The sequence below is a fragment of the Drosophila biarmipes genome, unplaced genomic scaffold (genome assembly GCF_025231255.1).
Source record: "Drosophila biarmipes strain raj3 unplaced genomic scaffold, RU_DBia_V1.1 ptg000016l, whole genome shotgun sequence".
NCBI lineage: Eukaryota > Metazoa > Arthropoda > Insecta > Diptera > Drosophilidae > Drosophila > Drosophila biarmipes.
Window position 1 is genome coordinate 417,104 of NW_026114534.1, and position 135,397 is coordinate 552,500.

The following is a 135,397-nucleotide window of genomic DNA, read 5'->3' on the forward strand; positions in this document are numbered from 1 at the left end:
CTGTCGTCGGTACAAGACCATACGATCTGCATGTTATCTAGAGTTCAACCAATATAACGATCTTGCGATCGCTTGGTTTTAGCCTAATAAAAGCACATGTTCCATAAGGTTCATGTTTTAATTGCATGTATTAGCTCTAGAATTACCACAGTTATCCAAGTAACTGTTAACGATCTAAGGAACCATAACTGATATAATGAGCCTTTTGCGGTTTCACTTTTAATTCGTGTGTACTTAGACATGCATGGCTTAATCTTTGAGACAAGCATATAACTACTGGCAGGATCAACCAGAATAATGTTTTTATTCATATTTCATTCATATTTTTTGAATAGAAATTAGCAATATATATGTTGTTATAGATTTTATTTCTATCGAATACGGCCATTTTTATATAGCATTCGTATACGTTTGTTTTCCAATTTATACTTGTTTCGCCACTAATAATAACAAGTTTTTATTGATGTCAAAAAGAATCATATTCTTTATAAACACAATATTTATTTTTCATATATTTTCTTTATATATGCACATTTCATTCTAAAATATCATTTTTGTTCGACATACATAATATATTGTATCCACACATGTACAATTTTTGTTTAACCAATATAAGATATTGAGTTAATCATTTGTATTTTGACGATAAATTTAAAATTTATCTATATATATCCATATAAGTCTCTGGTAATATATAAAATAGAACCGAGTGTATATATACAATTATTACTACTATATTTATTTCTTAAATAATATATACTTATATATTATTTATATATATACTCTTTATTATATATTATATAATTTCTTAAATAACTCTCTTAATAGCTATTTTTTATTATCAACAATATAAGTTGATATTAATATTGAAAATGTATTCATAATTACATTTTTATATTTCTTTGGTAGACTTTTATGTACTATTATTATTTAATAATACACATATAATATAAATCATGTTAGCCTACCTCCTAAAATTAACGATAAAATTCGGAAACAATTTGTTATTCTATGTACAATAGAAACTTGGCCTTTGTTTCAACGTTATTATCTTTGGGCTTAAAATATTAACCGCGGAGCCAAGTCTCGTATTCAAATAAATGAATAAAGAAACAAATTTGACGGATAATATCTTCTCTACTGACATATGTCAATAGCAGACGGCCGGCCCATTGACCATCCTATAGTAGTTTTTGGACACGCTGTCTCCCATTCGGGTATATTCAATTTACTTTGCCACTCACCCATATAGTGTTCTCTTATATAATAAGACAACGCACTTTTATATTCATTATATGGATATATTGCCTTCCTCATATTTGCCACACCACCTATAGTAGTTTTTGGACACGCTGTCTCCCATTCGGGTATATTCAATTTACTTTGCCACTCACCCATATAGTGTTCTCTTATATAATAAGAAAACGCACTTTTATTTTCATTATATGGATATATTGCCTTCCTCATATTTGCCACACCACCTATAGTAGTTTTTGGACACGCTGTCTCCCATTCGGGTATATTCAATTTACTTTGCCACTCACCCATATAGTGTTCTCTTATATAATAAGAAAACGCACTTTTATTTTCATTATATGGATATATTGCCTTCCTCATATTTGCCACACCACCTATAGTAGTTTTTGGACACGCTGTCTCCCATTCGGGTATATTCAATTCTCTTTGCCACTCACCCTTATAGTATTCTCTTATTTAATAAGAATACTAAAATACTTCTCATATTATAGATGTAATCTATTAACTTCTCAATATCCATACGGTTTATGTATGGTATTGACAAAATCCTATGCATTTGCATAAGATTTATTTTGCCACAATTTATAGTACTAGTGCCGCCCTCACTAGGTATAAATATCTCATTTCGCTAGTAGTGTATGGGCAAATTCTACTAGCTATTCTCATAAATATGTCACTTATATGCCATATCTATACAATTCATGCACTTTTATATGTATATTTGCTATATTATACATTATTATGCCTTATAGGTATTATACCTATAAGCCACATCCATACGATTGCTTAATATAAATATATGTATAATTTTTTATACATATTTTTTTTTTATTTATGTATGGTTTTTTATTCATATCCATATACTGTATTCACTTTTATATGGATATGATTGGCGTTTTATATAGTATTGACAAAATCATAAGTTTGACCAATACGAGGAGAGGTCCGCCAACGACCACCTCCCTATAGGTGTTTTTGGACACGCTGTCTCCCATTCGACTGCTTACTATACTAGGGGCTACCCGCTCCGTATGATATTCTCTCATATAACAAGAGAATGCAAGAAATATTCGTATTTTATGAATATAATCCATTTATTTTTCAATATCCATACGTTTTACTTAGTTTTTTGTACGGTATTGACAAAATCCTATGCATTTGCATAAGATTTATTTTGCCACAATTTATAGTACTAGTGCCGCCCTCACTAGGTATAAATATCTCATTTCGCTAGTAGTGTATGGGGAAATTCTACTAGCTATTCTCATAAATATGTCACTTATATGCCATATCTATACAATTCATGCACTTTTATATGTATATTTGCTATATTATACATTATTATGCCTTATAGGTATTATACCTATAAGCCACATCCATACGATTGCTTAATATAAATATATGTATAATTTTTTATACATATTTTTTTTTTATTTATGTATGGTTTTTTATTCATATCCATATACTGTATTCAATTTTATATGGATATGATTGGCGTTTTATATAGTATTGACAAAATCATAAGTTTGACCAATACGAGGAGAGGTCCGCCAACGACCACCTCCCTATAGGTGTTTTTGGACACGCTGTCTCCCATTCGACTGCTTACTATACTAGGGGCTACCCGCTCCGTATGATATTCTCTCATATAACAAGAGAATGCAAGAAATATTCGTATTTTATGAATATAATCCATTTATTTTTCAATATCCATACGTTTTACTTAGTTTTTTGTACGGTATTGACAAAATCCTATGCATTTGCATAAGATTTATTTTGCCACAATTTATAGTACTAGTGCCGCCCTCACTAGGTATAAATATCTCATTTCGCTAGTAGTGTATGGGCAAATTCTACTAGCTATTCTCATAAATATGTCACTTATATGCCATATCTATACAATTCATGCACTTTTATATGTATATTTGCTATATTATACATTATTATGCCTTATAGGTATTATACCTATAAGCCACATCCATACGATTGCTTAATATAAATATATGTATAATTTTTTATACATATTTTTTTTTATTTATGTATGGTTTTTTATTCATATCCATATACTGTATTCACTTTTATATGGATATGATTGGCGTTTTATATAGTATTGACAAAATCATAAGTTTGACCAATACGAGGAGAGGTCCGCCAACGACCACCTCCCTATAGGTGTTTTTGGACACGCTGTCTCCCATTCGACTGCTTACTATACTAGGGGCTACCCGCTCCGTATGATATTCTCTCATATAACAAGAGAATGCAAGAAATATTCGTATTTTATGAATATAATCCATTTATTTTTCAATATCCATACGTTTTACTTAGTTTTTTGTACGGTATTGACAAAATCCTATGCATTTGCATAAGATTTATTTTGCCACAATTTATAGTACTAGTGCCGCCCTCACTAGGTATAAATATCTCATTTCGCTAGTAGTGTATGGGCAAATTCTACTAGCTATTCTCATAAATATGTCACTTATATGCCATATCTATACAATTCATGCACTTTTATATGTATATTTGCTATATTATACATTATTATGCCTTATAGGTATTATACCTATAAGCCACATCCATACGATTGCTTAATATAAATATATGTATAATTTTTTATACATATTTTTTTTTATTTATGTATGGTTTTTTATTCATATCCATATACTGTATTCACTTTTATATGGATATGCTTGGCGTTTTATATAGTATTGACAAAATCATAAGTTTGACCAATACGAGGAGAGGTCCGCCAACGACCACCTCCCTATAGGTGTTTTTGGACACGCTGTCTCCCATTCGACTGCTTACTATACTAGGGGCTGCCCGCTCCGTATGATATTCTCTCGTATAACAAGAGAATGCAAGAAATATTCGTATTTTATGAATATAATCCATTTATTTTTCAATATCCATACGTTTTACTTAGTTTTTTGTACGGTATTGACAAAATCCTATGCATTTGCATAAGATTTATTTTGCCACAATTTATAGTACTAGTGCCGCCCTCACTAGGTATAAATATCTCATTTCGCTAGTAGTGTATGGGCAAATTCTACTAGCTATTCTCATAAATGCCTTCTTTATGCCATATCTATACAATTTATGCACTTTTATATGTATATTTGCTAATATTATACATTATTATGCCTTATAGGTATTATACCTATAAGCCATATACATACGATTTCATTTTTTTATTTATATATGGTTTTGTATTTATAACCATATACCGTATTTACTTTTTTAAGGATATGATTGGCGTTTTATATAGTATTGACAAAATTATAAGTTTGACAAACACTTTTTTAAGTCTTTTAGTTAAAATTGTCATTTTTAATTGACTATCTAAACACTAGATATATTTGCACATGGAGCAAAGAGTATAAAAATTGGTCGCGTCACTAATAATATCGCGATACATTTTTACTACCATCAAAATACCACATACGTTTATATGTCCTCTTTATTTAATTTGGTTTCTAAACCTCAGGAATAGTTTTAATTATATGTGCGCTCTAAGTTGAATGAATTTCTTGAATCTCTTTACTTGAATTTCTAAGACTTAAAAATATTTATAAATAGATGTCCTATTGCATAATATTTTTTTATCGCTTCACTTATAAAATAACGATCCTGCCTTTCTACCTTTGAATAAACATTCATATAAACATGGAGAAAAAAACGTTCGCGTCACTAACAGTATGTGACGATAAAATTTTGCTAACATTAAAAGGAACATATTTTTATATGTCAACTCTTAGTTGAATTGGTCTATTGCTTAAGATTCTAGACCTTAGGAATATTTTTATATTATATGTTTGCCAATCTTCGCGTCACTAAAAAGATGACGATTCATATTGTTATTATTAGATGGTCGAGTTGTACTTATATTGATATGTTAATCAAATTGGTCTCTTACTTGAAAATCTAGACCTTAGGAATATTTTTATATTATATGTTTGCCAATCTTCGCGTCACTAATAAGATGACGATTCATATTGTTATTATTAGATGGTCGAGTTGTACTTATATTGATATGTTAATCAAATTGGTCTCTTACTTGAAAATCTAGACCTTAGGAATATTTGTATATTATATGTTTGCCAATCTTCGCGTCAGTAATAAGATGACGATTCATATTGTTATTATTAGATGGTCGAGTTGTACTTATATTGATATGTTAATCAAATTGGTCTCTTACTTGAAAATCTAGACCTTAGGAATATTTTTATATTATATGTTTGCCAATCTTCGCGTCACTAATAAGATGACGATTCATATTGTTATTATTAGATGGTCGAGTTGTACTTATATTGATATGTTAATCAAATTGGTCTCTTACTTGAAAATCTAGACCTTAGGAATATTTTTATATTATATGTTTGCCAATCTTCGCGTCACTAATAAGATGACGATTCATATTGTTATTATTAGATGGTCGAGTTGTACTTATATTGATATGTTAATCAAATTGGTCTCTTACTTGAAAATCTAGACCTTAGGAATATTTTTATATTATATGTTTGCCAATCTTCGCGTCACTAATAAGATGACGATTCATATTGTTATTATTAGATGGTCGAGTTGTACTTATATTGATATGTTAATCAAATTGGTCTCTTACTTGAAAATCTAGACCTTAGGAATATTTTTATATTATATGTTTGCCAATCTTCGCGTCACTAATAAGATGACGATTCATATTGTTATTATTAGATGGTCGAGTTGTACTTATATTGATATGTTAATCAAATTGGTCTCTTACTTGAAAATCTAGACCTTAGGAATATTTTTATATTATATGTTTGCCAATCTTCGCGTCACTAATAAGATGACGATTCATATTATTATTAGATGGTCGAGTTGTACTTATATTGATATGTTAATCAAATTGGTCTCTTACTTGAAAATCTAGACCTTAGGAATATTTTTATATTATATGTTTGCCAATCTTCGCGTCACTAATAAGATGACGATTCATATTGTTATTATTAGATGGTCGAGTTGTACTTATATTGATATGTTAATCAAATTGGTCTCTTACTTGAAAATCTAGACCTTAGGAATATTTTTATATTATATGTTTGCCAATCTTCGCGTCACTAATAAGATGACGATTCATATTGTTATTATTAGATGGTCGAGTTGTACTTATATTGATATGTTAATCAAATTGGTCTCTTACTTGAAAATCTAGACCTTAGGAATATTTTTATATTATATGTTTGCCAATCTTCGCGTCACTAATAAGATGACGATTCATATTGTTATTATTAGATGGTCGAGTTGTACTTATATTGATATGTTAATCAAATTGGTCTCTTACTTGAAAATCTAGACCTTAGGAATGTAATATATAAAGGATTAAAAATTCGCCACAAAGCCAAGCAAACAATCAATGCATACAAATAGATTGTTGGTTGAACTTTATATAAGAAGTTCAACACAACAAATAAATTATGCAATTTTATTATCGAATCATCAAGCAAAGGATAAGCTTCAGTGGATCGCAGTATGGCAGCTGCTCAACCACTTACAACACCTTGCCTGTTACAAAAGTCGTTTACAATTGATTCTAGGCTTTGTCATTGTATTAAATAATGCTTTTATATGTAACTAGCGCGGCATCAGGTGATCAAAGATCCTCCCAATTTACTATGTTACAAATTACATTGGCATCACATCCATTGTCGTTTAAAAAGTAAATTATAAACTTTAAATGGTTTAGAAGCCATACAATGCAAATTGCCCCTTATTTATCATTGCAGTCCAGCACGGATACGACCTTAGAGGCGTTCAGGCATAATCCAACGGACGTAGCGTCATACCACTGTTCGCTCGAACAAGTATTGTGCCATTGGTCCGTACCTGCGGTTCCTCTCGTACTACGCAGGAATGCTGTCGCAACAACGTTTTGTCATTAGTAGGGTAAAACTAACCTGTCTCACGACGGTCTAAACCCAGCTCACGTTCCCTTGCATGGGTGAACAATCCAACGCTTGGTGAATTTTGCTTCACAATGATAGGAAGAGCCGACATCGAAGGATCAAAAAGCGACGTCGCTATGAACGCTTGGCCGCCACAAGCCAGTTATCCCTATGGTAACTTTTCTGACACCTCTTGTTAAAAACTCTTTAAACCAAAAGGATCGATAGGCCGAGCTTTTGCTGTCCCTGTGTGTACTGAACACCGAGATCAAGTCAGCATTTGCCCTTTTGCTCTATGTGTGGTTTCTGTCCGCACTGAGCTGGCCTTGGGACACCTCCGTTATTATTTGAGAGATGTACCGCCCCAGTCAAACTCCCTACCTGGCAATGTCCTTGAATTGGATCATACCTGAGTAATTGGAGTTATACCAAATTTTCAAATCAAAAATACATAAATGCACCGTTTTATTAAAGAATTTGTTTGCGATTATATAACAAACTCGTGATACTTTGATCAAGAAGCTTGCATCAAAACCCAATACCATAAGATATAATAAATATATCCGTATAATGGCTAGGAAATGATACACGTTCCATTTAATCAAGTAAGTAAGGAAACAATAAGAGTAGTGGTATTTCATTGGCGATACCAAACCGAGGTCTAATATCTCCCACTTATTCTACACCTCTTATGTCTCCTTACACTGCCAGATTAGAGTCAAGCTCAAAAGGGTCTTCTTTCCCCGCTAATTATTCCAAGCCCGTTCCCTTGGCTGTGGTTTCGCTAGATAGTAGATAGGGACAGTAGGAATCTCGTTAATCCATTCATGCGCGTCACTAATTAGATGACGAGGCATTTGGCTACCTTAAGAGAGTCATAGTTACTCCCGCCGTTGACCCGCGCTTACTTGAATTTCTTCACTTTGACATTCAGAGCACTGGGCAGAAATCACATTGTGTCAACACCCGCTAGGGCCATCACAATGCTTTGTTTTAATTAGACAGTCGGATTCCCCAAGTCCGTGCCAGTTCTGAATTGATTGTTAATTGATAATCGTTATAATTAATAAGAACTAATTGGTTTAACCCAATTAGTATTCTTAAAAATTTTAGCAAGAAAGTTCCACAATTGGCTACGTAACTAAACTATCCGGGGAACAAGTAACTAACATAAATGCTAGAAACTCTATTTACCCAGAACGAGCACATAAACCATGTTATTGTTTCCCAATCAAGCCCGACTATCTCAATCTTCAGAGCCAATCCTTATCCCGAAGTTACGGATCTAATTTGCCGACTTCCCTTACCTACATTATTCTATCGACTAGAGACTCTTCACCTTGGAGACCAGCTGCGGATATTGGTACGGCCTGTTGAGAAGTTTGCGTGTCCCCACCATAAATTTTCAAGGTCCGAGGAGAAAATATCGACACAACAGTATATGTCATGCTCTTCTAGCCCATCTACCATATCTCTCTGCGAAAGACTTCCATGGTAGTACGGCTATAAAACAGAAAAGAAAACTCTTCCGATATCTCTCGACGGCTTCTTTATGGTCGTTCCTGTTGCCAGGATGAGCACGAGGCCCATATTTAATAACAAACGGATACTCAACAGGTTACGGAATTGGAACCGTATTCCCTTTCGTTCAAAATTATTCAAGTATATTAATTTAGCTAGATTTTATATAATATATATATTTGTTTGGCATTTGTATTTTACTTGAAAATTTTCGGCTTTCGCCTTGAACTTAGGACCGACTAACTCGTGATCAACCACTGTTCACACGAAACCCTTCTCCACTTCAGTCCTCCAAGGTCTCATTCGATTATTTGCTACTACCACCAAGATCTGTACCAATGGCAGCTCCATGCAGGCTTACGCCAAACACTTCTACGCATACCATTGTACCTTCCTACTCACTAAAGTTTCAAAATTTATATTACAAGTAATATAAATCATCTACTTTAGCGGTAATGTATAGGTATACAACTTAAGCGCCATCCATTTTAAGGGCTAGTTGCTTCGGCAGGTGAGTTGTTACACACTCCTTAGCGGATTTCGACTTCCATGATCACCGTCCTGCTGTTTTAAGCAACCAACGCCTTTCATGGTATCTGCATGAGTTGTTAATTTGGGCACCGTAACATTACGTTTGGTTCATCCCACAGCGCCAGTTCTGCTTACCAAAAGTGGCCCACTGGGCACATTATATCATAACCTTGAACTTCATATCAAGAAAGTTAAGGTTCTTACCCATTTAAAGTTTGAGAATAGGTTAAGATCGTTTCGACCCTAAGGCCTCTAATCATTCGCTTTACCAGATAAGATTATTTTATATAATATTAAAATGCACCAGCTATCCTGAGGGAAACTTCGGAAGGAACCAGCTACTAGATGGTTCGATTGGTCTTTCGCCCCTATACTCAATTCTGACAATCGATTTGCACGTCAGAACTGTTTCGGTCTTCCATCAGGGTTTCCCCTGACTTCAACCTGATCAAGTATAGTTCACCATCTTTCGGGTCACAGCATATATGCTCAAGGTACGTTCCAGTTAGAGGCATAAATAATATAAATATCATTATACATAACTATATAGAACGCCCCGGGATTGTGTTAATTAGCTATAAATAGTTAAAAAACTAATCCCATTATTAGTCAAGTTAATTACGCTATTAGGTTTATATCCCAATAACTTGCACATATGTTAGACTCCTTGGTCCGTGTTTCAAGACGGGTCCCGAAGGTATCCTGAATCTTTCGCATTGTTAATCCTACAAGTGCATATAATAAACACAAAAATCAATGATAATTATGCCATTATATAATTCCGAAAAATTAACGCACTGTATTCATATAAATCTATCAGCACTTTATCAAATTAATAACATTTATTCTGTGTTAAAATGCAAGCAAATTAATTTGAATAAACTATAAGTTATATTTTATGATAAATTTGGTATGCTAATAGATTACAATGTCCTTATATGGAAAAAATGCACACTATTATCATAATATTGTTTAAATATTACAATTCTAATGATGAATTTTCCATAACGGATATTCAGGTTCATCGGGCTTAACCTCTAAGCAGTTTCACGTACTGTTTAACTCTCTATTCAGAGTTCTTTTCAACTTTCCCTCACGGTACTTGTTTACTATCGGTCTCATGGTTATATTTAGTTTTAGATGGAGTTTACCACCCACTTAGTGCTGCACTATCAAGCAACACGACTCTTTGGAAACATCATCTAGTAATCATTAACGTTATACGGGCCTGGCACCCTCTATGGGTAAATGGCCTCATTTAAGAAGGACTTAAATCGTTAATTTCTCATACTAGAATATTGACGCTCCATACACTGCATCTCACATTTGCCATATAGACAAAGTGACTTAGTGCTGAACTGATTTCTTTTCGCTCGCCGCTACTAAGAAAATCCTTGTTAGTTTCTTTTCCTCCCCTAATTAATATGCTTAAATTCAGGGGGTAGTCCCATATGAGTTGAGGTTGTGTATAACTTTTATATGCAATTAATTCTTTATATATAATGATAAAACATTTTATTAAATTCGTTATATTAATAATATCTGTATATAAATGGCATTTGTTTGATTTAACGAATCAACGAAGAACAATAATATTGTCAACGGTTTTCTATTTTCTAATCATTAATAAGAGACAATTCTAGATAAATTTTTATGCTAGACATTTCTCAGTATCATTTGATTGAAAAAGAAAATATTTCTCTTCGTTTTTCACATTCAAATTATTTACTAATGTGAGATAATGTTTTTCATATATTTTTTAATATTATGAATAAAATAATTAAATTATTATTATCCAATAATATACCATATGCTTATAAAATTTCATTATAAAATTTGTATAAGCAACTTAATTAGCATAGTCTTACAACCCTCAACCATATGTAGTCCAAGCAGCACTATAAAATTAATTAAAGTACATAACAGCATGGACTGCGATATGCGTTCAAAATGTCGATGTTCATGTGTCCTGCAGTTCACACGATGACGCACAGTTTGCTGCGTTCTTCATCGACCCATGAGCCGAGTGATCCACCGCTTAGAGTTTTATAAATTGGTTTCTTAATTTTGTCAAATATGTTTTTATTGAAAGAAATTAAAAATACACCATTTTACTGGCATATATCAATTCCTTCAATAAATTTATTTTTATACCTAAAACGAATGCTGCGAAATGTCTTAGTTTTATATAACCAATATATATCAAAGTATTTCTTTTTAAATTGCATTTATTGTAAATAAATATATATATATATATATTAATACTTTTTTAGCGATATAAATTGAAATTTATATAAAACATTAACCTGTATAAAACCAGGTACAACATTGTACATTTTAGGTTGTTGCATTATCCAATGTATGCGCATAACTGAGATGAACAATACATATCGCAACGCGTGTATATTATGGTCCATATACACACAGTATTTTAATTGTGTTTATATACAATAATAATTTAATATTATTATTTTAATAATTCGATTTGCTTGTTCGAATTTTTATTTGTTTGTTTTGGCTGCTTATTATTTCTCTCATATGTATTAAATACAATATATAATTTTAATATTTGCATTATTTCGATTTGCTTGTTCGAAATTTCATTTGATCTATATTAGATCATATACATTTTGGCAATTCATATTTTATTTGTATTACTATAATGTATTTATTATAATATAAACAAATATTTTATTAACGGTAAGGATATACAATAATAATTTAATATTATTATTTTAATAATTCGATTTGCTTGTTCGAATTTTTATTTGTTTGCTTTGGCTGCTTATTATTTCTCTCATATGCATTAAATACAATATATAATTTTAATATTTGCATTATTTCGATTTGCTTGTTCGAAATTTTATTTGATCTATATTAGATCTCATTATACATTTTGGCAATTCATATTTTATTTGTATTATTATAATGTATTTATTATAATATAAACAAATATTTTATTAACGGTAAGGATATACAATAATAATTTAATATTATTATTTTAATAATTCGATTTGCTTGTTCGAATTTTTATTTGTTTGCTTTGGCTGCTTATTAATTTCTCTCATATGTATTAAATACAATATATAATTTTAATATTTGCATTATTTCGATTTGCTTGTTCGAAATTTCATTTGATCTATAATAGATCTCATATACATTTTGGCAATTCATATTTTATTTGTAATACTATAATGTATTTATTATAATATAAACAAATATTTTATTAACGGTAAGGATATTAAAACATTAATGATCCTTCCGCAGGTTCACCTACGGAAACCTTGTTACGACTTTTACTTCCTCTAAATAATCAAGTTCGGTCAACTTTTGCGAAACAACCGTAACACGCAAGGCGTCACAGTGATCACGTCCGGAGACCTCACTAAATAATTCAATCGGTAGTAGCGACGGGCGGTGTGTACAAAGGGCAGGGACGTAATCAATGCGAGTTAATGACTCACACTTACTGGGAATTCCAAGTTCATGTGAACAGTTTCAGTTCACAATCCCAAGCATGAAAGTGGTTCAGCGGTTTACCCGGACCTCTCGGTCTAGGAAATACACGTTGATACTTTCATTGTAGCGCGCGTGCAGCCCAGGACATCTAAGGGCATCACAGACCTGTTATTGCTCAATCTCATTATTGCTAGACGCAATTTGTCCATTTAAGAAGCTAGTGTCCTTATAATGGGACAAACCAACAGGTACGGCTCCACTTATATAAACACATTCAAACACAATAAACATTTTACTGCCACCATGAATGAAGGCTATATAAGCTTCAACACCATAATCCTGAAGATATCTATTTAATATATTTGAGTCTCGTTCGTTATCGGAATTAACCAGACAAATCACTCCACGAACTAAGAACGGCCATGCACCACCACCCATAGATTCGAGAAAGAGCTATCAATCTGTCTTACACACTTATGTTCGGACCTGGTAAGTTTTCCCGTGTTGAGTCAAATTAAGCCGCAGGCTCCACTCCTGGTGGTGCCCTTCCGTCAATTCCTTTAAGTTTCAGCTTTGCAACCATACTTCCCCCGGAGCCCAAAAGCTTTGGTTTCCCGGGAAGCGACTGAGAGAGCCATAAAAGTAGCTACACCCAATTGCTAGCTGGCATCGTTTATGGTTAGAACTAGGGCGGTATCTGATCGCCTTCGAACCTCTAACTTTCGTTCTTGATTAATGAAAACATCTTTGGCAAATGCTTTCGCTTAAGTTAGTCTTACGACGGTCCAAGAATTTCACCTCTCGCGTCGTAATACTAATGCCCCCAAACTGCTTCTATTAATCATTACCTCTTGATCTGAAAACCAATGAAAGCAGAACAGAGGTCTTATTTCATTATCCCATGCACAGAATATTCAGGCATTTGAAGCCTGCTTTAAGCACTCTAATTTGTTCAAAGTAATTGTACCGGCCCACAATAACACTCGTTTAAGAGCACTAATGCAGGTTTTTAAATAGGAGGAACATATGAAAAAATACAAGTATCTAAGCACATGTAAGAACTCCACCGGTAATACGCTTACATACATAAAGGTATAGTACTAACCACAATTGTAAGTTGTACTACCCGTATGAAGCACAAGTTCAACTACGAACGTTTTAACCGCAACAACTTTAATATACGCTATTGGAGCTGGAATTACCGCGGCTGCTGGCACCAGACTTGCCCTCCAATTGGTCCTTGTTAAAGGATTTAAAGTGTACTCATTCCAATTACAGGGCCTCGGATATGAGTCCTGTATTGTTATTTTTCGTCACTACCTCCCCGAGCTGGGAGTGGGTAATTTACGCGCCTGCTGCCTTCCTTAGATGTGGTAGCCGTTTCTCAGGCTCCCTCTCCGGAATCGAACCCTGATTCCCCGTTACCCGTTGCAACCATGGTAGTCCTAGATACTACCATCAAAAGTTGATAGGGCAGACATTTGAAAGATCTGTCGTCGGTACAAGACCATACGATCTGCATGTTATCTAGAGTTCAACCAATATAACGATCTTGCGATCGCTTGGTTTTAGCCTAATAAAAGCACATGTTCCATAAGGTTCATGTTTTAATTGCATGTATTAGCTCTAGAATTACCACAGTTATCCAAGTAACTGTTAACGATCTAAGGAACCATAACTGATATAATGAGCCTTTTGCGGTTTCACTTTTAATTCGTGTGTACTTAGAAATGCATGGCTTAATCTTTGAGACAAGCATATAACTACTGGCAGGATCAACCAGAATAATGTTTTTATTCATATTTCATTCATATTTTTTGAATAGAAATTAGCAATATATATGTTGTTATAGATTTTATTTCTATCGAATACGGCCATTTTTATATAGCATTCGTATACGTTTGTTTTCCAATTTATACTTGTTTCGCCACTAATAATAACAAGTTTTTATTGATGTCAAAAAGAATCATATTCTTTATAAACACAATATTTATTTTTCATATATTTTCTTTATATATGCACATTTCATTCTAAAATATCATTTTTGTTCGACATACATAATATATTGTATCCACACATGTACAATTTTTGTTTAACCAATATAAGATATTGAGTTAATCATTTGTATTTTGACGATAAATTTAAAATTTATCTATATATATCCATATAAGTCTCTGGTAATATATAAAATAGAACCGAGTGTATATATATAATTATTACTACTATATTTATTTCTTAAATAATATATACTTATATATTATTTATATATATACTCTTTATTATATATTATATAATTTCTTAAATAACTCTCTTAATAGCTATTTTTTATTATCAACAATATAAGTTGATATTAATATTGAAAATGTATTCATAATTACATTTTTATATTTCTTTGGTAGACTTTTATGTACTATTATTATTTAATAATACACATATAATATAAATCATGTTAGCCTACCTCCTAAAATTAACGATAAAATTCGGAAACAATTTGTTATTCTATGTACAATAGAAACTTGGCCTTTGTTTCAACGTTATTATCTTTGGGCTTAAAATATTAACCGCGGAGCCAAGTCTCGTATTCAAATAAATGAATAAAGAAACAAATTTGACGGATAATATCTTCTCTACTGACATATGTCAATAGCAGACGGCCGGCCCATTGACCATCCTATAGTAGTTTTTGGACACGCTGTCTCCCATTCGGGTATATTCAATTTACTTTGCCACTCACCCATATAGTGTTCTCTTATATAATAAGACAACGCACTTTTATATTCATTATATGGATATATTGCCTTCCTCATATTTGCCACACCACCTATAGTAGTTTTTGGACACGCTGTCTCCCATTCGGGTATATTCAATTTACTTTGCCACTCACCCATATAGTGTTCTCTTATATAATAAGAAAACGCACTTTTATTTTCATTATATGGATATATTGCCTTCCTCATATTTGCCACACCACCTATAGTAGTTTTTGGACACGCTGTCTCCCATTCGGGTATATTCAATTTACTTTGCCACTCACCCATATAGTGTTCTCTTATATAATAAGAAAACGCACTTTTATTTTCATTATATGGATATATTGCCTTCCTCATATTTGCCACACCACCTATAGTAGTTTTTGGACACGCTGTCTCCCATTCGGGTATATTCAATTCTCTTTGCCACTCACCCTTATAGTATTCTCTTATTTAATAAGAATACTAAAATACTTCTCATATTATAGATGTAATCTATTAACTTCTCAATATCCATACGGTTTATGTATGGTATTGACAAAATCCTATGCATTTGCATAAGATTTATTTTGCCACAATTTATAGTACTAGTGCCGCCCTCACTAGGTATAAATATCTCATTTCGCTAGTAGTGTATGGGCAAATTCTACTAGCTATTCTCATAAATATGTCACTTATATGCCATATCTATACAATTCATGCACTTTTATATGTATATTTGCTATATTATACATTATTATGCCTTATAGGTATTATACCTATAAGCCACATCCATACGATTGCTTAATATAAATATATGTATAATTTTTTATACATATTTTTTTTTTATTTATGTATGGTTTTTTATTCATATCCATATACTGTATTCACTTTTATATGGATATGATTGGCGTTTTATATAGTATTGACAAAATCATAAGTTTGACCAATACGAGGAGAGGTCCGCCAACGACCACCTCCCTATAGGTGTTTTTGGACACGCTGTCTCCCATTCGACTGCTTACTATACTAGGGGCTACCCGCTCCGTATGATATTCTCTCATATAACAAGAGAATGCAAGAAATATTCGTATTTTATGAATATAATCCATTTATTTTTCAATATCCATACGTTTTACTTAGTTTTTTGTACGGTATTGACAAAATCCTATGCATTTGCATAAGATTTATTTTGCCACAATTTATAGTACTAGTGCCGCCCTCACTAGGTATAAATATCTCATTTCGCTAGTAGTGTATGGGGAAATTCTACTAGCTATTCTCATAAATATGTCACTTATATGCCATATCTATACAATTCATGCACTTTTATATGTATATTTGCTATATTATACATTATTATGCCTTATAGGTATTATACCTATAAGCCACATCCATACGATTGCTTAATATAAATATATGTATAATTTTTTATACATATTTTTTTTTTATTTATGTATGGTTTTTTATTCATATCCATATACTGTATTCAATTTTATATGGATATGATTGGCGTTTTATATAGTATTGACAAAATCATAAGTTTGACCAATACGAGGAGAGGTCCGCCAACGACCACCTCCCTATAGGTGTTTTTGGACACGCTGTCTCCCATTCGACTGCTTACTATACTAGGGGCTACCCGCTCCGTATGATATTCTCTCATATAACAAGAGAATGCAAGAAATATTCGTATTTTATGAATATAATCCATTTATTTTTCAATATCCATACGTTTTACTTAGTTTTTTGTACGGTATTGACAAAATCCTATGCATTTGCATAAGATTTATTTTGCCACAATTTATAGTACTAGTGCCGCCCTCACTAGGTATAAATATCTCATTTCGCTAGTAGTGTATGGGCAAATTCTACTAGCTATTCTCATAAATATGTCACTTATATGCCATATCTATACAATTCATGCACTTTTATATGTATATTTGCTATATTATACATTATTATGCCTTATAGGTATTATACCTATAAGCCACATCCATACGATTGCTTAATATAAATATATGTATAATTTTTTATACATATTTTTTTTATTTATGTATGGTTTTTTATTCATATCCATATACTGTATTCACTTTTATATGGATATGATTGGCGTTTTATATAGTATTGACAAAATCATAAGTTTGACCAATACGAGGAGAGGTCCGCCAACGACCACCTCCCTATAGGTGTTTTTGGACACGCTGTCTCCCATTCGACTGCTTACTATACTAGGGGCTACCCGCTCCGTATGATATTCTCTCATATAACAAGAGAATGCAAGAAATATTCGTATTTTATGAATATAATCCATTTATTTTTCAATATCCATACGTTTTACTTAGTTTTTTGTACGGTATTGACAAAATCCTATGCATTTGCATAAGATTTATTTTGCCACAATTTATAGTACTAGTGCCGCCCTCACTAGGTATAAATATCTCATTTCGCTAGTAGTGTATGGGCAAATTCTACTAGCTATTCTCATAAATATGTCACTTATATGCCATATCTATACAATTCATGCACTTTTATATGTATATTTGCTATATTATACATTATTATGCCTTATAGGTATTATACCTATAAGCCACATCCATACGATTGCTTAATATAAATATATGTATAATTTTTTATACATATTTTTTTTTATTTATGTATGGTTTTTTATTCATATCCATATACTGTATTCACTTTTATATGGATATGATTGGCGTTTTATATAGTATTGACAAAATCATAAGTTTGACCAATACGAGGAGAGGTCCGCCAACGACCACCTCCCTATAGGTGTTTTTGGACACGCTGTCTCCCATTCGACTGCTTACTATACTAGGGGCTACCCGCTCCGTATGATATTCTCTCGTATAACAAGAGAATGCAAGAAATATTCGTATTTTATGAATATAATCCATTTATTTTTCAATATCCATACGTTTTACTTAGTTTTTTGTACGGTATTGACAAAATCCTATGCATTTGCATAAGATTTATTTTGCCACAATTTATAGTACTAGTGCCGCCCTCACTAGGTATAAATATCTCATTTCGCTAGTAGTGTATGGGCAAATTCTACTAGCTATTCTCATAAATGCCTTCTTTATGCCATATCTATACAATTTATGCACTTTTATATGTATATTTGCTAATATTATACATTATTATGCCTTATAGGTATTATACCTATAAGCCATATACATACGATTTCATTTTTTTATTTATATATGGTTTTGTATTTATAACCATATACCGTATTTACTTTTATAAGGATATGATTGGCGTTTTATATAGTATTGACAAAATTATAAGTTTGACAAACACTTTTTTAAGTCTTTTAGTTAAAATTGTCATTTTTAATTGACTATCTAAACACTAGATATATTTGCACATGGAGCAAAGAGTATAAAAATTGGTCGCGTCACTAATAATATCGCGATACATTTTTACTACCATCAAAATACCACATACGTTTATATGTCCTCTTTATTTAATTTGGTTTCTAAACCTCAGGAATAGTTTTAATTATATGTGCGCTCTAAGTTGAATGAATTTCTTGAATCTCTTTACTTGAATTTCTAAGACTTAAAAATATTTATAAATAGATGTCCTATTGCATAATATTTTTTTATCGCTTCACTTATAAAATAACGATCCTGCCTTTCTACCTTTGAATAAACATTCATATAAACATGGAGAAAAAAACGTTCGCGTCACTAACAGTATGTGACGATAAAATTTTGCTAACATTAAAAGGAACATATTTTTATATGTCAACTCTTAGTTGAATTGGTCTATTGCTTAAGATTCTAGACCTTAGGAATATTTTTATATTATATGTTTGCCAATCTTCGCGTCACTAAAAAGATGACGATTCATATTGTTATTATTAGATGGTCGAGTTGTACTTATATTGATATGTTAATCAAATTGGTCTCTTACTTGAAAATCTAGACCTTAGGAATATTTTTATATTATATGTTTGCCAATCTTCGCGTCACTAATAAGATGACGATTCATATTGTTATTATTAGATGGTCGAGTTGTACTTATATTGATATGTTAATCAAATTGGTCTCTTACTTGAAAATCTAGACCTTAGGAATATTTGTATATTATATGTTTGCCAATCTTCGCGTCAGTAATAAGATGACGATTCATATTGTTATTATTAGATGGTCGAGTTGTACTTATATTGATATGTTAATCAAATTGGTCTCTTACTTGAAAATCTAGACCTTAGGAATATTTTTATATTATATGTTTGCCAATCTTCGCGTCACTAATAAGATGACGATTCATATTGTTATTATTAGATGGTCGAGTTGTACTTATATTGATATGTTAATCAAATTGGTCTCTTACTTGAAAATCTAGACCTTAGGAATATTTTTATATTATATGTTTGCCAATCTTCGCGTCACTAATAAGATGACGATTCATATTGTTATTATTAGATGGTCGAGTTGTACTTATATTGATATGTTAATCAAATTGGTCTCTTACTTGAAAATCTAGACCTTAGGAATATTTTTATATTATATGTTTGCCAATCTTCGCGTCACTAATAAGATGACGATTCATATTGTTATTATTAGATGGTCGAGTTGTACTTATATTGATATGTTAATCAAATTGGTCTCTTACTTGAAAATCTAGACCTTAGGAATATTTTTATATTATATGTTTGCCAATCTTCGCGTCACTAATAAGATGACGATTCATATTATTATTAGATGGTCGAGTTGTACTTATATTGATATGTTAATCAAATTGGTCTCTTACTTGAAAATCTAGACCTTAGGAATATTTTTATATTATATGTTTGCCAATCTTCGCGTCACTAATAAGATGACGATTCATATTGTTATTATTAGATGGTCGAGTTGTACTTATATTGATATGTTAATCAAATTGGTCTCTTACTTGAAAATCTAGACCTTAGGAATATTTTTATATTATATGTTTGCCAATCTTCGCGTCACTAATAAGATGACGATTCATATTGTTATTATTAGATGGTCGAGTTGTACTTATATTGATATGTTAATCAAATTGGTCTCTTACTTGAAAATCTAGACCTTAGGAATATTTTTATATTATATGTTTGCCAATCTTCGCGTCACTAATAAGATGACGATTCATATTGTTATTATTAGATGGTCGAGTTGTACTTATATTGATATGTTAATCAAATTGGTCTCTTACTTGAAAATCTAGACCTTAGGAATGTAATATATAAAGGATTAAAAATTCGCCACAAAGCCAAGCAAACAATCAATGCATACAAATAGATTGTTGGTTGAACTTTATATAAGAAGTTCAACACAACAAATAAATTATGCAATTTTATTATCGAATCATCAAGCAAAGGATAAGCTTCAGTGGATCGCAGTATGGCAGCTGCTCAACCACTTACAACACCTTGCCTGTTACAAAAGTCGTTTACAATTGATTCTAGGCTTTGTCATTGTATTAAATAATGCTTTTATATGTAACTAGCGCGGCATCAGGTGATCAAAGATCCTCCCAATTTACTATGTTACAAATTACATTGGCATCACATCCATTGTCGTTTAAAAAGTAAATTATAAACTTTAAATGGTTTAGAAGCCATACAATGCAAATTGCCCCTTATTTATCATTGCAGTCCAGCACGGATACGACCTTAGAGGCGTTCAGGCATAATCCAACGGACGTAGCGTCATACCACTGTTCGCTCGAACAAGTATTGTGCCATTGGTCCGTACCTGCGGTTCCTCTCGTACTACGCAGGAATGCTGTCGCAACAACGTTTTGTCATTAGTAGGGTAAAACTAACCTGTCTCACGACGGTCTAAACCCAGCTCACGTTCCCTTGCATGGGTGAACAATCCAACGCTTGGTGAATTTTGCTTCACAATGATAGGAAGAGCCGACATCGAAGGATCAAAAAGCGACGTCGCTATGAACGCTTGGCCGCCACAAGCCAGTTATCCCTATGGTAACTTTTCTGACACCTCTTGTTAAAAACTCTTTAAACCAAAAGGATCGATAGGCCGAGCTTTTGCTGTCCCTGTGTGTACTGAACACCGAGATCAAGTCAGCATTTGCCCTTTTGCTCTATGTGTGGTTTCTGTCCGCACTGAGCTGGCCTTGGGACACCTCCGTTATTATTTGAGAGATGTACCGCCCCAGTCAAACTCCCTACCTGGCAATGTCCTTGAATTGGATCATACCTGAGTAATTGGAGTTATACCAAATTTTCAAATCAAAAATACATAAATGCACCGTTTTATTAAAGAATTTGTTTGCGATTATATAACAAACTCGTGATACTTTGATCAAGAAGCTTGCATCAAAACCCAATACCATAAGATATAATAAATATATCCGTATAATGGCTAGGAAATGATACACGTTCCATTTAATCAAGTAAGTAAGGAAACAATAAGAGTAGTGGTATTTCATTGGCGATACCAAACCGAGGTCTAATATCTCCCACTTATTCTACACCTCTTATGTCTCCTTACACTGCCAGATTAGAGTCAAGCTCAAAAGGGTCTTCTTTCCCCGCTAATTATTCCAAGCCCGTTCCCTTGGCTGTGGTTTCGCTAGATAGTAGATAGGGACAGGTGTGTCTCGGATCCCTCCGAACTTATTTAACGTGACGTGTTCCGCACTGAAGGGATTACAGCCACGGCATTCTAATATACCCACAAGGGAGTATATAATGCAAGGGTCTGGGTTAAGCGCCAAACCAACGCCCTGGACTAGAAGCTATAGCTATGTACATAGCAACCACCCCAGTAGCAATTTAAGTACTTGCTTGTCGGGCAAGCACTCCCCCTTGCATAGGGGCGAGATCTATCTAAAATCTCTACTGTTCTTTGGGTCGCAGCACCCGAGTTGTATTAACGCAACATCCACGTCGAGCCCGGGGACTCTACCCGCGATATAGGTGTCAACCACAGCCACCACGAAACTCCCACTAGGGGGCCGACCTCAATGAGTAGCCTTGGAGAACCACTCAACCCGTGGCACCGAAATTTCAGGCTCGGTGGGCCTCACCCCTTCAGCTCCGACAAGCTCGGATGGGGCAACCATGTCATATTAGTCGCCTCCTACGACAAGCAATGACAAGCTGTGGCAGTATTCTTCGCCGTTGCCACACGGCAAGGGGGTTTTGGGACTATTGTCCCGGCGCCTGCGGTTCATCCCTCGTCGCTTCCATCCTACGCCTCGAGAAGGCAGCATCAGCAAAAGCTCCTAGGAGACGCATCCGTTCTGGGGTCTCGACTACTCCTGCGACGTTCCATCGTTCTTGGACTCGAACAATGCCAAGGGCATCCAAGTCACGCAAATCGCTATAGAGGCGGCACTCACATAGTACGTGAAGCCAGTCCTCACTCTCCTCTCCACATGAGCATGCGGTTGTGGTGCTGAGGGTTCTACCATGGAGGAAAGCGTTGAACGACCCGTGTCCTGTCAGCAAGAATCCGGCTCTTAAGGTGAAGACAAAGTCCTTCCTCTTGTAGACGAACGCTGCCTCTGGGAAAAACTGGCGAGTCACAAAACCGTGAGCCGCTTGGTCCCATCTGAGTTGCCACTCATTTAGCAGACATTCGTCTAGCAGAGCCATCTTGGATTTCCAGTCCAACACAGACAAGTCCTGTCCATAGAGCCAGTCGCTCTCGTCCAGGGGAACGTGCTTTCTGAGCTTAAACTTCACTGCCATCCTGTGAGCATCTAAATCCATTGGAGGAGCACCAGCAAGCACCTGCAGTGCCACCGTGGACACTGTGCGGCATACCGGTAGGCATCCTAATAGGATGGTCCTCTGGCACGAGGTGAGGAGTCTTAAGGACTTGCCCTTGCTCGCCGCCTTGTACCAGACCGAGGCACCGAAGAGTGCACAGGGGACCATGAGTCCGCTGTATATCGTCCTCTTAGCACGGGAGCTGAGCCCCCAATCGACTCGGAGCACCCGTGCTAGCCCTCCGGCAACTCCAGCCAGCCGATCTCTGAGAGCAGAGATATGCGGGAGAAAGCTCATCCGCTCGCCGACTAAGATGCCAAGGTACCGGCATTTGGTGACGTATGGCAGGCTTGCTCCAGCAAACCGTACCGTCGGTCTCCTAGTGTCTGAAAGATTCCCTTTCAGCAACATGATTGCCGTCTTGCTGGTTGACACACTCACTCCAACCTCAGCTCCCCAGGCTCCCACGATGTCCATCAACTGCTCACCCTTTCGCTCCAGATCGGCACGGGAATTCCCATCGACGAAAAGTAGCAAGTCATCTGCAAACGCGCTCAGAGCACAATGTGGCTCCAGGCGCTGAAGCAGCACATCCATCAGTAGGTTCCAAATAAATGGACCACTGACGGACCCTTGCGGGCAGCCCCGTGTAACCGACACTGTGGCCGCTTCGTAACTGCTGATGATACTGGCACTTCGACCGGAGAAATAACTTTTCCACAAGTCTATCTCTCGACAGCCGACGTCGATAAGCCGATCCAGCACCGCGTTCCACTCAACATTGTCGAAGGCACCCTTGAAATCAACAAAGATTCCCAGCACCCTCCTCTCGCGGCTGGTGGAAACGGTGTTTTTAGCGTGCATCCACGCATCCTCAACGCAGCGTCCAGGCCGAAATCCAAATTGCCATCTGCAGCCATCCGGTAGCACATCCTTCAGTCGATTCACCATGATCCCTTCCAGCACCTTTCCGAACACTGGCAAAAGGCATATGCCACGATAAGAGGCAGGATCGCTCCTGTCCTTATCTGGCCCCTTTACCAGCGGTATCACTCTCGGGTGTTTCCACTCGGCAGGAAAATATCCTTCCGAGAGGCATCGAGAGTACAACTTCGTCAGGTGCTGAGGGATAGCACGCCATACCTCCTTGACGATCCCACCCGTGATGCCGTCCATTCCCGGCGATCGCCGGCTTCTCAGCTTCGCGACGCTGGTTGCCACCTCGAAGGCTTCGAGGGTCGGTGGAGCAGCAGGAGTTATACCCTCACGCACTGTGGATTCCGCAACAGGGAAGAAGTTGCGGAGGAGTATATCTGCGCAGTCGTGCCATGTCGTAAGTAGCGCGCCGTTCGACCTAAGACATCCAAGATCGGTTGTCTTTTTCCGGCCTCGGCATATTCGGTAGGCGTGCCCCCATGGATCATCCTTGTGCCGTCCCACGAAGTCCCGCCAGTTTTGTTCCTTTGTCATCAGGATAAGCTTCTTATACTGGCCTGAGGCAAGCCTTAATCCAGCGGCAAGTCGCTCAACATCGCCGGTGCCACTCCGACGAGCTGCCTGCAGCCTGCGCCTCAGTCTCCTGACCTCTTGGCGCTTGGTACTCAGTTCAGGATTCCACCATATTACGTTTCCCCTTGCTGCAGGTATCCTGCGCCCTATTACCCTGTCGCACACTTCGTGTACGATGGAGCGAAGGGCTGACACATGATCATCCAACGGCGATTCCTCCAGTTCCTCGAGACATTCAGCTACATCCCTTAGTTCTACTCTGAATCTTCGCCAACTTGCATTGGAGAGCCTCCATTGCGGTACCGGAGCTAGGCTCTCAACAGTACTGCTTGGATCTGGAGTAACCTCAACAGTGATGATGTTGTGGTCACTCAGCTCCCAGAAGTCAACTCTCCATTCGTATGTTGCCCACACACGCGCTGCTTCGTTGGTGAAGGTCACGTCGATATCACTTCTGGAGCGGTGATTATCGAACGTGAACACCTGGCTGGCCGTATTAAGCACACAGACACCGCTTGCGATGATCCACTCGTCCATGTGCTGTCCCCGTTCGCGATTCAGACGGTCTCCAGAGTTAGCTGGAGTTTTGCTGAACCACATCGGGGAAACCGCATTCGCATCAAGTCCGAGGATTGTCGGTGTCCTGCTGGCTAGCAGCAGAACCGTATCCAGGTAGTCAGTGTAGGGCTGCAGGGCAGCTGAGTACTGGCAGTATACGGAGGACAGAAAAATGGTGCCGTATTTTCCTGTGACACTCACGCACACTCCATAATCCGTCGTCAATGTCTCGATGGGCATGCAGATGGCAGACGGGTCGTCCACGATGATGGCAGCTTTCTTCCTTTTGTCAGCGAAGATTCTCATGCCTCCAGGGAGTCCAGTGAGACGCTTGCCTGCGTCCACATAGGGCTCCTGAATGAGTGCGAACAGGTGGCCAGCATCTCTCATCCGCTTTGCAAGCTCGATGACAGCGCAACGGCCTCGACCACAATTCGCTTGGATGAAGCTGAACATGTTAATGTCTAGCTTGCACCCTGGCTAGCACAGCGCTATATATCGGGCATCCACCCGAGAGCATATAGTGCCCCGAGGGTAGCCCTTTATGGCGGCAGTTACGGCAGTCCACCGCATTTTTGCACTTCGCCGCGACGTGGTCGTTCTGTCCGCACTGGCGGCAGACCTGGTTTTCTCTAGCGTACCGACACTCGCTGACTTTGTGGTCAAAACCAAGGCATCGGTGGCACGCATAGGTGCGCACTTGAGAGCGGCAGCGGTAAGAGAACCACTTGATATACACCCTCCCGCTTTCGAGAACGGCCAACGCCTGATCATCTACTTCCAGCGTCACGTTTATAGTGGCGCTGTTAGCTGCTGACCAGGGCTTGGTCGCCAGGACTACCGCCTTCTGGAACTCCTTCAGCGACATCTCCTCGAAGTTTTTCTCTTTTAACTCCATCATGAACTCATCCGGCGTCACAGTGGTGTCCACATCCTGTACCGTCACCCTGGGTTTTGCGGCAGTGTTTTTGGACACCTTAAGGCCCACCTCAGCGAATTTTGCGGAGGCAACGATTTTCGACATCTCCGCCTGCGATGGCGTGCGAATAATCGCGCCGCCCCGCTTCAACTCTCGCACCTCATGCACTCTGACGCCCAAAGCAGGCGCTACCTCTTTGCGGACCTTGTCCGCAATTTGCCTCCCTGATAAGGCCGGATCATCACATGCAACGACTGCCGACCAGGTCTCCCGGATTTTCCGCGGTGCGGCTACAGGGGCATAGGGGGCGACAGGGGCAGCAGGTGAGGCGATAAGGTGCGCGCCTCTAGCAGCGGCGGCTGCGTATGAGACGGCCGAGGCAACCGGTGTCTGCTTCTTAAGGCGGTCCTCAAGCACTCCAATCCGTATAAGGAGGGCTGCAACAACCTCCTCGTAGCGGTTGGCTACGGACTGTACCTTCACATTTGTGGCCGGGTTGGCATAGGAGACCATGAACATCCTACCGATCTCCGATCGGATGTCCCCCATCTCGGCAGCGACGGCACCATTACCTCTCCACTCCCTATCCGAGAAGGATTTTAGAGGACTGGCTGGTGCAACGAAGGTCTTCTCGTGTTCAGCATAGGATGCAGCAGCGGCGGGGGCTGCGGGAGCGGCAGGGGCTGCGGCAAGGGCAGCGACAGGGGCAGCGGCAGCGGCAGCAGCAGGGGCAGCGGCAGCGGCAGGGGCTGTCGCAGTGTCAGCGGCAGTTGCATCCAGTGCCATCAACTTGCACCTAGAGGCGTCCCTCAGCGGCGCTTTATTGCGCTTACCTCTGGGTCGTCCTCTGCCCCCACTGCTTCCCCTACTACTAGCACTCTCACTGCCAGAATCTCCAACATCCATTTTGGGTGGCGCCATCCGCCGGTTATCGGCAGTTCCAACCCAAAAGCTTTTCCACCAAGGACTTACCCCTTTATTATCAGCTGGTCGGAAAGCTCTATCAGCTGATCAGCTGATAAAAGTTTAGCGATGACACAAACCGCACAGCTGTTTTAGGCAAAATGTGCCTAAATAAGCCTAACGCCTCTCTCAAGAGAGCGCCTCTCTCGTGACACACGTGGCGCAATGGAAAATTTCCAATGGGAAAAAACCCAATTTCACCCGATTTCACCACTTTTACACAGGGAAAACACGCGCACTGGGTTCGCAGGCACAAAACACGAATTTTCGTGCTGTTTCTAGCTTCGTATCTGGTCTCTATCAGTCAATATTGGCTACACTCGCGGAGCGTACGGAAAACACGTCTGTTCGCACGAGCAATCTAACACCGACTGAGTAGTAGATAGGGACAGTAGGAATCTCGTTAATCCATTCATGCGCGTCACTAATTAGATGACGAGGCATTTGGCTACCTTAAGAGAGTCATAGTTACTCCCGCCGTTGACCCGCGCTTACTTGAATTTCTTCACTTTGACATTCAGAGCACTGGGCAGAAATCACATTGTGTCAACACCCGCTAGGGCCATCACAATGCTTTGTTTTAATTAGACAGTCGGATTCCCCAAGTCCGTGCCAGTTCTGAATTGATTGTTAATTGATAATCGTTATAATTAATAAGAACTAATTGGTTTAACCCAATTAGTATTCTTAAAAATTTTAGCAAGAAAGTTCCACAATTGGCTACGTAACTAAACTATCCGGGGAACAAGTAACTAACATAAATGCTAGAAACTCTATTTACCCAGAACGAGCACATAAACCATGTTATTGTTTCCCAATCAAGCCAGACTATCTCAATCTTCAGAGCCAATCCTTATCCCGAAGTTACGGATCTAATTTGCCGACTTCCCTTACCTACATTATTCTATCGACTAGAGACTCTTCACCTTGGAGACCAGCTGCGGATATTGGTACGGCCTGTTGAGAAGTTTGCGTGTCCCCACCATAAATTTTCAAGGTCCGAGGAGAAAATATCGACACAACAGTATATGTCATGCTCTTCTAGCCCATCTACCATATCTCTCTGCGAAAGACTTCCATGGTAGTACGGCTATAAAACAGAAAAGAAAACTCTTCCGATATCTCTCGACGGCTTCTTTATGGTCGTTCCTGTTGCCAGGATGAGCACGAGGCCCATATTTAATAACAAACGGATACTCAACAGGTTACGGAATTGGAACCGTATTCCCTTTCGTTCAAAATTATTCAAGTATATTAATTTAGCTAGATTTTATATAATATATATATTTGTTTGGCATTTGTATTTTACTTGAAAATTTTCGGCTTTCGCCTTGAACTTAGGACCGACTAACTCGTGATCAACCACTGTTCACACGAAACCCTTCTCCACTTCAGTCCTCCAAGGTCTCATTCGATTATTTGCTACTACCACCAAGATCTGTACCAATGGCAGCTCCATGCAGGCTTACGCCAAACACTTCTACGCATACCATTGTACCTTCCTACTCACTAAAGTTTCAAAATTTATATTACAAGTAATATAAATCATCTACTTTAGCGGTAATGTATAGGTATACAACTTAAGCGCCATCCATTTTAAGGGCTAGTTGCTTCGGCAGGTGAGTTGTTACACACTCCTTAGCGGATTTCGACTTCCATGATCACCGTCCTGCTGTTTTAAGCAACCAACGCCTTTCATGGTATCTGCATGAGTTGTTAATTTGGGCACCGTAACATTACGTTTGGTTCATCCCACAGCGCCAGTTCTGCTTACCAAAAGTGGCCCACTGGGCACATTATATCATAACCTTGAACTTCATATCAAGAAAGTTAAGGTTCTTACCCATTTAAAGTTTGAGAATAGGTTAAGATCGTTTCGACCCTAAGGCCTCTAATCATTCGCTTTACCAGATAAGATTATTTTATATAATATTAAAATGCACCAGCTATCCTGAGGGAAACTTCGGAAGGAACCAGCTACTAGATGGTTCGATTGGTCTTTCGCCCCTATACTCAATTCTGACAATCGATTTGCACGTCAGAACTGTTTCGGTCTTCCATCAGGGTTTCCCCTGACTTCAACCTGATCAAGTATAGTTCACCATCTTTCGGGTCACAGCATATATGCTCAAGGTACGTTCCAGTTAGAGGCATAAATAATATAAATATCATTATACATAACTATATAGAACGCCCCGGGATTGTGTTAATTAGCTATAAATAGTTAAAAAACTAATCCCATTATTAGTCAAGTTAATTACGCTATTAGGTTTATATCCCAATAACTTGCACATATGTTAGACTCCTTGGTCCGTGTTTCAAGACGGGTCCCGAAGGTATCCTGAATCTTTCGCATTGTTAATCCTACAAGTGCATATAATAAACACAAAAATCAATGATAATTATGCCATTATATAATTCCGAAAAATTAACGCACTGTATTCATATAAATCTATCAGCACTTTATCAAATTAATAACATTTATTCTGTGTTAAAATGCAAGCAAATTAATTTGAATAAACTATAAGTTATATTTTATGATAAATTTGGTATGCTAATAGATTACAATGTCCTTATATGGAAAAAATGCACACTATTATCATAATATTGTTTAAATATTACAATTCTAATGATGAATTTTCCATAACGGATATTCAGGTTCATCGGGCTTAACCTCTAAGCAGTTTCACGTACTGTTTAACTCTCTATTCAGAGTTCTTTTCAACTTTCCCTCACGGTACTTGTTTACTATCGGTCTCATGGTTATATTTAGTTTTAGATGGAGTTTACCACCCACTTAGTGCTGCACTATCAAGCAACACGACTCTTTGGAAACATCATCTAGTAATCATTAACGTTATACGGGCCTGGCACCCTCTATGGGTAAATGGCCTCATTTAAGAAGGACTTAAATCGTTAATTTCTCATACTAGAATATTGACGCTCCATACACTGCATCTCACATTTGCCATATAGACAAAGTGACTTAGTGCTGAACTGATTTCTTTTCGCTCGCCGCTACTAAGAAAATCCTTGTTAGTTTCTTTTCCTCCCCTAATTAATATGCTTAAATTCAGGGGGTAGTCCCATATGAGTTGAGGTTGTGTATAACTTTTATATGCAATTAATTCTTTATATATAATGATAAAACATTTTATTAAATTCGTTATATTAATAATATCTGTATATAAATGGCATTTGTTTGATTTAACGAATCAACGAAGAACAATAATATTGTCAACGGTTTTCTATTTTCTAATCATTAATAAGAGACAATTCTAGATAAATTTTTATGCTAGACATTTCTCAGTATCATTTGATTGAAAAAGAAAATATTTCTCTTCGTTTTTCACATTCAAATTATTTACTAATGTGAGATAATGTTTTTCATATATTTTTTAATATTATGAATAAAATAATTAAATTATTATTATCCAATAATATACCATATGCTTATAAAATTTCATTATAAAATTTGTATAAGCAACTTAATTAGCATAGTCTTACAACCCTCAACCATATGTAGTCCAAGCAGCACTATAAAATTAATTAAAGTACATAACAGCATGGACTGCGATATGCGTTCAAAATGTCGATGTTCATGTGTCCTGCAGTTCACACGATGACGCACAGTTTGCTGCGTTCTTCATCGACCCATGAGCCGAGTGATCCACCGCTTAGAGTTTTATAAATTGGTTTCTTAATTTTGTCAAATATGTTTTTATTGAAAGAAATTAAAAATACACCATTTTACTGGCATATATCAATTCCTTCAATAAATTTATTTTTATACCTAAAACGAATGCTGCGAAATGTCTTAGTTTTATATAACCAATATATATCAAAGTATTTCTTTTTAAATTGCATTTATTGTAAATAAATATATATATATATATATTAATACTTTTTTAGCGATATAAATTGAAATTTATATAAAACATTAACCTGTATAAAACCAGGTACAACATTGTACATTTTAGGTTGTTGCATTATCCAATGTATGCGCATAACTGAGATGAACAATACATATCGCAACGCGTGTATATTATGGTCCATATACACACAGTATTTTAATTGTGTTTATATACAATAATAATTTAATATTATTATTTTAATAATTCGATTTGCTTGTTCGAATTTTTATTTGTTTGTTTTGGCTGCTTATTATTTCTCTCATATGTATTAAATACAATATATAATTTTAATATTTGCATTATTTCGATTTGCTTGTTCGAAATTTCATTTGATCTATATTAGATCATATACATTTTGGCAATTCATATTTTATTTGTATTACTATAATGTATTTATTATAATATAAACAAATATTTTATTAACGGTAAGGATATACAATAATAATTTAATATTATTATTTTAATAATTCGATTTGCTTGTTCGAATTTTTATTTGTTTGCTTTGGCTGCTTATTATTTCTCTCATATGCATTAAATACAATATATAATTTTAATATTTGCATTATTTCGATTTGCTTGTTCGAAATTTTATTTGATCTATATTAGATCTCATTATACATTTTGGCAATTCATATTTTATTTGTATTATTATAATGTATTTATTATAATATAAACAAATATTTTATTAACGGTAAGGATATACAATAATAATTTAATATTATTATTTTAATAATTCGATTTGCTTGTTCGAATTTTTATTTGTTTGCTTTGGCTGCTTATTAATTTCTCTCATATGTATTAAATACAATATATAATTTTAATATTTGCATTATTTCGATTTGCTTGTTCGAAATTTCATTTGATCTATAATAGATCTCATATACATTTTGGCAATTCATATTTTATTTGTAATACTATAATGTATTTATTATAATATAAACAAATATTTTATTAACGGTAAGGATATTAAAACATTAATGATCCTTCCGCAGGTTCACCTACGGAAACCTTGTTACGACTTTTACTTCCTCTAAATAATCAAGTTCGGTCAACTTTTGCGAAACAACCGTAACACGCAAGGCGTCACAGTGATCACGTCCGGAGACCTCACTAAATAATTCAATCGGTAGTAGCGACGGGCGGTGTGTACAAAGGGCAGGGACGTAATCAATGCGAGTTAATGACTCACACTTACTGGGAATTCCAAGTTCATGTGAACAGTTTCAGTTCACAATCCCAAGCATGAAAGTGGTTCAGCGGTTTACCCGGACCTCTCGGTCTAGGAAATACACGTTGATACTTTCATTGTAGCGCGCGTGCAGCCCAGGACATCTAAGGGCATCACAGACCTGTTATTGCTCAATCTCATTATTGCTAGACGCAATTTGTCCATTTAAGAAGCTAGTGTCCTTATAATGGGACAAACCAACAGGTACGGCTCCACTTATATAAACACATTCAAACACAATAAACATTTTACTGCCACCATGAATGAAGGCTATATAAGCTTCAACACCATAATCCTGAAGATATCTATTTAATATATTTGAGTCTCGTTCGTTATCGGAATTAACCAGACAAATCACTCCACGAACTAAGAACGGCCATGCACCACCACCCATAGATTCGAGAAAGAGCTATCAATCTGTCTTACACACTTATGTTCGGACCTGGTAAGTTTTCCCGTGTTGAGTCAAATTAAGCCGCAGGCTCCACTCCTGGTGGTGCCCTTCCGTCAATTCCTTTAAGTTTCAGCTTTGCAACCATACTTCCCCCGGAGCCCAAAAGCTTTGGTTTCCCGGGAAGCGACTGAGAGAGCCATAAAAGTAGCTACACCCAATTGCTAGCTGGCATCGTTTATGGTTAGAACTAGGGCGGTATCTGATCGCCTTCGAACCTCTAACTTTCGTTCTTGATTAATGAAAACATCTTTGGCAAATGCTTTCGCTTAAGTTAGTCTTACGACGGTCCAAGAATTTCACCTCTCGCGTCGTAATACTAATGCCCCCAAACTGCTTCTATTAATCATTACCTCTTGATCTGAAAACCAATGAAAGCAGAACAGAGGTCTTATTTCATTATCCCATGCACAGAATATTCAGGCATTTGAAGCCTGCTTTAAGCACTCTAATTTGTTCAAAGTAATTGTACCGGCCCACAATAACACTCGTTTAAGAGCACTAATGCAGGTTTTTAAATAGGAGGAACATATGAAAAAATACAAGTATCTAAGCACATGTAAGAACTCCACCGGTAATACGCTTACATACATAAAGGTATAGTACTAACCACAATTGTAAGTTGTACTACCCGTATGAAGCACAAGTTCAACTACGAACGTTTTAACCGCAACAACTTTAATATACGCTATTGGAGCTGGAATTACCGCGGCTGCTGGCACCAGACTTGCCCTCCAATTGGTCCTTGTTAAAGGATTTAAAGTGTACTCATTCCAATTACAGGGCCTCGGATATGAGTCCTGTATTGTTATTTTTCGTCACTACCTCCCCGAGCTGGGAGTGGGTAATTTACGCGCCTGCTGCCTTCCTTAGATGTGGTAGCCGTTTCTCAGGCTCCCTCTCCGGAATCGAACCCTGATTCCCCGTTACCCGTTGCAACCATGGTAGTCCTAGATACTACCATCAAAAGTTGATAGGGCAGACATTTGAAAGATCTGTCGTCGGTACAAGACCATACGATCTGCATGTTATCTAGAGTTCAACCAATATAACGATCTTGCGATCGCTTGGTTTTAGCCTAATAAAAGCACATGTTCCATAAGGTTCATGTTTTAATTGCATGTATTAGCTCTAGAATTACCACAGTTATCCAAGTAACTGTTAACGATCTAAGGAACCATAACTGATATAATGAGCCTTTTGCGGTTTCACTTTTAATTCGTGTGTACTTAGACATGCATGGCTTAATCTTTGAGACAAGCATATAACTACTGGCAGGATCAACCAGAATAATGTTTTTATTCATATTTCATTCATATTTTTTGAATAGAAATTAGCAATATATATGTTGTTATAGATTTTATTTCTATCGAATACGGCCATTTTTATATAGCATTCGTATACGTTTGTTTTCCAATTTATACTTGTTTCGCCACTAATAATAACAAGTTTTTATTGATGTCAAAAAGAATCATATTCTTTATAAACACAATATTTATTTTTCATATATTTTCTTTATATATGCACATTTCATTCTAAAATATCATTTTTGTTCGACATACATAATATATTGTATCCACACATGTACAATTTTTGTTTAACCAATATAAGATATTGAGTTAATCATTTGTATTTTGACGATAAATTTAAAATTTATCTATATATATCCATATAAGTCTCTGGTAATATATAAAATAGAACCGAGTGTATATTACTACTATATTTATTTCTTAAATAATATATACTTATATATTATTTATATATATACTCTTTATTATATATTATATAATTTCTTAAATAACTCTCTTAATAGCTATTTTTTATTATCAACAATATAAGTTGATATTAATATTGAAAATGTATTCATAATTACATTTTTATATTTCTTTGGTAGACTTTTATGTACTATTATTATTTAATAATACACATATAATATAAATCATGTTAGCCTACCTCCTAAAATTAACGATAAAATTCGGAAACAATTTGTTATTCTATGTACAATAGAAACTTGGCCTTTGTTTCAACGTTATTATCTTTGGGCTTAAAATATTAACCGCGGAGCCAAGTCTCGTATTCAAATAAATGAATAAAGAAACAAATTTGACGGATAATATCTTCTCTACTGACATATGTCAATAGCAGACGGCCGGCCCATTGACCATCCTATAGTAGTTTTTGGACACGCTGTCTCCCATTCGGGTATATTCAATTTACTTTGCCACTCACCCATATAGTGTTCTCTTATATAATAAGACAACGCACTTTTATATTCATTATATGGATATATTGCCTTCCTCATATTTGCCACACCACCTATAGTAGTTTTTGGACACGCTGTCTCCCATTCGGGTATATTCAATTTACTTTGCCACTCACCCATATAGTGTTCTCTTATATAATAAGAAAACGCACTTTTATTTTCATTATATGGATATATTGCCTTCCTCATATTTGCCACACCACCTATAGTAGTTTTTGGACACGCTGTCTCCCATTCGGGTATATTCAATTTACTTTGCCACTCACCCATATAGTGTTCTCTTATATAATAAGAAAACGCACTTTTATTTTCATTATATGGATATATTGCCTTCCTCATATTTGCCACACCACCTATAGTAGTTTTTGGACACGCTGTCTCCCATTCGGGTATATTCAATTCTCTTTGCCACTCACCCTTATAGTATTCTCTTATTTAATAAGAATACTAAAATACTTCTCATATTATAGATGTAATCTATTAACTTCTCAATATCCATACGGTTTATGTATGGTATTGACAAAATCCTATGCATTTGCATAAGATTTATTTTGCCACAATTTATAGTACTAGTGCCGCCCTCACTAGGTATAAATATCTCATTTCGCTAGTAGTGTATGGGCAAATTCTACTAGCTATTCTCATAAATATGTCACTTATATGCCATATCTATACAATTCATGCACTTTTATATGTATATTTGCTATATTATACATTATTATGCCTTATAGGTATTATACCTATAAGCCACATCCATACGATTGCTTAATATAAATATATGTATAATTTTTTATACATATTTTTTTTTATTTATGTATGGTTTTTTATTCATATCCATATACTGTATTCACTTTTATATGGATATGATTGGCGTTTTATATAGTATTGACAAAATCATAAGTTTGACCAATACGAGGAGAGGTCCGCCAACGACCACCTCCCTATAGGTGTTTTTGGACACGCTGTCTCCCATTCGACTGCTTACTATACTAGGGGCTACCCGCTCCGTATGATATTCTCTCATATAACAAGAGAATGCAAGAAATATTCGTATTTTATGAATATAATCCATTTATTTTTCAATATCCATACGTTTTACTTAGTTTTTTGTACGGTATTGACAAAATCCTATGCATTTGCATAAGATTTATTTTGCCACAATTTATAGTACTAGTGCCGCCCTCACTAGGTATAAATATCTCATTTCGCTAGTAGTGTATGGGCAAATTCTACTAGCTATTCTCATAAATGCCTTCTTTATGCCATATCTATACAATTTATGCACTTTTATATGTATATTTGCTAATATTATACATTATTATGCCTTATAGGTATTATACCTATAAGCCATATACATACGATTTCATTTTTTTATTTATATATGGTTTTGTATTTATAACCATATACCGTATTTACTTTTATAAGGATATGATTGGCGTTTTATATAGTATTGACAAAATTATAAGTTTGACAAACACTTTTTTAAGTCTTTTAGTTAAAATTGTCATTTTTAATTGACTATCTAAACACTAGATATATTTGCACATGGAGCAAAGAGTATAAAAATTGGTCGCGTCACTAATAATATCGCGATACATTTTTACTACCATCAAAATACCACATACGTTTATATGTCCTCTTTATTTAATTTGGTTTCTAAACCTCAGGAATAGTTTTAATTATATGTGCGCTCTAAGTTGAATGAATTTCTTGAATCTCTTTACTTGAATTTCTAAGACTTAAAAATATTTATAAATAGATGTCCTATTGCATAATATTTTTTTATCGCTTCACTTATAAAATAACGATCCTGCCTTTCTACCTTTGAATAAACATTCATATAAACATGGAGAAAAAAACGTTCGCGTCACTAACAGTATGTGACGATAAAATTTTGCTAACATTAAAAGGAACATATTTTTATATGTCAACTCTTAGTTGAATTGGTCTATTGCTTAAGATTCTAGACCTTAGGAATATTTTTATATTATATGTTTGCCAATCTTCGCGTCACTAAAAAGATGACGATTCATATTGTTATTATTAGATGGTCGAGTTGTACTTATATTGATATGTTAATCAAATTGGTCTCTTACTTGAAAATCTAGACCTTAGGAATATTTTTATATTATATGTTTGCCAATCTTCGCGTCACTAATAAGATGACGATTCATATTGTTATTATTAGATGGTCGAGTTGTACTTATATTGATATGTTAATCAAATTGGTCTCTTACTTGAAAATCTAGACCTTAGGAATATTTGTATATTATATGTTTGCCAATCTTCGCGTCAGTAATAAGATGACGATTCATATTGTTATTATTAGATGGTCGAGTTGTACTTATATTGATATGTTAATCAAATTGGTCTCTTACTTGAAAATCTAGACCTTAGGAATATTTTTATATTATATGTTTGCCAATCTTCGCGTCACTAATAAGATGACGATTCATATTGTTATTATTAGATGGTCGAGTTGTACTTATATTGATATGTTAATCAAATTGGTCTCTTACTTGAAAATCTAGACCTTAGGAATATTTTTATATTATATGTTTGCCAATCTTCGCGTCACTAATAAGATGACGATTCATATTGTTATTATTAGATGGTCGAGTTGTACTTATATTGATATGTTAATCAAATTGGTCTCTTACTTGAAAATCTAGACCTTAGGAATATTTTTATATTATATGTTTGCCAATCTTCGCGTCACTAATAAGATGACGATTCATATTGTTATTATTAGATGGTCGAGTTGTACTTATATTGATATGTTAATCAAATTGGTCTCTTACTTGAAAATCTAGACCTTAGGAATATTTTTATATTATATGTTTGCCAATCTTCGCGTCACTAATAAGATGACGATTCATATTGTTATTATTAGATGGTCGAGTTGTACTTATATTGATATGTTAATCAAATTGGTCTCTTACTTGAAAATCTAGACCTTAGGAATATTTTTATATTATATGTTTGCCAATCTTCGCGTCACTAATAAGATGACGATTCATATTATTATTAGATGGTCGAGTTGTACTTATATTGATATGTTAATCAAATTGGTCTCTTACTTGAAAATCTAGACCTTAGGAATATTTTTATATTATATGTTTGCCAATCTTCGCGTCACTAATAAGATGACGATTCATATTGTTATTATTAGATGGTCGAGTTGTACTTATATTGATATGTTAATCAAATTGGTCTCTTACTTGAAAATCTAGACCTTAGGAATATTTTTATATTATATGTTTGCCAATCTTCGCGTCACTAATAAGATGACGATTCATATTGTTATTATTAGATGGTCGAGTTGTACTTATATTGATATGTTAATCAAATTGGTCTCTTACTTGAAAATCTAGACCTTAGGAATATTTTTATATTATATGTTTGCCAATCTTCGCGTCACTAATAAGATGACGATTCATATTGTTATTATTAGATGGTCGAGTTGTACTTATATTGATATGTTAATCAAATTGGTCTCTTACTTGAAAATCTAGACCTTAGGAATGTAATATATAAAGGATTAAAAATTCGCCACAAAGCCAAGCAAACAATCAATGCATACAAATAGATTGTTGGTTGAACTTTATATAAGAAGTTCAACACAACAAATAAATTATGCAATTTTATTATCGAATCATCAAGCAAAGGATAAGCTTCAGTGGATCGCAGTATGGCAGCTGCTCAACCACTTACAACACCTTGCCTGTTACAAAAGTCGTTTACAATTGATTCTAGGCTTTGTCATTGTATTAAATAATGCTTTTATATGTAACTAGCGCGGCATCAGGTGATCAAAGATCCTCCCAATTTACTATGTTACAAATTACATTGGCATCACATCCATTGTCGTTTAAAAAGTAAATTATAAACTTTAAATGGTTTAGAAGCCATACAATGCAAATTGCCCCTTATTTATCATTGCAGTCCAGCACGGATACGACCTTAGAGGCGTTCAGGCATAATCCAACGGACGTAGCGTCATACCACTGTTCGCTCGAACAAGTATTGTGCCATTGGTCCGTACCTGCGGTTCCTCTCGTACTACGCAGGAATGCTGTCGCAACAACGTTTTGTCATTAGTAGGGTAAAACTAACCTGTCTCACGACGGTCTAAACCCAGCTCACGTTCCCTTGCATGGGTGAACAATCCAACGCTTGGTGAATTTTGCTTCACAATGATAGGAAGAGCCGACATCGAAGGATCAAAAAGCGACGTCGCTATGAACGCTTGGCCGCCACAAGCCAGTTATCCCTATGGTAACTTTTCTGACACCTCTTGTTAAAAACTCTTTAAACCAAAAGGATCGATAGGCCGAGCTTTTGCTGTCCCTGTGTGTACTGAACACCGAGATCAAGTCAGCATTTGCCCTTTTGCTCTATGTGTGGTTTCTGTCCGCACTGAGCTGGCCTTGGGACACCTCCGTTATTATTTGAGAGATGTACCGCCCCAGTCAAACTCCCTACCTGGCAATGTCCTTGAATTGGATCATACCTGAGTAATTGGAGTTATACCAAATTTTCAAATCAAAAATACATAAATGCACCGTTTTATTAAAGAATTTGTTTGCGATTATATAACAAACTCGTGATACTTTGATCAAGAAGCTTGCATCAAAACCCAATACCATAAGATATAATAAATATATCCGTATAATGGCTAGGAAATGATACACGTTCCATTTAATCAAGTAAGTAAGGAAACAATAAGAGTAGTGGTATTTCATTGGCGATACCAAACCGAGGTCTAATATCTCCCACTTATTCTACACCTCTTATGTCTCCTTACACTGCCAGATTAGAGTCAAGCTCAAAAGGGTCTTCTTTCCCCGCTAATTATTCCAAGCCCGTTCCCTTGGCTGTGGTTTCGCTAGATAGTAGATAGGGACAGTAGGAATCTCGTTAATCCATTCATGCGCGTCACTAATTAGATGACGAGGCATTTGGCTACCTTAAGAGAGTCATAGTTACTCCCGCCGTTGACCCGCGCTTACTTGAATTTCTTCACTTTGACATTCAGAGCACTGGGCAGAAATCACATTGTGTCAACACCCGCTAGGGCCATCACAATGCTTTGTTTTAATTAGACAGTCGGATTCCCCAAGTCCGTGCCAGTTCTGAATTGATTGTTAATTGATAATCGTTATAATTAATAAGAACTAATTGGTTTAACCCAATTAGTATTCTTAAAAATTTTAGCAAGAAAGTTCCACAATTGGCTACGTAACTAAACTATCCGGGGAACAAGTAACTAACATAAATGCTAGAAACTCTATTTACCCAGAACGAGCACATAAACCATGTTATTGTTTCCCAATCAAGCCCGACTATCTCAATCTTCAGAGCCAATCCTTATCCCGAAGTTACGGATCTAATTTGCCGACTTCCCTTACCTACATTATTCTATCGACTAGAGACTCTTCACCTTGGAGACCAGCTGCGGATATTGGTACGGCCTGTTGAGAAGTTTGCGTGTCCCCACCATAAATTTTCAAGGTCCGAGGAGAAAATATCGACACAACAGTATATGTCATGCTCTTCTAGCCCATCTACCATATCTCTCTGCGAAAGACTTCCATGGTAGTACGGCTATAAAACAGAAAAGAAAACTCTTCCGATATCTCTCGACGGCTTCTTTATGGTCGTTCCTGTTGCCAGGATGAGCACGAGGCCCATATTTAATAACAAACGGATACTCAACAGGTTACGGAATTGGAACCGTATTCCCTTTCGTTCAAAATTATTCAAGTATATTAATTTAGCTAGATTTTATTTAATATATATATTTGTTTGGCATTTGTATTTTACTTGAAAATTTTCGGCTTTCGCCTTGAACTTAGGACCGACTAACTCGTGATCAACCACTGTTCACACGAAACCCTTCTCCACTTCAGTCCTCCAAGGTCTCATTCGATTATTTGCTACTACCACCAAGATCTGTACCAATGGCAGCTCCATGCAGGCTTACGCCAAACACTTCTACGCATACCATTGTACCTTCCTACTCACTAAAGTTTCAAAATTTATATTACAAGTAATATAAATCATCTACTTTAGCGGTAATGTATAGGTATACAACTTAAGCGCCATCCATTTTAAGGGCTAGTTGCTTCGGCAGGTGAGTTGTTACACACTCCTTAGCGGATTTCGACTTCCATGATCACCGTCCTGCTGTTTTAAGCAACCAACGCCTTTCATGGTATCTGCATGAGTTGTTAATTTGGGCACCGTAACATTACGTTTGGTTCATCCCACAGCGCCAGTTCTGCTTACCAAAAGTGGCCCACTGGGCACATTATATCATAACCTTGAACTTCATATCAAGAAAGTTAAGGTTCTTACCCATTTAAAGTTTGAGAATAGGTTAAGATCGTTTCGACCCTAAGGCCTCTAATCATTCGCTTTACCAGATAAGATTATTTTATATAATATTAAAATGCACCAGCTATCCTGAGGGAAACTTCGGAAGGAACCAGCTACTAGATGGTTCGATTGGTCTTTCGCCCCTATACTCAATTCTGACAATCGATTTGCACGTCAGAACTGTTTCGGTCTTCCATCAGGGTTTCCCCTGACTTCAACCTGATCAAGTATAGTTCACCATCTTTCGGGTCACAGCATATATGCTCAAGGTACGTTCCAGTTAGAGGCATAAATAATATAAATATCATTATACATAACTATATAGAACGCCCCGGGATTGTGTTAATTAGCTATAAATAGTTAAAAAACTAATCCCATTATTAGTCAAGTTAATTACGCTATTAGGTTTATATCCCAATAACTTGCACATATGTTAGACTCCTTGGTCCGTGTTTCAAGACGGGTCCCGAAGGTATCCTGAATCTTTCGCATTGTTAATCCTACAAGTGCATATAATAAACACAAAAATCAATGATAATTATGCCATTATATAATTCCGAAAAATTAACGCACTGTATTCATATAAATCTATCAGCACTTTATCAAATTAATAACATTTATTCTGTGTTAAAATGCAAGCAAATTAATTTGAATAAACTATAAGTTATATTTTATGATAAATTTGGTATGCTAATAGATTACAATGTCCTTATATGGAAAAAATGCACACTATTATCATAATATTGTTTAAATATTACAATTCTAATGATGAATTTTCCATAACGGATATTCAGGTTCATCGGGCTTAACCTCTAAGCAGTTTCACGTACTGTTTAACTCTCTATTCAGAGTTCTTTTCAACTTTCCCTCACGGTACTTGTTTACTATCGGTCTCATGGTTATATTTAGTTTTAGATGGAGTTTACCACCCACTTAGTGCTGCACTATCAAGCAACACGACTCTTTGGAAACATCATCTAGTAATCATTAACGTTATACGGGCCTGGCACCCTCTATGGGTAAATGGCCTCATTTAAGAAGGACTTAAATCGTTAATTTCTCATACTAGAATATTGACGCTCCATACACTGCATCTCACATTTGCCATATAGACAAAGTGACTTAGTGCTGAACTGATTTCTTTTCGCTCGCCGCTACTAAGAAAATCCTTGTTAGTTTCTTTTCCTCCCCTAATTAATATGCTTAAATTCAGGGGGTAGTCCCATATGAGTTGAGGTTGTGTATAACTTTTATATGCAATTAATTCTTTATATATAATGATAAAACATTTTATTAAATTCGTTATATTAATAATATCTGTATATAAATGGCATTTGTTTGATTTAACGAATCAACGAAGAATAATAATATTGTCAACGGTTTTCTATTTTCTAATCATTAATAAGAGACAATTCTAGATAAATTTTTATGCTAGACATTTCTCAGTATCATTTGATTGAAAAAGAAAATATTTCTCTTCGTTTTTCACATTCAAATTATTTACTAATGTGAGATAATGTTTTTCATATATTTTTTAATATTATGAATAAAATAATTAAATTATTATTATCCAATAATATACCATATGCTTATAAAATTTCATTATAAAATTTGTATAAGCAACTTAATTAGCATAGTCTTACAACCCTCAACCATATGTAGTCCAAGCAGCACTATAAAATTAATTAAAGTACATAACAGCATGGACTGCGATATGCGTTCAAAATGTCGATGTTCATGTGTCCTGCAGTTCACACGATGACGCACAGTTTGCTGCGTTCTTCATCGACCCATGAGCCGAGTGATCCACCGCTTAGAGTTTTATAAATTGGTTTCTTAATTTTGTCAAATATGTTTTTATTGAAAGAAATTAAAAATACACCATTTTACTGGCATATATCAATTCCTTCAATAAATTTATTTTTATACCAAAAACGAATGCTGCGAAATGTCTTAGTTTTATATAACCAATATATATCAAAGTATTTCTTTTTAAATTCCATTTATTGTAAATAAATATATATATATATATATTAATACTTTTTTAGCGATATAAATTGAAATTTATATAAAACATTAACCTGTATAAAACCAGGTACAACATTGTACATTTTAGGTTGTTGCATTATCCAATGTATGCGCATAACTGAGATGAACAATACATATCGCAACGCGTGTATATTATGGTCCATATACACACAGTATTTTAATTGTGTTTATATACAATAATAATTTAATATTATTATTTTAATAATTCGATTTGCTTGTTCGAATTTTTATTTGTTTGTTTTGGCTGCTTATTATTTCTCTCATATGTATTAAATACAATATATAATTTTAATATTTGCATTATTTCGATTTGCTTGTTCGAAATTTCATTTGATCTATATTAGATCATATACATTTTGGCAATTCATATTTTATTTTTATTACTATAATGTATTTATTATAATATAAACAAATATTTTATTAACGGTAAGGATATACAATAATAATTTAATATTATTATTTTAATAATTCGATTTGCTTGTTCGAATTTTTATTTGTTTGCTTTGGCTGCTTATTATTTCTCTCATATGTATTAAATACAATATATAATTTTAATATTTGCATTATTTCGATTTGCTTGTTCGAAATTTTATTTGATCTATATTAGATCTCATTATACATTTTGGCAATTCATATTTTATTTGTATTATTATAATGTATTTATTATAATATAAACAAATATTTTATTAACGGTAAGGATATACAATAATAATTTAATATTATTATTTTAATAATTCGATTTGCTTGTTCGAATTTTTATTTGTTTGCTTTGGCTGCTTATTAATTTCTCTCATATGTATTAAATACAATATATAATTTTAATATTTGCATTATTTCGATTTGCTTGTTCGAAATTTCATTTGATCTATAATAGATCTCATATACATTTTGGCAATTCATATTTTATTTGTAATACTATAATGTATAATATAATATAATGTAATATAAACAAATATTTTATTAACGGTAAGGATATTAAAACATTAATGATCCTTCCGCAGGTTCACCTACGGAAACCTTGTTACGACTTTTACTTCCTCTAAATAATCAAGTTCGGTCAACTTTTGCGAAACAACCGTAACACGCAAGGCGTCACAGTGATCACGTCCGGAGACCTCACTAAATAATTCAATCGGTAGTAGCGACGGGCGGTGTGTACAAAGGGCAGGGACGTAATCAATGCGAGTTAATGACTCACACTTACTGGGAATTCCAAGTTCATGTGAACAGTTTCAGTTCACAATCCCAAGCATGAAAGTGGTTCAGCGGTTTACCCGGACCTCTCGGTCTAGGAAATACACGTTGATACTTTCATTGTAGCGCGCGTGCAGCCCAGGACATCTAAGGGCATCACAGACCTGTTATTGCTCAATCTCATTATTGCTAGACGCAATTTGTCCATTTAAGAAGCTAGTGTCCTTATAATGGGACAAACCAACAGGTACGGCTCCACTTATATAAACACATTCAAACACAATAAACATTTTACTGCCACCATGAATGAAGGCTATATAAGCTTCAACACCATAATCCTGAAGATATCTATTTAATATATTTGAGTCTCGTTCGTTATCGGAATTAACCAGACAAATCACTCCACGAACTAAGAACGGCCATGCACCACCACCCATAGATTCGAGAAAGAGCTATCAATCTGTCTTACACACTTATGTTCGGACCTGGTAAGTTTTCCCGTGTTGAGTCAAATTAAGCCGCAGGCTCCACTCCTGGTGGTGCCCTTCCGTCAATTCCTTTAAGTTTCAGCTTTGCAACCATACTTCCCCCGGAGCCCAAAAGCTTTGGTTTCCCGGGAAGCGACTGAGAGAGCCATAAAAGTAGCTACACCCAATTGCTAGCTGGCATCGTTTATGGTTAGAACTAGGGCGGTATCTGATCGCCTTCGAACCTCTAACTTTCGTTCTTGATTAATGAAAACATCTTTGGCAAATGCTTTCGCTTAAGTTAGTCTTACGACGGTCCAAGAATTTCACCTCTCGCGTCGTAATACTAATGCCCCCAAACTGCTTCTATTAATCATTACCTCTTGATCTGAAAACCAATGAAAGCAGAACAGAGGTCTTATTTCATTATCCCATGCACAGAATATTCAGGCATTTGAAGCCTGCTTTAAGCACTCTAATTTGTTCAAAGTAATTGTACCGGCCCACAATAACACTCGTTTAAGAGCACTAATGCAGGTTTTTAAATAGGAGGAACATATGAAAAAATACAAGTATCTAAGCACATGTAAGAACTCCACCGGTAATACGCTTACATACATAAAGGTATAGTACTAACCACAATTGTAAGTTGTACTACCCGTATGAAGCACAAGTTCAACTACGAACGTTTTAACCGCAACAACTTTAATATACGCTATTGGAGCTGGAATTACCGCGGCTGCTGGCACCAGACTTGCCCTCCAATTGGTCCTTGTTAAAGGATTTAAAGTGTACTCATTCCAATTACAGGGCCTCGGATATGAGTCCTGTATTGTTATTTTTCGTCACTACCTCCCCGAGCTGGGAGTGGGTAATTTACGCGCCTGCTGCCTTCCTTAGATGTGGTAGCCGTTTCTCAGGCTCCCTCTCCGGAATCGAACCCTGATTCCCCGTTACCCGTTGCAACCATGGTAGTCCTAGATACTACCATCAAAAGTTGATAGGGCAGACATTTGAAAGATCTGTCGTCGGTACAAGACCATACGATCTGCATGTTATCTAGAGTTCAACCAATATAACGATCTTGCGATCGCTTGGTTTTAGCCTAATAAAAGCACATGTTCCATAAGGTTCATGTTTTAATTGCATGTATTAGCTCTAGAATTACCACAGTTATCCAAGTAACTGTTAACGATCTAAGGAACCATAACTGATATAATGAGCCTTTTGCGGTTTCACTTTTAATTCGTGTGTACTTAGACATGCATGGCTTAATCTTTGAGACAAGCATATAACTACTGGCAGGATCAACCAGAATAATGTTTTTATTCATATTTCATTCATATTTTTTGAATAGAAATTAGCAATATATATGTTGTTATAGATTTTATTTCTATCGAATACGGCCATTTTTATATAGCATTCGTATACGTTTGTTTTCCAATTTATACTTGTTTCGCCACTAATAATAACAAGTTTTTATTGATGTCAAAAAGAATCATATTCTTTATAAACACAATATTTATTTTTCATATATTTTCTTTATATATGCACATTTCATTCTAAAATATCATTTTTGTTCGACATACATAATATATTGTATCCACACATGTACAATTTTTGTTTAACCAATATAAGATATTGAGTTAATCATTTGTATTTTGACGATAAATTTAAAATTTATCTATATATATCCATATAAGTCTCTGGTAATATATAAAATAGAACCGAGTGTATATATATAATTATTACTACTATATTTATTTCTTAAATAATATATACTTATATATTATTTATATATATACTCTTTATTATATATTATATAATTTCTTAAATAACTCTCTTAATAGCTATTTTTTATTATCAACAATATAAGTTGATATTAATATTGAAAATGTATTCATAATTACATTTTTATATTTCTTTGGTAGACTTTTATGTACTATTATTATTTAATAATACACATATAATATAAATCATGTTAGCCTACCTCCTAAAATTAACGATAAAATTCGGAAACAATTTGTTATTCTATGTACAATAGAAACTTGGCCTTTGTTTCAACGTTATTATCTTTGGGCTTAAAATATTAACCGCGGAGCCAAGTCTCGTATTCAAATAAATGAATAAAGAAACAAATTTGACGGATAATATCTTCTCTACTGACATATGTCAATAGCAGACGGCCGGCCCATTGACCATCCTATAGTAGTTTTTGGACACGCTGTCTCCCATTCGGGTATATTCAATTTACTTTGCCACTCACCCATATAGTGTTCTCTTATATAATAAGACAACGCACTTTTATATTCATTATATGGATATATTGCCTTCCTCATATTTGCCACACCACCTATAGTAGTTTTTGGACACGCTGTCTCCCATTCGGGTATATTCAATTTACTTTGCCACTCACCCATATAGTGTTCTCTTATATAATAAGAAAACGCACTTTTATTTTCATTATATGGATATATTGCCTTCCTCATATTTGCCACACCACCTATAGTAGTTTTTGGACACGCTGTCTCCCATTCGGGTATATTCAATTTACTTTGCCACTCACCCATATAGTGTTCTCTTATATAATAAGAAAACGCACTTTTATTTTCATTATATGGATATATTGCCTTCCTCATATTTGCCACACCACCTATAGTAGTTTTTGGACACGCTGTCTCCCATTCGGGTATATTCAATTCTCTTTGCCACTCACCCTTATAGTATTCTCTTATTTAATAAGAATACTAAAATACTTCTCATATTATAGATGTAATCTATTAACTTCTCAATATCCATACGGTTTATGTATGGTATTGACAAAATCCTATGCATTTGCATAAGATTTATTTTGCCACAATTTATAGTACTAGTGCCGCCCTCACTAGGTATAAATATCTCATTTCGCTAGTAGTGTATGGGCAAATTCTACTAGCTATTCTCATAAATATGTCACTTATATGCCATATCTATACAATTCATGCACTTTTATATGTATATTTGCTATATTATACATTATTATGCCTTATAGGTATTATACCTATAAGCCACATCCATACGATTGCTTAATATAAATATATGTATAATTTTTTATACATATTTTTTTTTTATTTATGTATGGTTTTTTATTCATATCCATATACTGTATTCACTTTTATATGGATATGATTGGCGTTTTATATAGTATTGACAAAATCATAAGTTTGACCAATACGAGGAGAGGTCCGCCAACGACCACCTCCCTATAGGTGTTTTTGGACACGCTGTCTCCCATTCGACTGCTTACTATACTAGGGGCTACCCGCTCCGTATGATATTCTCTCATATAACAAGAGAATGCAAGAAATATTCGTATTTTATGAATATAATCCATTTATTTTTCAATATCCATACGTTTTACTTAGTTTTTTGTACGGTATTGACAAAATCCTATGCATTTGCATAAGATTTATTTTGCCACAATTTATAGTACTAGTGCCGCCCTCACTAGGTATAAATATCTCATTTCGCTAGTAGTGTATGGGGAAATTCTACTAGCTATTCTCATAAATATGTCACTTATATGCCATATCTATACAATTCATGCACTTTTATATGTATATTTGCTATATTATACATTATTATGCCTTATAGGTATTATACCTATAAGCCACATCCATACGATTGCTTAATATAAATATATGTATAATTTTTTATACATATTTTTTTTTTATTTATGTATGGTTTTTTATTCATATCCATATACTGTATTCAATTTTATATGGATATGATTGGCGTTTTATATAGTATTGACAAAATCATAAGTTTGACCAATACGAGGAGAGGTCCGCCAACGACCACCTCCCTATAGGTGTTTTTGGACACGCTGTCTCCCATTCGACTGCTTACTATACTAGGGGCTACCCGCTCCGTATGATATTCTCTCATATAACAAGAGAATGCAAGAAATATTCGTATTTTATGAATATAATCCATTTATTTTTCAATATCCATACGTTTTACTTAGTTTTTTGTACGGTATTGACAAAATCCTATGCATTTGCATAAGATTTATTTTGCCACAATTTATAGTACTAGTGCCGCCCTCACTAGGTATAAATATCTCATTTCGCTAGTAGTGTATGGGCAAATTCTACTAGCTATTCTCATAAATATGTCACTTATATGCCATATCTATACAATTCATGCACTTTTATATGTATATTTGCTATATTATACATTATTATGCCTTATAGGTATTATACCTATAAGCCACATCCATACGATTGCTTAATATAAATATATGTATAATTTTTTATACATATTTTTTTTTATTTATGTATGGTTTTTTATTCATATCCATATACTGTATTCACTTTTATATGGATATGATTGGCGTTTTATATAGTATTGACAAAATCATAAGTTTGACCAATACGAGGAGAGGTCCGCCAACGACCACCTCCCTATAGGTGTTTTTGGACACGCTGTCTCCCATTCGACTGCTTACTATACTAGGGGCTACCCGCTCCGTATGATATTCTCTCATATAACAAGAGAATGCAAGAAATATTCGTATTTTATGAATATAATCCATTTATTTTTCAATATCCATACGTTTTACTTAGTTTTTTGTACGGTATTGACAAAATCCTATGCATTTGCATAAGATTTATTTTGCCACAATTTATAGTACTAGTGCCGCCCTCACTAGGTATAAATATCTCATTTCGCTAGTAGTGTATGGGCAAATTCTACTAGCTATTCTCATAAATATGTCACTTATATGCCATATCTATACAATTCATGCACTTTTATATGTATATTTGCTATATTATACATTATTATGCCTTATAGGTATTATACCTATAAGCCACATCCATACGATTGCTTAATATAAATATATGTATAATTTTTTATACATATTTTTTTTTATTTATGTATGGTTTTTTATTCATATCCATATACTGTATTCACTTTTATATGGATATGCTTGGCGTTTTATATAGTATTGACAAAATCATAAGTTTGACCAATACGAGGAGAGGTCCGCCAACGACCACCTCCCTATAGGTGTTTTTGGACACGCTGTCTCCCATTCGACTGCTTACTATACTAGGGGCTGCCCGCTCCGTATGATATTCTCTCGTATAACAAGAGAATGCAAGAAATATTCGTATTTTATGAATATAATCCATTTATTTTTCAATATCCATACGTTTTACTTAGTTTTTTGTACGGTATTGACAAAATCCTATGCATTTGCATAAGATTTATTTTGCCACAATTTATAGTACTAGTGCCGCCCTCACTAGGTATAAATATCTCATTTCGCTAGTAGTGTATGGGCAAATTCTACTAGCTATTCTCATAAATGCCTTCTTTATGCCATATCTATACAATTTATGCACTTTTATATGTATATTTGCTAATATTATACATTATTATGCCTTATAGGTATTATACCTATAAGCCATATACATACGATTTCATTTTTTTATTTATATATGGTTTTGTATTTATAACCATATACCGTATTTACTTTTATAAGGATATGATTGGCGTTTTATATAGTATTGACAAAATTATAAGTTTGACAAACACTTTTTTAAGTCTTTTAGTTAAAATTGTCATTTTTAATTGACTATCTAAACACTAGATATATTTGCACATGGAGCAAAAAGTATAAAAATTGGTCGCGTCACTAATAATATCGCGATACATTTTTACTACCATCAAAATACCACATACGTTTATATGTCCTCTTTATTTAATTTGGTTTCTAAACCTCAGGAATAGTTTTAATTATATGTGCGCTCTAAGTTGAATGAATTTCTTGAATCTCTTTACTTGAATTTCTAAGACTTAAAAATATTTATAAATAGATGTCCTATTGCATAATATTTTTTTATCGCTTCACTTATAAAATAACGATCCTGCCTTTCTACCTTTGAATAAACATTCATATAAACATGGAGAAAAAAACGTTCGCGTCACTAACAGTATGTGACGATAAAATTTTGCTAACATTAAAAGGAACATATTTTTATATGTCAACTCTTAGTTGAATTGGTCTATTGCTTAAGATTCTAGACCTTAGGAATATTTTTATATTATATGTTTGCCAATCTTCGCGTCACTAAAAAGATGACGATTCATATTGTTATTATTAGATGGTCGAGTTGTACTTATATTGATATGTTAATCAAATTGGTCTCTTACTTGAAAATCTAGACCTTAGGAATATTTTTATATTATATGTTTGCCAATCTTCGCGTCACTAATAAGATGACGATTCATATTGTTATTATTAGATGGTCGAGTTGTACTTATATTGATATGTTAATCAAATTGGTCTCTTACTTGAAAATCTAGACCTTAGGAATATTTGTATATTATATGTTTGCCAATCTTCGCGTCAGTAATAAGATGACGATTCATATTGTTATTATTAGATGGTCGAGTTGTACTTATATTGATATGTTAATCAAATTGGTCTCTTACTTGAAAATCTAGACCTTAGGAATATTTTTATATTATATGTTTGCCAATCTTCGCGTCACTAATAAGATGACGATTCATATTGTTATTATTAGATGGTCGAGTTGTACTTATATTGATATGTTAATCAAATTGGTCTCTTACTTGAAAATCTAGACCTTAGGAATATTTTTATATTATATGTTTGCCAATCTTCGCGTCACTAATAAGATGACGATTCATATTATTATTAGATGGTCGAGTTGTACTTATATTGATATGTTAATCAAATTGGTCTCTTACTTGAAAATCTAGACCTTAGGAATATTTTTATATTATATGTTTGCCAATCTTCGCGTCACTAATAAGATGACGATTCATATTGTTATTATTAGATGGTCGAGTTGTACTTATATTGATATGTTAATCAAATTGGTCTCTTACTTGAAAATCTAGACCTTAGGAATATTTTTATATTATATGTTTGCCAATCTTCGCGTCACTAATAAGATGACGATTCATATTGTTATTATTAGATGGTCGAGTTGTACTTATATTGATATGTTAATCAAATTGGTCTCTTACTTGAAAATCTAGACCTTAGGAATATTTTTATATTATATGTTTGCCAATCTTCGCGTCACTAATAAGATGACGATTCATATTGTTATTATTAGATGGTCGAGTTGTACTTATATTGATATGTTAATCAAATTGGTCTCTTACTTGAAAATCTAGACCTTAGGAATATTTTTATATTATATGTTTGCCAATCTTCGCGTCACTAATAAGATGACGATTCATATTATTATTAGATGGTCGAGTTGTACTTATATTGATATGTTAATCAAATTGGTCTCTTACTTGAAAATCTAGACCTTAGGAATATTTTTATATTATATGTTTGCCAATCTTCGCGTCACTAATAAGATGACGATTCATATTGTTATTATTAGATGGTCGAGTTGTACTTATATTGATATGTTAATCAAATTGGTCTCTTACTTGAAAATCTAGACCTTAGGAATATTTTTATATTATATGATTGCCAATCTTCGCGTCACTAATAAGATGACGATTCATATTGTTATTATTAGATGGTCGAGTTGTACTTATATTGATATGTTAATCAAATTGGTCTCTTACTTGAAAATCTAGACCTTAGGAATATTTTTATATTATATGTTTGCCAATCTTCGCGTCACTAATAAGATGACGATTCATATTGTTATTATTAGATGGTCGAGTTGTACTTATATTGATATGTTAATCAAATTGGTCTCTTACTTGAAAATCTAGACCTTAGGAATATTTTTATATTATATGTTTGCCAATCTTCGCGTCACTAATAAGATGACGATTCATATTGTTATTATTAGATGGTCGAGTTGTACTTATATTGATATGTTAATCAAATTGGTCTCTTACTTGAAAATCTAGACCTTAGGAATATTTTTATATTATATGTTTGCCAATCTTCGCGTCACTAATAAGATGACGATTCATATTGTTATTATTAGATGGTCGAGTTGTACTTATATTGATATGTTAATCAAATTGGTCTCTTACTTGAAAATCTAGACCTTAGGAATGTAATATATAAAGGATTAAAAATTCGCCACAAAGCCAAGCAAACAATCAATGCATACAAATAGATTGTTGGTTGAACTTTATATAAGAAGTTCAACACAACAAATAAATTATGCAATTTTATTATCGAATCATCAAGCAAAGGATAAGCTTCAGTGGATCGCAGTATGGCAGCTGCTCAACCACTTACAACACCTTGCCTGTTACAAAAGTCGTTTACAATTGATTCTAGGCTTTGTCATTGTATTAAATAATGCTTTTATATGTAACTAGCGCGGCATCAGGTGATCAAAGATCCTCCCAATTTACTATGTTACAAATTACATTGGCATCACATCCATTGTCGTTTAAAAAGTAAATTATAAACTTTAAATGGTTTAGAAGCCATACAATGCAAATTGCCCCTTATTTATCATTGCAGTCCAGCACGGATACGACCTTAGAGGCGTTCAGGCATAATCCAACGGACGTAGCGTCATACCACTGTTCGCTCGAACAAGTATTGTGCCATTGGTCCGTACCTGCGGTTCCTCTCGTACTACGCAGGAATGCTGTCGCAACAACGTTTTGTCATTAGTAGGGTAAAACTAACCTGTCTCACGACGGTCTAAACCCAGCTCACGTTCCCTTGCATGGGTGAACAATCCAACGCTTGGTGAATTTTGCTTCACAATGATAGGAAGAGCCGACATCGAAGGATCAAAAAGCGACGTCGCTATGAACGCTTGGCCGCCACAAGCCAGTTATCCCTATGGTAACTTTTCTGACACCTCTTGTTAAAAACTCTTTAAACCAAAAGGATCGATAGGCCGAGCTTTTGCTGTCCCTGTGTGTACTGAACACCGAGATCAAGTCAGCATTTGCCCTTTTGCTCTATGTGTGGTTTCTGTCCGCACTGAGCTGGCCTTGGGACACCTCCGTTATTATTTGAGAGATGTACCGCCCCAGTCAAACTCCCTACCTGGCAATGTCCTTGAATTGGATCATACCTGAGTAATTGGAGTTATACCAAATTTTCAAATCAAAAATACATAAATGCACCGTTTTATTAAAGAATTTGTTTGCGATTATATAACAAACTCGTGATACTTTGATCAAGAAGCTTGCATCAAAACCCAATACCATAAGATATAATAAATATATCCGTATAATGGCTAGGAAATGATACACGTTCCATTTAATCAAGTAAGTAAGGAAACAATAAGAGTAGTGGTATTTCATTGGCGATACCAAACCGAGGTCTAATATCTCCCACTTATTCTACACCTCTTATGTCTCCTTACACTGCCAGATTAGAGTCAAGCTCAAAAGGGTCTTCTTTCCCCGCTAATTATTCCAAGCCCGTTCCCTTGGCTGTGGTTTCGCTAGATAGTAGATAGGGACAGGTGTGTCTCGGATCCCTCCGAACTTATTTAACGTGACGTGTTCCGCACTGAAGGGATTACAGCCACGGCATTCTAATATACCCACAAGGGAGTATATAATGCAAGGGTCTGGGTTAAGCGCCAAACCAACGCCCTGGACTAGAAGCTATAGCTATGTACATAGCAACCACCCCAGTAGCAATTTAAGTACTTGCTTGTCGGGCAAGCACTCCCCCTTGCATAGGGGCGAGATCTATCTAAAATCTCTACTGTTCTTTGGGTCGCAGCACCCGAGTTGTATTAACGCAACATCCACGTCGAGCCCGGGGACTCTACCCGCGATATAGGTGTCAACCACAGCCACCACGAAACTCCCACTAGGGGGCCGACCTCAATGAGTAGCCTTGGAGAACCACTCAACCCGTGGCACCGAAATTTCAGGCTCGGTGGGCCTCACCCCTTCAGCTCCGACAAGCTCGGATGGGGCAACCATGTCATATTAGTCGCCTCCTACGACAAGCAATGACAAGCTGTGGCAGTATTCTTCGCCGTTGCCACACGGCAAGGGGGTTTTGGGACTATTGTCCCGGCGCCTGCGGTTCATCCCTCGTCGCTTCCATCCTACGCCTCGAGAAGGCAGCATCAGCAAAAGCTCCTAGGAGACGCATCCGTTCTGGGGTCTCGACTACTCCTGCGACGTTCCATCGTTCTTGGACTCGAACAATGCCAAGGGCATCCAAGTCACGCAAATCGCTATAGAGGCGGCACTCACATAGTACGTGAAGCCAGTCCTCACTCTCCTCTCCACATGAGCATGCGGTTGTGGTGCTGAGGGTTCTACCATGGAGGAAAGCGTTGAACGACCCGTGTCCTGTCAGCAAGAATCCGGCTCTTAAGGTGAAGACAAAGTCCTTCCTCTTGTAGACGAACGCTGCCTCTGGGAAAAACTGGCGAGTCACAAAACCGTGAGCCGCTTGGTCCCATCTGAGTTGCCACTCATTTAGCAGACATTCGTCTAGCAGAGCCATCTTGGATTTCCAGTCCAACACAGACAAGTCCTGTCCATAGAGCCAGTCGCTCTCGTCCAGGGGAACGTGCTTTCTGAGCTTAAACTTCACTGCCATCCTGTGAGCATCTAAATCCATTGGAGGAGCACCAGCAAGCACCTGCAGTGCCACCGTGGACACTGTGCGGCATACCGGTAGGCATCCTAATAGGATGGTCCTCTGGCACGAGGTGAGGAGTCTTAAGGACTTGCCCTTGCTCGCCGCCTTGTACCAGACCGAGGCACCGAAGAGTGCACAGGGGACCATGAGTCCGCTGTATATCGTCCTCTTAGCACGGGAGCTGAGCCCCCAATCGACTCGGAGCACCCGTGCTAGCCCTCCGGCAACTCCAGCCAGCCGATCTCTGAGAGCAGAGATATGCGGGAGAAAGCTCATCCGCTCGCCGACTAAGATGCCAAGGTACCGGCATTTGGTGACGTATGGCAGGCTTGCTCCAGCAAACCGTACGGTCGGTCTCCTAGTGTCTGAAAGATTCCCTTTCAGCAACATGATTGCCGTCTTGCTGGTTGACACACTCACTCCAGCCTCAGCTCCCCAGGCTCCCACGATGTCCATCAACTGCTCGCCCTTTCGCTCCAGATCGGCACGGGAATTCCCATCGACGAAAAGTAGCAAGTCATCTGCAAACGCGCTCAGAGCACAATGTGGCTCCAGGCGCTGAAGCAGCACATCCATCAGTAGGTTCCAAATAAATGGACCACTGACGGACCCTTGCGGGCAGCCCCGTGTAACCGACACTGTGGCCGCTTCGTAACTGCTGATGATACTGGCACTTCGACCGGAGAAATAACTTTTCCACAAGTCTATCTCTCGACAGCCGACGTCGATAAGCCGATCCAGCACCGCGTTCCACTCAACATTGTCGAAGGCACCCTTGAAATCAACAAAGATTCCCAGCACCCTCCTCTCGCGGCTGGTGGAAACGGTGTTTTTAGCGTGCATCCACGCATCCTCAACGCAGCGTCCAGGCCGAAATCCAAATTGCCATCTGCAGCCATCCGGTAGCACATCCTTTAGTCGATTCACCATGATCCCTTCCAGCACCTTTCCGAACACTGGCAAAAGGCATATGCCACGATAAGAGGCAGGATCGCTCCTGTCCTTATCTGGCCCCTTTACCAGCGGTATCACTCTCGGGTGTTTCCACTCGGCAGGAAAATATCCTTCCGAGAGGCATCGAGAGTACAACTTCGTCAGGTGCTGAGGGATAGCACGCCATACCTCCTTGACGATCCCACCCGTGATGCCGTCCATTCCCGGCGATCGCCGGCTTCTCAGCTTCGCGACGCTGGTTGCCACCTCGAAGGCTTCGAGGGTCGGTGGAGCAGCAGGAGTTATACCCTCACGCACTGTGGATTCCGCAACAGGGAAGAAGTTGCGGAGGAGTATATCTGCGCAGTCGTGCCATGTCGTAAGTAGCGCGCCGTTCGACCTAAGACATCCAAGATCGGTTGTCTTTTTCCGGCCTCGGCATATTCGGTAGGCGTGCCCCCATGGATCATCCTTGTGCCGTCCCACGAAGTCCCGCCAGTTTTGTTCCTTTGTCATCAGGATAAGCTTCTTATACTGGCCTGAGGCAAGCCTTAATCCAGCGGCAAGTCGCTCAACATCGCCGGTGCCACTCCGACGAGCTGCCTGCAGCCTGCGCCTCAGTCTCCTGACCTCTTGGCGCTTGGTACTCAGTTCAGGATTCCACCATATTACGTTTCCCCTTGCTGCAGGTATCCTGCGCCCTATTACCCTGTCGCACACTTCGTGTACGATGGAGCGAAGGGCTGACACATGATCATCCAACGGCGATTCCTCCAGTTCCTCGAGACATTCAGCTACATCCCTTAGTTCTACTCTGAATCTTCGCCAACTTGCATTGGAGAGCCTCCATTGCGGTACCGGAGCTAGGCTCTCAACGGTACTGCTTGGATCTGGAGTAACCTCAACAGTGATGATGTTGTGGTCACTCAGCTCCCAGAAGTCAACTCTCCATTCGTATGTTGCCCACACACGCGCTGCTTCGTTGGTGAAAGTCACGTCGATATCACTTCTGGAGCGGTGATTATCGAACGTGAACACCTGGCTGGCCGTATTAAGCACACAGACACCGCTTGCGATGATCCACTCGTCCATGTGCTGTCCCCGTTCGCGATTCAGACGGTCTCCAGAGTTAGCTGGAGTTTTGCTGAACCACATCGGGGAAACCGCATTCGCATCAAGTCCGAGGATTGTCGGTGTCCTGCTGGCTAGCAGCAGAACCGTATCCAGGTAGTCAGTGTAGGGCTGCAGGGCAGCTGAGTACTGGCAGTATACGGAGGACAGAAAAATGGTGCCGTATTTTCCTGTGACACTCACGCACACTCCATAATCCGTCGTCAATGTCTCGATGGGCATGCAGATGGCAGACGGGTCGTCCACGATGATGGCAGCTTTCTTCCTTTTGTCAGCGAAGATTCTCATGCCTCCAGGGAGTCCAGTGAGACGCTTGCCTGCGTCCACATAGGGCTCCTGAATGAGTGCGAACAGGTGGCCAGCATCTCTCATCCGCTTTGCAAGCTCGATGACAGCGCAACGGCCTCGACCACAATTCGCTTGGATGAAGCTGAACATGTTAATGTCTAGCTTGCACCCTGGCTAGCACAGCGCTATATATCGGGCATCCACCCGAGAGCATATAGTGCCCCGAGGGTAGCCCTTTATGGCGGCAGTTACGGCAGTCCACCGCATTTTTGCACTTCGCCGCGACGTGGTCGTTCTGTCCGCACTGGCGGCAGACCTGGTTTTCTCTAGCGTACCGACACTCGCTGACTTTGTGGTCAAAACCAAGGCATCGGTGGCACGCATAGGTGCGCACTTGAGAGCGGCAGCGGTAAGAGAACCACTTGATATACACCCTCCCGCTTTCGAGAACGGCCAACGCCTGATCATCTACTTCCAGCGTCACGTTTATAGTGGCGCTGTTAGCTGCTGACCAGGGCTTGGTCGCCAGGACTACCGCCTTCTGGAACTCCTTCAGCGACATCTCCTCGAAGTTTTTCTCTTTTAACTCCATCATGAACTCATCCGGCGTCACAGTGGTGTCCACATCCTGTACCGTCACCCTGGGTTTTGCGGCAGTGTTTTTGGACACCTTAAGGCCCACCTCAGCGAATTTTGCGGAGGCAACGATTTTCGACATCTCCGCCTGCGATGGCGTGCGAATAATCGCGCCGCCCCGCTTCAACTCTCGCACCTCATGCACTCTGACGCCCAAAGCAGGCGCTACCTCTTTGCGGACCTTGTCCGCAATTTGCCTCCCTGATAAGGCCGGATCATCACATGCAACGACTGCCGACCAGGTCTCCCGGATTTTCCGCGGTGCGGCTACAGGGGCATAGGGGGCGACAGGGGCAGCAGGTGAGGCGATAAGGTGCGCGCCTCTAGCAGCGGCGGCTGCGTATGAGACGGCCGAGGCAACCGGTGTCTGCTTCTTAAGGCGGTCCTCAAGCACTCCAATCCGTATAAGGAGGGCTGCAACAACCTCCTCGTAGCGGTTGGCTACGGACTGTACCTTCACATTTGTGGCCGGGTTGGCATAGGAGACCATGAACATCCTACCGATCTCCGATCGGATGTCCCCCATCTCGGCAGCGACGGCACCATTACCTCTCCACTCCCTATCCGAGAAGGATTTTAGAGGACTGGCTGGTGCAACGAAGGTCTTCTCGTGTTCAGCAGAGGATGCAGCAGCGGCGGGGGCTGCGGGAGCGGCAGGGGCTGCGGCAAGGGCAGCGACAGGCGCAGCGGCAGCGGCAGCAGCAGGGGCAGCGGCAGCGGCAGCGGCAGGGGCTGTCGCAGTGTCAGCGGCAGTTGCATCCAGTGCCATCAACTTGCACCTAGAGGCGTCCCTCAGCGGCGCTTTATTGCGCTTACCTCTGGGTCGTCCTCTGCCCCCACTGCTTCCCCTACTACTAGCACTCTCACTGCCAGAATCTCCAACATCCATTTTGGGTGGCGCCATCCGCCGGTTATCGGCAGTTCCAACCCAAAAGCTTTTCCACCAAGGACTTACCCCTTTATTATCAGCTGGTCGGAAAGCTCTATCAGCTGATCAGCTGATAAAAGTTTAGCGATGACACAAACCGCACAGCTGTTTTAGGCAAAATGTGCCTAAATAAGCCTAACTCCTCTCTCAAGAGAGCGCCTCTCTCGTGACACACGTGGCGCAATGGAAAATTTCCAATGGGAAAAACCCAATTTCACCCGGTTTCACCACTTTTACACAGGGAAAACACGCGCACTGGGTTCGCAGGCACAAAACACGAATTTTCGTGCTGTTTCTAGCTTCGTATCTGGTCTCTATCAGTCAATATTGGCTACACTCGCGGAGCGTACGGAAAACACGTCTGTTCGCACGAGCAATCTAACACCGACTGACGAGTAGATAGGGACAGTAGGAATCTCGTTAATCCATTCATGCGCGTCACTAATTAGATGACGAGGCATTTGGCTACCTTAAGAGAGTCATAGTTACTCCCGCCGTTGACCCGCGCTTACTTGAATTTCTTCACTTTGACATTCAGAGCACTGGGCAGAAATCACATTGTGTCAACACCCGCTAGGGCCATCACAATGCTTTGTTTTAATTAGACAGTCGGATTCCCCAAGTCCGTGCCAGTTCTGAATTGATTGTTAATTGATAATCGTTATAATTAATAAGAACTAATTGGTTTAACCCAATTAGTATTCTTAAAAATTTTAGCAAGAAAGTTCCACAATTGGCTACGTAACTAAACTATCCGGGGAACAAGTAACTAACATAAATGCTAGAAACTCTATTTACCCAGAACGAGCACATAAACCATGTTATTGTTTCCCAATCAAGCCCGACTATCTCAATCTTCAGAGCCAATCCTTATCCCGAAGTTACGGATCTAATTTGCCGACTTCCCTTACCTACATTATTCTATCGACTAGAGACTCTTCACCTTGGAGACCAGCTGCGGATATTGGTACGGCCTGTTGAGAAGTTTGCGTGTCCCCACCATAAATTTTCAAGGTCCGAGGAGAAAATATCGACACAACAGTATATGTCATGCTCTTCTAGCCCATCTACCATATCTCTCTGCGAAAGACTTCCATGGTAGTACGGCTATAAAACAGAAAAGAAAACTCTTCCGATATCTCTCGACGGCTTCTTTATGGTCGTTCCTGTTGCCAGGATGAGCACGAGGCCCATATTTAATAACAAACGGATACTCAACAGGTTACGGAATTGGAACCGTATTCCCTTTCGTTCAAAATTATTCAAGTATATTAATTTAGCTAGATTTTATATAATATATATATTTGTTTGGCATTTGTATTTTACTTGAAAATCTTCGGCTTTCGCCTTGAACTTAGGACCGACTAACTCGTGATCAACCACTGTTCACACGAAACCCTTCTCCACTTCAGTCCTCCAAGGTCTCATTCGATTATTTGCTACTACCACCAAGATCTGTACCAATGGCAGCTCCATGCAGGCTTACGCCAAACACTTCTACGCATACCATTGTACCTTCCTACTCACTAAAGTTTCAAAATTTATATTACAAGTAATATAAATCATCTACTTTAGCGGTAATGTATAGGTATACAACTTAAGCGCCATCCATTTTAAGGGCTAGTTGCTTCGGCAGGTGAGTTGTTACACACTCCTTAGCGGATTTCGACTTCCATGATCACCGTCCTGCTGTTTTAAGCAACCAACGCCTTTCATGGTATCTGCATGAGTTGTTAATTTGGGCACCGTAACATTACGTTTGGTTCATCCCACAGCGCCAGTTCTGCTTACCAAAAGTGGCCCACTGGGCACATTATATCATAACCTTGAACTTCATATCAAGAAAGTTAAGGTTCTTACCCATTTAAAGTTTGAGAATAGGTTAAGATCGTTTCGACCCTAAGGCCTCTAATCATTCGCTTTACCAGATAAGATTATTTTATATAATATTAAAATGCACCAGCTATCCTGAGGGAAACTTCGGAAGGAACCAGCTACTAGATGGTTCGATTGGTCTTTCGCCCCTATACTCAATTCTGACAATCGATTTGCACGTCAGAACTGTTTCGGTCTTCCATCAGGGTTTCCCCTGACTTCAACCTGATCAAGTATAGTTCACCATCTTTCGGGTCACAGCATATATGCTCAAGGTACGTTCCAGTTAGAGGCATAAATAATATAAATATCATTATACATAACTATATAGAACGCCCCGGGATTGTGTTAATTAGCTATAAATAGTTAAAAAACTAATCCCATTATTAGTCAAGTTAATTACGCTATTAGGTTTATATCCCAATAACTTGCACATATGTTAGACTCCTTGGTCCGTGTTTCAAGACGGGTCCCGAAGGTATCCTGAATCTTTCGCATTGTTAATCCTACAAGTGCATATAATAAACACAAAAATCAATGATAATTATGCCATTATATAATTCCGAAAAATTAACGCACTGTATTCATATAAATCTATCAGCACTTTATCAAATTAATAACATTTATTCTGTGTTAAAATGCAAGCAAATTAATTTGAATAAACTATAAGTTATATTTTATGATAAATTTGGTATGCTAATAGATTACAATGTCCTTATATGGAAAAAATGCACACTATTATCATAATATTGTTTAAATATTACAATTCTAATGATGAATTTTCCATAACGGATATTCAGGTTCATCGGGCTTAACCTCTAAGCAGTTTCACGTACTGTTTAACTCTCTATTCAGAGTTCTTTTCAACTTTCCCTCACGGTACTTGTTTACTATCGGTCTCATGGTTATATTTAGTTTTAGATGGAGTTTACCACCCACTTAGTGCTGCACTATCAAGCAACACGACTCTTTGGAAACATCATCTAGTAATCATTAACGTTATACGGGCCTGGCACCCTCTATGGGTAAATGGCCTCATTTAAGAAGGACTTAAATCGTTAATTTCTCATACTAGAATATTGACGCTCCATACACTGCATCTCACATTTGCCATATAGACAAAGTGACTTAGTGCTGAACTGATTTCTTTTCGCTCGCCGCTACTAAGAAAATCCTTGTTAGTTTCTTTTCCTCCCCTAATTAATATGCTTAAATTCAGGGGGTAGTCCCATATGAGTTGAGGTTGTGTATAACTTTTATATGCAATTAATTCTTTATATATAATGATAAAACATTTTATTAAATTCGTTATATTAATAATATCTGTATATAAATGGCATTTGTTTGATTTAACGAATCAACGAAGAACAATAATATTGTCAACGGTTTTCTATTTTCTAATCATTAATAAGAGACAATTCTAGATAAATTTTTATGCTAGACATTTCTCAGTATCATTTGATTGAAAAAGAAAATATTTCTCTTCGTTTTTCACATTCAAATTATTTACTAATGTGAGATAATGTTTTTCATATATTTTTTAATATTATGAATAAAATAATTAAATTATTATTATCCAATAATATACCATATGCTTATAAAATTTCATTATAAAATTTGTATAAGCAACTTAATTAGCATAGTCTTACAACCCTCAACCATATGTAGTCCAAGCAGCACTATAAAATTAATTAAAGTACATAACAGCATGGACTGCGATATGCGTTCAAAATGTCGATGTTCATGTGTCCTGCAGTTCACACGATGACGCACAGTTTGCTGCGTTCTTCATCGACCCATGAGCCGAGTGATCCACCGCTTAGAGTTTTATAAATTGGTTTCTTAATTTTGTCAAATATGTTTTTATTGAAAGAAATTAAAAGTACACCATTTTACTGGCATATATCAATTCCTTCAATAAATTTATTTTTATACCTAAAACGAATGCTGCGAAATGTCTTAGTTTTATATAACCAATATATATCAAAGTATTTCTTTTTAAATTGCATTTATTGTAAATAAATATATATATATATATATTAATACTTTTTTAGCGATATAAATTGAAATTTATATAAAACATTAACCTGTATAAAACCAGGTACAACATTGTACATTTTAGGTTGTTGCATTATCCAATGTATGCGCATAACTGAGATGAACAATACATATCGCAACGCGTGTATATTATGGTCCATATACACACAGTATTTTAATTGTGTTTATATACAATAATAATTTAATATTATTATTTTAATAATTCGATTTGCTTGTTCGAATTTTTATTTGTTTGTTTTGGCTGCTTATTATTTCTCTCATATGTATTAAATACAATATATAATTTTAATATTTGCATTATTTCGATTTGCTTGTTCGAAATTTCATTTGATCTATATTAGATCATATACATTTTGGCAATTCATATTTTATTTGTATTACTATAATGTATTTATTATAATATAAACAAATATTTTATTAACGGTAAGGATATACAATAATAATTTAATATTATTATTTTAATAATTCGATTTGCTTGTTCGAATTTTTATTTGTTTGCTTTGGCTGCTTATTATTTCTCTCATATGCATTAAATACAATATATAATTTTAATATTTGCATTATTTCGATTTGCTTGTTCGAAATTTTATTTGATCTATATTAGATCTCATTATACATTTTGGCAATTCATATTTTATTTGTATTATTATAATGTATTTATTATAATATAAACAAATATTTTATTAACGGTAAGGATATACAATAATAATTTAATATTATTATTTTAATAATTCGATTTGCTTGTTCGAATTTTTATTTGTTTGCTTTGGCTGCTTATTAATTTCTCTCATATGTATTAAATACAATATATAATTTTAATATTTGCATTATTTCGATTTGCTTGTTCGAAATTTCATTTGATCTATAATAGATCTCATATACATTTTGGCAATTCATATTTTATTTGTAATACTATAATGTATTTATTATAATATAAACAAATATTTTATTAACGGTAAGGATATTAAAACATTAATGATCCTTCCGCAGGTTCACCTACGGAAACCTTGTTACGACTTTTACTTCCTCTAAACAATCAAGTTCGGTCAACTTTTGCGAAACAACCGTAACACGCAAGGCGTCACAGTGATCACGTCCGGAGACCTCACTAAATAATTCAATCGGTAGTAGCGACGGGCGGTGTGTACAAAGGGCAGGGACGTAATCAATGCGAGTTAATGACTCACACTTACTGGGAATTCCAAGTTCATGTGAACAGTTTCAGTTCACAATTCCAAGCATGAAAGTGGTTCAGCGGTTTACCCGGACCTCTCGGTCTAGGAAATACACGTTGATACTTTCATTGTAGCGCGCGTGCAGCCCAGGACATCTAAGGGCATCACAGACCTGTTATTGCTCAATCTCATTATTGCTAGACGCAATTTGTCCATTTAAGAAGCTAGTGTCCTTATAATGGGACAAACCAACAGGTACGGCTCCACTTATATAAACACATTCAAACACAATAAACATTTTACTGCCACCATGAATGAAGGCTATATAAGCTTCAACACCATAATCCTGAAGATATCTATTTAATATATTTGAGTCTCGTTCGTTATCGGAATTAACCAGACAAATCACTCCACGAACTAAGAACGGCCATGCACCACCACCCATAGATTCGAGAAAGAGCTATCAATCTGTCTTACACACTTATGTTCGGACCTGGTAAGTTTTCCCGTGTTGAGTCAAATTAAGCCGCAGGCTCCACTCCTGGTGGTGCCCTTCCGTCAATTCCTTTAAGTTTCAGCTTTGCAACCATACTTCCCCCGGAGCCCAAAAGCTTTGGTTTCCCGGGAAGCGACTGAGAGAGCCATAAAAGTAGCTACACCCAATTGCTAGCTGGCATCGTTTATGGTTAGAACTAGGGCGGTATCTGATCGCCTTCGAACCTCTAACTTTCGTTCTTGATTAATGAAAACATCTTTGGCAAATGCTTTCGCTTAAGTTAGTCTTACGACGGTCCAAGAATTTCACCTCTCGCGTCGTAATACTAATGCCCCCAAACTGCTTCTATTAATCATTACCTCTTGATCTGAAAACCAATGAAAGCAGAACAGAGGTCTTATTTCATTATCCCATGCACAGAATATTCAGGCATTTGAAGCCTGCTTTAAGCACTCTAATTTGTTCAAAGTAATTGTACCGGCCCACAATAACACTCGTTTAAGAGCACTAATGCAGGTTTTTAAATAGGAGGAACATATGAAAAAATACAAGTATCTAAGCACATGTAAGAACTCCACCGGTAATACGCTTACATACATAAAGGTATAGTACTAACCACAATTGTAAGTTGTACTACCCGTATGAAGCACAAGTTCAACTACGAACGTTTTAACCGCAACAACTTTAATATACGCTATTGGAGCTGGAATTACCGCGGCTGCTGGCACCAGACTTGCCCTCCAATTGGTCCTTGTTAAAGGATTTAAAGTGTACTCATTCCAATTACAGGGCCTCGGATATGAGTCCTGTATTGTTATTTTTCGTCACTACCTCCCCGAGCTGGGAGTGGGTAATTTACGCGCCTGCTGCCTTCCTTAGATGTGGTAGCCGTTTCTCAGGCTCCCTCTCCGGAATCGAACCCTGATTCCCCGTTACCCGTTGCAACCATGGTAGTCCTAGATACTACCATCAAAAGTTGATAGGGCAGACATTTGAAAGATCTGTCGTCGGTACAAGACCATACGATCTGCATGTTATCTAGAGTTCAACCAATATAACGATCTTGCGATCGCTTGGTTTTAGCCTAATAAAAGCACATGTTCCATAAGGTTCATGTTTTAATTGCATGTATTAGCTCTAGAATTACCACAGTTATCCAAGTAACTGTTAACGATCTAAGGAACCATAACTGATATAATGAGCCTTTTGCGGTTTCACTTTTAATTCGTGTGTACTTAGACATGCATGGCTTAATCTTTGAGACAAGCATATAACTACTGGCAGGATCAACCAGAATAATGTTTTTATTCATATTTTTTGAATAGAAATTAGCAATATATATGTTGTTATAGATTTTATTTCTATCGAATACGGCCATTTTTATATAGCATTCGTATACGTTTGTTTTCCAATTTATACTTGTTTCGCCACTAATAATAACAAGTTTTTATTGATGTCAAAAAGAATCATATTCTTTATAAACACAATATTTATTTTTCATATATTTTCTTTATATATGCACATTTCATTCTAAAATATCATTTTTGTTCGACATACATAATATATTGTATCCACACATGTACAATTTTTGTTTAACCAATATAAGATATTGAGTTAATCATTTGTATTTTGACGATAAATTTAAAATTTATCTATATATATCCATATAAGTCTCTGGTAATATATAAAATAGAACCGAGTGTATATATATAATTATTACTACTATATTTATTTCTTAAATAATATATACTTATATATTATTTATATATATACTCTTTATTATATATTATATAATTTCTTAAATAACTCTCTTAATAGCTATTTTTTATTATCAACAATATAAGTTGATATTAATATTGAAAATGTATTCATAATTACATTTTTATATTTCTTTGGTAGACTTTTATGTACTATTATTATTTAATACTACACATATAATATAAATCATGTTAGCCTACCTCCTAAAATTAACGATAAAATTCGGAAACAATTTGTTATTCTATGTACAATAGAAACTTGGCCTTTGTTTCAACGTTATTATCTTTGGGCTTAAAATATTAACCGCGGAGCCAAGTCTCGTATTCAAATAAATGAATAAAGAAACAAATTTGACGGATAATATCTTCTCTACTGACATATGTCAATAGCAGACGGCCGGCCCATTGACCATCCTATAGTAGTTTTTGGACACGCTGTCTCCCATTCGGGTATATTCAATTTACTTTGCCACTCACCCATATAGTGTTCTCTTATATAATAAGACAACGCACTTTTATATTCATTATATGGATATATTGCCTTCCTCATATTTGCCACACCACCTATAGTAGTTTTTGGACACGCTGTCTCCCATTCGGGTATATTCAATTTACTTTGCCACTCACCCATATAGTGTTCTCTTATATAATAAGAAAACGCACTTTTATTTTCATTATATGGATATATTGCCTTCCTCATATTTGCCACACCACCTATAGTAGTTTTTGGACACGCTGTCTCCCATTCGGGTATATTCAATTTACTTTGCCACTCACCCATATAGTGTTCTCTTATATAATAAGAAAACGCACTTTTATTTTCATTATATGGATATATTGCCTTCCTCATATTTGCCACACCACCTATAGTAGTTTTTGGACACGCTGTCTCCCATTCGGGTATATTCAATTCTCTTTGCCACTCACCCTTATAGTATTCTCTTATTTAATAAGAATACTAAAATACTTCTCATATTATAGATGTAATCTATTAACTTCTCAATATCCATACGGTTTATGTATGGTATTGACAAAATCCTATGCATTTGCATAAGATTTATTTTGCCACAATTTATAGTACTAGTGCCGCCCTCACTAGGTATAAATATCTCATTTCGCTAGTAGTGTATGGGCAAATTCTACTAGCTATTCTCATAAATATGTCACTTATATGCCATATCTATACAATTCATGCACTTTTATATGTATATTTGCTATATTATACATTATTATGCCTTATAGGTATTATACCTATAAGCCACATCCATACGATTGCTTAATATAAATATATGTATAATTTTTTATACATATTTTTTTTTTATTTATGTATGGTTTTTTATTCATATCCATATACTGTATTCACTTTTATATGGATATGATTGGCGTTTTATATAGTATTGACAAAATCATAAGTTTGACCAATACGAGGAGAGGTCCGCCAACGACCACCTCCCTATAGGTGTTTTTGGACACGCTGTCTCCCATTCGACTGCTTACTATACTAGGGGCTACCCGCTCCGTATGATATTCTCTCATATAACAAGAGAATGCAAGAAATATTCGTATTTTATGAATATAATCCATTTATTTTTCAATATCCATACGTTTTACTTAGTTTTTTGTACGGTATTGACAAAATCCTATGCATTTGCATAAGATTTATTTTGCCACAATTTATAGTACTAGTGCCGCCCTCACTAGGTATAAATATCTCATTTCGCTAGTAGTGTATGGGGAAATTCTACTAGCTATTCTCATAAATATGTCACTTATATGCCATATCTATACAATTCATGCACTTTTATATGTATATTTGCTATATTATACATTATTATGCCTTATAGGTATTATACCTATAAGCCACATCCATACGATTGCTTAATATAAATATATGTATAATTTTTTATACATATTTTTTTTTATTTATGTATGGTTTTTTATTCATATCCATATACTGTATTCACTTTTATATGGATATGATTGGCGTTTTATATAGTATTGACAAAATCATAAGTTTGACCAATACGAGGAGAGGTCCGCCAACGACCACCTCCCTATAGGTGTTTTTGGACACGCTGTCTCCCATTCGACTGCTTACTATACTAGGGGCTACCCGCTCCGTATGATATTCTCTCATATAACAAGAGAATGCAAGAAATATTCGTATTTTATGAATATAATCCATTTATTTTTCAATATCCATACGTTTTACTTAGTTTTTTGTACGGTATTGACAAAATCCTATGCATTTGCATAAGATTTATTTTGCCACAATTTATAGTACTAGTGCCGCCCTCACTAGGTATAAATATCTCATTTCGCTAGTAGTGTATGGGCAAATTCTACTAGCTATTCTCATAAATATGTCACTTATATGCCATATCTATACAATTCATGCACTTTTATATGTATATTTGCTATATTATACATTATTATGCCTTATAGGTATTATACCTATAAGCCACATCCATACGATTGCTTAATATAAATATATGTATAATTTTTTATACATATTTTTTTTTATTTATGTATGGTTTTTTATTCATATCCATATACTGTATTCACTTTTATATGGATATGATTGGCGTTTTATATAGTATTGACAAAATCATAAGTTTGACCAATACGAGGAGAGGTCCGCCAACGACCACCTCCCTATAGGTGTTTTTGGACACGCTGTCTCCCATTCGACTGCTTACTATACTAGGGGCTGCCCGCTCCGTATGATATTCTCTCGTATAACAAGAGAATGCAAGAAATATTCGTATTTTATGAATATAATCCATTTATTTTTCAATATCCATACGTTTTACTTAGTTTTTTGTACGGTATTGACAAAATCCTATGCATTTGCATAAGATTTATTTTGCCACAATTTATAGTACTAGTGCCGCCCTCACTAGGTATAAATATCTCATTTCGCTAGTAGTGTATGGGCAAATTCTACTAGCTATTCTCATAAATGCCTTCTTTATGCCATATCTATACAATTTATGCACTTTTATATGTATATTTGCTAATATTATACATTATTATGCCTTATAGGTATTATACCTATAAGCCATATACATACGATTTCATTTTTTTATTTATATATGGTTTTGTATTTATAACCATATACCGTATTTACTTTTATAAGGATATGATTGGCGTTTTATATAGTATTGACAAAATTATAAGTTTGACAAACACTTTTTTAAGTCTTTTAGTTAAAATTGTCATTTTTAATTGACTATCTAAACACTAGATATATTTGCACATGGAGCAAAAAGTATAAAAATTGGTCGCGTCACTAATAATATCGCGATACATTTTTACTACCATCAAAATACCACATACGTTTATATGTCCTCTTTATTTAATTTGGTTTCTAAACCTCAGGAATAGTTTTAATTATATGTGCGCTCTAAGTTGAATGAATTTCTTGAATCTCTTTACTTGAATTTCTAAGACTTAAAAATATTTATAAATAGATGTCCTATTGCATAATATTTTTTTATCGCTTCACTTATAAAATAACGATCCTGCCTTTCTACCTTTGAATAAACATTCATATAAACATGGAGAAAAAAACGTTCGCGTCACTAACAGTATGTGACGATAAAATTTTGCTAACATTAAAAGGAACATATTTTTATATGTCAACTCTTAGTTGAATTGGTCTATTGCTTAAGATTCTAGACCTTAGGAATATTTTTATATTATATGTTTGCCAATCTTCGCGTCACTAAAAAGATGACGATTCATATTGTTATTATTAGATGGTCGAGTTGTACTTATATTGATATGTTAATCAAATTGGTCTCTTACTTGAAAATCTAGACCTTAGGAATATTTTTATATTATATGTTTGCCAATCTTCGCGTCACTAATAAGATGACGATTCATATTGTTATTATTAGATGGTCGAGTTGTACTTATATTGATATGTTAATCAAATTGGTCTCTTACTTGAAAATCTAGACCTTAGGAATATTTTTATATTATATGTTTGCCAATCTTCGCGTCACTAATAAGATGACGATTCATATTGTTATTATTAGATGGTCGAGTTGTACTTATATTGATATGTTAATCAAATTGGTCTCTTACTTGAAAATCTAGACCTTAGGAATATTTTTATATTATATGTTTGCCAATCTTCGCGTCACTAATAAGATGACGATTCATATTATTATTAGATGGTCGAGTTGTACTTATATTGATATGTTAATCAAATTGGTCTCTTACTTGAAAATCTAGACCTTAGGAATATTTTTATATTATATGTTTGCCAATCTTCGCGTCACTAATAAGATGACGATTCATATTGTTATTATTAGATGGTCGAGTTGTACTTATATTGATATGTTAATCAAATTGGTCTCTTACTTGAAAATCTAGACCTTAGGAATATTTTTATATTATATGTTTGCCAATCTTCGCGTCACTAATAAGATGACGATTCATATTGTTATTATTAGATGGTCGAGTTGTACTTATATTGATATGTTAATCAAATTGGTCTCTTACTTGAAAATCTAGACCTTAGGAATATTTTTATATTATATGTTTGCCAATCTTCGCGTCACTAATAAGATGACGATTCATATTGTTATTATTAGATGGTCGAGTTGTACTTAAATTGATATGTTAATCAAATTGGTCTCTTACTTGAAAATCTAGACCTTAGGAATGTAATATATAAAGGATTAAAAATTCGCCACAAAGCCAAGCAAACAATCAATGCATACAAATAGATTGTTGGTTGAACTTTATATAAGAAGTTCAACACAACAAATAAATTATGCAATTTTATTATCGAATCATCAAGCAAAGGATAAGCTTCAGTGGATCGCAGTATGGCAGCTGCTCAACCACTTACAACACCTTGCCTGTTACAAAAGTCGTTTACAATTGATTCTAGGCTTTGTCATTGTATTAAATAATGCTTTTATATGTAACTAGCGCGGCATCAGGTGATCAAAGATCCTCCCAATTTACTATGTTACAAATTACATTGGCATCACATCCATTGTCGTTTAAAAAGTAAATTATAAACTTTAAATGGTTTAGAAGCCATACAATGCAAATTGCCCCTTATTTATCATTGCAGTCCAGCACGGATACGACCTTAGAGGCGTTCAGGCATAATCCAACGGACGTAGCGTCATACCACTGTTCGCTCGAACAAGTATTGTGCCATTGGTCCGTACCTGCGGTTCCTCTCGTACTACGCAGGAATGCTGTCGCAACAACGTTTTGTCATTAGTAGGGTAAAACTAACCTGTCTCACGACGGTCTAAACCCAGCTCACGTTCCCTTGCATGGGTGAACAATCCAACGCTTGGTGAATTTTGCTTCACAATGATAGGAAGAGCCGACATCGAAGGATCAAAAAGCGACGTCGCTATGAACGCTTGGCAGCCACAAGCCAGTTATCCCTATGGTAACTTTTCTGACACCTCTTGTTAAAAACTCTTTAAACCAAAAGGATCGATAGGCCGAGCTTTTGCTGTCCCTGTGTGTACTGAACACCGAGATCAAGTCAGCATTTGCCCTTTTGCTCTATGTGTGGTTTCTGTCCGCACTGAGCTGGCCTTGGGACACCTCCGTTATTATTTGAGAGATGTACCGCCCCAGTCAAACTCCCTACCTGGCAATGTCCTTGAATTGGATCATACCTGAGTAATTGGAGTTATACCAAATTTTCAAATCAAAAATACATAAATGCACCGTTTTATTAAAGAATTTGTTTGCGATTATATAACAAACTCGTGATACTTTGATCAAGAAGCTTGCATCAAAACCCAATACCATAAGATATAATAAATATATCCGTATAATGGCTAGGAAATGATACACGTTCCATTTAATCAAGTAAGTAAGGAAACAATAAGAGTAGTGGTATTTCATTGGCGATACCAAACCGAGGTCTAATATCTCCCACTTATTCTACACCTCTTATGTCTCCTTACACTGCCAGATTAGAGTCAAGCTCAAAAGGGTCTTCTTTCCCCGCTAATTATTCCAAGCCCGTTCCCTTGGCTGTGGTTTCGCTAGATAGTAGATAGGGACAGGTGTGTCTCGGATCCCTCCGAACTTATTTAACGTGACGTGTTCCGCACTGAAGGGATAGTAGATAGGGACAGTAGGAATCTCGTTAATCCATTCATGCGCGTCACTAATTAGATGACGAGGCATTTGGCTACCTTAAGAGAGTCATAGTTACTCCCGCCGTTGACCCGCGCTTACTTGAATTTCTTCACTTTGACATTCAGAGCACTGGGCAGAAATCACATTGTGTCAACACCCGCTAGGGCCATCACAATGCTTTGTTTTAATTAGACAGTCGGATTCCCCAAGTCCGTGCCAGTTCTGAATTGATTGTTAATTGATAATCGTTATAATTAATAAGAACTAATTGGTTTAACCCAATTAGTATTCTTAAAAATTTTAGCAAGAAAGTTCCACAATTGGCTACGTAACTAAACTATCCGGGGAACAAGTAACTAACATAAATGCTAGAAACTCTATTTACCCAGAACGAGCACATAAACCATGTTATTGTTTCCCAATCAAGCCCGACTATCTCAATCTTCAGAGCCAATCCTTATCCCGAAGTTACGGATCTAATTTGCCGACTTCCCTTACCTACATTATTCTATCGACTAGAGACTCTTCACCTTGGAGACCAGCTGCGGATATTGGTACGGCCTGTTGAGAAGTTTGCGTGTCCCCACCATAAATTTTCAAGGTCCGAGGAGAAAATATCGACACAACAGTATATGTCATGCTCTTCTAGCCCATCTACCATATCTCTCTGCGAAAGACTTCCATGGTAGTACGGCTATAAAACAGAAAAGAAAACTCTTCCGATATCTCTCGACGGCTTCTTTATGGTCGTTCCTGTTGCCAGGATGAGCACGAGGCCCATATTTAATAACAAACGGATACTCAACAGGTTACGGAATTGGAACCGTATTCCCTTTCGTTCAAAATTATTCAAGTATATTAATTTAGCTAGATTTTATATAATATATATATTTGTTTGGCATTTGTATTTTACTTGAAAATTTTCGGCTTTCGCCTTGAACTTAGGACCGACTAACTCGTGATCAACCACTGTTCACACGAAACCCTTCTCCACTTCAGTCCTCCAAGGTCTCATTCGATTATTTGCTACTACCACCAAGATCTGTACCAATGGCAGCTCCATGCAGGCTTACGCCAAACACTTCTACGCATACCATTGTACCTTCCTACTCACTAAAGTTTCAAAATTTATATTACAAGTAATATAAATCATCTACTTTAGCGGTAATGTATAGGTATACAACTTAAGCGCCATCCATTTTAAGGGCTAGTTGCTTCGGCAGGTGAGTTGTTACACACTCTTTAGCGGATTTCGACTTCCATGATCACCGTCCTGCTGTTTTAAGCAACCAACGCCTTTCATGGTATCTGCATGAGTTGTTAATTTGGGCACCGTAACATTACGTTTGGTTCATCCCACAGCGCCAGTTCTGCTTACCAAAAGTGGCCCACTGGGCACATTATATCATAACCTTGAACTTCATATCAAGAAAGTTAAGGTTCTTACCCATTTAAAGTTTGAGAATAGGTTAAGATCGTTTCGACCCTAAGGCCTCTAATCATTCGCTTTACCAGATAAGATTATTTTATATAATATTAAAATGCACCAGCTATCCTGAGGGAAACTTCGGAAGGAACCAGCTACTAGATGGTTCGATTGGTCTTTCGCCCCTATACTCAATTCTGACAATCGATTTGCACGTCAGAACTGTTTCGGTCTTCCATCAGGGTTTCCCCTGACTTCAACCTGATCAAGTATAGTTCACCATCTTTCGGGTCACAGCATATATGCTCAAGGTACGTTCCAGTTAGAGGCATAAATAATATAAATATCATTATACATAACTATATAGAACGCCCCGGGATTGTGTTAATTAGCTATAAATAGTTAAAAAACTAATCCCATTATTAGTCAAGTTAATTACGCTATTAGGTTTATATCCCAATAACTTGCACATATGTTAGACTCCTTGGTCCGTGTTTCAAGACGGGTCCCGAAGGTATCCTGAATCTTTCGCATTGTTAATCCTACAAGTGCATATAATAAACACAAAAATCAATGATAATTATGCCATTATATAATTCCGAAAAATTAACGCACTGTATTCATATAAATCTATCAGCACTTTATCAAATTAATAACATTTATTCTGTGTTAAAATGCAAGCAAATTAATTTGAATAAACTATAAGTTATATTTTATGATAAATTTGGTATGCTAATAGATTACAATGTCCTTATATGGAAAAAATGCACACTATTATCATAATATTGTTTAAATATTACAATTCTAATGATGAATTTTCCATAACGGATATTCAGGTTCATCGGGCTTAACCTCTAAGCAGTTTCACGTACTGTTTAACTCTCTATTCAGAGTTCTTTTCAACTTTCCCTCACGGTACTTGTTTACTATCGGTCTCATGGTTATATTTAGTTTTAGATGGAGTTTACCACCCACTTAGTGCTGCACTATCAAGCAACACGACTCTTTGGAAACATCATCTAGTAATCATTAACGTTATACGGGCCTGGCACCCTCTATGGGTAAATGGCCTCATTTAAGAAGGACTTAAATCGTTAATTTCTCATACTAGAATATTGACGCTCCATACACTGCATCTCACATTTGCCATATAGACAAAGTGACTTAGTGCTGAACTGATTTCTTTTCGCTCGCCGCTACTAAGAAAATCCTTGTTAGTTTCTTTTCCTCCCCTAATTAATATGCTTAAATTCAGGGGGTAGTCCCATATGAGTTGAGGTTGTGTATAACTTTTATATGCAATTAATTCTTTATATATAATGATAAAACATTTTATTAAATTCGTTATATTAATAATATCTGTATATAAATGGCATTTGTTTGATTTAACGAATCAACGAAGAACAATAATATTGTCAACGGTTTTCTATTTTCTAATCATTAATAAGAGACAATTCTAGATAAATTTTTATGCTAGACATTTCTCAGTATCATTTGATTGAAAAAGAAAATATTTCTCTTCCTTTTTCACATTCAAATTATTTACTAATGTGAGATAATGTTTTTCATATATTTTTTAATATTATGAATAAAATAATTAAATTATTATTATCCAATAATATACCATATGCTTATAAAATTTCATTATAAAATTTGTATAAGCAACTTAATTAGCATAGTCTTACAACCCTCAACCATATGTAGTCCAAGCAGCACTATAAAATTAATTAAAGTACATAACAGCATGGACTGCGATATGCGTTCAAAATGTCGATGTTCATGTGTCCTGCAGTTCACACGATGACGCACAGTTTGCTGCGTTCTTCATCGACCCATGAGCCGAGTGATCCACCGCTTAGAGTTTTATAAATTGGTTTCTTAATTTTGTCAAATATGTTTTTATTGAAAGAAATTAAAAATACACCATTTTACTGGCATATATCAATTCCTTCAATAAATTTATTTTTATACCTAAAACGAATGCTGCGAAATGTCTTAGTTTTATATAACCAATATATATCAAAGTATTTCTTTTTAAATTGCATTTATTGTAAATAAATATATATATATATATATTAATACTTTTTTAGCGATATAAATTGAAATTTATATAAAACATTAACCTGTATAAAACCAGGTACAACATTGTACATTTTAGGTTGTTGCATTATCCAATGTATGCGCATAACTGAGATGAACAATACATATCGCAACGCGTGTATATTATGGTCCATATACACACAGTATTTTAATTGTGTTTATATACAATAATAATTTAATATTATTATTTTAATAATTCGATTTGCTTGTTCGAATTTTTATTTGTTTGTTTTGGCTGCTTATTATTTCTCTCATATGTATTAAATACAATATATAATTTTAATATTTGCATTATTTCGATTTGCTTGTTCGAAATTTCATTTGATCTATATTAGATCATATACATTTTGGCAATTCATATTTTATTTGTATTACTATAATGTATTTATTATAATATAAACAAATATTTTATTAACGGTAAGGATATACAATAATAATTTAATATTATTATTTTAATAATTCGATTTGCTTGTTCGAATTTTTATTTGTTTGCTTTGGCTGCTTATTATTTCTCTCATATGCATTAAATACAATATATAATTTTAATATTTGCATTATTTCGATTTGCTTGTTCGAAATTTTATTTGATCTATATTAGATCTCATTATACATTTTGGCAATTCATATTTTATTTGTATTATTATAATGTATTTATTATAATATAAACAAATATTTTATTAACGGTAAGGATATACAATAATAATTTAATATTATTATTTTAATAATTCGATTTGCTTGTTCGAATTTTTATTTGTTTGCTTTGGCTGCTTATTAATTTCTCTCATATGTATTAAATACAATATATAATTTTAATATTTGCATTATTTCGATTTGCTTGTTCGAAATTTCATTTGATCTATAATAGATCTCATATACATTTTGGCAATTCATATTTTATTTGTAATACTATAATGTATTTATTATAATATAAACAAATATTTTATTAACGGTAAGGATATTAAAACATTAATGATCCTTCCGCAGGTTCACCTACGGAAACCTTGTTACGACTTTTACTTCCTCTAAATAATCAAGTTCGGTCAACTTTTGCGAAACAACCGTAACACGCAAGGCGTCACAGTGATCACGTCCGGAGACCTCACTAAATAATTCAATCGGTAGTAGCGACGGGCGGTGTGTACAAAGGGCAGGGACGTAATCAATGCGAGTTAATGACTCACACTTACTGGGAATTCCAAGTTCATGTGAACAGTTTCAGTTTACAATCCCAAGCATGAAAGTGGTTCAGCGGTTTACCCGGACGTCTCGGTCTAGGAAATACACGTTGATACTTTCATTGTAGCGCGCGTGCAGCCCAGGACATCTAAGGGCATCACAGACCTGTTATTGCTCAATCTCATTATTGCTAGACGCAATTTGTCCATTTAAGAAGCTAGTGTCCTTATAATGGGACAAACCAACAGGTACGGCTCCACTTAATAAACACATTCAAACACAATAAACATTTTACTGCCACCATGAATGAAGGCTATATAAGCTTCAACACCATAATCCTGAAGATATCTATTTAATATATTTGAGTCTCGTTCGTTATCGGAATTAACCAGACAAATCACTCCACGAACTAAGAACGGCCATGCACCACCACCCATAGATTCGAGAAAGAGCTATCAATCTGTCTTACACACTTATGTTCGGACCTGGTAAGTTTTCCCGTGTTGAGTCAAATTAAGCCGCAGGCTCCACTCCTGGTGGTGCCCTTCCGTCAATTCCTTTAAGTTTCAGCTTTGCAACCATACTTCCCCCGGAGCCCAAAAGCTTTGGTTTCCCGGGAAGCGACTGAGAGAGCCATAAAAGTAGCTACACCCAATTGCTAGCTGGCATCGTTTATGGTTAGAACTAGGGCGGTATCTGATCGCCTTCGAACCTCTAACTTTCGTTCTTGATTAATGAAAACATCTTTGGCAAATGCTTTCGCTTAAGTTAGTCTTACGACGGTCCAAGAATTTCACCTCTCGCGTCGTAATACTAATGCCCCCAAACTGCTTCTATTAATCATTACCTCTTGATCTGAAAACCAATGAAAGCAGAACAGAGGTCTTATTTCATTATCCCATGCACAGAATATTCAGGCATTTGAAGCCTGCTTTAAGCACTCTAATTTGTTCAAAGTAATTGTACCGGCCCACAATAACACTCGTTTAAGAGCACTAATGCAGGTTTTTAAATAGGAGGAACATATGAAAAAATACAAGTATCTAAGCACATGTAAGAACTCCACCGGTAATACGCTTACATACATAAAGGTATAGTACTAACCACAATTGTAAGTTGTACTACCCGTATGAAGCACAAGTTCAACTACGAACGTTTTAACCGCAACAACTTTAATATACGCTATTGGAGCTGGAATTACCGCGGCTGCTGGCACCAGACTTGCCCTCCAATTGGTCCTTGTTAAAGGATTTAAAGTGTACTCATTCCAATTACAGGGCCTCGGATATGAGTCCTGTATTGTTATTTTTCGTCACTACCTCCCCGAGCTGGGAGTGGGTAATTTACGCGCCTGCTGCCTTCCTTAGATGTGGTAGCCGTTTCTCAGGCTCCCTCTCCGGAATCGAACCCTGATTCCCCGTTACCCGTTGCAACCATGGTAGTCCTAGATACTACCATCAAAAGTTGATAGGGCAGACATTTGAAAGATCTGTCGTCGGTACAAGACCATACGATCTGCATGTTATCTAGAGTTCAACCAATATAACGATCTTGCGATCGCTTGGTTTTAGCCTAATAAAAGCACATGTTCCATAAGGTTCATGTTTTAATTGCATGTATTAGCTCTAGAATTACCACAGTTATCCAAGTAACTGTTAACGATCTAAGGAACCATAACTGATATAATGAGCCTTTTGCGGTTTCACTTTTAATTCGTGTGTACTTAGACATGCATGGCTTAATCTTTGAGACAAGCATATAACTACTGGCAGGATCAACCAGAATAATGTTTTTATTCATATTTCATTCATATTTTTTGAATAGAAATTAGCAATATATATGTTGTTATAGATTTTATTTCTATCGAATACGGCCATTTTTATATAGCATTCGTATACGTTTGTTTTCCAATTTATACTTGTTTCGCCACTAATAATAACAAGTTTTTATTGATGTCAAAAAGAATCATATTCTTTATAAACACAATATTTATTTTTCATATATTTTCTTTATATATGCACATTTCATTCTAAAATATCATTTTTGTTCGACATACATAATATATTGTATCCACACATGTACAATTTTTGTTTAACCAATATAAGATATTGAGTTAATCATTTGTATTTTGACGATAAATTTAAAATTTATCTATATATATCCATATAAGTCTCTGGTAATATATAAAATAGAACCGAGTGTATATATATAATTATTACTACTATATTTATTTCTTAAATAATATATACTTATATATTATTTATATATATACTCTTTATTATATATTATATAATTTCTTAAATAACTCTCTTAATAGCTATTTTTTATTATCAACAATATAAGTTGATATTAATATTGAAAATGTATTCATAATTACATTTTTATATTTCTTTGGTAGACTTTTATGTACTATTATTATTTAATAATACACATATAATATAAATCATGTTAGCCTACCTCCTAAAATTAACGATAAAATTCGGAAACAATTTGTTATTCTATGTACAATAGAAACTTGGCCTTTGTTTCAACGTTATTATCTTTGGGCTTAAAATATTAACCGCGGAGCCAAGTCTCGTATTCAAATAAATGAATAAAGAAACAAATTTGACGGATAATATCTTCTCTACTGACATATGTCAATAGCAGACGGCCGGCCCATTGACCATCCTATAGTAGTTTTTGGACACGCTGTCTCCCATTCGGGTATATTCAATTTACTTTGCCACTCACCCATATAGTGTTCTCTTATATAATAAGACAACGCACTTTTATATTCATTATATGGATATATTGCCTTCCTCATATTTGCCACACCACCTATAGTAGTTTTTGGACACGCTGTCTCCCATTCGGGTATATTCAATTTACTTTGCCACTCACCCATATAGTGTTCTCTTATATAATAAGAAAACGCACTTTTATTTTCATTATATGGATATATTGCCTTCCTCATATTTGCCACACCACCTATAGTAGTTTTTGGACACGCTGTCTCCCATTCGGGTATATTCAATTTACTTTGCCACTCACCCATATAGTGTTCTCTTATATAATAAGAAAACGCACTTTTATTTTCATTATATGGATATATTGCCTTCCTCATATTTGCCACACCACCTATAGTAGTTTTTGGACACGCTGTCTCCCATTCGGGTATATTCAATTCTCTTTGCCACTCACCCTTATAGTATTCTCTTATTTAATAAGAATACTAAAATACTTCTCATATTATAGATGTAATCTATTAACTTCTCAATATCCATACGGTTTATGTATGGTATTGACAAAATCCTATGCATTTGCATAAGATTTATTTTGCCACAATTTATAGTACTAGTGCCGCCCTCACTAGGTATAAATATCTCATTTCGCTAGTAGTGTATGGGCAAATTCTACTAGCTATTCTCATAAATATGTCACTTATATGCCATATCTATACAATTCATGCACTTTTATATGTATATTTGCTATATTATACATTATTATGCCTTATAGGTATTATACCTATAAGCCACATCCATACGATTGCTTAATATAAATATATGTATAATTTTTTATACATATTTTTTTTTTTATTTATGTATGGTTTTTTATTCATATCCATATACTGTATTCACTTTTATATGGATATGATTGGCGTTTTATATAGTATTGACAAAATCATAAGTTTGACCAATACGAGGAGAGGTCCGCCAACGACCACCTCCCTATAGGTGTTTTTGGACACGCTGTCTCCCATTCGACTGCTTACTATACTAGGGGCTACCCGCTCCGTATGATATTCTCTCATATAACAAGAGAATGCAAGAAATATTCGTATTTTATGAATATAATCCATTTATTTTTCAATATCCATACGTTTTACTTAGTTTTTTGTACGGTATTGACAAAATCCTATGCATTTGCATAAGATTTATTTTGCCACAATTTATAGTACTAGTGCCGCCCTCACTAGGTATAAATATCTCATTTCGCTAGTAGTGTATGGGGAAATTCTACTAGCTATTCTCATAAATATGTCACTTATATGCCATATCTATACAATTCATGCACTTTTATATGTATATTTGCTATATTATACATTATTATGCCTTATAGGTATTATACCTATAAGCCACATCCATACGATTGCTTAATATAAATATATGTATAATTTTTTATACATATTTTTTTTTTATTTATGTATGGTTTTTTATTCATATCCATATACTGTATTCAATTTTATATGGATATGATTGGCGTTTTATATAGTATTGACAAAATCATAAGTTTGACCAATACGAGGAGAGGTCCGCCAACGACCACCTCCCTATAGGTGTTTTTGGACACGCTGTCTCCCATTCGACTGCTTACTATACTAGGGGCTACCCGCTCCGTATGATATTCTCTCATATAACAAGAGAATGCAAGAAATATTCGTATTTTATGAATATAATCCATTTATTTTTCAATATCCATACGTTTTACTTAGTTTTTTGTACGGTATTGACAAAATCCTATGCATTTGCATAAGATTTATTTTGCCACAATTTATAGTACTAGTGCCGCCCTCACTAGGTATAAATATCTCATTTCGCTAGTAGTGTATGGGCAAATTCTACTAGCTATTCTCATAAATATGTCACTTATATGCCATATCTATACAATTCATGCACTTTTATATGTATATTTGCTATATTATACATTATTATGCCTTATAGGTATTATACCTATAAGCCACATCCATACGATTGCTTAATATAAATATATGTATAATTTTTTATACATATTTTTTTTTATTTATGTATGGTTTTTTATTCATATCCATATACTGTATTCACTTTTATATGGATATGATTGGCGTTTTATATAGTATTGACAAAATCATAAGTTTGACCAATACGAGGAGAGGTCCGCCAACGACCACCTCCCTATAGGTGTTTTTGGACACGCTGTCTCCCATTCGACTGCTTACTATACTAGGGGCTACCCGCTCCGTATGATATTCTCTCATATAACAAGAGAATGCAAGAAATATTCGTATTTTATGAATATAATCCATTTATTTTTCAATATCCATACGTTTTACTTAGTTTTTTGTACGGTATTGACAAAATCCTATGCATTTGCATAAGATTTATTTTGCCACAATTTATAGTACTAGTGCCGCCCTCACTAGGTATAAATATCTCATTTCGCTAGTAGTGTATGGGCAAATTCTACTAGCTATTCTCATAAATATGTCACTTATATGCCATATCTATACAATTCATGCACTTTTATATGTATATTTGCTATATTATACATTATTATGCCTTATAGGTATTATACCTATAAGCCACATCCATACGATTGCTTAATATAAATATATGTATAATTTTTTATACATATTTTTTTTTATTTATGTATGGTTTTTTATTCATATCCATATACTGTATTCACTTTTATATGGATATGATTGGCGTTTTATATAGTATTGACAAAATCATAAGTTTGACCAATACGAGGAGAGGTCCGCCAACGACCACCTCCCTATAGGTGTTTTTGGACACGCTGTCTCCCATTCGACTGCTTACTATACTAGGGGCTACCCGCTCCGTATGATATTCTCTCGTATAACAAGAGAATGCAAGAAATATTCGTATTTTATGAATATAATCCATTTATTTTTCAATATCCATACGTTTTACTTAGTTTTTTGTACGGTATTGACAAAATCCTATGCATTTGCATAAGATTTATTTTGCCACAATTTATAGTACTAGTGCCGCCCTCACTAGGTATAAATATCTCATTTCGCTAGTAGTGTATGGGCAAATTCTACTAGCTATTCTCATAAATGCCTTCTTTATGCCATATCTATACAATTTATGCACTTTTATATGTATATTTGCTAATATTATACATTATTATGCCTTATAGGTATTATACCTATAAGCCATATACATACGATTTCATTTTTTTATTTATATATGGTTTTGTATTTATAACCATATACCGTATTTACTTTTATAAGGATATGATTGGCGTTTTATATAGTATTGACAAAATTATAAGTTTGACAAACACTTTTTTAAGTCTTTTAGTTAAAATTGTCATTTTTAATTGACTATCTAAACACTAGATATATTTGCACATGGAGCAAAGAGTATAAAAATTGGTCGCGTCACTAATAATATCGCGATACATTTTTACTACCATCAAAATACCACATACGTTTATATGTCCTCTTTATTTAATTTGGTTTCTAAACCTCAGGAATAGTTTTAATTATATGTGCGCTCTAAGTTGAATGAATTTCTTGAATCTCTTTACTTGAATTTCTAAGACTTAAAAATATTTATAAATAGATGTCCTATTGCATAATATTTTTTTATCGCTTCACTTATAAAATAACGATCCTGCCTTTCTACCTTTGAATAAACATTCATATAAACATGGAGAAAAAAACGTTCGCGTCACTAACAGTATGTGACGATAAAATTTTGCTAACATTAAAAGGAACATATTTTTATATGTCAACTCTTAGTTGAATTGGTCTATTGCTTAAGATTCTAGACCTTAGGAATATTTTTATATTATATGTTTGCCAATCTTCGCGTCACTAAAAAGATGACGATTCATATTGTTATTATTAGATGGTCGAGTTGTACTTATATTGATATGTTAATCAAATTGGTCTCTTACTTGAAAATCTAGACCTTAGGAATATTTTTATATTATATGTTTGCCAATCTTCGCGTCACTAATAAGATGACGATTCATATTGTTATTATTAGATGGTCGAGTTGTACTTATATTGATATGTTAATCAAATTGGTCTCTTACTTGAAAATCTAGACCTTAGGAATATTTGTATATTATATGTTTGCCAATCTTCGCGTCAGTAATAAGATGACGATTCATATTGTTATTATTAGATGGTCGAGTTGTACTTATATTGATATGTTAATCAAATTGGTCTCTTACTTGAAAATCTAGACCTTAGGAATATTTTTATATTATATGTTTGCCAATCTTCGCGTCACTAATAAGATGACGATTCATATTGTTATTATTAGATGGTCGAGTTGTACTTATATTGATATGTTAATCAAATTGGTCTCTTACTTGAAAATCTAGACCTTAGGAATATTTTTATATTATATGTTTGCCAATCTTCGCGTCACTAATAAGATGACGATTCATATTGTTATTATTAGATGGTCGAGTTGTACTTATATTGATATGTTAATCAAATTGGTCTCTTACTTGAAAATCTAGACCTTAGGAATATTTTTATATTATATGTTTGCCAATCTTCGCGTCACTAATAAGATGACGATTCATATTGTTATTATTAGATGGTCGAGTTGTACTTATATTGATATGTTAATCAAATTGGTCTCTTACTTGAAAATCTAGACCTTAGGAATATTTTTATATTATATGTTTGCCAATCTTCGCGTCACTAATAAGATGACGATTCATATTGTTATTATTAGATGGTCGAGTTGTACTTATATTGATATGTTAATCAAATTGGTCTCTTACTTGAAAATCTAGACCTTAGGAATATTTTTATATTATATGTTTGCCAATCTTCGCGTCACTAATAAGATGACGATTCATATTATTATTAGATGGTCGAGTTGTACTTATATTGATATGTTAATCAAATTGGTCTCTTACTTGAAAATCTAGACCTTAGGAATATTTTTATATTATATGTTTGCCAATCTTCGCGTCACTAATAAGATGACGATTCATATTGTTATTATTAGATGGTCGAGTTGTACTTATATTGATATGTTAATCAAATTGGTCTCTTACTTGAAAATCTAGACCTTAGGAATATTTTTATATTATATGTTTGCCAATCTTCGCGTCACTAATAAGATGACGATTCATATTGTTATTATTAGATGGTCGAGTTGTACTTATATTGATATGTTAATCAAATTGGTCTCTTACTTGAAAATCTAGACCTTAGGAATATTTTTATATTATATGTTTGCCAATCTTCGCGTCACTAATAAGATGACGATTCATATTGTTATTATTAGATGGTCGAGTTGTACTTATATTGATATGTTAATCAAATTGGTCTCTTACTTGAAAATCTAGACCTTAGGAATATTTTTATATTATATGTTTGCCAATCTTCGCGTCACTAATAAGATGACGATTCATATTGTTATTATTAGATGGTCGAGTTGTACTTATATTGATATGTTAATCAAATTGGTCTCTTACTTGAAAATCTAGACCTTAGGAATATTTTTATATTATATGTTTGCCAATCTTCGCGTCACTAATAAGATGACGATTCATATTGTTATTATTAGATGGTCGAGTTGTACTTATATTGATATGTTAATCAAATTGGTCTCTTACTTGAAAATCTAGACCTTAGGAATATTTTTATATTATATGTTTGCCAATCTTCGCGTCACTAATAAGATGACGATTCATATTGTTATTATTAGATGGTCGAGTTGTACTTATATTGATATGTTAATCAAATTGGTCTCTTACTTGAAAATCTAGACCTTAGGAATGTAATATATAAAGGATTAAAAATTCGCCACAAAGCCAAGCAAACAATCAATGCATACAAATAGATTGTTGGTTGAACTTTATATAAGAAGTTCAACACAACAAATAAATTATGCAATTTTATTATCGAATCATCAAGCAAAGGATAAGCTTCAGTGGATCGCAGTATGGCAGCTGCTCAACCACTTACAACACCTTGCCTGTTACAAAAGTCGTTTACAATTGATTCTAGGCTTTGTCATTGTATTAAATAATGCTTTTATATGTAACTAGCGCGGCATCAGGTGATCAAAGATCCTCCCAATTTACTATGTTACAAATTACATTGGCATCACATCCATTGTCGTTTAAAAAGTAAATTATAAACTTTAAATGGTTTAGAAGCCATACAATGCAAATTGCCCCTTATTTATCATTGCAGTCCAGCACGGATACGACCTTAGAGGCGTTCAGGCATAATCCAACGGACGTAGCGTCATACCACTGTTCGCTCGAACAAGTATTGTGCCATTGGTCCGTACCTGCGGTTCCTCTCGTACTACGCAGGAATGCTGTCGCAACAACGTTTTGTCATTAGTAGGGTAAAACTAACCTGTCTCACGACGGTCTAAACCCAGCTCACGTTCCCTTGCATGGGTGAACAATCCAACGCTTGGTGAATTTTGCTTCACAATGATAGGAAGAGCCGACATCGAAGGATCAAAAAGCGACGTCGCTATGAACGCTTGGCCGCCACAAGCCAGTTATCCCTATGGTAACTTTTCTGACACCTCTTGTTAAAAACTCTTTAAACCAAAAGGATCGATAGGCCGAGCTTTTGCTGTCCCTGTGTGTACTGAACACCGAGATCAAGTCAGCATTTGCCCTTTTGCTCTATGTGTGGTTTCTGTCCGCACTGAGCTGGCCTTGGGACACCTCCGTTATTATTTGAGAGATGTACCGCCCCAGTCAAACTCCCTACCTGGCAATGTCCTTGAATTGGATCATACCTGAGTAATTGGAGTTATACCAAATTTTCAAATCAAAAATACATAAATGCACCGTTTTATTAAAGAATTTGTTTGCGATTATATAACAAACTCGTGATACTTTGATCAAGAAGCTTGCATCAAAACCCAATACCATAAGATATAATAAATATATCCGTATAATGGCTAGGAAATGATACACGTTCCATTTAATCAAGTAAGTAAGGAAACAATAAGAGTAGTGGTATTTCATTGGCGATACCAAACCGAGGTCTAATATCTCCCACTTATTCTACACCTCTTATGTCTCCTTACACTGCCAGATTAGAGTCAAGCTCAAAAGGGTCTTCTTTCCCCGCTAATTATTCCAAGCCCGTTCCCTTGGCTGTGGTTTCGCTAGATAGTAGATAGGGACAGGTGTGTCTCGGATCCCTCCGAACTTATTTAACGTGACGTGTTCCGCACTGAAGGGATTACAGCCACGGCATTCTAATATACCCACAAGGGAGTATATAATGCAAGGGTCTGGGTTAAGCGCCAAACCAACGCCCTGGACTAGAAGCTATAGCTATGTACATAGCAACCACCCCAGTAGCAATTTAAGTACTTGCTTGTCGGGCAAGCACTCCCCCTTGCATAGGGGCGAGATCTATCTAAAATCTCTACTGTTCTTTGGGTCGCAGCACCCGAGTTGTATTAACGCAACATCCACGTCGAGCCCGGGGACTCTACCCGCGATATAGGTGTCAACCACAGCCACCACGAAACTCCCACTAGGGGGCCGACCTCAATGAGTAGCCTTGGAGAACCACTCAACCCGTGGCACCGAAATTTCAGGCTCGGTGGGCCTCACCCCTTCAGCTCCGACAAGCTCGGATGGGGCAACCATGTCATATTAGTCGCCTCCTACGACAAGCAATGACAAGCTGTGGCAGTATTCTTCGCCGTTGCCACACGGCAAGGGGGTTTTGGGACTATTGTCCCGGCGCCTGCGGTTCATCCCTCGTCGCTTCCATCCTACGCCTCGAGAAGGCAGCATCAGCAAAAGCTCCTAGGAGACGCATCCGTTCTGGGGTCTCGACTACTCCTGCGACGTTCCATCGTTCTTGGACTCGAACAATGCCAAGGGCATCCAAGTCACGCAAATCGCTATAGAGGCGGCACTCACATAGTACGTGAAGCCAGTCCTCACTCTCCTCTCCACATGAGCATGCGGTTGTGGTGCTGAGGGTTCTACCATGGAGGAAAGCGTTGAACGACCCGTGTCCTGTCAGCAAGAATCCGGCTCTTAAGGTGAAGACAAAGTCCTTCCTCTTGTAGACGAACGCTGCCTCTGGGAAAAACTGGCGAGTCACAAAACCGTGAGCCGCTTGGTCCCATCTGAGTTGCCACTCATTTAGCAGACATTCGTCTAGCAGAGCCATCTTGGATTTCCAGTCCAACACAGACAAGTCCTGTCCATAGAGCCAGTCGCTCTCGTCCAGGGGAACGTGCTTTCTGAGCTTAAACTTCACTGCCATCCTGTGAGCATCTAAATCCATTGGAGGAGCACCAGCAAGCACCTGCAGTGCCACCGTGGACACTGTGCGGCATACCGGTTGGCATCCTAATAGGATGGTCCTCTGGCACGAGGTGAGGAGTCTTAAGGACTTGCCCTTGCTCGCCGCCTTGTACCAGACCGAGGCACCGAAGAGTGCACAGGGGACCATGAGTCCGCTGTATATCGTCCTCTTAGCACGGGAGCTGAGCCCCCAATCGACTCGGAGCACCCGTGCTAGCCCTCCGGCAACTCCAGCCAGCCGATCTCTGAGAGCAGAGATATGCGGGAGAAAGCTCATCCGCTCGCCGACTAAGATGCCAAGGTACCGGCATTTGGTGACGTATGGCAGGCTTGCTCCAGCAAACCGTACGGTCGGTCTCCTAGTGTCTGAAAGATTCCCTTTCAGCAACATGATTGCCGTCTTGCTGGTTGACACACTCACTCCAGCCTCAGCTCCCCAGGCTCCCACGATGTCCATCAACTGCTCGCCCTTTCGCTCCAGATCGGCACGGGAATTCCCATCGACGAAAAGTAGCAAGTCATCTGCAAACGCGCTCAGAGCACAATGTGGCTCCAGGCGCTGAAGCAGCACATCCATCAGTAGGTTCCAAATAAATGGACCACTGACGGACCCTTGCGGGCAGCCCCGTGTAACCGACACTGTGGCCGCTTCGTAACTGCTGATGATACTGGCACTTCGACCGGAGAAATAACTTTTCCACAAGTCTATCTCTCGACAGCCGACGTCGATAAGCCGATCCAGCACCGCGTTCCACTCAACATTGTCGAAGGCACCCTTGAAATCAACAAAGATTCCCAGCACCCTCCTCTCGCGGCTGGTGGAAACGGTGTTTTTAGCGTGCATCCACGCATCCTCAACGCAGCGTCCAGGCCGAAATCCAAATTGCCATCTGCAGCCATCCGGTAGCACATCCTTCAGTCGATTCACCATGATCCCTTCCAGCACCTTTCCGAACACTGGCAAAAGGCATATGCCACGATAAGAGGCAGGATCGCTCCTGTCCTTATCTGGCCCCTTTACCAGCGGTATCACTCTCGGGTGTTTCCACTCGGCAGGAAAATATCCTTCCGAGAGGCATCGAGAGTACAACTTCGTCAGGTGCTGAGGGATAGCACGCCATACCTCCTTGACGATCCCACCCGTGATGCCGTCCATTCCCGGCGATCGCCGGCTTCTCAGCTTCGCGACGCTGGTTGCCACCTCGAAGGCTTCGAGGGTCGGTGGAGCAGCAGGAGTTATACCCTCACGCACTGTGGATTCCGCAACAGGGAAGAAGTTGCGGAGGAGTATATCTGCGCAGTCGTGCCATGTCGTAAGTAGCGCGCCGTTCGACCTAAGACATCCAAGATCGGTTGTCTTTTTCCGGCCTCGGCATATTCGGTAGGCGTGCCCCCATGGATCATCCTTGTGCCGTCCCACGAAGTCCCGCCAGTTTTGTTCCTTTGTCATCAGGATAAGCTTCTTATACTGGCCTGAGGCAAGCCTTAATCCAGCGGCAAGTCGCTCAACATCGCCGGTGCCACTCCGACGAGCTGCCTGCAGCCTGCGCCTCAGTCTCCTGACCTCTTGGCGCTTGGTACTCAGTTCAGGATTCCACCATATTACGTTTCCCCTTGCTGCAGGTATCCTGCGCCCTATTACCCTGTCGCACACTTCGTGTACGATGGAGCGAAGGGCTGACACATGATCATCCAACGGCGATTCCTCCAGTTCCTCGAGACATTCAGCTACATCCCTTAGTTCTACTCTGAATCTTCGCCAACTTGCATTGGAGAGCCTCCATTGCGGTACCGGAGCTAGGCTCTCAACGGTACTGCTTGGATCTGGAGTAACCTCAACAGTGATGATGTTGTGGTCACTCAGCTCCCAGAAGTCAACTCTCCATTCGTATGTTGCCCACACACGCGCTGCTTCGTTGGTGAAGGTCACGTCGATATCACTTCTGGAGCGGTGATTATCGAACGTGAACACCTGGCTGGCCGTATTAAGCACACAGACACCGCTTGCGATGATCCACTCGTCCATGTGCTGTCCCCGTTCGCGATTCAGACGGTCTCCAGAGTTAGCTGGAGTTTTGCTGAACCACATCGGGGAAACCGCATTCGCATCAAGTCCGAGGATTGTCGGTGTCCTGCTGGCTAGCAGCAGAACCGTATCCAGGTAGTCAGTGTAGGGCTGCAGGGCAGCTGAGTACTGGCAGTATACGGAGGACAGAAAAATGGTGCCGTATTTTCCTGTGACACTCACGCACACTCCATAATCCGTCGTCAATGTCTCGATGGGCATGCAGATGGCAGACGGGTCGTCCACGATGATGGCAGCTTTCTTCCTTTTGTCAGCGAAGATTCTCATGCCTCCAGGGAGTCCAGTGAGACGCTTGCCTGCGTCCACATAGGGCTCCTGAATGAGTGCGAACAGGTGGCCAGCATCTCTCATCCGCTTTGCAAGCTCGATGACAGCGCAACGGCCTCGACCACAATTCGCTTGGATGAAGCTGAACATGTTAATGTCTAGCTTGCACCCTGGCTAGCACAGCGCTATATATCGGGCATCCACCCGAGAGCATATAGTGCCCCGAGGGTAGCCCTTTATGGCGGCAGTTACGGCAGTCCACCACATTTTTGCACTTCGCCGCGACGTGGTCGTTCTGTCCGCACTGGCGGCAGACCTGGTTTTCTCTAGCGTACCGACACTCGCTGACTTTGTGGTCAAAACCAAGGCATCGGTGGCACGCATAGGTGCGCACTTGAGAGCGGCAGCGGTAAGAGAACCACTTGATATACACCCTCCCGCTTTCGAGAACGGCCAACGCCTGATCATCTACTTCCAGCGTCACGTTTATAGTGGCGCTGTTAGCTGCTGACCAGGGCTTGGTCGCCAGGACTACCGCCTTCTGGAACTCCTTCAGCGACATCTCCTCGAAGTTTTTCTCTTTTAACTCCATCATGAACTCATCCGGCGTCACAGTGGTGTCCACATCCTGTACCGTCACCCTGGGTTTTGCGGCAGTGTTTTTGGACACCTTAAGGCCCACCTCAGCGAATTTTGCGGAGGCAACGATTTTCGACATCTCCGCCTGCGATGGCGTGCGAATAATCGCGCCGCCCCGCTTCAACTCTCGCACCTCATGCACTCTGACGCCCAAAGCAGGCGCTACCTCTTTGCGGACCTTGTCCGCAATTTGCCTCCCTGATAAGGCCGGATCATCACATGCAACGACTGCCGACCAGGTCTCCCGGATTTTCCGCGGTGCGGCTACAGGGGCATAGGGGGCGACAGGGGCAGCAGGTGAGGCGATAAGGTGCGCGCCTCTAGCAGCGGCGGCTGCGTATGAGACGGCCGAGGCAACCGGTGTCTGCTTCTTAAGGCGGTCCTCAAGCACTCCAATCCGTATAAGGAGGGCTGCAACAACCTCCTCGTAGCGGTTGGCTACGGACTGTACCTTCACATTTGTGGCCGGGTTGGCATAGGAGACCATGAACATCCTACCGATCTCCGATCGGATGTCCCCCATCTCGGCAGCGACGGCACCATTACCTCTCCACTCCCTATCCGAGAAGGATTTTAGAGGACTGGCTGGTGCAACGAAGGTCTTCTCGTGTTCAGCAGAGGATGCAGCAGCGGCGGGGGCTGCGGGAGCGGCAGGGGCTGCGGCAAGGGCAGCGACAGGCGCAGCGGCAGCGGCAGCAGCAGGGGCAGCGGCAGCGGCAGCGGCAGGGGCTGTCGCAGTGTCAGCGGCAGTTGCATCCAGTGCCATCAACTTGCACCTAGAGGCGTCCCTCAGCGGCGCTTTATTGCGCTTACCTCTGGGTCGTCCTCTGCCCCCACTGCTTCCCCTACTACTAGCACTCTCACTGCCAGAATCTCCAACATCCATTTTGGGTGGCGCCATCCGCCGGTTATCGGCAGTTCCAACCCAAAAGCTTTTCCACCAAGGACTTACCCCTTTATTATCAGCTGGTCGGAAAGCTCTATCAGCTGATCAGCTGATAAAAGTTTAGCGATGACACAAACCGCACAGCTGTTTTAGGCAAAATGTGCCTAAATAAGCCTAACTCCTCTCTCAAGAGAGCGCCTCTCTCGTGACACACGTGGCGCAATGGAAAATTTCCAATGGGAAAAACCCAATTTCACCCGGTTTCACCACTTTTACACAGGGAAAACACGCGCACTGGGTTCGCAGGCACAAAACACGAATTTTCGTGCTGTTTCTAGCTTCGTATCTGGTCTCTATCAGTCAATATTGGCTACACTCGCGGAGCGTACGGAAAACACGTCTGTTCGCACGAGCAATCTAACACCGACTGACGAGTAGATAGGGACAGTAGGAATCTCGTTAATCCATTCATGCGCGTCACTAATTAGATGACGAGGCATTTGGCTACCTTAAGAGAGTCATAGTTACTCCCGCCGTTGACCCGCGCTTACTTGAATTTCTTCACTTTGACATTCAGAGCACTGGGCAGAAATCACATTGTGTCAACACCCGCTAGGGCCATCACAATGCTTTGTTTTAATTAGACAGTCGGATTCCCCAAGTCCGTGCCAGTTCTGAATTGATTGTTAATTGATAATCGTTATAATTAATAAGAACTAATTGGTTTAACCCAATTAGTATTCTTAAAAATTTTAGCAAGAAAGTTCCACAATTGGCTACGTAACTAAACTATCCGGGGAACAAGTAACTAACATAAATGCTAGAAACTCTATTTACCCAGAACGAGCACATAAACCATGTTATTGTTTCCCAATCAAGCTCGACTATCTCAATCTTCAGAGCCAATCCTTATCCCGAAGTTACGGATCTAATTTGCCGACTTCCCTTACCTACATTATTCTATCGACTAGAGACTCTTCACCTTGGAGACCAGCTGCGGATATTGGTACGGCCTGTTGAGAAGTTTGCGTGTCCCCACCATAAATTTTCAAGGTCCGAGGAGAAAATATCGACACAACAGTATATGTCATGCTCTTCTAGCCCATCTACCATATCTCTCTGCGAAAGACTTCCATGGTAGTACGGCTATAAAACAGAAAAGAAAACTCTTCCGATATCTCTCGACGGCTTCTTTATGGTCGTTCCTGTTGCCAGGATGAGCACGAGGCCCATATTTAATAACAAACGGATACTCAACAGGTTACGGAATTGGAACCGTATTCCCTTTCGTTCAAAATTATTCAAGTATATTAATTTAGCTAGATTTTATATAATATATATATTTGTTTGGCATTTGTATTTTACTTGAAAATTTTCGGCTTTCGCCTTGAACTTAGGACCGACTAACTCGTGATCAACCACTGTTCACACGAAACCCTTCTCCACTTCAGTCCTCCAAGGTCTCATTCGATTATTTGCTACTACCACCAAGATCTGTACCAATGGCAGCTCCATGCAGGCTTACGCCAAACACTTCTACGCATACCATTGTACCTTCCTACTCACTAAAGTTTCAAAATTTATATTACAAGTAATATAAATCATCTACTTTAGCGGTAATGTATAGGTATACAACTTAAGCGCCATCCATTTTAAGGGCTAGTTGCTTCGGCAGGTGAGTTGTTACACACTCCTTAGCGGATTTCGACTTCCATGATCACCGTCCTGCTGTTTTAAGCAACCAACGCCTTTCATGGTATCTGCATGAGTTGTTAATTTGGGCACCGTAACATTACGTTTGGTTCATCCCACAGCGCCAGTTCTGCTTACCAAAAGTGGCCCACTGGGCACATTATATCATAACCTTGAACTTCATATCAAGAAAGTTAAGGTTCTTACCCATTTAAAGTTTGAGAATAGGTTAAGATCGTTTCGACCCTAAGGCCTCTAATCATTCGCTTTACCAGATAAGATTATTTTATATAATATTAAAATGCACCAGCTATCCTGAGGGAAACTTCGGAAGGAACCAGCTACTAGATGGTTCGATTGGTCTTTCGCCCCTATACTCAATTCTGACAATCGATTTGCACGTCAGAACTGTTTCGGTCTTCCATCAGGGTTTCCCCTGACTTCAACCTGATCAAGTATAGTTCACCATCTTTCGGGTCACAGCATATATGCTCAAGGTACGTTCCAGTTAGAGGCATAAATAATATAAATATCATTATACATAACTATATAGAACGCCCCGGGATTGTGTTAATTAGCTATAAATAGTTAAAAAACTAATCCCATTATTAGTCAAGTTAATTACGCTATTAGGTTTATATCCCAATAACTTGCACATATGTTAGACTCCTTGGTCCGTGTTTCAAGACGGGTCCCGAAGGTATCCTGAATCTTTCGCATTGTTAATCCTACAAGTGCATATAATAAACACAAAAATCAATGATAATTATGCCATTATATAATTCCGAAAAATTAACGCACTGTATTCATATAAATCTATCAGCACTTTATCAAATTAATAACATTTATTCTGTGTTAAAATGCAAGCAAATTAATTTGAATAAACTATAAGTTATATTTTATGATAAATTTGGTATGCTAATAGATTACAATGTCCTTATATGGAAAAAATGCACACTATTATCATAATATTGTTTAAATATTACAATTCTAATGATGAATTTTCCATAACGGATATTCAGGTTCATCGGGCTTAACCTCTAAGCAGTTTCACGTACTGTTTAACTCTCTATTCAGAGTTCTTTTCAACTTTCCCTCACGGTACTTGTTTACTATCGGTCTCATGGTTATATTTAGTTTTAGATGGAGTTTACCACCCACTTAGTGCTGCACTATCAAGCAACACGACTCTTTGGAAACATCATCTAGTAATCATTAACGTTATACGGGCCTGGCACCCTCTATGGGTAAATGGCCTCATTTAAGAAGGACTTAAATCGTTAATTTCTCATACTAGAATATTGACGCTCCATACACTGCATCTCACATTTGCCATATAGACAAAGTGACTTAGTGCTGAACTGATTTCTTTTCGCTCGCCGCTACTAAGAAAATCCTTGTTAGTTTCTTTTCCTCCCCTAATTAATATGCTTAAATTCAGGGGGTAGTCCCATATGAGTTGAGGTTGTGTATAACTTTTATATGCAATTAATTCTTTATATATAATGATAAAACATTTTATTAAATTCGTTATATTAATAATATCTGTATATAAATGGCATTTGTTTGATTTAACGAATCAACGAAGAACAATAATATTGTCAACGGTTTTCTATTTTCTAATCATTAATAAGAGACAATTCTAGATAAATTTTTATGCTAGACATTTCTCAGTATCATTTGATTGAAAAAGAAAATATTTCTCTTCGTTTTTCACATTCAAATTATTTACTAATGTGAGATAATGTTTTTCATATATTTTTTAATATTATGAATAAAATAATTAAATTATTATTATCCAATAATATACCATATGCTTATAAAATTTCATTATAAAATTTGTATAAGCAACTTAATTAGCATAGTCTTACAACCCTCAACCATATGTAGTCCAAGCAGCACTATAAAATTAATTAAAGTACATAACAGCATGGACTGCGATATGCGTTCAAAATGTCGATGTTCATGTGTCCTGCAGTTCACACGATGACGCACAGTTTGCTGCGTTCTTCATCGACCCATGAGCCGAGTGATCCACCGCTTAGAGTTTTATAAATTGGTTTCTTAATTTTGTCAAATATGTTTTTATTGAAAGAAATTAAAAATACACCATTTTACTGGCATATATCAATTCCTTCAATAAATTTATTTTTATACCTAAAACGAATGCTGCGAAATGTCTTAGTTTTATATAACCAATATATATCAAAGTATTTCTTTTTAAATTGCATTTATTGTAAATAAATATATATATATATATATTAATACTTTTTTAGCGATATAAATTGAAATTTATATAAAACATTAACCTGTATAAAACCAGGTACAACATTGTACATTTTAGGTTGTTGCATTATCCAATGTATGCGCATAACTGAGATGAACAATACATATCGCAACGCGTGTATATTATGGTCCATATACACACAGTATTTTAATTGTGTTTATATACAATAATAATTTAATATTATTATTTTAATAATTCGATTTGCTTGTTCGAATTTTTATTTGTTTGTTTTGGCTGCTTATTATTTCTCTCATATGTATTAAATACAATATATAATTTTAATATTTGCATTATTTCGATTTGCTTGTTCGAAATTTCATTTGATCTATATTAGATCATATACATTTTGGCAATTCATATTTTATTTGTATTACTATAATGTATTTATTATAATATAAACAAATATTTTATTAACGGTAAGGATATACAATAATAATTTAATATTATTATTTTAATAATTCGATTTGCTTGTTCGAATTTTTATTTGTTTGCTTTGGCTGCTTATTATTTCTCTCATATGTATTAAATACAATATATAATTTTAATATTTGCATTATTTCGATTTGCTTGTTCGAAATTTTATTTGATCTATATTAGATCTCATATACATTTTGGCAATTCATATTTTATTTGTATTATTATAATGTATTTATTATAATATAAACAAATATTTTATTAACGGTAAGGATATACAATAATAATTTAATATTATTATTTTAATAATTCGATTTGCTTGTTCGAATTTTTATTTGTTTGCTTTGGCTGCTTATTAATTTCTCTCATATGTATTAAATACAATATATAATTTTAATATTTGCATTATTTCGATTTGCTTGTTCGAAATTTCATTTGATCTATAATAGATCTCATATACATTTTGGCAATTCATATTTTATTTGTAATACTATAATGTATTTATTATAATATAAACAAATATTTTATTAACGGTAAGGATATTAAAACATTAATGATCCTTCCGCAGGTTCACCTACGGAAACCTTGTTACGACTTTTACTTCCTCTAAATAATCAAGTTCGGTCAACTTTTGCGAAACAACCGTAACACGCAAGGCGTCACAGTGATCACGTCCGGAGACCTCACTAAATAATTCAATCGGTAGTAGCGACGGGCGGTGTGTACAAAGGGCAGGGACGTAATCAATGCGAGTTAATGACTCACACTTACTGGGAATTCCAAGTTCATGTGAACAGTTTCAGTTCACAATCCCAAGCATGAAAGTGGTTCAGCGGTTTACCCGGACCTCTCGGTCTAGGAAATACACGTTGATACTTTCATTGTAGCGCGCGTGCAGCCCAGGACATCTAAGGGCATCACAGACCTGTTATTGCTCAATCTCATTATTGCTAGACGCAATTTGTCCATTTAAGAAGCTAGTGTCCTTATAATGGGACAAACCAACAGGTACGGCTCCACTTATATAAACACATTCAAACACAATAAACATTTTACTGCCACCATGAATGAAGGCTATATAAGCTTCAACACCATAATCCTGAAGATATCTATTTAATATATTTGAGTCTCGTTCGTTATCGGAATTAACCAGACAAATCACTCCACGAACTAAGAACGGCCATGCACCACCACCCATAGATTCGAGAAAGAGCTATCAATCTGTCTTACACACTTATGTTCGGACCTGGTAAGTTTTCCCGTGTTGAGTCAAATTAAGCCGCAGGCTCCACTCCTGGTGGTGCCCTTCCGTCAATTTCTTTAAGTTTCAGCTTTGCAACCATACTTCCCCCGGAGCCCAAAAGCTTTGGTTTCCCGGGAAGCGACTGAGAGAGCCATAAAAGTAGCTACACCCAATTGCTAGCTGGCATCGTTTATGGTTAGAACTAGGGCGGTATCTGATCGCCTTCGAACCTCTAACTTTCGTTCTTGATTAATGAAAACATCTTTGGCAAATGCTTTCGCTTAAGTTAGTCTTACGACGGTCCAAGAATTTCACCTCTCGCGTCGTAATACTAATGCCCCCAAACTGCTTCTATTAATCATTACCTCTTGATCTGAAAACCAATGAAAGCAGAACAGAGGTCTTATTTCATTATCCCATGCACAGAATATTCAGGCATTTGAAGCCTGCTTTAAGCACTCTAATTTGTTCAAAGTAATTGTACCGGCCCACAATAACACTCGTTTAAGAGCACTAATGCAGGTTTTTAAATAGGAGGAACATATGAAAAAATACAAGTATCTAAGCACATGTAAGAACTCCACCGGTAATACGCTTACATACATAAAGGTATAGTACTAACCACAATTGTAAGTTGTACTACCCGTATGAAGCACAAGTTCAACTACGAACGTTTTAACCGCAACAACTTTAATATACGCTATTGGAGCTGGAATTACCGCGGCTGCTGGCACCAGACTTGCCCTCCAATTGGTCCTTGTTAAAGGATTTAAAGTGTACTCATTCCAATTACAGGGCCTCGGATATGAGTCCTGTATTGTTATTTTTCGTCACTACCTCCCCGAGCTGGGAGTGGGTAATTTACGCGCCTGCTGCCTTCCTTAGATGTGGTAGCCGTTTCTCAGGCTCCCTCTCCGGAATCGAACCCTGATTCCCCGTTACCCGTTGCAACCATGGTAGTCCTAGATACTACCATCAAAAGTTGATAGGGCAGACATTTGAAAGATCTGTCGTCGGTACAAGACCATACGATCTGCATGTTATCTAGAGTTCAACCAATATAACGATCTTGCGATCGCTTGGTTTTAGCCTAATAAAAGCACATGTTCCATAAGGTTCATGTTTTAATTGCATGTATTAGCTCTAGAATTACCACAGTTATCCAAGTAACTGTTAACGATCTAAGGAACCATAACTGATATAATGAGCCTTTTGCGGTTTCACTTTTAATTCGTGTGTACTTAGACATGCATGGCTTAATCTTTGAGACAAGCATATAACTACTGGCAGGATCAACCAGAATAATGTTTTTATTCATATTTCATTCATATTTTTTGAATAGAAATTAGCAATATATATGTTGTTATAGATTTTATTTCTATCGAATACGGCCATTTTTATATAGCATTCGTATACGTTTGTTTTCCAATTTATACTTGTTTCGCCACTAATAATAACAAGTTTTTATTGATGTCAAAAAGAATCATATTCTTTATAAACACAATATTTATTTTTCATATATTTTCTTTATATATGCACATTTCATTCTAAAATATCATTTTTGTTCGACATACATAATATATTGTATCCACACATGTACAATTTTTGTTTAACCAATATAAGATATTGAGTTAATCATTTGTATTTTGACGATAAATTTAAAATTTATCTATATATATCCATATAAGTCTCTGGTAATATATAAAATAGAACCGAGTGTATATATATAATTATTACTACTATATTTATTTCTTAAATAATATATACTTATATATTATTTATATATATACTCTTTATTATATATTATATAATTTCTTAAATAACTCTCTTAATAGCTATTTTTTATTATCAACAATATAAGTTGATATTAATATTGAAAATGTATTCATAATTACATTTTTATATTTCTTTGGTAGACTTTTATGTACTATTATTATTTAATAATACACATATAATATAAATCATGTTAGCCTACCTCCTAAAATTAACGATAAAATTCGGAAACAATTTGTTATTCTATGTACAATAGAAACTTGGCCTTTGTTTCAACGTTATTATCTTTGGGCTTAAAATATTAACCGCGGAGCCAAGTCTCGTATTCAAATAAATGAATAAAGAAACAAATTTGACGGATAATATCTTCTCTACTGACATATGTCAATAGCAGACGGCCGGCCCATTGACCATCCTATAGTAGTTTTTGGACACGCTGTCTCCCATTCGGGTATATTCAATTTACTTTGCCACTCACCCATATAGTGTTCTCTTATATAATAAGACAACGCACTTTTATATTCATTATATGGATATATTGCCTTCCTCATATTTGCCACACCACCTATAGTAGTTTTTGGACACGCTGTCTCCCATTCGGGTATATTCAATTTACTTTGCCACTCACCCATATAGTGTTCTCTTATATAATAAGAAAACGCACTTTTATTTTCATTATATGGATATATTGCCTTCCTCATATTTGCCACACCACCTATAGTAGTTTTTGGACACGCTGTCTCCCATTCGGGTATATTCAATTTACTTTGCCACTCACCCATATAGTGTTCTCTTATATAATAAGAAAACGCACTTTTATTTTCATTATATGGATATATTGCCTTCCTCATATTTGCCACACCACCTATAGTAGTTTTTGGACACGCTGTCTCCCATTCGGGTATATTCAATTCTCTTTGCCACTCACCCTTATAGTATTCTCTTATTTAATAAGAATACTAAAATACTTCTCATATTATAGATGTAATCTATTAACTTCTCAATATCCATACGGTTTATGTATGGTATTGACAAAATCCTATGCATTTGCATAAGATTTATTTTGCCACAATTTATAGTACTAGTGCCGCCCTCACTAGGTATAAATATCTCATTTCGCTAGTAGTGTATGGGCAAATTCTACTAGCTATTCTCATAAATATGTCACTTATATGCCATATCTATACAATTCATGCACTTTTATATGTATATTTGCTATATTATACATTATTATGCCTTATAGGTATTATACCTATAAGCCACATCCATACGATTGCTTAATATAAATATATGTATAATTTTTTATACATATTTTTTTTTTATTTATGTATGGTTTTTTATTCATATCCATATACTGTATTCACTTTTATATGGATATGATTGGCGTTTTATATAGTATTGACAAAATCATAAGTTTGACCAATACGAGGAGAGGTCCGCCAACGACCACCTCCCTATAGGTGTTTTTGGACACGCTGTCTCCCATTCGACTGCTTACTATACTAGGGGCTACCCGCTCCGTATGATATTCTCTCATATAACAAGAGAATGCAAGAAATATTCGTATTTTATGAATATAATCCATTTATTTTTCAATATCCATACGTTTTACTTAGTTTTTTGTACGGTATTGACAAAATCCTATGCATTTGCATAAGATTTATTTTGCCACAATTTATAGTACTAGTGCCGCCCTCACTAGGTATAAATATCTCATTTCGCTAGTAGTGTATGGGCAAATTCTACTAGCTATTCTCATAAATATGTCACTTATATGCCATATCTATACAATTCATGCACTTTTATATGTATATTTGCTATATTATACATTATTATGCCTTATAGGTATTATACCTATAAGCCACATCCATACGATTGCTTAATATAAATATATGTATAATTTTTTATACATATTTTTTTTTTATTTATGTATGGTTTTTTATTCATATCCATATACTGTATTCAATTTTATATGGATATGATTGGCGTTTTATATAGTATTGACAAAATCATAAGTTTGACCAATACGAGGAGAGGTCCGCCAACGACCACCTCCCTATAGGTGTTTTTGGACACGCTGTCTCCCATTCGACTGCTTACTATACTAGGGGCTACCCGCTCCGTATGATATTCTCTCATATAACAAGAGAATGCAAGAAATATTCGTATTTTATGAATATAATCCATTTATTTTTCAATATCCATACGTTTTACTTAGTTTTTTGTACGGTATTGACAAAATCCTATGCATTTGCATAAGATTTATTTTGCCACAATTTATAGTACTAGTGCCGCCCTCACTAGGTATAAATATCTCATTTCGCTAGTAGTGTATGGGCAAATTCTACTAGCTATTCTCATAAATATGTCACTTATATGCCATATCTATACAATTCATGCACTTTTATATGTATATTTGCTATATTATACATTATTATGCCTTATAGGTATTATACCTATAAGCCACATCCATACGATTGCTTAATATAAATATATGTATAATTTTTTATACATATTTTTTTTTTATTTATGTATGGTTTTTTATTCATATCCATATACTGTATTCACTTTTATATGGATATGATTGGCGTTTTATATAGTATTGACAAAATCATAAGTTTGACCAATACGAGGAGAGGTCCGCCAACGACCACCTCCCTATAGGTGTTTTTGGACACGCTGTCTCCCATTCGACTGCTTACTATACTAGGGGCTACCCGCTCCGTATGATATTCTCTCATATAACAAGAGAATGCAAGAAATATTCGTATTTTATGAATATAATCCATTTATTTTTCAATATCCATACGTTTTACTTAGTTTTTTGTACGGTATTGACAAAATCCTATGCATTTGCATAAGATTTATTTTGCCACAATTTATAGTACTAGTGCCGCCCTCACTAGGTATAAATATCTCATTTCGCTAGTAGTGTATGGGCAAATTCTACTAGCTATTCTCATAAATATGTCACTTATATGCCATATCTATACAATTCATGCACTTTTATATGTATATTTGCTATATTATACATTATTATGCCTTATAGGTATTATACCTATAAGCCACATCCATACGATTGCTTAATATAAATATATGTATAATTTTTTATACATATTTTTTTTTATTTATGTATGGTTTTTTATTCATATCCATATACTGTATTCACTTTTATATGGATATGATTGGCGTTTTATATAGTATTGACAAAATCATAAGTTTGACCAATACGAGGAGAGGTCCGCCAACGACCACCTCCCTATAGGTGTTTTTGGACACGCTGTCTCCCATTCGACTGCTTACTATACTAGGGGCTACCCGCTCCGTATGATATTCTCTCATATAACAAGAGAATGCAAGAAATATTCGTATTTTATGAATATAATCCATTTATTTTTCAATATCCATACGTTTTACTTAGTTTTTTGTACGGTATTGACAAAATCCTATGCATTTGCATAAGATTTATTTTGCCACAATTTATAGTACTAGTGCCGCCCTCACTAGGTATAAATATCTCATTTCGCTAGTAGTGTATGGGCAAATTCTACTAGCTATTCTCATAAATATGTCACTTATATGCCATATCTATACAATTCATGCACTTTTATATGTATATTTGCTATATTATACATTATTATGCCTTATAGGTATTATACCTATAAGCCACATCCATACGATTGCTTAATATAAATATATGTATAATTTTTTATACATATTTTTTTTTATTTATGTATGGTTTTTTATTCATATCCATATACTGTATTCACTTTTATATGGATATGATTGGCGTTTTATATAGTATTGACAAAATCATAAGTTTGACCAATACGAGGAGAGGTCCGCCAACGACCACCTCCCTATAGGTGTTTTTGGACACGCTGTCTCCCATTCGACTGCTTACTATACTAGGGGCTGCCCGCTCCGTATGATATTCTCTCGTATAACAAGAGAATGCAAGAAATATTCGTATTTTATGAATATAATCCATTTATTTTTCAATATCCATACGTTTTACTTAGTTTTTTGTACGGTATTGACAAAATCCTATGCATTTGCATAAGATTTATTTTGCCACAATTTATAGTACTAGTGCCGCCCTCACTAGGTATAAATATCTCATTTCGCTAGTAGTGTATGGGCAAATTCTACTAGCTATTCTCATAAATGCCTTCTTTATGCCATATCTATACAATTTATGCACTTTTATATGTATATTTGCTAATATTATACATTATTATGCCTTATAGGTATTATACCTATAAGCCATATACATACGATTTCATTTTTTTATTTATATATGGTTTTGTATTTATAACCATATACCGTATTTACTTTTATAAGGATATGATTGGCGTTTTATATAGTATTGACAAAATTATAAGTTTGACAAACACTTTTTTAAGTCTTTTAGTTAAAATTGTCATTTTTAATTGACTATCTAAACACTAGATATATTTGCACATGGAGCAAAGAGTATAAAAATTGGTCGCGTCACTAATAATATCGCGATACATTTTTACTACCATCAAAATACCACATACGTTTATATGTCCTCTTTATTTAATTTGGTTTCTAAACCTCAGGAATAGTTTTAATTATATGTGCGCTCTAAGTTGAATGAATTTCTTGAATCTCTTTACTTGAATTTCTAAGACTTAAAAATATTTATAAATAGATGTCCTATTGCATAATATTTTTTTATCGCTTCACTTATAAAATAACGATCCTGCCTTTCTACCTTTGAATAAACATTCATATAAACATGGAGAAAAAAACGTTCGCGTCACTAACAGTATGTGACGATAAAATTTTGCTAACATTAAAAGGAACATATTTTTATATGTCAACTCTTAGTTGAATTGGTCTATTGCTTAAGATTCTAGACCTTAGGAATATTTTTATATTATATGTTTGCCAATCTTCGCGTCACTAAAAAGATGACGATTCATATTGTTATTATTAGATGGTCGAGTTGTACTTATATTGATATGTTAATCAAATTGGTCTCTTACTTGAAAATCTAGACCTTAGGAATATTTTTATATTATATGTTTGCCAATCTTCGCGTCACTAATAAGATGACGATTCATATTGTTATTATTAGATGGTCGAGTTGTACTTATATTGATATGTTAATCAAATTGGTCTCTTACTTGAAAATCTAGACCTTAGGAATATTTTTATATTATATGTTTGCCAATCTTCGCGTCACTAATAAGATGACGATTCATATTGTTATTATTAGATGGTCGAGTTGTACTTATATTGATATGTTAATCAAATTGGTCTCTTACTTGAAAATCTAGACCTTAGGAATATTTTTATATTATATGTTTGCCAATCTTCGCGTCACTAATAAGATGACGATTCATATTGTTATTATTAGATGGTCGAGTTGTACTTATATTGATATGTTAATCAAATTGGTCTCTTACTTGAAAATCTAGACCTTAGGAATATTTTTATATTATATGTTTGCCAATCTTCGCGTCACTAATAAGATGACGATTCATATTATTATTAGATGGTCGAGTTGTACTTATATTGATATGTTAATCAAATTGGTCTCTTACTTGAAAATCTAGACCTTAGGAATATTTTTATATTATATGTTTGCCAATCTTCGCGTCACTAATAAGATGACGATTCATATTGTTATTATTAGATGGTCGAGTTGTACTTATATTGATATGTTAATCAAATTGGTCTCTTACTTGAAAATCTAGACCTTAGGAATATTTTTATATTATATGTTTGCCAATCTTCGCGTCACTAATAAGATGACGATTCATATTGTTATTATTAGATGGTCGAGTTGTACTTATATTGATATGTTAATCAAATTGGTCTCTTACTTGAAAATCTAGACCTTAGGAATATTTTTATATTATATGTTTGCCAATCTTCGCGTCACTAATAAGATGACGATTCATATTGTTATTATTAGATGGTCGAGTTGTACTTATATTGATATGTTAATCAAATTGGTCTCTTACTTGAAAATCTAGACCTTAGGAATATTTTTATATTATATGTTTGCCAATCTTCGCGTCACTAATAAGATGACGATTCATATTATTATTAGATGGTCGAGTTGTACTTATATTGATATGTTAATCAAATTGGTCTCTTACTTGAAAATCTAGACCTTAGGAATATTTTTATATTATATGTTTGCCAATCTTCGCGTCACTAATAAGATGACGATTCATATTGTTATTATTAGATGGTCGAGTTGTACTTATATTGATATGTTAATCAAATTGGTCTCTTACTTGAAAATCTAGACCTTAGGAATATTTTTATATTATATGTTTGCCAATCTTCGCGTCACTAATAAGATGACGATTCATATTGTTATTATTAGATGGTCGAGTTGTACTTATATTGATATGTTAATCAAATTGGTCTCTTACTTGAAAATCTAGACCTTAGGAATGTAATATATAAAGGATTAAAAATTCGCCACAAAGCCAAGCAAACAATCAATGCATACAAATAGATTGTTGGTTGAACTTTATATAAGAAGTTCAACACAACAAATAAATTATGCAATTTTATTATCGAATCATCAAGCAAAGGATAAGCTTCAGTGGATCGCAGTATGGCAGCTGCTCAACCACTTACAACACCTTGCCTGTTACAAAAGTCGTTTACAATTGATTCTAGGCTTTGTCATTGTATTAAATAATGCTTTTATATGTAACTAGCGCGGCATCAGGTGATCAAAGATCCTCCCAATTTACTATGTTACAAATTACATTGGCATCACATCCATTGTCGTTTAAAAAGTAAATTATAAACTTTAAATGGTTTAGAAGCCATACAATGCAAATTGCCCCTTATTTATCATTGCAGTCCAGCACGGATACGACCTTAGAGGCGTTCAGGCATAATCCAACGGACGTAGCGTCATACCACTGTTCGCTCGAACAAGTATTGTGCCATTGGTCCGTACCTGCGGTTCCTCTCGTACTACGCAGGAATGCTGTCGCAACAACGTTTTGTCATTAGTAGGGTAAAACTAACCTGTCTCACGACGGTCTAAACCCAGCTCACGTTCCCTTGCATGGGTGAACAATCCAACGCTTGGTGAATTTTGCTTCACAATGATAGGAAGAGCCGACATCGAAGGATCAAAAAGCGACGTCGCTATGAACGCTTGGCCGCCACAAGCCAGTTATCCCTATGGTAACTTTTCTGACACCTCTTGTTAAAAACTCTTTAAACCAAAAGGATCGATAGGCCGAGCTTTTGCTGTCCCTGTGTGTACTGAACACCGAGATCAAGTCAGCATTTGCCCTTTTGCTCTATGTGTGGTTTCTGTCCGCACTGAGCTGGCCTTGGGACACCTCCGTTATTATTTGAGAGATGTACCGCCCCAGTCAAACTCCCTACCTGGCAATGTCCTTGAATTGGATCATACCTGAGTAATTGGAGTTATACCAAATTTTCAAATCAAAAATACATAAATGCACCGTTTTATTAAAGAATTTGTTTGCGATTATATAACAAACTCGTGATACTTTGATCAAGAAGCTTGCATCAAAACCCAATACCATAAGATATAATAAATATATCCGTATAATGGCTAGGAAATGATACACGTTCCATTTAATCAAGTAAGTAAGGAAACAATAAGAGTAGTGGTATTTCATTGGCGATACCAAACCGAGGTCTAATATCTCCCACTTATTCTACACCTCTTATGTCTCCTTACACTGCCAGATTAGAGTCAAGCTCAAAAGGGTCTTCTTTCCCCGCTAATTATTCCAAGCCCGTTCCCTTGGCTGTGGTTTCGCTAGATAGTAGATAGGGACAGTGGGAATCGGATCCCTCCGAACTTATTTAACGTGGCGTGTTCCACACTAAAGGGATTACAACCACGGCACTCACATATGCCCACTTTGGAGCATATAGTGCAGCGGGTCTAGGTTAAGCGCCAGACCAACGCCCCGGACTAGAAGCTATAGCTATGTACATAGCAACCACCCCAGTAGCAATTTAAGTACTTGCTTGTCGGGCAAGCACTTCCCCTTGCGTTGGGGCGAGATCTATCTAAAATCTCTACTGTTCTTTGGGTCGCAGCACCCGAGTTGTATAAACGCAACATCCACGTCGAGCCCGGGGACTCTACCCGCGATATAGGTGTCAACCACAGCCACCACGAAACTCCCACAAGGGGGCCGACCTCAATGAGCAGCCTTGGATAACTGCTCAACCCGTGGTACCGAAAATTACAGGCTCGGTGGGCCTCACCCCTTCAGCTCCGACAAGCTCGGATGGGGCAACCATGTCATATTAGTCGCCTCCTACGACAAGCAATGACAGACTGTGGCAGTATTCTTCGCTGCTACCACACGGCAGGGATGAGGACTAAGAGTCCCTCCTCCGGTTGAACGCCTCCTCGGCAAACGCTGTAAGCCTTCTGGTCTTCTCCTGATCCGCTAGTATGCCATCGAATCCAATCCATCTTTCGCCAACTTGCTGCACACCAAGTCCATCGAGGTCTCGCAAATCTTCATAGTTCGGGCAGTCGCATAGAACATGTTGCCAGTCCTCATATGGGTCGCCACATGAGCATGCGGCAGTGCCCGACGCTCTGACACCAAACAGAAATGCGTTTAGCGATCCATGTCCTGTAAGCAAGAATCCGGTACGCATCGTGAATCCAAAGTTAGGATCGCGATAGGCAAATTCGACATCCGGGATGAACTTGTAGGTCACCCGGCCGGATGACTCTACGCTATCCCATCTGTCTTGCCACGCGTGCAGTATGCACTGCTCAGTACGCACCTTCATCTGCCCTCGGCTAAGACTTGTGAGGTCCTCGCCATAACACAGATCGTACTCCTCCAACGGGTATCCACGCTTAAGCTTGTATTTGGCTGCCACTTGCTTGGCGACCAAATCAAGCGGGGGAGCGCCAGCAAGAACCTGCAGTGCCACAGTAGACACTGTTCGGCAAACCGGGAGGCTACCAAGCAGGATGAGCCTCTGGCAAGAAAGAAGTCGCTTCCTGGCCACTACTTCCTGCGTCGTATCGACATACCATATCGGGGCACCAAATAGCACACAGGGTACCATGAGTCCGGCATAGATGGTCCGCTTGGCTCGAGGACTGAATCCCCAGTCTGCTCGAAGCACACGCGCCAATGCTCCAACGACTCCGGTCATTCGCTGCTTGAGCGAGGTGAAGTGCTTGGAGAATTTCAAGCCTTCTTCGACCGTGATGCCAAGATACCGGCAGCTGCTTACATACGGCAAGCTTGCTCCAGCAAGCTTGACCGCTGGGGGCCGACTAAGCACACCCGAAGGATTACGTGCCAAAGGTGGGCGGGCGTTCTCCTTAAGCAGCATTATCACCGTCTTGCTGGTGGAGACGGCAACGCCGACTTCCATCCCCCACGCTTCTACGATGGACATTAGCTGCGCTCCTTTTGTCTCTAGCACGCTTCGGGATTCTCCCTCGACGAGAAGCAGCAGGTCATCCGCGTACGCGCTCAAGGCGCAGTACGACTCAAGGCGTCGGAGCAGAACGTCCATCAGCAAGTCCCATATAAATGGGCCGCTGATTGATCCCTGCGGACAGCCTCTAGTTACGGGAACATTAACTGCCTCGTAACTGCTTCGGATCACTGCGCTTCTGCCTGAGAAAAAGCTCTGCCACAAGCCCATCTCTCGGCATCCCAGTTCGGCTAATCGGCGCAATGCAGCACTCCATTCCACGTTGTCAAAGGCTCCCTTGAAGTCCACGAAAATTCCGAGCACGTATTTCGCCGGGCTGGCATGAACACTGCTCTTAACGTGCATCCAAGCGTCCTCCACACAACGTCCTTGGCGAAATCCGAATTGCCATCTACAGCCTTCCGGAAGAACTTCCCTCACACGATCCACCATAATGGCCTCGAGCACCTTGCCAAAAACCGGCAGCAGGCAAATTCCGCGATATGACGACGGTTCGCACTTGTCCTTGTCGGGTCCCTTGAGCAGTGCCACTACACGTGGACATTTCCACTCTGCGGGGAAGTACCCCGACCGGACGCAGTTTGAATACAGCACCGTCAGATGCTGAGGTATGGCACGCCACACAGCCTTGCAAATCGTCCCGTTGATACCGTCCATGCCAGGCGAGCGCTTGCTCTTCAACCTGGCGACACAAGCATCAACTTCCGAGACATTCAAGGGCGGTGGGATTTCCTCCACGGGGGCAATCGGTGCGTCAGACTCCGCAGCTGGGAAAAAGTTGCGGAGGAGCACTCGCGCACAGTCACTCCAATTGGTGACCAGCTCGCCATTCACGCGGAGGCACCCAATCTCCGTCCGTCTCTTGCGACCTCGGCACATCTTGTAGACGCGCCCCCAGGGATCGTGCGAGTTTTCTCCCACGATGCGTCTCCAGCTGTTCTCCTTGGTCCTCACGATAAGCTTCCTGTAGTCGGCTGTGGCAAGCCTCAGCTCCACTACAGTCAGCTCGGCCACGTCATCATGCTGATGGCGTCTGGCATCCTGAAGACGGCGCCTGAGTCTCCTGACTTGGCGGCGCTTTGCGCAAAGGTCAGCGGTCCACCAACTTACCCTCGTTCTCGGCTGTCCGGGCGTTCTCCTTCCCAACGCAAGGTCGCACACATCGTGCACCATCCTGCGGAGTCTAGACACTTGTTGGTCCAGCGGCAATCCTTGGAAGTCTTCCGGAATCTCGGCTGCCCTATTCACCAATTCCTGTTCGAACAGACGCCAACGTGCATTGGAGAAGTTCCAGGACGGTACCGGAGATAATCTCCCAACGGCATTCGCGGTCGAGGTGCTGGCCACAACGGAAATTACGTTGTGGTCACTCAATTCCCACTCGTCCACTCTCCACTCATATGTGGCTAGCATATGTCCTGCTGAGTTGGCGAATGTCACGTCGATATCGCTGTGCGATCTTATGTTATCGAACGTGTAGCTTTGACTAGGTTGGTTCAAGACCACCGCTCCCTTCGTCAGCATCCACTCGGACAGCAGCTCACCCCGGGAGTAGTTAGTTAGTCCCTCCGGTCGAGGAGGGAGTTTACTAAACCACATGGGGGACGCTGCGTTCGCGTCAAGTCCGAAGATTGCTGGAGTACTGCTGGCCAGCAGCAGGACAGAATCCAAGTACCTTAGGTACGACTGGAGGTTGTAGCTGTATTCATCCGGTTGCGGGTTCGGTCTACCATTTGGTCTGCTATCGAACTGGCAGTATGCGGCGCAAAGGAAGATTGAGCCAAAACTTCCTTTAATGCACACACACACGCCGTAGTTGTTGGTGAGCGGCTCCACTGGCATGCAGATGACATCCTGGTGGCTGACAAAGATGGCTGCCTTCCCTCGCCGATCGACGAAGCTTCGCACTGCATCCGGCAACACGTCTATCCTCTCGTCACCTGCGTAAGGCTCCTGAACCAGTGCGAACAGACTCTTGCTTTCAAGCAACCGGACTCCGAGCTCGATGGTCGCCGCTCGTCCTCGACCACAGTTTGCTTGGATGAACCTAAACATTAATGTCTAGAGTTCACCCTCGCAAGCACTGCCGCATATACGGGACATCCCGGGGACAGCATGTGGTGTCCCGACGGGTAGCCCTTAAACCGGCAGTTCCGGCAGTCCACCGGCTTCTGGCACTCGCGTGCACTGTGGCCAGTTTGTCCGCACTGTCGGCAGACATTCTCCTTATACCGGCAGTCCTTCACCTTGTGGTCGAAACCCACGCACCTGTGGCATGCGTAAGTGCGCACCAACGCCCGGCAGTTGTACGCAAACCAGCCAATGTACGCCTTGCCGCCGTCAAGCACGTCGAGGGCCGTGGTGCTGACTTCCAGCGTCACATTTACAGTGGCGCCATCCGCCTGCGACCACGATTTCTCTAGCCGCACCTGCTTTTTGAAGGCCTCCAGGTCCATTCGGTCTGCGAAGTTGTTTTTAAACAACTCGCTCATAAAATCAGCCGGTGGCGTCGCAGTATCAACATTGCTGACCAGAACTTTTGGAGTCTGGGCTGGGCTTTGCTTCACCTCCAAGCCAGCTTCTGCAAACTTCCTATTTGCCACAACCTTCCTTATTTCCCCGGACGACGGGGTGCGGATAATGGCACCGCCACGCGCCAGTCCTCTGACTTCGTGTAGACGGACTCCTAGTGAAGGAGCAATCTCCTTCCGCACCTTTTCAGCCAGCTGCTGCCCCGAAATATTCGGGTCTGAGCTGTGAACCACAGCCGACCAGGTCTCGCGCGGCTTCCTCGGCATCGGGACCGGCACGGCAGGGGGCATGACAGAGGACACCGGCAGGCTGGGGTACGCAGTGGCATACACCGAGGGCATATGGGCGGCTCCATGTTGGATAGTCGGCGGTGGCGGCGGTGGCGGCGTTGGCAGCGGCGTCCTCTTCATTTGCTTCCACCGGTCCTCCAAAATCGCATTGCGCACCGTGAGCGCCGAGATCAGGGCCTCGTACTTTGCGGCGACTCTGAGTAACTCCCTCGTTGAGCTTCGTCCCAGGCAGGTGGTGAGACGTCCAGCACGATCTCCGACCTAATTTTCGCGATCTCCGCGGAAATTCGGCCGAGGCCACCTCTCACGATCTCCATTGCCTCGAGCTCCTCTACGCATTCTCCTTCTCCGGTGGCAGCGGCGCCAGCAGCGGCGCCAGCTGCGACGCCGACGCAGGCATCAGCAGAGGAGGCAGCGGGGACAGTGCCAGCAGCGGGGACGATGGCAGCAACGGGAGCCGGCGGCGGCGGCATCTCCAGCGATGACAGCGTCTTCTCCACAAGTTGCTTCGGTCCACCACTGCCTCCGTCGATGGCCACATACTTGGCCTGTGAGGCATCCCTCGCAGCTGCACCTCTGCCACGCTTTCCCTTCGACCGACCCTGCCTATCACGGCTAACACTGCCGCTACGACTGCTCGCAGACTCACTGCCCGAGCATCCACCTGCCGTCTCCATCGGAGATGGAGCCATTTTCCTCCTACCACCAAACTTACTCGAGCAAGTACACTTACCCGATACGCAAGTTTAGCCGGTACACACACCCGCTAGAACAGCTGACTGCGAGAGAGAAAGCTCGCTCTCGCCGCTTTTGCTCTCACGAAAGTTCTCGCGGCTGCACTCACCCACGCGCACGTGTGGAAATTTTCCAAAAAGGAAAACGGCGATTTCCACTCTTACCGCTCACTTTTCAAAATTGTTTTTACACAGGCGTCTTCCTTGCACTAAACTGCGAATTTTAGTCCAATTTCGAGCTCTGTACACCCAGAAATAACTTTGAAATGACCGTTTGATTGGGACCACGAGAAAACACACGTCCGTCGTTAATCCATTCATGCGCGTCACTAATTAGATGACGAGGCATTTGGCTACCTTAAGAGAGTCATAGTTACTCCCGCCGTTGACCCGCGCTTACTTGAATTTCTTCACTTTGACATTCAGAGCACTGGGCAGAAATCACATTGTGTCAACACCCGCTAGGGCCATCACAATGCTTTGTTTTAATTAGACAGTCGGATTCCCCAAGTCCGTGCCAGTTCTGAATTGATTGTTAATTGATAATCGTTATAATTAATAAGAACTAATTGGTTTAACCCAATTAGTATTCTTAAAAATTTTAGCAAGAAAGTTCCACAATTGGCTACGTAACTAAACTATCCGGGGAACAAGTAACTAACATAAATGCTAGAAACTCTATTTACCCAGAACGAGCACATAAACCATGTTATTGTTTCCCAATCAAGCCCGACTATCTCAATCTTCAGAGCCAATCCTTATCCCGAAGTTACGGATCTAATTTGCCGACTTCCCTTACCTACATTATTCTATCGACTAGAGACTCTTCACCTTGGAGACCAGCTGCGGATATTGGTACGGCCTGTTGAGAAGTTTGCGTGTCCCCACCATAAATTTTCAAGGTCCGAGGAGAAAATATCGACACAACAGTATATGTCATGCTCTTCTAGCCCATCTACCATATCTCTCTGCGAAAGACTTCCATGGTAGTACGGCTATAAAACAGAAAAGAAAACTCTTCCGATATCTCTCGACGGCTTCTTTATGGTCGTTCCTGTTGCCAGGATGAGCACGAGGCCCATATTTAATAACAAACGGATACTCAACAGGTTACGGAATTGGAACCGTATTCCCTTTCGTTCAAAATTATTCAAGTATATTAATTTAGCTAGATTTTATATAATATATATATTTGTTTGGCATTTGTATTTTACTTGAAAATTTTCGGCTTTCGCCTTGAACTTAGGACCGACTAACTCGTGATCAACCACTGTTCACACGAAACCCTTCTCCACTTCAGTCCTCCAAGGTCTCATTCGATTATTTGCTACTACCACCAAGATCTGTACCAATGGCAGCTCCATGCAGGCTTACGCCAAACACTTCTACGCATACCATTGTACCTTCCTACTCACTAAAGTTTCAAAATTTATATTACAAGTAATATAAATCATCTACTTTAGCGGTAATGTATAGGTATACAACTTAAGCGCCATCCATTTTAAGGGCTAGTTGCTTCGGCAGGTGAGTTGTTACACACTCCTTAGCGGATTTCGACTTCCATGATCACCGTCCTGCTGTTTTAAGCAACCAACGCCTTTCATGGTATCTGCATGAGTTGTTAATTTGGGCACCGTAACATTACGTTTGGTTCATCCCACAGCGCCAGTTCTGCTTACCAAAAGTGGCCCACTGGGCACATTATATCATAACCTTGAACTTCATATCAAGAAAGTTAAGGTTCTTACCCATTTAAAGTTTGAGAATAGGTTAAGATCGTTTCGACCCTAAGGCCTCTAATCATTCGCTTTACCAGATAAGATTATTTTATATAATATTAAAATGCACCAGCTATCCTGAGGGAAACTTCGGAAGGAACCAGCTACTAGATGGTTCGATTGGTCTTTCGCCCCTATACTCAATTCTGACAATCGATTTGCACGTCAGAACTGTTTCGGTCTTCCATCAGGGTTTCCCCTGACTTCAACCTGATCAAGTATAGTTCACCATCTTTCGGGTCACAGCATATATGCTCAAGGTACGTTCCAGTTAGAGGCATAAATAATATAAATATCATTATACATAACTATATAGAACGCCCCGGGATTGTGTTAATTAGCTATAAATAGTTAAAAAACTAATCCCATTATTAGTCAAGTTAATTACGCTATTAGGTTTATATCCCAATAACTTGCACATATGTTAGACTCCTTGGTCCGTGTTTCAAGACGGGTCCCGAAGGTATCCTGAATCTTTCGCATTGTTAATCCTACAAGTGCATATAATAAACACAAAAATCAATGATAATTATGCCATTATATAATTCCGAAAAATTAACGCACTGTATTCATATAAATCTATCAGCACTTTATCAAATTAATAACATTTATTCTGTGTTAAAATGCAAGCAAATTAATTTGAATAAACTATAAGTTATATTTTATGATAAATTTGGTATGCTAATAGATTACAATGTCCTTATATGGAAAAAATGCACACTATTATCATAATATTGTTTAAATATTACAATTCTAATGATGAATTTTCCATAACGGATATTCAGGTTCATCGGGCTTAACCTCTAAGCAGTTTCACGTACTGTTTAACTCTCTATTCAGAGTTCTTTTCAACTTTCCCTCACGGTACTTGTTTACTATCGGTCTCATGGTTATATTTAGTTTTAGATGGAGTTTACCACCCACTTAGTGCTGCACTATCAAGCAACACGACTCTTTGGAAACATCATCTAGTAATCATTAACGTTATACGGGCCTGGCACCCTCTATGGGTAAATGGCCTCATTTAAGAAGGACTTAAATCGTTAATTTCTCATACTAGAATATTGACGCTCCATACACTGCATCTCACATTTGCCATATAGACAAAGTGACTTAGTGCTGAACTGATTTCTTTTCGCTCGCCGCTACTAAGAAAATCCTTGTTAGTTTCTTTTCCTCCCCTAATTAATATGCTTAAATTCAGGGGGTAGTCCCATATGAGTTGAGGTTGTGTATAACTTTTATATGCAATTAATTCTTTATATATAATGATAAAACATTTTATTAAATTCGTTATATTAATAATATCTGTATATAAATGGCATTTGTTTGATTTAACGAATCAACGAAGAACAATAATATTGTCAACGGTTTTCTATTTTCTAATCATTAATAAGAGACAATTCTAGATAAATTTTTATGCTAGACATTTCTCAGTATCATTTGATTGAAAAAGAAAATATTTCTCTTCGTTTTTCACATTCAAATTATTTACTAATGTGAGATAATGTTTTTCATATATTTTTTAATATTATGAATAAAATAATTAAATTATTATTATCCAATAATATACCATATGCTTATAAAATTTCATTATAAAATTTGTATAAGCAACTTAATTAGCATAGTCTTACAACCCTCAACCATATGTAGTCCAAGCAGCACTATAAAATTAATTAAAGTACATAACAGCATGGACTGCGATATGCGTTCAAAATGTCGATGTTCATGTGTCCTGCAGTTCACACGATGACGCACAGTTTGCTGCGTTCTTCATCGACCCATGAGCCGAGTGATCCACCGCTTAGAGTTTTATAAATTGGTTTCTTAATTTTGTCAAATATGTTTTTATTGAAAGAAATTAAAAATACACCATTTTACTGGCATATATCAATTCCTTCAATAAATTTATTTTTATACCTAAAACGAATGCTGCGAAATGTCTTAGTTTTATATAACCAATATATATCAAAGTATTTCTTTTTAAATTGCATTTATTGTAAATAAATATATATATATATATATTAATACTTTTTTAGCGATATAAATTGAAATTTATATAAAACATTAACCTGTATAAAACCAGGTACAACATTGTACATTTTAGGTTGTTGCATTATCCAATGTATGCGCATAACTGAGATGAACAATACATATCGCAACGCGTGTATATTATGGTCCATATACACACAGTATTTTAATTGTGTTTATATACAATAATAATTTAATATTATTATTTTAATAATTCGATTTGCTTGTTCGAATTTTTATTTGTTTGTTTTGGCTGCTTATTATTTCTCTCATATGTATTAAATACAATATATAATTTTAATATTTGCATTATTTCGATTTGCTTGTTCGAAATTTCATTTGATCTATATTAGATCATATACATTTTGGCAATTCATATTTTATTTGTATTACTATAATGTATTTATTATAATATAAACAAATATTTTATTAACGGTAAGGATATACAATAATAATTTAATATTATTATTTTAATAATTCGATTTGCTTGTTCGAATTTTTATTTGTTTGCTTTGGCTGCTTATTATTTCTCTCATATGTATTAAATACAATATATAATTTTAATATTTGCATTATTTCGATTTGCTTGTTCGAAATTTCATTTGATCTATAATAGATCTCATATACATTTTGGCAATTCATATTTTATTTGTAATACTATAATGTATTTATTATAATATAAACAAATATTTTATTAACGGTAAGGATATTAAAACATTAATGATCCTTCCGCAGGTTCACCTACGGAAACCTTGTTACGACTTTTACTTCCTCTAAATAATCAAGTTCGGTCAACTTTTGCGAAACAACCGTAACACGCAAGGCGTCACAGTGATCACGTCCGGAGACCTCACTAAATAATTCAATCGGTAGTAGCGACGGGCGGTGTGTACAAAGGGCAGGGACGTAATCAATGCGAGTTAATGACTCACACTTACTGGGAATTCCAAGTTCATGTGAACAGTTTCAGTTCACAATCCCAAGCATGAAAGTGGTTCAGCGGTTTACCCGGACCTCTCGGTCTAGGAAATACACGTTGATACTTTCATTGTAGCGCGCGTGCAGCCCAGGACATCTAAGGGCATCACAGACCTGTTATTGCTCAATCTCATTATTGCTAGACGCAATTTGTCCATTTAAGAAGCTAGTGTCCTTATAATGGGACAAACCAACAGGTACGGCTCCACTTATATAAACACATTCAAACACAATAAACATTTTACTGCCACCATGAATGAAGGCTATATAAGCTTCAACACCATAATCCTGAAGATATCTATTTAATATATTTGAGTCTCGTTCGTTATCGGAATTAACCAGACAAATCACTCCACGAACTAAGAACGGCCATGCACCACCACCCATAGATTCGAGAAAGAGCTATCAATCTGTCTTACACACTTATGTTCGGACCTGGTAAGTTTTCCCGTGTTGAGTCAAATTAAGCCGCAGGCTCCACTCCTGGTGGTGCCCTTCCGTCAATTCCTTTAAGTTTCAGCTTTGCAACCATACTTCCCCCGGAGCCCAAAAGCTTTGGTTTCCCGGGAAGCGACTGAGAGAGCCATAAAAGTAGCTACACCCAATTGCTAGCTGGCATCGTTTATGGTTAGAACTAGGGCGGTATCTGATCGCCTTCGAACCTCTAACTTTCGTTCTTGATTAATGAAAACATCTTTGGCAAATGCTTTCGCTTAAGTTAGTCTTACGACGGTCCAAGAATTTCACCTCTCGCGTCGTAATACTAATGCCCCCAAACTGCTTCTATTAATCATTACCTCTTGATCTGAAAACCAATGAAAGCAGAACAGAGGTCTTATTTCATTATCCCATGCACAGAATATTCAGGCATTTGAAGCCTGCTTTAAGCACTCTAATTTGTTCAAAGTAATTGTACCGGCCCACAATAACACTCGTTTAAGAGCACTAATGCAGGTTTTTAAATAGGAGGAACATATGAAAAAATACAAGTATCTAAGCACATGTAAGAACTCCACCGGTAATACGCTTACATACATAAAGGTATAGTACTAACCACAATTGTAAGTTGTACTACCCGTATGAAGCACAAGTTCAACTACGAACGTTTTAACCGCAACAACTTTAATATACGCTATTGGAGCTGGAATTACCGCGGCTGCTGGCACCAGACTTGCCCTCCAATTGGTCCTTGTTAAAGGATTTAAAGTGTACTCATTCCAATTACAGGGCCTCGGATATGAGTCCTGTATTGTTATTTTTCGTCACTACCTCCCCGAGCTGGGAGTGGGTAATTTACGCGCCTGCTGCCTTCCTTAGATGTGGTAGCCGTTTCTCAGGCTCCCTCTCCGGAATCGAACCCTGATTCCCCGTTACCCGTTGCAACCATGGTAGTCCTAGATACTACCATCAAAAGTTGATAGGGCAGACATTTGAAAGATCTGTCGTCGGTACAAGACCATACGATCTGCATGTTATCTAGAGTTCAACCAATATAACGATCTTGCGATCGCTTGGTTTTAGCCTAATAAAAGCACATGTTCCATAAGGTTCATGTTTTAATTGCATGTATTAGCTCTAGAATTACCACAGTTATCCAAGTAACTGTTAACGATCTAAGGAACCATAACTGATATAATGAGCCTTTTGCGGTTTCACTTTTAATTCGTGTGTACTTAGACATGCATGGCTTAATCTTTGAGACAAGCATATAACTACTGGCAGGATCAACCAGAATAATGTTTTTATTCATATTTCATTCATATTTTTTGAATAGAAATTAGCAATATATATGTTGTTATAGATTTTATTTCTATCGAATACGGCCATTTTTATATAGCATTCGTATACGTTTGTTTTCCAATTTATACTTGTTTCGCCACTAATAATAACAAGTTTTTATTGATGTCAAAAAGAATCATATTCTTTATAAACACAATATTTATTTTTCATATATTTTCTTTATATATGCACATTTCATTCTAAAATATCATTTTTGTTCGACATACATAATATATTGTATCCACACATGTACAATTTTTGTTTAACCAATATAAGATATTGAGTTAATCATTTGTATTTTGACGATAAATTTAAAATTTATCTATATATATCCATATAAGTCTCTGGTAATATATAAAATAGAACCGAGTGTATATATATAATTATTACTACTATATTTATTTCTTAAATAATATATACTTATATATTATTTATATATATACTCTTTATTATATATTATATAATTTCTTAAATAACTCTCTTAATAGCTATTTTTTATTATCAACAATATAAGTTGATATTAATATTGAAAATGTATTCATAATTACATTTTTATATTTCTTTGGTAGACTTTTATGTACTATTATTATTTAATAATACACATATAATATAAATCATGTTAGCCTACCTCCTAAAATTAACGATAAAATTCGGAAACAATTTGTTATTCTATGTACAATAGAAACTTGGCCTTTGTTTCAACGTTATTATCTTTGGGCTTAAAATATTAACCGCGGAGCCAAGTCTCGTATTCAAATAAATGAATAAAGAAACAAATTTGACGGATAATATCTTCTCTACTGACATATGTCAATAGCAGACGGCCGGCCCATTGACCATCCTATAGTAGTTTTTGGACACGCTGTCTCCCATTCGGGTATATTCAATTTACTTTGCCACTCACCCATATAGTGTTCTCTTATATAATAAGACAACGCACTTTTATATTCATTATATGGATATATTGCCTTCCTCATATTTGCCACACCACCTATAGTAGTTTTTGGACACGCTGTCTCCCATTCGGGTATATTCAATTTACTTTGCCACTCACCCATATAGTGTTCTCTTATATAATAAGAAAACGCACTTTTATTTTCATTATATGGATATATTGCCTTCCTCATATTTGCCACACCACCTATAGTAGTTTTTGGACACGCTGTCTCCCATTCGGGTATATTCAATTTACTTTGCCACTCACCCATATAGTGTTCTCTTATATAATAAGAAAACGCACTTTTATTTTCATTATATGGATATATTGCCTTCCTCATATTTGCCACACCACCTATAGTAGTTTTTGGACACGCTGTCTCCCATTCGGGTATATTCAATTCTCTTTGCCACTCACCCTTATAGTATTCTCTTATTTAATAAGAATACTAAAATACTTCTCATATTATAGATGTAATCTATTAACTTCTCAATATCCATACGGTTTATGTATGGTATTGACAAAATCCTATGCATTTGCATAAGATTTATTTTGCCACAATTTATAGTACTAGTGCCGCCCTCACTAGGTATAAATATCTCATTTCGCTAGTAGTGTATGGGCAAATTCTACTAGCTATTCTCATAAATATGTCACTTATATGCCATATCTATACAATTCATGCACTTTTATATGTATATTTGCTATATTATACATTATTATGCCTTATAGGTATTATACCTATAAGCCACATCCATACGATTGCTTAATATAAATATATGTATAATTTTTTATACATATTTTTTTTTATTTATGTATGGTTTTTTATTCATATCCATATACTGTATTCACTTTTATATGGATATGATTGGCGTTTTATATAGTATTGACAAAATCATAAGTTTGACCAATACGAGGAGAGGTCCGCCAACGACCACCTCCCTATAGGTGTTTTTGGACACGCTGTCTCCCATTCGACTGCTTACTATACTAGGGGCTACCCGCTCCGTATGATATTCTCTCATATAACAAGAGAATGCAAGAAATATTCGTATTTTATGAATATAATCCATTTATTTTTCAATATCCATACGTTTTACTTAGTTTTTTGTACGGTATTGACAAAATCCTATGCATTTGCATAAGATTTATTTTGCCACAATTTATAGTACTAGTGCCGCCCTCACTAGGTATAAATATCTCATTTCGCTAGTAGTGTATGGGGAAATTCTACTAGCTATTCTCATAAATATGTCACTTATATGCCATATCTATACAATTCATGCACTTTTATATGTATATTTGCTATATTATACATTATTATGCCTTATAGGTATTATACCTATAAGCCACATCCATACGATTGCTTAATATAAATATATGTATAATTTTTTATACATATTTTTTTTTTATTTATGTATGGTTTTTTATTCATATCCATATACTGTATTCAATTTTATATGGATATGATTGGCGTTTTATATAGTATTGACAAAATCATAAGTTTGACCAATACGAGGAGAGGTCCGCCAACGACCACCTCCCTATAGGTGTTTTTGGACACGCTGTCTCCCATTCGACTGCTTACTATACTAGGGGCTACCCGCTCCGTATGATATTCTCTCATATAACAAGAGAATGCAAGAAATATTCGTATTTTATGAATATAATCCATTTATTTTTCAATATCCATACGTTTTACTTAGTTTTTTGTACGGTATTGACAAAATCCTATGCATTTGCATAAGATTTATTTTGCCACAATTTATAGTACTAGTGCCGCCCTCACTAGGTATAAATATCTCATTTCGCTAGTAGTGTATGGGCAAATTCTACTAGCTATTCTCATAAATATGTCACTTATATGCCATATCTATACAATTCATGCACTTTTATATGTATATTTGCTATATTATACATTATTATGCCTTATAGGTATTATACCTATAAGCCACATCCATACGATTGCTTAATATAAATATATGTATAATTTTTTATACATATTTTTTTTTATTTATGTATGGTTTTTTATTCATATCCATATACTGTATTCACTTTTATATGGATATGATTGGCGTTTTATATAGTATTGACAAAATCATAAGTTTGACCAATACGAGGAGAGGTCCGCCAACGACCACCTCCCTATAGGTGTTTTTGGACACGCTGTCTCCCATTCGACTGCTTACTATACTAGGGGCTACCCGCTCCGTATGATATTCTCTCATATAACAAGAGAATGCAAGAAATATTCGTATTTTATGAATATAATCCATTTATTTTTCAATATCCATACGTTTTACTTAGTTTTTTGTACGGTATTGACAAAATCCTATGCATTTGCATAAGATTTATTTTGCCACAATTTATAGTACTAGTGCCGCCCTCACTAGGTATAAATATCTCATTTCGCTAGTAGTGTATGGGCAAATTCTACTAGCTATTCTCATAAATATGTCACTTATATGCCATATCTATACAATTCATGCACTTTTATATGTATATTTGCTATATTATACATTATTATGCCTTATAGGTATTATACCTATAAGCCACATCCATACGATTGCTTAATATAAATATATGTATAATTTTTTATACATATTTTTTTTTATTTATGTATGGTTTTTTATTCATATCCATATACTGTATTCACTTTTATATGGATATGATTGGCGTTTTATATAGTATTGACAAAATCATAAGTTTGACCAATACGAGGAGAGGTCCGCCAACGACCACCTCCCTATAGGTGTTTTTGGACACGCTGTCTCCCATTCGACTGCTTACTATACTAGGGGCTGCCCGCTCCGTATGATATTCTCTCGTATAACAAGAGAATGCAAGAAATATTCGTATTTTATGAATATAATCCATTTATTTTTCAATATCCATACGTTTTACTTAGTTTTTTGTACGGTATTGACAAAATCCTATGCATTTGCATAAGATTTATTTTGCCACAATTTATAGTACTAGTGCCGCCCTCACTAGGTATAAATATCTCATTTCGCTAGTAGTGTATGGGCAAATTCTACTAGCTATTCTCATAAATGCCTTCTTTATGCCATATCTATACAATTTATGCACTTTTATATGTATATTTGCTAATATTATACATTATTATGCCTTATAGGTATTATACCTATAAGCCATATACATACGATTTCATTTTTTTATTTATATATGGTTTTGTATTTATAACCATATACCGTATTTACTTTTATAAGGATATGATTGGCGTTTTATATAGTATTGACAAAATTATAAGTTTGACAAACACTTTTTTAAGTCTTTTAGTTAAAATTGTCATTTTTAATTGACTATCTAAACACTAGATATATTTGCACATGGAGCAAAGAGTATAAAAATTGGTCGCGTCACTAATAATATCGCGATACATTTTTACTACCATCAAAATACCACATACGTTTATATGTCCTCTTTATTTAATTTGGTTTCTAAACCTCAGGAATAGTTTTAATTATATGTGCGCTCTAAGTTGAATGAATTTCTTGAATCTCTTTACTTGAATTTCTAAGACTTAAAAATATTTATAAATAGATGTCCTATTGCATAATATTTTTTTATCGCTTCACTTATAAAATAACGATCCTGCCTTTCTACCTTTGAATAAACATTCATATAAACATGGAGAAAAAAACGTTCGCGTCACTAACAGTATGTGACGATAAAATTTTGCTAACATTAAAAGGAACATATTTTTATATGTCAACTCTTAGTTGAATTGGTCTATTGCTTAAGATTCTAGACCTTAGGAATATTTTTATATTATATGTTTGCCAATCTTCGCGTCACTAAAAAGATGACGATTCATATTGTTATTATTAGATGGTCGAGTTGTACTTATATTGATATGTTAATCAAATTGGTCTCTTACTTGAAAATCTAGACCTTAGGAATATTTTTATATTATATGTTTGCCAATCTTCGCGTCACTAATAAGATGACGATTCATATTGTTATTATTAGATGGTCGAGTTGTACTTATATTGATATGTTAATCAAATTGGTCTCTTACTTGAAAATCTAGACCTTAGGAATATTTGTATATTATATGTTTGCCAATCTTCGCGTCAGTAATAAGATGACGATTCATATTGTTATTATTAGATGGTCGAGTTGTACTTATATTGATATGTTAATCAAATTGGTCTCTTACTTGAAAATCTAGACCTTAGGAATATTTTTATATTATATGTTTGCCAATCTTCGCGTCACTAATAAGATGACGATTCATATTGTTATTATTAGATGGTCGAGTTGTACTTATATTGATATGTTAATCAAATTGGTCTCTTACTTGAAAATCTAGACCTTAGGAATATTTTTATATTATATGTTTGCCAATCTTCGCGTCACTAATAAGATGACGATTCATATTGTTATTATTAGATGGTCGAGTTGTACTTATATTGATATGTTAATCAAATTGGTCTCTTACTTGAAAATCTAGACCTTAGGAATATTTTTATATTATATGTTTGCCAATCTTCGCGTCACTAATAAGATGACGATTCATATTGTTATTATTAGATGGTGGAGTTGTACTTATATTGATATGTTAATCAAATTGGTCTCTTACTTGAAAATCTAGACCTTAGGAATATTTTTATATTATATGTTTGCCAATCTTCGCGTCACTAATAAGATGACGATTCATATTGTTATTATAAGATGGTCGAGTTGTACTTATATTGATATGTTAATCAAATTGGTCTCTTACTTGAAAATCTAGACCTTAGGAATATTTTTATATTATATGTTTGCCAATCTTCGCGTCACTAATAAGATGACGATTCATATTATTATTAGATGGTCGAGTTGTACTTATATTGATATGTTAATCAAATTGGTCTCTTACTTGAAAATCTAGACCTTAGGAATATTTTTATATTATATGTTTGCCAATCTTCGCGTCACTAATAAGATGACGATTCATATTGTTATTATTAGATGGTCGAGTTGTACTTATATTGATATGTTAATCAAATTGGTCTCTTACTTGAAAATCTAGACCTTAGGAATATTTTTATATTATATGTTTGCCAATCTTCGCGTCACTAATAAGATGACGATTCATATTGTTATTATTAGATGGTCGAGTTGTACTTATATTGATATGTTAATCAAATTGGTCTCTTACTTGAAAATCTAGACCTTAGGAATGTAATATATAAAGGATTAAAAATTCGCCACAAAGCCAAGCAAACAATCAATGCATACAAATAGATTGTTGGTTGAACTTTATATAAGAAGTTCAACACAACAAATAAATTATGCAATTTTATTATCGAATCATCAAGCAAAGGATAAGCTTCAGTGGATCGCAGTATGGCAGCTGCTCAACCACTTACAACACCTTGCCTGTTACAAAAGTCGTTTACAATTGATTCTAGGCTTTGTCATTGTATTAAATAATGCTTTTATATGTAACTAGCGCGGCATCAGGTGATCAAAGATCCTCCCAATTTACTATGTTACAAATTACATTGGCATCACATCCATTGTCGTTTAAAAAGTAAATTATAAACTTTAAATGGTTTAGAAGCCATACAATGCAAATTGCCCCTTATTTATCATTGCAGTCCAGCACGGATACGACCTTAGAGGCGTTCAGGCATAATCCAACGGACGTAGCGTCATACCACTGTTCGCTCGAACAAGTATTGTGCCATTGGTCCGTACCTGCGGTTCCTCTCGTACTACGCAGGAATGCTGTCGCAACAACGTTTTGTCATTAGTAGGGTAAAACTAACCTGTCTCACGACGGTCTAAACCCAGCTCACGTTCCCTTGCATGGGTGAACAATCCAACGCTTGGTGAATTTTGCTTCACAATGATAGGAAGAGCCGACATCGAAGGATCAAAAAGCGACGTCGCTATGAACGCTTGGCCGCCACAAGCCAGTTATCCCTATGGTAACTTTTCTGACACCTCTTGTTAAAAACTCTTTAAACCAAAAGGATCGATAGGCCGAGCTTTTGCTGTCCCTGTGTGTACTGAACACCGAGATCAAGTCAGCATTTGCCCTTTTGCTCTATGTGTGGTTTCTGTCCGCACTGAGCTGGCCTTGGGACACCTCCGTTATTATTTGAGAGATGTACCGCCCCAGTCAAACTCCCTACCTGGCAATGTCCTTGAATTGGATCATACCTGAGTAATTGGAGTTATACCAAATTTTCAAATCAAAAATACATAAATGCACCGTTTTATTAAAGAATTTGTTTGCGATTATATAACAAACTCGTGATACTTTGATCAAGAAGCTTGCATCAAAACCCAATACCATAAGATATAATAAATATATCCGTATAATGGCTAGGAAATGATACACGTTCCATTTAATCAAGTAAGTAAGGAAACAATAAGAGTAGTGGTATTTCATTGGCGATACCAAACCGAGGTCTAATATCTCCCACTTATTCTACACCTCTTATGTCTCCTTACACTGCCAGATTAGAGTCAAGCTCAAAAGGGTCTTCTTTCCCCGCTAATTATTCCAAGCCCGTTCCCTTGGCTGTGGTTTCGCTAGATAGTAGATAGGGACAGGTGTGTCTCGGATCCCTCCGAACTTATTTAACGTGACGTGTTCCGCACTGAAGGGATTACAGCCACGGCATTCTAATATACCCACAAGGGAGTATATAATGCAAGGGTCTGGGTTAAGCGCCAAACCAACGCCCTGGACTAGAAGCTATAGCTATGTACATAGCAACCACCCCAGTAGCAATTTAAGTACTTGCTTGTCGGGCAAGCACTCCCCCTTGCATAGGGGCGAGATCTATCTAAAATCTCTACTGTTCTTTGGGTCGCAGCACCCGAGTTGTATTAACGCAACATCCACGTCGAGCCCGGGGACTCTACCCGCGATATAGGTGTCAACCACAGCCACCACGAAACTCCCACTAGGGGGCCGACCTCAATGAGTAGCCTTGGAGAACCACTCAACCCGTGGCACCGAAATTTCAGGCTCGGTGGGCCTCACCCCTTCAGCTCCGACAAGCTCGGATGGGGCAACCATGTCATATTAGTCGCCTCCTACGACAAGCAATGACAAGCTGTGGCAGTATTCTTCGCCGTTGCCACACGGCAAGGGAGTTTTGGGACTATTGTCCCGGCGCCTGCGGTTCATCCCTCGTCGCTTCCATCCTACGCCTCGAGAAGGCAGCATCAGCAAAAGCTCCTAGGAGACGCATCCGTTCTGGGGTCTCGACTACTCCTGCGACGTTCCATCGTTCTTGGACTCGAACAATGCCAAGGGCATCCAAGTCACGCAAATCGCTATAGAGGCGGCACTCACATAGTACGTGAAGCCAGTCCTCACTCTCCTCTCCACATGAGCATGCGGTTGTGGTGCTGAGGGTTCTACCATGGAGGAAAGCGTTGAACGACCCGTGTCCTGTCAGCAAGAATCCGGCTCTTAAGGTGAAGACAAAGTCCTTCCTCTTGTAGACGAACGCTGCCTCTGGGAAAAACTGGCGAGTCACAAAACCGTGAGCCGCTTGGTCCCATCTGAGTTGCCACTCATTTAGCAGACATTCGTCTAGCAGAGCCATCTTGGATTTCCAGTCCAACACAGACAAGTCCTGTCCATAGAGCCAGTCGCTCTCGTCCAGGGGAACGTGCTTTCTGAGCTTAAACTTCACTGCCATCCTGTGAGCATCTAAATCCATTGGAGGAGCACCAGCAAGCACCTGCAGTGCCACCGTGGACACTGTGCGGCATACCGGTAGGCATCCTAATAGGATGGTCCTCTGGCACGAGGTGAGGAGTCTTAAGGACTTGCCCTTGCTCGCCGCCTTGTACCAGACCGAGGCACCGAAGAGTGCACAGGGGACCATGAGTCCGCTGTATATCGTCCTCTTAGCACGGGAGCTGAGCCCCCAATCGACTCGGAGCACCCGTGCTAGCCCTCCGGCAACTCCAGCCAGCCGATCTCTGAGAGCAGAGATATGCGGGAGAAAGCTCATCCGCTCGCCGACTAAGATGCCAAGGTACCGGCATTTGGTGACGTATGGCAGGCTTGCTCCAGCAAACCGTACCGTCGGTCTCCTAGTGTCTGAAAGATTCCCTTTCAGCAACATGATTGCCGTCTTGCTGGTTGACACACTCACTCCAACCTCAGCTCCCCAGGCTCCCACGATGTCCATCAACTGCTCGCCCTTTCGCTCCAGATCGGCACGGGAATTCCCATCGACGAAAAGTAGCAAGTCATCTGCAAACGCGCTCAGAGCACAATGTGGCTCCAGGCGCTGAAGCAGCACATCCATCAGTAGGTTCCAAATAAATGGACCACTGACGGACCCTTGCGGGCAGCCCCGTGTAACCGACACTGTGGCCGCTTCGTAACTGCTGATGATACTGGCACTTCGACCGGAGAAATAACTTTTCCACAAGTCTATCTCTCGACAGCCGACGTCGATAAGCCGATCCAGCACCGCGTTCCACTCAACATTGTCGAAGGCACCCTTGAAATCAACAAAGATTCCCAGCACCCTCCTCTCGCGGCTGGTGGAAACGGTGTTTTTAGCGTGCATCCACGCATCCTCAACGCAGCGTCCAGGCCGAAATCCAAATTGCCATCTGCAGCCATCCGGTAGCACATCCTTCAGTCGATTCACCATGATCCCTTCCAGCACCTTTCCGAACACTGGCAAAAGGCATATGCCACGATAAGAGGCAGGATCGCTCCTGTCCTTATCTGGCCCCTTTACCAGCGGTATCACTCTCGGGTGTTTACACTCGGCAGGAAAATATCCTTCCGAGAGGCATCGAGAGTACAACTTCGTCAGGTGCTGAGGGATAGCACGCCATACCTCCTTGACGATCCCACCCGTGATGCCGTCCATTCCCGGCGATCGCCGGCTTCTCAGCTTCGCGACGCTGGTTGCCACCTCGAAGGCTTCGAGGGTCGGTGGAGCAGCAGGAGTTATACCCTCACGCACTGTGGATTCCGCAACAGGGAAGAAGTTGCGGAGGAGTATATCTGCGCAGTCGTGCCATGTCGTAAGTAGCGCGCCGTTCGACCTAAGACATCCAAGATCGGTTGTCTTTTTCCGGCCTCGGCATATTCGGTAGGCGTGCCCCCATGGATCATCCTTGTGCCGTCCCACGAAGTCCCGCCAGTTTTGTTCCTTTGTCATCAGGATAAGCTTCTTATACTGGCCTGAGGCAAGCCTTAATCCAGCGGCAAGTCGCTCAACATCGCCGGTGCCACTCCGACGAGCTGCCTGCAGCCTGCGCCTCAGTCTCCTGACCTCTTGGCGCTTGGTACTCAGTTCAGGATTCCACCATATTACGTTTCCCCTTGCTGCAGGTATCCTGCGCCCTATTACCCTGTCGCACACTTCGTGTACGATGGAGCGAAGGGCTGACACATGATCATCCAACGGCGATTCCTCCAGTTCCTCGAGACATTCAGCTACATCCCTTAGTTCTACTCTGAATCTTCGCCAACTTGCATTGGAGAGCCTCCATTGCGGTACCGGAGCTAGGCTCTCAACGGTACTGCTTGGATCTGGAGTAACCTCAACAGTGATGATGTTGTGGTCACTCAGCTCCCAGAAGTCAACTCTCCATTCGTATGTTGCCCACACACGCGCTGCTTCGTTGGTGAAGGTCACGTCGATATCACTTCTGGAGCGGTGATTATCGAACGTGAACACCTGGCTGGCCGTATTAAGCACACAGACACCGCTTGCGATGATCCACTCGTCCATGTGCTGTCCCCGTTCGCGATTCAGACGGTCTCCAGAGTTAGCTGGAGTTTTGCTGAACCACATCGGGGAAACCGCATTCGCATCAAGTCCGAGGATTGTCGGTGTCCTGCTGGCTAGCAGCAGAACCGTATCCAGGTAGTCAGTGTAGGGCTGCAGGGCAGCTGAGTACTGGCAGTATACGGAGGACAGAAAAATGGTGCCGTATTTTCCTGTGACACTCACGCACACTCCATAATCCGTCGTCAATGTCTCGATGGGCATGCAGATGGCAGACGGGTCGTCCACGATGATGGCAGCTTTCTTCCTTTTGTCAGCGAAGATTCTCATGCCTCCAGGGAGTCCAGTGAGACGCTTGCCTGCGTCCACATAGGGCTCCTGAATGAGTGCGAACAGGTGGCCAGCATCTCTCATCCGCTTTGCAAGCTCGATGACAGCGCAACGGCCTCGACCACAATTCGCTTGGATGAAGCTGAACATGTTAATGTCTAGCTTGCACCCTGGCTAGCACAGCGCTATATATCGGGCATCCACCCGAGAGCATATAGTGCCCCGAGGGTAGCCCTTTATGGCGGCAGTTACGGCAGTCCACCGCATTTTTGCACTTCGCCGCGACGTGGTCGTTCTGTCCGCACTGGCGGCAGACCTGGTTTTCTCTAGCGTACCGACACTCGCTGACTTTGTGGTCAAAACCAAGGCATCGGTGGCACGCATAGGTGCGCACTTGAGAGCGGCAGCGGTAAGAGAACCACTTGATATACACCCTCCCGCTTTCGAGAACGGCCAACGCCTGATCATCTACTTCCAGCGTCACGTTTATAGTGGCGCTGTTAGCTGCTGACCAGGGCTTGGTCGCCAGGACTACCGCCTTCTGGAACTCCTTCAGCGACATCTCCTCGAAGTTTTTCTCTTTTAACTCCATCATGAACTCATCCGGCGTCACAGTGGTGTCCACATCCTGTACCGTCACCCTGGGTTTTGCGGCAGTGTTTTTGGACACCTTAAGGCCCACCTCAGCGAATTTTGCGGAGGCAACGATTTTCGACATCTCCGCCTGCAATGGCGTGCGAATAATCGCGCCGCCCCGCTTCAACTCTCGCACCTCATGCACTCTGACGCCCAAAGCAGGCGCTACCTCTTTGCGGACCTTGTCCGCAATTTGCCTCCCTGATAAGGCCGGATCATCACATGCAACGACTGCCGACCAGGTCTCCCGGATTTTCCGCGGTGCGGCTACAGGGGCATAGGGGGCGACAGGGGCAGCAGGTGAGGCGATAAGGTGCGCGCCTCTAGCAGCGGCGGCTGCGTATGAGACGGCCGAGGCAACCGGTGCCTGCTTCTTAAGGCGGTCCTCAAGCACTCCAATCCGTATAAGGAGGGCTGCAACAACCTCCTCGTAGCGGTTGGCTACGGACTGCACCTTCACATTTGTGGCCGGGTTGGCATAGGAGACCATGAACATCCTACCGATCTCCGATCGGATGTCCCCCATCTCGGCAGCGACGGCACCATTACCTCTCCACTCCCTATCCGAGAAGGATTTTAGAGGACTGGCTGGTGCAACGAAGGTCTTCTCGTGTTCAGCAGAGGATGCAGCAGCGGCGGGGGCTGCGGGAGCGGCAGGGGCTGCGGCAAGGGCAGCGACAGGGGCAGCGGCAGCGGCAGCAGCAGGGGCAGCGGCAGCGGCAGCGGCAGCGGCAGGGGCTGTCGCAGTGTCAGCGGCAGTTGCATCCAGTGCCATCAACTTGCACCTAGAGGCGTCCCTCAGCGGCGCTTTATTGCGCTTACCTCTGGGTCGTCCTCTGCCCCCACTGCTTCCCCTACTACTAGCACTCTCACTGCCAGAATCTCCAACATCCATTTTGGGTGGCGCCATCCGCCGGTTATCGGCAGTTCCAACCCAAAAGCTTTTCCACCAAGGACTTACCCCTTTATTATCAGCTGGTCGGAAAGCTCTATCAGCTGATCAGCTGATAAAAGTTTAGCGATGACACAAACCGCACAGCTGTTTTAGGCAAAATGTGCCTAAATAAGCCTAACGCCTCTCTCAAGAGAGCGCCTCTCTCGTGACACACGTGGCGCAATGGAAAATTTCCAATGGGAAAAACCCAATTTCACCCGGTTTCACCACTTTTACACAGGGAAAACACGCGCACTGGGTTCGCAGGCACAAAACACGAATTTTCGTGCTGTTTCTAGCTTCGTATCTGGTCTCTATCAGTCAATATTGGCTACACTCGCGGAGCGTACGGAAAACACGTCTGTTCGCACGAGCAATCTAACACCGACTGAGTAGGGATAGTAGTAGTAGATAGGGACAGTAGGAATCTCGTTAATCCATTCATGCGCGTCACTAATTAGATGACGAGGCATTTGGCTACCTTAAGAGAGTCATAGTTACTCCCGCCGTTGACCCGCGCTTACTTGAATTTCTTCACTTTGACATTCAGAGCACTGGGCAGAAATCACATTGTGTCAACACCCGCTAGGGCCATCACAATGCTTTGTTTTAATTAGACAGTCGGATTCCCCAAGTCCGTGCCAGTTCTGAATTGATTGTTAATTGATAATCGTTATAATTAATAAGAACTAATTGGTTTAACCCAATTAGTATTCTTAAAAATTTTAGCAAGAAAGTTCCACAATTGGCTACGTAACTAAACTATCCGGGGAACAAGTAACTAACATAAATGCTAGAAACTCTATTTACCCAGAACGAGCACATAAACCATGTTATTGTTTCCCAATCAAGCCCGACTATCTCAATCTTCAGAGCCAATCCTTATCCCGAAGTTACGGATCTAATTTGCCGACTTCCCTTACCTACATTATTCTATCGACTAGAGACTCTTCACCTTGGAGACCAGCTGCGGATATTGGTACGGCCTGTTGAGAAGTTTGCGTGTCCCCACCATAAATTTTCAAGGTCCGAGGAGAAAATATCGACACAACAGTATATGTCATGCTCTTCTAGCCCATCTACCATATCTCTCTGCGAAAGACTTCCATGGTAGTACGGCTATAAAACAGAAAAGAAAACTCTTCCGATATCTCTCGACGGCTTCTTTATGGTCGTTCCTGTTGCCAGGATGAGCACGAGGCCCATATTTAATAACAAACGGATACTCAACAGGTTACGGAATTGGAACCGTATTCCCTTTCGTTCAAAATTATTCAAGTATATTAATTTAGCTAGATTTTATATAATATATATATTTGTTTGGCATTTGTATTTTACTTGAAAATTTTCGGCTTTCGCCTTGAACTTAGGACCGACTAACTCGTGATCAACCACTGTTCACACGAAACCCTTCTCCACTTCAGTCCTCCAAGGTCTCATTCGATTATTTGCTACTACCACCAAGATCTGTACCAATGGCAGCTCCATGCAGGCTTACGCCAAACACTTCTACGCATACCATTGTACCTTCCTACTCACTAAAGTTTCAAAATTTATATTACAAGTAATATAAATCATCTACTTTAGCGGTAATGTATAGGTATACAACTTAAGCGCCATCCATTTTAAGGGCTAGTTGCTTCGGCAGGTGAGTTGTTACACACTCCTTAGCGGATTTCGACTTCCATGATCACCGTCCTGCTGTTTTAAGCAACCAACGCCTTTCATGGTATCTGCATGAGTTGTTAATTTGGGCACCGTAACATTACGTTTGGTTCATCCCACAGCGCCAGTTCTGCTTACCAAAAGTGGCCCACTGGGCACATTATATCATAACCTTGAACTTCATATCAAGAAAGTTAAGGTTCTTACCCATTTAAAGTTTGAGAATAGGTTAAGATCGTTTCGACCCTAAGGCCTCTAATCATTCGCTTTACCAGATAAGATTATTTTATATAATATTAAAATGCACCAGCTATCCTGAGGGAAACTTCGGAAGGAACCAGCTACTAGATGGTTCGATTGGTCTTTCGCCCCTATACTCAATTCTGACAATCGATTTGCACGTCAGAACTGTTTCGGTCTTCCATCAGGGTTTCCCCTGACTTCAACCTGATCAAGTATAGTTCACCATCTTTCGGGTCACAGCATATATGCTCAAGGTACGTTCCAGTTAGAGGCATAAATAATATAAATATCATTATACATAACTATATAGAACGCCCCGGGATTGTGTTAATTAGCTATAAATAGTTAAAAAACTAATCCCATTATTAGTCAAGTTAATTACGCTATTAGGTTTATATCCCAATAACTTGCACATATGTTAGACTCCTTGGTCCGTGTTTCAAGACGGGTCCCGAAGGTATCCTGAATCTTTCGCATTGTTAATCCTACAAGTGCATATAATAAACACAAAAATCAATGATAATTATGCCATTATATAATTCCGAAAAATTAACGCACTGTATTCATATAAATCTATCAGCACTTTATCAAATTAATAACATTTATTCTGTGTTAAAATGCAAGCAAATTAATTTGAATAAACTATAAGTTATATTTTATGATAAATTTGGTATGCTAATAGATTACAATGTCCTTATATGGAAAAAATGCACACTATTATCATAATATTGTTTAAATATTACAATTCTAATGATGAATTTTCCATAACGGATATTCAGGTTCATCGGGCTTAACCTCTAAGCAGTTTCACGTACTGTTTAACTCTCTATTCAGAGTTCTTTTCAACTTTCCCTCACGGTACTTGTTTACTATCGGTCTCATGGTTATATTTAGTTTTAGATGGAGTTTACCACCCACTTAGTGCTGCACTATCAAGCAACACGACTCTTTGGAAACATCATCTAGTAATCATTAACGTTATACGGGCCTGGCACCCTCTATGGGTAAATGGCCTCATTTAAGAAGGACTTAAATCGTTAATTTCTCATACTAGAATATTGACGCTCCATACACTGCATCTCACATTTGCCATATAGACAAAGTGACTTAGTGCTGAACTGATTTCTTTTCGCTCGCCGCTACTAAGAAAATCCTTGTTAGTTTCTTTTCCTCCCCTAATTAATATGCTTAAATTCAGGGGGTAGTCCCATATGAGTTGAGGTTGTGTATAA

General features: G+C 37.5%; 18 non-coding genes and 5 pseudogenes across 18 annotated transcripts in view; all 23 read right to left on the bottom strand.

Moving 5' to 3' along the window:
- Positions 1 to 296, bottom strand: part of LOC127011885 (small subunit ribosomal RNA) — a 1,995-nt gene extending 1,699 nt beyond the window's left edge. Inside the window, exon 1 of the ribosomal RNA XR_007765343.1 lies at positions 1 to 296. This exon is cut by the window's left edge and continues 1,699 nt beyond it. This is a non-coding gene — a ribosomal RNA (small subunit ribosomal RNA).
- Positions 297 to 6,733: 6,437 nt separating this feature from the next.
- LOC127011941 (large subunit ribosomal RNA) lies at positions 6,734 to 10,704 on the bottom strand. The gene has a single exon (XR_007765400.1). It is a non-coding gene; the product is annotated as a large subunit ribosomal RNA (ribosomal RNA).
- Positions 10,705 to 11,106: 402 nt separating this feature from the next.
- LOC127012005 (5.8S ribosomal RNA) lies at positions 11,107 to 11,285 on the bottom strand. Its single transcript, XR_007765428.1, has one exon. It is a non-coding gene; the product is annotated as a 5.8S ribosomal RNA (ribosomal RNA).
- Positions 11,286 to 12,489: 1,204 nt separating this feature from the next.
- Positions 12,490 to 14,484, bottom strand: LOC127011925 (small subunit ribosomal RNA). The gene has a single exon (XR_007765384.1). It is a non-coding gene; the product is annotated as a small subunit ribosomal RNA (ribosomal RNA).
- Positions 14,485 to 20,779: 6,295 nt separating this feature from the next.
- Positions 20,780 to 30,215, bottom strand: LOC127011986 (large subunit ribosomal RNA; annotated as a pseudogene).
- Positions 30,216 to 30,617: 402 nt separating this feature from the next.
- LOC127012006 (5.8S ribosomal RNA) lies at positions 30,618 to 30,796 on the bottom strand. The gene has a single exon (XR_007765429.1). It is a non-coding gene; the product is annotated as a 5.8S ribosomal RNA (ribosomal RNA).
- A 1,204-nt stretch (positions 30,797 to 32,000) lies between these two features.
- Positions 32,001 to 33,995, bottom strand: LOC127011886 (small subunit ribosomal RNA). The gene has a single exon (XR_007765344.1). It is a non-coding gene; the product is annotated as a small subunit ribosomal RNA (ribosomal RNA).
- Positions 33,996 to 38,617: 4,622 nt separating this feature from the next.
- LOC127011945 (large subunit ribosomal RNA) lies at positions 38,618 to 42,588 on the bottom strand. Its single transcript, XR_007765404.1, has one exon. It is a non-coding gene; the product is annotated as a large subunit ribosomal RNA (ribosomal RNA).
- A 402-nt stretch (positions 42,589 to 42,990) lies between these two features.
- On the bottom strand, positions 42,991 to 43,169 carry LOC127012008 (5.8S ribosomal RNA). The gene has a single exon (XR_007765431.1). It is a non-coding gene; the product is annotated as a 5.8S ribosomal RNA (ribosomal RNA).
- A 1,212-nt stretch (positions 43,170 to 44,381) lies between these two features.
- On the bottom strand, positions 44,382 to 46,376 carry LOC127011887 (small subunit ribosomal RNA). The gene has a single exon (XR_007765345.1). It is a non-coding gene; the product is annotated as a small subunit ribosomal RNA (ribosomal RNA).
- Positions 46,377 to 53,233: 6,857 nt separating this feature from the next.
- LOC127011982 (large subunit ribosomal RNA) lies at positions 53,234 to 62,674 on the bottom strand (annotated as a pseudogene).
- Positions 62,675 to 63,076: 402 nt separating this feature from the next.
- Positions 63,077 to 63,255, bottom strand: LOC127012009 (5.8S ribosomal RNA). The gene has a single exon (XR_007765432.1). It is a non-coding gene; the product is annotated as a 5.8S ribosomal RNA (ribosomal RNA).
- A 1,204-nt stretch (positions 63,256 to 64,459) lies between these two features.
- LOC127011920 (small subunit ribosomal RNA) lies at positions 64,460 to 66,454 on the bottom strand. Its single transcript, XR_007765379.1, has one exon. It is a non-coding gene; the product is annotated as a small subunit ribosomal RNA (ribosomal RNA).
- Positions 66,455 to 71,714: 5,260 nt separating this feature from the next.
- Positions 71,715 to 75,757, bottom strand: LOC127011960 (large subunit ribosomal RNA). The gene has a single exon (XR_007765419.1). It is a non-coding gene; the product is annotated as a large subunit ribosomal RNA (ribosomal RNA).
- A 402-nt stretch (positions 75,758 to 76,159) lies between these two features.
- LOC127012010 (5.8S ribosomal RNA) lies at positions 76,160 to 76,338 on the bottom strand. The gene has a single exon (XR_007765433.1). It is a non-coding gene; the product is annotated as a 5.8S ribosomal RNA (ribosomal RNA).
- A 1,204-nt stretch (positions 76,339 to 77,542) lies between these two features.
- LOC127011928 (small subunit ribosomal RNA) lies at positions 77,543 to 79,536 on the bottom strand. The gene has a single exon (XR_007765387.1). It is a non-coding gene; the product is annotated as a small subunit ribosomal RNA (ribosomal RNA).
- Positions 79,537 to 86,397: 6,861 nt separating this feature from the next.
- On the bottom strand, positions 86,398 to 95,838 carry LOC127011979 (large subunit ribosomal RNA; annotated as a pseudogene).
- Positions 95,839 to 96,240: 402 nt separating this feature from the next.
- Positions 96,241 to 96,419, bottom strand: LOC127012011 (5.8S ribosomal RNA). Its single transcript, XR_007765434.1, has one exon. It is a non-coding gene; the product is annotated as a 5.8S ribosomal RNA (ribosomal RNA).
- Positions 96,420 to 97,622: 1,203 nt separating this feature from the next.
- LOC127011914 (small subunit ribosomal RNA) lies at positions 97,623 to 99,617 on the bottom strand. The gene has a single exon (XR_007765372.1). It is a non-coding gene; the product is annotated as a small subunit ribosomal RNA (ribosomal RNA).
- Positions 99,618 to 106,653: 7,036 nt separating this feature from the next.
- On the bottom strand, positions 106,654 to 116,123 carry LOC127011969 (large subunit ribosomal RNA; annotated as a pseudogene).
- Positions 116,124 to 116,525: 402 nt separating this feature from the next.
- On the bottom strand, positions 116,526 to 116,704 carry LOC127012012 (5.8S ribosomal RNA). The gene has a single exon (XR_007765435.1). It is a non-coding gene; the product is annotated as a 5.8S ribosomal RNA (ribosomal RNA).
- Positions 116,705 to 117,641: 937 nt separating this feature from the next.
- Positions 117,642 to 119,636, bottom strand: LOC127011888 (small subunit ribosomal RNA). Its single transcript, XR_007765346.1, has one exon. It is a non-coding gene; the product is annotated as a small subunit ribosomal RNA (ribosomal RNA).
- Positions 119,637 to 125,931: 6,295 nt separating this feature from the next.
- LOC127011974 (large subunit ribosomal RNA) lies at positions 125,932 to 135,390 on the bottom strand (annotated as a pseudogene).
- Positions 135,391 to 135,397: the final 7 nt, after the last annotated feature.